The following is a 121,896-nucleotide window of genomic DNA, read 5'->3' as shown; positions in this document are numbered from 1 at the left end:
CAATTTGTTCTGATGAACACTTTTGGCACGTCTCATCTGATGGTGTCCAGTACTCCTCAAGCACTAAAAAGAACTGATGTAGAGACAATTAAAATAAATGGAATCTGTCTTGTGACTCTATTGGGATTTGAAATTTAAGTGCCAGAATGCTATCAGGATTTTATCACAAGCTTATGCACTTCCTAGTGGTTTTTCTGTCTCTTGGATTTGAAAATCATACCCCCTGAACAGATCAAAGGAACTCCAGAAAGAGGCAGGCAGGGAAACCTTTATAAATATATAAATATGTAGTAAGGGAAATGGATAGATCTGGTAGACTACAAGCATGGACATGAATAAAGATGACATAATTACTGTATGATCAGAATCATAGTTATTTTTTTTGTAGTTGACCTCTAAACTGCAAGGGGCGACATTCTTGCCCCACTGAAACCAGTGAGATTTGTGCCATTGACTTCAAGATGGCTAGGATTTTACCCCATGTAATTAGCTATGAAACCAAGCCAAAATCCCAAGTCTTCCTTGAACTCTGACTGGCTGGAAATCCAGTTTCAAACCAGAGCCCGTGTTCAACTCTGTGTGTAACAGATGCAAAGCAGAGGCTGTCATCTTGAGAAATACATCCGTAGGGGAGGTAGTCCCACAGACAACTTTGGGGAAAAAGAAAACCGCAAGCAAAAAAATCTGATTTTCACGTTGGTCTTGCTACTGCAGTTAACTGTGTTCAAGTCAGTATGCCTCTCCATTTTCCTCCAATCCAAATGTCTTTTTCCTCTTTTTCTTGAAGGAAAGCATCTGAAGCACCAAAAGCTATTGCCTGTTAATGTCCCAAACTAATCAGGGCGATTTTTGCTAACAAAAAGGAAAAATAATTGATGACTGTATTTAGAAGATAACCAGGTTCATGATAATTTTTATGGTGTATGAGAGTTCCCCGTGGAGAATTTTCCCATATCCAAGTCTCCATTTAATAGAAGAAAGAGATTCCTCTGTTGATGATTCTGTAATACAGAAGAACCTGGAGTTTAAAGATCGCATTTATATGATATGTCTGATTTTATTTGCGAGCGTAATAGATAATTGTACATAAAGAAAGGGCTGTATCACCTCATTGGCAGTATACAATAAACTATTGACACAAAAGTGTATGTGCCCAATGGCTGTAAATTCCTTTCTAGAGAGAATCTGGAAAGACCTTATTTTCTGGAGGAAATCCCCAAGCGCAATAATTAGCAGGCTCTTTTCACTGTCCTCTCTCTGTTCCATCATTAACCTGTCCTCTCATGTCCACATTCATTGTATCCATCTCAGTGGACTTTAAACTCAAATGAAGAGCTGAGAGTAGTGAAATGAGACCCTACTGTGGGGAACTGAGAAAGACATGCTGCAATTAGAAATTAATAACAGATTTGGGGGCTTACCTTCCTCTATTTCCTTCTCCTGCATCTCCCTTGAGGAGACGTTAGCAGCATGGAGAATCTCTGCCTCAGAGTAAACCAATGTGTGGAAAAATAAGTCAGAGCTGGCCCGGAGGGCGGTTGATGTGACGCAAGATGGCTGCCCACTGCACAGACTTGTCCATCTTTCAAAGTGACTAACTGCAGAACCGTCAGTACAAGGAGCCATCTGAAAGGTGGGATGTGTCCTGGGTGTGCTCCTGGCTGAGATTATTGAGAAATACAGCCAGCCAGGGAGGAGAAGACTTGCAGAAAGTTCTCCATCTGATTTGCTGACCAAAGTTAGGAATCCTTGTTATACTCAGCCCCGGACAGCAACATCCTGAAAACACTGAGCAATAATATGTTTCCATTATATTCACAATATGTTTTAAGACAGCTATCTACACACTGTTTCCCATCAGTAGCATGAGATTATCAATATCCTTTCCCACACGCACAAGAGTGAAGACAGCAACTTTCACCTAAATGTCAGCCCTTCAGCTTTTTAGCAGTGGTATGTTTCTGTTTAGTCTTTATCTGGATTTTATTAAAATCACAGTGGTACAAGCATGCCGCTAAGTTTTTATTCTGTACTATACAGCTTGATAAAGTTTTGCAATCAGGGAAATACTGCTTGCAGTATTGCAGTGAGATTTTAATGGAAGCACAAAGCTGGATCCCGGATACAGTATGGTCCATTTACCTGTATCAAGAAAGAAATGTCACACTGCAGTGTGTGTGTGTGTGTTACCATGAGATAACACAGGCCTTCTGGGAATTAGGAAACACTTCGCTTTACTTATGCCTTCAGCAGACCGGCAGGAATTATCTCATGGTAATAAGTAACCAAAAATGTCTAATTCCTGCAACAAAATGGCAAGGAGAAAATAAACAATTACTTCATTGTTATGAAAGATCACGTTCCTTCCCACTGACAAAAATGTTAGTAATTGAAGATGCCTTGGGAATGTATCTGAACTATCTATATGCCTGTTCCTAGTGTATCTATGGGTGTGCAGTTCATTATGCATACAGGTATAAATATATAGTGATAGGTACCATTTTAAGACGTGTGTAGACATTTGAAAAAAAAAAATTCATGCCTATACTTAATAAATTATGCACATATGTTTAACTTTATAACTGTTTAACATGATGTTACCCTTTAATTGGAATTTGGAATTGCTTTGAACATGTGGCACTATCGCACCTTTTTAAATGCTCTAAATGTTAATGCTGCAAGATGAAAATGGAGCTTTTACTGCAAGGATTTATATACAGGTTCATAACTCAGTTTCAGAAGCATCTAACAAGATTTAATTTTGAAAATGGTTAAATATGCATATTTTAAAGGATTATATCAATGGAGTTGTTTCTATAAATGGCAATTAGGTTTTTTTGCAGACTTTTAGAAAGAAGCTGCTTTAATCCAGAGAAGGATACCTTTTTTCCCCAAAACTTCTTGTTTTATAGGTACTAGGTATTGAACCTTCTCTTGATTAGAGCAAACTGCAGGATTATGACACATCATAAAGCACTTCCCTTCATACTTAACTTTTGAGTTTACTGTGGATTTATATGCCTGAAATCTGGCACAGACAGGCAGGCACGTGGCTGTCTCATTATTTTTGTCATCTCTGGGCAAAATTCTACCACTCTTAGCCTTGGGTTCTTTAGGAATTTGCCAGAAGCCAGGAAAAAAAAAAAAAAAGAAGAAAGGAAAAAAGTAAGGGAGAATGTTAATATTTGACTTTAGGATTAGGAGGGTTTTATGTTAATTATTGATTTGTGTCCTTTAATGTATATGACATGTCCCTTGAGAATGACGAGATAGCTATAGAATACTAACGACCTTTCCCTAGACTAACATTAAGCAAAATATTAACAACAAAAATTGCATTCCTTTAGTCATTATTGGTAAGAGATCAAAGAACAAATTTGTAGCTCCATAAACATGGGCCTCGAGACACATTCCTCATACCAAGTTGCAGGAATCAGCCCCATTCATCCATTTATAGGATCTAGCCTTCGGTGCTCATTATTATTTGATAAATGACTAACACAAACATATCGCAGCCAATGGCTCGCTCATGAACTATGCATTAGGATGATTGCTTAGCATACCAGCTGCCTATAGTTTGGCCTGGTTTGTCAGATGGCACCATTTCTAATCCCTGTTGCACAGCTCTCCAACACACAGGAAGGTTTCAGGATGGTCAAATCATGTATTTTATGAACTAGATGAACAATTGCACAAATATTTGCAAACTTTCTCACTACCTAGATATGCTTGCAAGTGAAATTTCATTGATCAACATTGTTAGAAGAAGCAAAAGCACATTCTTACTGAACTCAAGACCCAAAAATATGAGAAAAAGAAGAGAGAAGCCTGGATTAACATGTAGAAGGTATGACTCCACAAAAAGAAAGTCTCAGTAGCTGGGGTAACAGTCTACATGTGAGAAGATTTATTTTTTGGGTCTCTCTCTACTGTAGACTTTCTGGACAACCTAATTTATTTTTTCGATGCTTCTGTTCCCATGAGTATGAAGGGCATAAAATTTCCCAAGCATCCCAAAATAGATGGATAAAAGTGAATCTTGTAGTTGCACTGAACAGGTCTGAAGGGAGGAGGACTGGTAAGATCAGAGAAATGCAGATGGGGATAGGAAGAGTTTACTTTCTTCCCCTCTGCAAAAAGCAACAGCTCTCTCCTTTTCCCTGAGACGCAGCAGTGCCAGCCTTCTCTCCTGTATCTCCCATGCTGCTGGGAATAGACGGAAAGAAGGCTGAGATTGCGGAGTAGTCCTGCTGCAGGGAAACCAAGAGCAAAGGTAAAGAGAAGGATGGGATGGGATAGGATGGGATGGGATGGGATGGGATGGGATGGGATGGGATGGGATGGGATGGGATGGGATGGGATGGGGTGGGATGGGGTGGGATGGGGAAGACTTGGAAAGCTACTGCTAGGTGATGGTGCCAGCAGCTGTGCTAGTAGGAGGTAGGGATCAACCACTCAAGCTAGGACAACCCATCTTGGCTGTGCCATCCCTGGCAGCCTGTCCCGCTCCAGGGATGCCTGCTGCTGGGAGTCTGCTCTGAAGGTTCCCAGTTGCATGGGATATGAGGGCTATTATGAGAAACATGCTCAGGTGCCATGGTAGAAGAGGCTGTATAAGTACTGGAGATAGGATTATATTCCTTTTCATCTTGTCAAGAAATTCCCATATTCATTGATGGCATTGTTTTGAATCTATATTAACGGGTCCAAACAGTATGTTTCTCTAACCATTCATTAGTGTTTTTCTTATTGCTGGTCACAATAAATGACTCTGCAGGGAGTACATGACTGTTAAATATTAGTCAATTTTGTTGGATCGTCTTCCCTAAACTGAACAATCATTTTCTTGGCTTTGTCCCTTGGTATTCCATTCTCACCCTGCTATTTACTATGCCCATTTATTGCATAATTTGAATTTTAGACTGCTTTTCTATTTGTCCTCCACATCTTGGCATGCTACATCATCATAATAATAATAATAATCATCAAGATCCATATTCTGAGCTTGTTGACAGAAGAATAAATTTGAAGCTTATGTGTTGGCTTCACCAGACATCTTGAGAGCTTGCAAGGACCATGATCTTGACACTGAAGCTGCATATATGCATGGCTTTTAGCAAAGATCACGCTGTAACATCAAGGCTTTTGTTTGTACAAAGCCTTAAATGCACTAGGCTCCTGATCTCTCTCAGAGTATTAAAACAAATGAGTGTTATAAAGAATAAGTAGCACTTATAATTAGTAACACAAATACAGTGAGAGTGGAACCTATCACCATGCACTATTTTGATATTACTACTATGCATTACCTTTTGCTTTGGCCCATAAGATGAGTCACACAGAGGACCATCTGCATTAATGATAATGGGGACCAGATTGTCTGCTGGTATATACTGGGATAGCCCCAACGGGGTCAACAGAGAGGAGCTGTCTTACAGCCCTGGGGATTATGGCCTTGTCAGTTCCACCATGAGCCTCACTGGGAGTGGGATCCAGTCTCTAGTGTATTTTCTCTAGGAGGTAAATAAAATTAATAGCTAACTAGGAATGAAAATTAGGAAAAGAAAAAATACTCTCACAAATCTGTGGTTCACTTTCAGTGATTCAAGTTTACTGTACATGCTACATCAAAACAAATCTTTGCAATTACATTTTTCTTGGGGGAAGGGAGGTGGTTTTTTTCTGAACTCCTACACCCTGGTTAAAAGCTTAAAACAGGTTGGGTTGTGCAAGGCTGTGTTGAGACTGATTAGGCAGGAAAGCGTGCTGTGACACTCCCATCCATGTGAAAGAAGAATGGACCAGCTCCTGAAGTCCGTCCTCACCGGAGCTTGATCTTCCTCCCACTTGTTCATGTCAGCAGTCCTGACGCAGGAGTAGGAGACGCAACCAGTCCTTACTCAGCAACAACTGCTATGGAAATCAGAGGGAAGGGTGCATGCTCAGCTGCTTTTTATCCATCAGGATTTGAACTACTGCAAGTTCTGTTTCTAGTAAGGGCTCAATAAAAACTGACCAGAAGGCCTTAAGATTTGATCCAGTGGATTTTCAATGTACTTCTGCGGGGCAAATGTTGGCAATACAGGAGCAGTGCCAAAAGTTAGGCTTGAGACACAAATCTAACCTGAAAAACTTTGTATACATATTTCAGTTTTGCAACTGAAATAAACTTGGCGTTCTCAAAGATGGACTTGCAAACCATACTGGAAAATGTTTTGGTACTCCAGTGAGATCTGCTGTCCCAGACTTTATGACAACCATATCAGATCTCTGTAAAAAAAGGAACTATTATCTTAAGTAAAGCATTAGTTTACTAAACTTATTCTCAGATATTTTAGTTAGATTTTTAGTGCTCCTAAAAGGTGCTGGACTTTACAGTATTTTAGCTATATGTCCTTAACTGATTTTACAACACAATCACCAACACTGCTTAGCTGAATTTTGAACAGATTATCCCAGAATAAAGACTGGCATTTTCTTGCACCCCTGTAAGCGATGGCATCATCACAGAGGATTTTCACTGGCTCTAGACTAAGTTGATGACTTACAGAGGGGAACAACTTTTCCTCTAGCAGCAGAAGCTTACCAGGTGTCAGATAGGAATGACTGGGCATGGTTAACCCCTGACAGATTTGAACAGTGACCCAGATATCAGAAGCAACATATCACCTAACAACATGAAATACAAAAATAATCCATAACCTTTATTAAATATAGTGTTGTATTTCATCCCACTGCACATACATCATTATTGTGCTATGGGCAAAGATGAAAATAGCATGCCTGATATTATGCATTTATATAATAATGCTTCGCATACATATAGCACTGTTCATTCTCAAAACACTTAAAATCATCTAAACCTCAAAAAAGCTGTGAGGTAGATCAGTATGTTGCTTCTATTTTTTTTTTAATAATTATTTTTCCACTAAATCTTATGTGTAAGTGCATCACATCAAGGAACAATAGATCTATGGCCAAATTCTGATCAAATTACTTTGGTGAAACTACTAATTATCTTTGAAGCCAATGGAAAACTTCCAGCAATATAACCATCAGAATCTGGATCCTATTCCTACATGCCATAAAGCTGAGCTGTTATTGGATAGCTTGGTACATCTAAAAATAAACCTTTGGTTTATTTTTAGCTCATTCTGGAAATTGGGTTGACATTTTTTCTTACTTCTCTGACTCACTTAAAAATTAAAATCTAAACCCATGCTTCTTTTCTTGTTTACTCTGTTCTCCTATTTCCAGGCACCCTCCCTTCACAGGCTGGGAAAGCAAGATGATGTGGTTTTGCAAGATGATGGTACTGGTGGAAGACTATGGCCCCATACAGTCAACTAGCACATCTCAGGGGTGACCAGGTAACTCAGAGTAAGGTTCTCTTTCCTCTCCCTGTGCCTGACTTTGGGGAGTTGTTTTTGTGCCGTCATTTATTCAATGCAAAGTGAACCCTGCTGCCTATCATCATCATCTGGTCATTTTACACCCTCTTAGGACTCTTTAAAGGAGACCTCTAGAATCCACCCTTTTTAAATCCATTGCTGAAGCTATTGCAGCCAAGGTTATTGCCAGCTCTGGCTCAGTGGCTGTTAAAGGAGGTCCAGATGGCCTTTCTTTACTCCTGATAACCTCGGAGAAGGTGGGATGGATTTCAGTTTAGCCTTCAGTCCACTGTAAGACATGGTCAGTACAGCTTACAGCAGTAACTGGTTGTTTGCCACTTTGTTCCACATAAAATTCTGTGAGGGATAAAATTTACTTTCTCTTGTGGGAGTAATCCATTCATTTGAACAGGCCATTGTGGTTTAACTGTTAAACAGTCCATGAATGCCTCTGTCAGTTCTTCCCTTCCAACATTTTATTCTATCCTGTCATTTTGTCAATTATCTTTAAGGTTATTCTGCCAGTTCAGTGCAGTCAGCAGAAAACAAAGCAGGGAGACTGCTTTTTTTGAGGGGGAGATGAGGAAAAAAAGTACCCAAGATCCCAAGCAATCTTAAGCCTCTAAAGTGGCAGAATGACTTAGTAAAAAAGGAAACCCTGTCCACCCAACAAGGTATCTTAAACAAATAAGATATTATAAAAGTATGAAATAAAGTTGTCCTAAATACGTAAAAAAATATTAACTTACACAGGCACACACGTGTGCTTAAATGTGGCAGTCGGGAGTTTAGCTCAAATCTTTCTTTCCTTGGTCACCTTAAAAAGGGGCAGAGGAAAGACTACCGGAACTGATCCCGCACTCACTGAGGTTTAGGAAGGGTCTTTGCAACAGTTAGAGATTTCCCTGTTACAGCATCATTTAGTGGATTAACTCAAATCGAAACTTGAAATTATTCCTGAATCAAAAGCTGTGCTAGTTTGGACCAGACTATGCAATGCTGCTGCAGGATAGCTTTGCACCTTTCTGCATCAACAAGCTCTTATTGTGCTACTGTAGAATACATCTTTGGAAAAATTAGATCCTGCCAGGGATAGCAGCTCCATTTAGCACAGAGTTTCTGTTTCCACAGAAACCACACCACTGAAGTCTGCAGAGGGCAGATGTAGAGTGAGAACATCTGTGACCACTTAGGTTAATTGCCTTTCCCAACTCTTCCCCCACTTCTGGTCTCTGATGGCCCTCTGAAGATCAATGGCAGATCACCAGGCATCTTGTTGCAGGCTTTCTGCCATCCTGCTCCATCTCCTGGGGTTATCTAAAGCTGGTTTTAAATCTGTATGCAGAGGGTCCCAAAGGACTACTTGTAGAGAGTCTGCCATCTCCTTTGTCCCTGGCTTCCTCTCTGTTCCTGGATAGACCATTTAGTCCCTCTGCTCCTCAGATCTACAGCTGAGCAACAGCTAGGAAGCTTCCCAGCTTCACAGGTCTAATGCAGTGGTGCGTTATGTCTTATGTGACAGCTCAGATACAGCTGTGATAGAAATCATGTAAGTACCTACTTTAAATAGTTATTTTACTCTTTAACATGCTTTCATAACAACTAAATTTTTTCAGATGAAAGGGATATCAATATATTGTATTATGCTACAGATATTTCCAACATGCTACACTATGTTTGCATTATTACTCTCTGATACATAGTCTCTTCTAAGAATGTTAATATTTCCCAAAAAATGAATCTCAGAAAAGGTATTGTCAGTGCTGATGCATGAAAACGATTCGAGCCTTACCTCCTCTGCCAATATACTTAACCTAAGCTCGAGCTACAAAAAGGAAAGAAAGAAAATGATTTTTAAAAAGCAAGTTTGAAACCACTATTGAAAGCCACAACAGTCAAAAAAAGACTGCAGCAAATGAAAACAAGGGCTGAAATTCATGCCGTTGTCATTGCCCCAGGTTTCACTGTGGTTCTACCTCAGTGCTACAGTGGCTTACTAGTTTCCTTTTTGAAATTCTTCAGATGTGGGAAGAAGTAGGCTGTGGCTGTAGAGACTGGGGGCCTCAAATTGAAAGATGAGATATCGAAGATGAAGGAAATAATTGAAACTAGTTATTTTTAGCAATGGATATTGAGAGCCAGTACCAAGATCTTTAGCAATGTAGGACCAATTTATTACACCCTTCCCTTTTTTCAGGCCATCAGAGGCATGCCCAGGGACAGAGCAAATGTCCTCACTAGCTGCTTCAGACCATGGGCAACCCACATGTTTCATAGGTGGTCCTCCTTCTGTGAAATAGATCTGCTGATACTGTTTTAGAGGCTTGGGGATATGCAAGAAAGCTCTGTAACTGCAAAGTTATGCTATGATTTCATTATAGTCCTCCCAGAGATCCAGGCTGATCAGTGACAAATGCTGCTTTTATTTACCGTTTTCATATGAAGTTCTTACATGGACATTCTTATGGCAGTTCCTCATAATGGCATCAAAACTGTAAAAATCTTCAGTTACCCAGAAAATGTGAAGTCACAGACTTAACTACATTTAGGGACAAATTTCAGTACAACTGACCTTGAGACAAATTCTGGCCTGTTAAATGTATTTAAACCTTTGTTTGCATATACATGATAAGAGTATTCATAAGAGGCATGTGTTCCTATTAAAATGAAAAAAAAAATTCTCATTGTTTGGAGGCTTAAAGTATTTGGGGCAAATTATAAATAATTTAACTTCTCACAAAGACTGTACCTCCTAATCACAAAGACTGTACCTCCTAATGATTCTTATGTCAAAATCAGAATCCTAACTGTAACTAATAATACATTTACAAAGTCTACATATATTCAAAGTATATATAATTTTGTCCTGTGTCCCTCATGAAAGTAAATAATCCACGGAGCCCTGTATCTGCAGTTTCTAATGACCTCAGGAGTCCTTGATGCTATTGCAGTCTTATTTCATGCAGCTGGAGGTATATTACTCGTACATATTTGCCAGGTCTTTCATTTCATTTTTCACAATATAGTAAATGTCCTGGTGGAATGAAATGCAATAAGAACCAAGATTTCTCTCTATTTTATTCACATCTCAGTGGTGACCTGTTCCTGAGTGATTTCTGAACCACCCACTCTTCCACTGTTGAGAATTACATTTGAAAATTGTGGGAAAAGGTTTCATTCAAGTTAGCATCTGAAATCGCTACTACAGTTGCAGATGGGATTCAGTTACTGTTAAGGTGGTGGAACACCCACCCTTCCAGTGCTGAAGTTCGAGCCAGTCACTAAATGAACTGCAGACCATCCGAGGTGGGTCCGGAGCTGGTGCTGGAGCCGGGAAGCTGCCTTGTGCTGGGCTGGAGGGACTGGGGTTTCTGTTCTTGCCTGGCTGCGCTGCTTCCATCCAGCACATGCCTGCAAACAAAAATAAAAACAGGCCTAAGCACCAGCCAGCTGGCTTCGTGGAGGAGGAGGCACATGGGCTTGGCTTCTACAAGACACAAAGCAATGAGTCCGTTCTGCCTGTGTGCTGTGAAGCTGCAGCTGACTCACTGCTGGAGCTCCCCTTGGGAGGGACAAGTGCCTACAAAGCTGACTGACACCTTAGTTTCCTCACTAAACAAAGTTGTCTAGTCATAAATAAACATGTCATTTCTGGCAAAAATGCAGAGAATGAGCATATTTCAGAATAATAATGGTGTAAGAGCTTAAGTCTTGTACTCTGTATCCTCTCTTTTTGCCTGAACACCTAGTCAGGAATGAAACAACTGGGTACTCACCCAGGCTCGAGCAGGGGCCTGTGCAGCTTTCTCAGAGCTTGGGGTAAAAGGCACAACCACTACCCAGAGCTTTCTATTGACATGAGTCACTTCTGATGTGAGGAGCCAAGGCTTCCTCCAGCCCCTCAAAACATGGATCCCAAGCAAAACACTCCTGCAGCTCCTGCCTTCCCAAAATGACAGCCTTCCCCTCGCTGCCTGCCGTTTGCACCCCTCCACAGCCACAGAGGCTGTGCTGCTGCCACCATCCGAGCCCTGCTTGCGCTCTGTGACTCACACTGGGCACCACGCAGGACTTAACGCCACCTGAAGCAGCAATAACATTCTGCACATTTTAATGCAGGTCTCAAACCGCTTGGAGCATCCTTCCTCCAGACGACTTTTGCGCTCAGCCCATTGCCTATCTTCTGTTTGGTCTCTTTAGAGAGCTGCGGGGGGATGACGGGACCGTGTTCACCTTCACCATGCAGCTCCTCGGTTGTTGTCCCTGCATTTTCTCACTCAGGGGAGACAAGAGGCCTGTAGTAATTATCAAACAAGACTAAACTGAGCTATTAAATGAATGAGTGGCCTTATTAACGTGAAAGAAGATGATAACAACCATGGCCAAAACAACTGCAAAGCAGATCTTCAGATAACAAAAATTATTACATTATTACACTTTTAATTTCTGATGAACCAGCATTTTCCTATGAATTACTGACCAAAACATATTCAAATTCTAAGGCAGGAAGTCTTTCTAAGCTTTCCCTTAGTCAGTGGTGCCATTAAACACATTTAGAACACTTTTGAGTTTATACTCCTTTCTTCTCCGACCACAAGCGCGTACACAAATCCATACCACGATGGGCTTGCATCAGTGAGAGTTTTGACCAAGTAAGGGTTGCAGAATCAGGCCCCACGCAGAGCACTAGACACAGCCTTGCTCTTATTTGGGATAAAAGTGAATGCATTTTGATGAGCTAAGCAACCAAACTGGGTTAATATCCAGTTTGTCAACAAACTTGTTTTGGCATGCTGGCTAGACCATGGCTGTTTACCCTGAGTAAACCCAATCTTGGATTATTTTTTTCCCAGGAAAATGAAGGACCCTGACATTTCCCTTGCAGTTGGTAGCGTCAGCTATGTCAGGAGAGAGCTAGGAGCTCACAGAGACCCTTGCAAGGATTTGAGAGGCTTTGGGCTGAGGACTAGCTGGGAGCCTCTATCATTCCAGACAGACAAATCATGCACACTCAGAGCACCAGGATGCTGAATGTGCAAAGAGCGAGTCCAGTCACACTGCTCGTACAACGTGGGGATGCTCTCTGCCTGTGCCTGCATCAGCTACAGACCACATCTGGAAAGCTCCACTGTCGGCTGACCCAGGCCGACACCAGAATCACACCAGAACTAACATAGCCAGAACTAAATAGGCTCTGTTTAGTGTGTTTACCTATAAATTTAGGTGTGCATATATATCTAACCTATAAATATAGGTAATAAATTACAATCCGTGCTCTTTCACAAGCACGTAAGGGCTTCCTGGAGATAGACATACAACCCATCAAGTGGCTTCCAAAGTAGCTTTCATACAGAAGGTCTTTCAGAACAAGGACTGTGTTTACAGCATTTATGAAGATGTTTACAGCCTCGGCTACAAAAATCTGTCAAAATACTGCAATGGAAATTCAGGCGCATTGTTTTTGGTGCAGGGGAGGTTATTTTTTTAATTTTGCAGATTATTTTTAGAGTTCGGTGAAGGGTTTGGCTGGTTTTATAGCAAAAGCTGCTGTGATGTAAACACTAGTAACTTCTCAAAGACAAAAATGTGTGTATGGTTCTAATTTTAAGTACATGAGGTCATCGGTGAAGTGTTCGAGGACTGCGTGCCTGTCAGACACGAGTGGATAGATGCGTCGCAGAGTCTTGTCGATCCGATTTCAGCTTCAAGTGGGTATAAAGGCGGCTGGCTGTCGCCGGCGCACAAGTAAACGCCTTGATTTACACAGATGCTGACACAGGGTTTTACGAGCCTCCAGAAAGTCTGTGCCTTGGACTCGGAGCCCTGTGCGGGAGGCGGGCAGGGCTGCTCCACCGCCCCTTCCAAGGCCGACTCCTGGTGATGGGGCGAGTCCCTGTGGCAACCCACTCGCCAAGCTGCAGCGGGCCCCGGCACCCCCGTGGGCCCCGTCCCGCGTCCCTTCACGGAGGGGGCTGGGGGCTCCCCAGGCGACTGACTGCCCGAGCCCCGCCGGCCTCCTCCCGGGCCGCCCCATCCCGGCGGGCTGAGGACGCGCCCGGCCCCGCCGGCGGGCCCTGACCCCGGAGCACCGGGACGCCTCCTCCCCTCGGCCTTCCCTCACGAAGCAGCACACCTGCCCCGGCCCGCTTCACCCCGGGCCCGGCGCGCCCCTCCCGGCCGGCCCCCACCGCGGCTGAGCGCGGCGTGGCGCCACCCGTGACGGGGGCCGAGGCGGGAGGGACGGTGGCGCCGGCGGAGGCCGCCCTCCCGCCCGCGTTTGCCGCGCCCGCCCGCACCGCCCGGCGCTTCCTGCGGCGCGGGGCGGCGGAGCCTGGCCGGCGGGGCCGTGCCCAGCGCGGCGGGGCGGGGGCGGGGAGGAGGAGGAGGAGGAGGAGGGAGGGGAGAGACGGGGAAGGGAGCGCGGGGCAGCGGCGGCAGGAGGAGGAGTCGGTGCCGCCGCCGGATGCTGCGAGGAGGCGCCGCGGCCCCCCTGCGCTGCCGGCCGCTCACCTGAGCGGGCAGGAGGGAGGAGGAGCCGGCGGCCGAGCTGCGCGGAGCCCGGCGGCGGGCGGAGGGTCAGGCGGGCGGGCGAGGCCATGGCGCCGGGCGCCTAGCGGGGCCGGCAGCGCGGCAGGAGGCCCGCGTCCCGCCGTGTGCGCCCGCCTGCCGGCGGGGGCAGCCGGCGGCCTCCGCCGCGGCCTAGGAGAGCGGGCGGCCTTCCCCTCAGCGCGCCGGGCGCGGCGCCGCCGCGGCCCACAAGATGTCCACTCGGACGCCGCTGCCCACCGTCAACGAGCGGGACACGGAGAACGTGAGTGCCGCGCCGGGCCGGGCCTCCCGCCGCCGCGCCCCTTCTCCCGCCCGCCGCCCCCTCCGCGGCCGCCGCTCCCCGGCACCTGGCGGCGGCCCGGCCCGGCCCGTCCTGCCGCCCAGGCCAGGTGCCCGAGGGGCGGGCGGGCCGCCCGCCGCCGTCCCCTCGCCCGACGGGCCGGGCGCTCCCCAGCGCCGGGCCGGCACCGCCGCCTGCCCGCGCCTCCGGCTCCTCCATGCGGCGCTGCCGGGGCGGGTCCGGCGCGCTGCGCTCCACGTCGGCCCTGCCCGCCCGCGGCCCCGGGCCTCCCGCGGAGCCGGCGGGCGGCTGCCGCCCCGCACGGCGGCCGGGCAGCCCCTTCCGCGCGTGGTTGGGCCGGGCCGGGCCGGGCTGCCCTTATATGTACTTGGCTGGAGCCGGCGGCTGCAGGCGCACGCAGGCAGTTGGCTTCGGTCCCCCGCCGGGCAGAGGCCTCCGGCCCCACGGGCTGCGGGCCGGGCTGCCTTGCCTTCACGCGTCCCCCACAGCGGGCACCCCGCTGCCTGGGTCGGGGCACCCACTCGTGGGCTTTCCAGCTGTCTGGCACTCGGCCCCGTCTCGCCTTCTGGGATTCAGCCGTACTTGCTCTTTGTTTGGTTTGCACCTCGAAGACGGTCCCCGGCGTTGCCGTTGCTGTATTCCTTCCTCTGTTTTGCTTTGTGTTGCGTCTGAGGGAGGCTGGCGTCGTGTCCTCGGTACCTCCCGAGTTGATTGTTTGTATCTTCCTTTGTGCTCTGTTTAAACATCTTTGCGCTCTTCCTCTGCTCCGCCCGGACTTGATGGAGTAGAAGCACAGTGTTGTTCTTAGTTGTGGTGGTCTTCCCACAGGAAATAACCAGACTTGGTTACGATAGACGGTGTACCTGAGAAATCTTAAAATCCTGGACCACGTCTGGTCCTGTCCATCGGTGGTGATGATTTAAATAGGCAATAGTATGGGAGGTGTGAACTTTTCGTCTTAGGTGAGGGGACTGATATTAAAAAAGGTATGTTTGGAATGTGTGGCGGATATCGTTAGTCGCCTTTGGGAAGGTGGCAGAAGGCGCAGGAGGGAAAAAGGAGTCATATGAAATTTAACGCATGCAGTTGTACCAACTTCTGCTTGGGTGGAAAGTGATCGGTAAGAAACGAAGGAAGATGGCCTGGTGGGTTGAGATGGGTTGAGGAAGATGCTTGTGTGTATTGCATCAATCTGTAGAGGTTCTGGCCAACAGTGGGAGCTCATAATGTTAGTTACTGTACAAGTCAAAACAGCTGTGCCTGCTGAGTAGGTTACTGAATTATATGAAATGAAAAGTGAATACGAGAAGAGGGATTGGAAGACAAACGTAACGGAAATGAGATAATATAGTTAAAGATGTGAAACCCTAGCTTGGTGTCTTATTATAATGACCTTTTAGTATCAGTCGCTTAGTGAAAGTTTAATTGACATAGCAATATCAGCCTAGTTACTAGTTAAAGCAAGTCTGTCCTTGCTCTATGGACTGATGAGTCCTGTATTACTGTCAGAACAAAAGGAAGTCCTTCAGATGAAAATGAAAGCTTAGATTTAATTAAATGACAAAGTCCAGGTTTGAGTGATACATGTTACTTATGAGCCTCCATTTCAAATGTATATAGAAATGTAGATGAGAGAGAGATGACAGGAAAGGATAGGAAATATTTATGCATGTATCCAGTAATATAGTATATAAGACTTGCAAAGTACATTTACACAAGGCAAATGGAAATATTCTCAAACGTCATCAACTTCTATGGAATGAAAACTTCAATTAAAGTGTTAGTAGTTCATTTAGAAAATATTATGCTAGTTTTGAATGCTCTATTTTGACACCTAGAGATAAGTAAGGATTTTCTTTTATTATTATTTCAGAGTGTATCAGGTATCTAAAAAACCCAGGTTTGTACAGGATATGAAAACGCTCAAAATTGCACATTTGCTCCTGAAAATCTTGGTATAAGCCTGTAACCTAATAGTAATGAATATAATCCTTGGTCAGATAAGCAGTAAAGAGCCGTGCAGTAGTAAGTTCCCAAATGTGCACAAAGTAATTCTAGTGCTGTCGTTAGTGTGACGTCTGCTGGGTTTTGGAGCAGAGATCTCAAGGAGGTTGTTGCTTCTGCCGGTCGGGGAGCCTTGGGAAGCCCTCTTTGCTACTTGTGGTCTCCCTTACGTAAAACCTTTGGCTAAAGTGGCAAACGTGGAATGGAGGAGGACATGGTCCGTTGCTGACTTCATGAACAGCAGCATTCCTTGATTTAAAATGGACTCTGTCAGGGTGAGGTGAGACTTTTAATTTACTTTTAATGTGCTTCCTCCTGCTAATAAACACTAATGGACTGGGGAGGTGTTTATGCTGATGGGTCTTGATGCACAAAGTTTAGCTAGTAAGCTCTGGGTAACTGAGGTGGTAAGAAGTTGCAACTGAAGGGAGAAGTTATTGGAAAGAGGGAGGAGTGAAAGAGCAGTGCAAGTGTAAGTGGTTTTGGCCTGGTAAATAAATCCATCTTTGTAGTGCATATTTCCAATTCCCAGGTACGTATATTAACGCAGCTCTCCCAAGTTCTGCAGCTAAAGGTGACCTTCAGGAGAGTGCTGCTCTCTTCCATCTCCTACGTGTGGCCATCTCAGCAATGTTGCTCCATTGTCTGACTCTCAAGGGACAGACTGTAGCTCTGTATCCCGGAGAGATTGATGGTTCTGAGTACAAGCCTACGTACACGTCCAGCTGTGCTTTGCATGTGGTGTGAGGTCGTTGCATGAAATCATGGGGAACTACCCTACCACTGCTAACCCCTGTCTCTTGGCAGCTGCTTTTAATGCTCTTTAAAATAGGAAATAAATAAAATTTCAACATATGCTTTTCTCATTGAGTATGCAAGCATGTGTTCTCTCATTTGAAAAAAAAAAATCTAATTGGTTATACACCTATCATAAGAATATACATTCCTTGAGGAATTATGGGAGTTCCTGGTGGGATGGTTGAAAAACATGCGTATTTCCATAATTCTTTATGCCTTTTATCCCACAGTGCCCTTTGAAAATAGTCTAGAAGGGGTAAGATCATGCAGCAGATTACTTGATAAGGTCTTATCAGAAAGCTGGAGTGAAAGGTACAGGGACCGCTGACAATGGACAAACAACAGGTGGAGGGAAACAGTGGCTGTGAAACAGTCAGTATGTGTATAACTGATAGGTCTATGTTACAGAAATTCACACTGTTTTTTTTTTTTTTCTTTTTGCTATTCTTTATGTCTCCCAGTGCTAGGTTTAACTTTTCTAGCGTATGTCCATAAATATTTTTCATTGGAAATGTTACTCCTCTTTCATGAAAGCTGTGCTTAAGGAAACAGAATATGATTGTCAAACGTTTATTCCTGTTGAATGCTTTATTGGGAAACTTGGGGAAATTAATGGGTGGAGGCAGTACAGTAAAGATTATTTTCATGCCTATTACTGGATTTATTTCTTTCATGTGAGGGGTAAGAGTAGTACTCAAAATAATAATTTTCCTGTGTTTTGATTTTGTGCATGTAACTATTTACAGCTTTTTCGATAGATTTTATGTAGGCTGTGGTAGGTAATGTTTCAGTGCATTCAAACACTTGCAGTTGAGGTTAGTTTGGGTGAACTGAGCTTCCCATCTCTGCTGAGGCTGGGGGAGGAGAGGGACAGGAATCAAAAGCTTTGAGCTAGAGTAGCTCTTTTGTTTTCATTGAGTTGGTATTAAATGAGGAAAGGGGCTTTTATGTTTTTTCCTTAATATTATATTGTATGATGTCATTAAATTGGGGAATGGTTTTCCTGAATTAAGGCAAAAGAAAATAAATATGTCAATAAATAGTCTCTTAAATGATTTTGGGCAGATCTGTATAAGAAAAGACTCAAAGATTCAACAGTCAGCTGAATGCTACTTCCTTTAGTAAAATTAATTAAAATGAGAATGCTGTAGTTTGCCTTTTCTTAGTCTGGCATAAGAATACTTTTTTTTTCTATAGTAAGTGTAATTTAATCTTTTGAAGGTATTACTATTATTTATGAAGGCATTACCATTTATTTGTGTTGTGACATCACCCATCTAGCTAAGTTTTTAAGGTATTATTTTGCTTTGTATTTTACAGACACATAAAAGTTAGTTAATTCTGCTGCTGAGATCTTGTATGTTTATGGCAGAAGAAGAAACAAACAAGGCAGGAGGGCTGGATGATAACACTGGCCAGAGTCGAAGAGGAATGTGGGAATTGTGGTTTATCTTACCTCGCCAGAGCCATATGAGAATGATCAGGAGATATCATGGCAGAGGGAGTTTTAAGGAAGAATAATACAGTGCCATACTATCATGTGATCTGCTTCATTATCATACAAATAATTATAACTTTGGCACACACACACCTCTTTGCTGACCAGCAAGGGAAGGGTGATGACTCGGATGTCAGCTAAAGTGGGTGTGGTTATGGCTGACTTTCTGATAGGGGAGACTACTAGGCAACTGCATTTTAAAGAGGAAAAAAATTTGAACAGGGCAAGAGATAAGAGGATGGAGTGGAGTGGTCCGGTTGGGGTAATAATAATTATACCATGTTTAATTTCTTTTTGGTTTTTTTGTTGTTTTTTTTTTTTTTTCTTCTGGATTTGGTTTTGTACAATAAGAACACATGGTTTTGATTTGGACAGTGGGGGCGTGGGAGAAAGTGTCTGACAAGAATTCTTTCGTTCAGTGCCTTAAGCAGAAGAGTGGCCTAGTTTCCAAGCCTTATGGGTTCAAGAGTACAGCTGTATCTTTCTTATCCACAGGAGATGGGCTTTAGCAAAGTGGAGAATGCCTGTGTTTTTTCCTTGTAAGATTATTTTCCTTGATCATAAATACACCATTAGGTCGTATGTTTGTTTGAATGGTAAGAACAGGGTATGTTCTCCTAATCTTATTTTCAAGGTTTGTCTTTTCTTTAAGCAGACTTGTTTTGATTCAGGTCTTGAGCAAGCTTCTATATTGTGGGGAAAAACACATGTTTTAACTAGAGCATTATGCACAGAGCGAGCAAGGTTCATTTTGTTACGAAGTATGTTATCCACTTTGAAGTTAACCTTCCGTGTGAATCGGAGAGAGTCATGGAACAGGTGATGTAGATATTTAGTTTCATTTTCTGTCAAAGAGAAATATTTTGGAACAAACAAGTGAAAATGTAGCTTCAGTGTTCTTTCTAGGCATCATAAAAGAGTATATAGTGTTAAAGTTCAAAAAGAGTTAATCCAGTTTGATTGTACTACTTGTTTCATTTCATACTTCATGGGGTTTTTGAGGTTCACAGGTAAACATAAAGTTAGATTGTTTGTGGTTGGTGTTCTGTAAACTGTATTTACATGGTCAGTGGAGTTAAACGCTGAACTAGAACAAGGAGATTATGTTCCATGGAGCCTTGTTACTGGTGGGGTCTCTACCATCATATTTTCCTCATCACATGGACTTACTGTTTATAGTAATGGAGCTTTTTTAATTTTAAACTCTGCACTTAAAATGTTTTAAACATCAGTTAAGGCAGGATTTTTTTCCCCTTGTGGCACCCAATTATATTTGGAAATTAATGTTTCTGCTATAAATGTGGTAAGTTTCTACCATCACAATTGCTGTTTAGCAGAGGGAGCTCCTGCTAACTTCTAATTTATATCAATAGTTTAAACACAGAAAAAGTAGTAATTTCATTTTTCTTTTACATGCAGATACAGTGATTTCTGTAAAATTATATTCTTGATCAGTGATTTGTATTTGCACTTGCAGAGGGTTTTTTTCTTGTTCTCAGAATTTTTAGTATAGACCCAGCCTTAATATCTTACTGATGTTTGAGAGAGAGCTTTAAACACTGTTTTCCAGTAGAGCAGATTTGTTGAGAAACTATCCTGTAAAAAGGAGGGATGATTTTACTATTAATGTGGAGCTAGAAATCTATGGAGCAACTAAAGCCATAAAAGAGATTCCTTACAAATTGGCCTACTAACAACTTGAGAGGTTGAGCGAACTTTTCAAATGTTGTGATATCAGAGAGAAAGCATTTTATCGCCTCTGTCTGAAGCTACTAAAAGATATTATCTAACCTTCTTTTTTTTTAAAAAAAAAAGTTTATGTTCTGTGCTGCCCTCCAGGTTAAATATACTACTTGTAAGTTGCTGCAGACGGTGACATGTTTCAAACTTAGCTTATTCGTGTTGTGGTCATGACAACACTGGAAACACAATGCTTGCTTTTTGTAATCTTTCTAGAATTTCGGAATCACCCCAAAATTTTGTTTTAATGACTTCACAGTTTTGTCTGGGTCTTCATTCTTGAGTGTTTACTCCCCTCTAGGTAATGGTAAATTAAGAAGAAATGTTCCTCACAGTTGAACGTTTCTGAAAACAACTATGAAAGCAGAAAAGTTCCATTGAAACATTCACACTGTTTGGTGTAATGAATATAATGCAACTGAATTTTAGTTTTAATAATAAGCTCTTTCTCCACATCAACTACCAACCCTGTTTAATTGTTAATATTTTTCTACTTTTTTCACATTCTAAATTAACTTTTTTCAGTATGTTCTCTCTGCTCAGTGCTAAACTGAGCTTTAAATTGGTCTAGTTGTATTTCATCTAAAAAAGAAAATTTCTCTTGTTTGTTTGTTTGTTTGGTTTTTTCTGTGAATAACTTAGTAAAACTAAAGGATTGCCAAGATTTCAAGGTCAGTTTAAAACTTCATATCTGTATGTGATGATGCAGCTTAGACAGTTTCAGTGAGCATCCTGGTGAATCTAAGGTTAAAAATTCCAAGAGGATAAGATGGTTCTTGTTCTTAAGGTAGGTATCCCTGTGCTTGTTTCATCATATTTTTTTCTAAGTAGTGACCAAACACACTATAGCTATCATGACAAAATAGTCTAAGGCAGAAACATTGGAAAGTACTTGCTGTGCTTATCATAATCCTGCTTCTTTGTGAACTCAGATGGCAGTTGAAAAAAATGTTTAGTTGTTTCGGTTTTATTTTTTTTCTTTTTCAGATGAGCATTTTGTCAGGGATTTCTTTATGTATGGTTTTTTAAAAAAACACCAACTTACGCTGAAAGACATATGTTCACAGTTGTAGTAAGGCGTCTGCACAGTTAAATTCAGCTGGGCTACAATTAACCTTTAAAGCAATGAACTGGACATGCTCATGGAGCAGTGCCATGGTTTAGACTGTAGTGATTGATCAATAGAGTGTATTTATGTAAAACCCCAAACCGCAGGTTTTCTGTACATCTCTGTAGAATGGAAGATCATTATGTTATTCTAAAATTCTCCATCAGAACAGCTGCTCAACAGTCACTTTACATCACTTAAATCATCGTGGAAAGCTGGCTCTCTCCTGCTGGAATGAATGCATTGTCTCTGTGTTTTCAAGTCCTTGTACTCTGTTGGTTGTTGTATATGGATTCAGGAAAAAGTAATTTTCCTTATTTTATCTTGCTGTTCCTTTGCTTGTGGGACACCTTGGGTGTGTAGACTGTGGGTGTCACAATGAGAAGTGGTCTGCACTCCACTTGTTTGATTGTCATTGACATGACTTATGATCAAGATGACTTTTGGAGAGATTTCTGAGCTGTTCAAGATTTAAGTGCTCAGTACCAATGACTCCTGGCCCTTTCTGTGTGAACTATGTCAAGTTTGCAACATTTTATAAAATGTAAGACATGTTATAGAAACCTACATTCATAATACAGTAACACAATGTGTTTTGGAAAAAAAGAGATTATTTTTCTTCATAGTTGCATTCTTCAGAAGACTGGCAATATATCAGAAAGAGGACTCTTGGTTACAGTAACCTTTAGCCAGTTTCATTGTTTTAACTTCCAAACTGTATACCCAACTTAAAGAAGCACTTGCAAAAAAAAAAAAAAAGAGCAGTAAAACATTCTTTAAATTGTTCAGTCATTTTGAATGGCCAGTAAGTATAGCACCCTGATATGTGTGTTCACAGTGATAATGATTTCTCAGGTAAGGATTGATAAACATAGTTGAGTTATACTGAGGAGAGAATGAAACATATTCGTGACTTCAGATCAGTGTCTGCCTTGTTCACCGTGACCCTAGTGGTGTGTTGGCAGTGAGTAGAATAATAATACTGTTTTATGTTTGAACATGTGGCCTGTAGAATTCACAAAAGTAGAAAAATGTTAATCATGTTAATCAGAGCAGACAATGATATCCAAACTTAGATGTATTTTAATTGATTCAATGTAAGGAGTTTTGTCCAGTTGTGTTGCAGAACCGTATTTTAAACATACGTAGTTGTGATACGGATAGCTTGAATAATGAGACAGAACTTTATTTCACCTCTAATGAAAGCACTTGTGTAGTACATCGATGTTCGCATAGCTGAACATACAGAGTTACTGGATAGCCCATGGCAGTCTTTTGCAAGAGCAGATAATGATAGTATTACTGGTGACAAAGTCTTAATTGTTTTTGTATTATAAAGTAATAGTAGTGCATGATAACTTTTAAAATCTCAAGCAGAGACAAAATTAGGCAAGGTTGTTAGAGAGAAGTGATATCTTGCATTAGACAGATGTGGTTGGAGACTAGATTAGATTTGGGTAGATTAGGCTCTTGCAGGGCTTGCTGTAAAGACTCCTGCCCAAGGCTAACCTTGTGGTAAAACCTGTAGTGTCTCTGTAGGAGGACCCACGCCTTGCTCATGATGCAGTAAAACACACACCTTCTTGTAAGTGGAGGCACAGCCTTAGTCACTGCGATAGAGTGCTATTTTCAGCTCTCTTGTAAGCTTTCCTCCCGGCTTCGTCCTTTCCCCACTGTTGGCTCTTATCTTTTCCATCTTAACCCAATACTTAGGAGAAACTAAAAGAAAAATAATGTAAAACATCTTTTACTTCTTTCCAAGCAGACCACTTTTTCAGAAGGTAAAAGGCCATTTATATGTAATCTTAATGTTAAAGGTTATCACATAGACCATTTTTCTTATTTACTCCCTCAAATACTTGACCAATTTCATTTTAAACCTGGTGGTAGTCTCTAACCTGCCATCACAGCAGCTTTGTCCTTACATACTTCCCAATATCCATCTTTCTGAGATTCCATTTACCCATGTTCATTAAGTTGCTGACCATTTAGTACCTGTAATTTCCTATCTCATCACATTCTTGCCTTCCCCCCCTCCCCTTGTTTTCCCCCACATTTTGCTTACTGATGTTCTTTTGTGCTTCAGCTTGTGTACTTGTTGCCAACTTCCTTATGCTTCTCACTCTTTCTGGGACCTTTTCCAGTTTTGCTCATTTAATGACATAAGCAAAACCAATACAAAGCTTTACTAAAGCTACGTAGTTGTAGCTCCTGTTTATCCTTTTGTGTGAATCCCAAGGAGCATTTTAGTATGAGAATAATCTGAATTGTAAAGTTAAAGGGGGTGAAGAAATGTTTTGCTGTGGGTGGGTTGGGGGGAGTTGTTTCTGTTTTGGGGACTGCTCTTGAAATTATTATCAAAAAGGCTTGTTACAACTTTAAATACTCATCAGTTAGACTGTAAGTGTTAGACTCACTCTGCATTTCCTTCCCTCCCCCTTAGTAAAGTTACTGAGTCGCTTTCTCTGAGATAACAGCAGAGAGTAACCAAAGCTTTATAATGATAAAAGGACATACAATTTTGTAATGCTCTTTGTAGAGAGAGATTTTCTTCATAAACTCAGTAGATACGTAAAGAATTTAATGTGCGAGAATTGCAGAGTTAGGGAAGCGAAGTGTGGGGCGTACTGCAGTGCGTGTAGCAGCAGTGTAAATTACTTGTGCTTAAACAGTAAATATCTGAAATTCCTTTGAGAATGCATGTTTGGCTTCAGTTGTATGTGAGTATCTTTCTAATTCTTAGATGTTTCTGTCATTACTTAAAATAAACAGAGGCATAGCTCAAAAAAATCAGAGAACCTCGAGCATTAAAAGGAATCTGATTTTTGCCATGGAAGTTACCTTAGCCTGTTAAATGCTATGTTGAGCTCTTACAGAGGATATGGTTGTTTTCTACAAATGGATTGCATGTGTAATGTATTTACTCATATCTCTATTCCAGATAATATCAATTGAAGGTTAAAGAATTCTTTAAAGCATTTGGTTTTTATTTAGTAATTTTTTTCCAACAGTAATCAGATTTTCTGCCCCCTGCAATTATTACAGACTGTCTACTGGTGGTTAAAAAAAAAAAACACATCAGGAAAACGTCATTACTTGGTGAAGAACTAAGATAGTATTTTTTTCCTTAAGATCAGACTCCAGAAGGAATAACAATTGTAATCATTCAATACAATGAGATGTATACAGAAAATACTAATAATCCTGTCTTTAAATATTCTTTACCAGGCATACTTATGTACAGTAGCCTTTCAAACTTGCTTTTCTTAATTTGATATTAAATGAACAGGGCAAGCTGCTTTTTAGAGTTCTTTCTTCCAGTGATGGACATAAGATGCACATGAACAAAGAAAATTTATGAAAGCACTTCACAATGAAACTCTTGCTCCATCTACTGCATAGTCCAGAGAAATCTTATCTACAGAAAGTTGGTATGAGCAATGAGGGTCGAAGTAATATGGATGCTGGAATTAGTCAATGGAAGACATTATCATTATTAGAGAGTGTATGTCTACAGCAGTGTTTGTAGACAGGCTAAGGGAAATCTAATCCCTCAACCTGTGCAAAGCAAAGTAGACTGAAAAAAACTGCATTTAAAGGTCCTTTTTAAGAGAGCTATTCTTGCTTATCCAGTGATTGCAGTAAAGTGCTCATATCAAAATCAAATTTGATGTTTTCTAAATACTACAAGATAATACTGATTATTATTATTGCTGCTGTTGTTGTTGGCTTTGTGACCATTTGTAAAACTTTGTATTTTGATATAGTGTACAAGCTTTTTTACCGTTACTTGTTAAATCCATATCTTAAGTAGAGTTCTTTTCAAAGTGAGTGGTGCCAAGCCTTCTGGAGTAGCATAGAAGAGACAAACTGGCCTCCTGTATCCATCTGTTTGTTTTCATTTCCTTCACATAATAATAATTATTAACCTGAAGAAGCTGAATTAAATATAGCACTTGACTAGCTTGGACAAAAGTTATTATGATAACGTGAAATATTAATGGTGCATGAGCTATTTTCCTAATATTGTCTTGATTTAATTGAAGATATTTCTAAGATTAGCTCAGTGGGTGACAAACAAAAAAAACCCAAAGCAAACTGGGAGACTGTCAAGTATATTGGTGGATGGTACAGTTATATATTGGAGTTAAGTTTACCTCCAGATAATTACTGAGAAAAGGTAGAAAGCTTTGCTTGATTTCAGGTCAGCTGTTTGGTGGTAGGAGGATGGTAGAAAATGAATAGAATCTTTGTTAGCTGCTTGGTGAAATGAGAAAGACATTTAACGCAATAGCTCTCATCCCCTGGGTTTGGAACGGTTCTAGTTAGTTCAGTAAATTAGTGGAAGAAAATTACAGACAGAGTCCTGGTAAGCCTGTGATAATTTAGGGATCACAGCATTGCATAAGGGGATATGTGACTGTCTCTCCTGCAGTGCTGTGTCTTTCCTCATCTCTTAAGATGCAAGGAGCATCTTGGGACTGTGGGTGAGAGAGAGAGACCCTTGGCAGGTTGATGGTGGAAGAGAGAACATAACATTGCTGTCTGACCCATCCTAAGTCTTGGAATAATTCAGTGATGTCCATTTGAAATCTGCATAAGGATGACTCTCCTTTTAAGGTTTTGAGGATGGATTCCCACTTGCTGGTATGGAGATTGATAGTCCCTGTCACCTGATGACATTGTCCTCAGGTTCCCATGACTTCTTTGCTTTCCTGACTTTCTCTTCCTTAAGACTGATTCGAATTAATTTCTGTCTTAATATGAGACAGCATCTGATTAGGTAAGTCACCTCAGTTGGGAATTTCCAGGCAGTAAGACACATTGCTCTCATGTTATCTAAACTGTTTCAATGTCCAGCTCAGGACAGAGCCAAGAGTTGTCACTGCTAATGATGGGCTGGATGCCACCATTGCTGCTACTGGTTATTTGCTGTACCTCACTATCTAGAGCTGGAAATGCCTGATTTTGACAGCTTGCAAGCTGGGGTACTGTCTAAAGACTAGGATCTGGGATTCCTCACCCACTGATTGTCAAGGACTCGAGAGAAAGTCACACTTTTTTTTATTGTTTTTTTGTTCTTACTTTTGGATTGGCTGCTTGTTTTAATGACTGTATTCATTTTGAATACATATTAGTTTCTGGGTAAATCAAGATGTATTGTGTTTTAATATTTTCTTTGCATTCTGTGATGTTTTTTCTTTTGCTTCCTTTGCTGACATGTAACATGGACTATTTCATTTATGTTCATTCTTTTTCTTAACGCTTGGCTTTTTACATCTTGGCTATACTCACACATAATTTCTGTTTATGGTTTTAATTTAGTTCATTGACAGACATCTGTGGTATATGTGTGATTGTCAGTATTCTTTATCTACTGTAGTACTGTATCTGCCAGTTTAAAGCATATAAAGAAATAGAATTTTTTTTCTAGCTATATTACATACTTTGAAAAATCTTTGATGTTTTCCTTTTTTTTTCAATTTAGCTTCCTAGTTGTATATATTTCTGAAGTGCTAAATCATGATTGTTTGTGATCACAAATAATTGAAGCCCAAAGGTTAAAATAGGTGGTTGCATGAGTTTAGAAAAAAGGGGCTCCAAGGAGATTGTAGTCTGAGCTCGGTGTAGAGCACGCTCTTTGATCGTAAGATATGAGCTTGTCCAAGGGGCATACAGTGTTTGGATAGCTTGAAGTTAAGCATAAATCTGTGCAAGGTTGGGAATGTATTTGCTAAGTTGAAATGTGGTGTAGCATTATCCACATAAAGGTAAATAGCTACTACAACCCAACTGACAACATTTTATTTGATCTGTTAATTACATGAAAAACAGGGCAGAGAGCACTCAGCAGAAGGCAGTTTTCACTTTGTTCTGTTTTTTTTCACTGAGTTCCCCATGACCCACTATACCAGCTGGCTTGGATACATCATCATAATCTTGCTCTGTATGTAAAACATATTTACACTTTCAGACAACCAACTAAGTTTAGTGGTGTCCTTACAACTTTATCTGCAGTTCCTACTATTAGATCAGGCTCTGTTAGACTGTTCTCAGTAGACAAAGCAGTTGTAACGGAATGCTGCTTGAGTGCAAGCTTATTGGTAGAAGTGTCCTACACCATCTAAGGTGCTTCCTCCTCCTAGGAACGTGGCTGGTTTTCCTGTGTCAAAATATGCATTACTCCTCAAAGTCAACCTTTGTATCATTGCTTACAAAAAAAAAAATGTCTGCAGAATGCTGAGTCTGATTATATCCTGGCTTAAATATTAAAACTGCATCTCCTTGGCAGATGAGGTCCAGTAGGCACTCTGTGCTTCAGTCTTCTGAGGCAAGACTTGTTAATGACATCAGAAGGCCTTGCTGAAGAGAGATGGACCAGGAAATATTATCAAGCCTTGAAGCTGAAGAAAATAAGCTAGTATGCTCTAGTGTAAGAGGCCATGAAAGTGCTGTCCAGGTCAGGAAGGATTCCCTGCCCTTGCCCTGAAAGCTGCAGCTCCTGTGGAAGGGTGTGAGATAGGCCCTATTAATCTGCTGTAGCTCCATGCATTTTTTTCTTCTTTTAATTCTCAAAATTATCTTGTTGCCCAGCTACTTTTAGATACATTGGTGTCATGTGTACTGTATTGTATGAAGGGAAATATTAAGAGGAATCTCCATACCCTTTAGATTAGACTTCCAAGATCCCTATATGTCAAAAGAAAATCCTTCTGAATATTGGGTAACTTCATTTGAAACATAGCTTAACGTGATCCTCGAATATCAGAGTCCTGCACTGCCCTGCAGTTTCTTTTCTAGGACATGTGTGCATCAATTAGTATGTATTGCTATCAGGTTGGATATTTTAATTGGTCATCTCTTCACTTTTTAGAAGCAAGCTTTGCTTCCAAGTTAATAAGACCTTGAGGTAAAATAGTCTTCAAACTAAGATGGTGATTTGTCTTGATGGATTCATCTTTGGATCCATTGGATGAATCCAGTAACGGGGATGTAAAGACTTTAGAAATGCTGTCCAGCTTGCTAGAGGAGTAACTTAATTTTCTCTTTTATGTAGCAGAAATGTTAAGGGTGCTTTGCCCATGCACGTCACTCCTAAAGGGTAGCTGCTTAAGCTCGCGTTGTGTGCTCTTCTGTCTCGCACACCCAGTGCAGGTAAACAGCACAAATCAGCAGGTCTACTTATTTGTTTGTGGGATTTCTTTTGTTTGTTGTGTTTTTTGTTTGTTTTTTTCCCCCATCCTTGTGTTTTTTTACCTTGTTGTGGAATGGGAATAAGTATCTCCTGGCTAAAGTTTCACTACTGGTGTTGATTTACCTCTGGATTATCAAGAAAAGTGGTGTGATCAATTTTCTTTTCCATGTTGTTCCTGTTCTGACAATGTGGTTCCACATGGAGCTGATGTGGCACCACCTTCCTGATGCTGGGTGTTCCCCTTCTTCCTTGGGCCTATGCTGATGTCTGGGAAACTGGGGGAGGTGGTGTACATGTGCTGAGGGAGCTGGAGGTTACCCTGGCAGAAGAGTTGTTAGGTTTTGTCTGGCTTGGCTCCCTGTGTTGGCTCTCCGTCCTGCTGCCCCAGTGGTACTGTGGCTGTAGGTGGGTGTAGGCATGTGAGCAGTGTTGGGTCGGCTTCAGCAGCCTTCATGCCACATGTGGACTCTTCCAGAGTTGTTTTAGGTATGCAATGGGCAAGGAAAAAATTCCCATTTTGTAAACTTTGAAAGAAAGAATGAATTGGGATTCAGAGCCTGGTCCCAATTAGCTGCGTGTAGGCTTTCCTTCTGTAGAAAAAAGCTCAGCTGGCTCAGAAAACTGTTTGATCATGAGTGTCAGAGACACTTAGTGCTATAATCTGGTTGCTCTTTTGTGAGTAAACCTTGCCTCTTGCTGCTGTTCTTCTTGTCTTGAGGCAAGCCTCAGGTTTCCAGATTGTAGTCTCCAGACTGTAGAAACAGCCTTTTCCCCTCAGTTTTGAAGTTTGATATTAAAGGATTTCCACTTCTTGTACTCCTGCAAATGTTTGAGAAGCTTCATGTGCTTGACATGATCCTGAACTGTAAGTTGTTTCATGTCTCTCTTCTCCTGCCTTTCATCAGGCCAGTTGAAAAATGACCTGGCTTCATCATTTATAAGTGCAATAAAAACTCCTGCCAGTTTCCTTTGCCAGAAGTTTTGCTTTCTGGGTGTGTTCCTGTTCTTGTTTGGTTGGTTCAATTAATGATCAACATTAGCATTTTCTTTTCTTTTTTTTTTTTCTTTTTACTGAGGTTTTTTGAGCAACCTGTGAGTGCTGTGGCATTTGGCCGCAGTGCCCTGTACCTGCCTGCATCTCTGGGTGCTGGCAGGATGTCCTGGGTGGGCTGGGAACACTCACTGGGAGCTGTGTACTGGCAGGTTTGGAAATCTCATGCAATAAGTCAAAAAAGTCTGGCGAGGTTAAACTGATCACCTCCTGAGGAAAGAGCAGTGGCTGGCAAGAAATGTTGAAAGAACTCTCTCTGTGGGAAGGACACTGTTTAAAGGTGTCCAGGAGGCTGCAGCAGGAAGTCTTTCTCCTTCCTTCCCCCTGCCTGCCTTAAGTGCTTTTCTTCAAAAACATGGGTTCATGTTAGGTTTCATGGGTGAGGGACGTTAACCATTTTATTTTGACAAAATAAGAAACAGTTTATTCTTTTGCTTGGTAGGGCTTGACTGTAGCTTCTAGTACTATACCAAATGACAAATAAAAATGAGTAAATGTGAGGATTTTAGGAAAAACTCTTTTTTTGGTTGGGTTTTTTTTTTTTCCCCCCTCCCTTGGTTCCACCTGTGGTTTACTGCAGCAGCATTTATCTGGTTTGTCTCAATTTTCACTGGGGCTACAGGGAGGGTTCAGTTTTGTTGCTGCAGTTAATGGAGATGATATGGGCCAACTGTCCTGAATTAGCCCTGGAAAATCTTGTTTGTGTGTTTGGGATGAGTCAGGAAGGAAAGTGCCAGGTTGAAATAACTGTGCCAATTCTGAGTGAAATGGAACAAAGGCAGGAAGGTCCTGTTCTTCTGCACCTGCACGCCTGGCCGGGCTGAGGGCTTCGGGCCCAGGGAGAGGAGGAAGCCTGTTAGCTGAGTTCAGGTTATGAGACCTGATTTAATTCCATGAAGGTATTTGTTTTTCTGAAGTATTTTGACTGACCTCTCAGGGGAGGACCGGTGCATTTTTAAAATTTTTTTATCATTTAAATAAAAAGTGTCTGTGATTCCATGTGATAATGAACTCCACCCTCCATATGACATCACTGCTGCGTTAAAGAAAAATAAAAATCAATTGGGAGCAAGCTTAACTACAACATGGTTATGTTAGCTGTGTATAACGCTGCACTGGTAGATCATGGGCTCTGTTTTCTATCCTCGATTGCTTCAAGCATGGAGCCGTAAGCATTACCTCCTGGGTAGTTTGTGATTAGAAAAACAATTCTGTCTCGAAGTTGGCAAACTGATTACTGATATGTTTCACAAAGCTGTGTTGATCACTTTAAAACAAACAAAACAAAAAACCCCAAACAAAACAAAAAACCCAACCAAAACTTCTAAGGGGCTTAGATACCATAGTAACAAGCACAGGATAAGATCTACCCAATGCTCAGCATAAGTTTACCTATTGCCAGCATATATGTATGCTTTTAGAAAGGAATCTTTATTGTGTATTGACATAAAGGGGTTGTATTTCACCTTGCAATAGAAATGTTTTACTATTAGCTTTGAAGTTGGTTTTTTGAAATAATATTACAATTGAGAAGAAAAGGAGATACTAAAAAAGAGTAAGGGGGAGTTACTTTGTTTAATATCTCACTTGATGCTATATATTGACTTCTAGGCTTATAGCTTGGATTTTTTTTAAAAAAGTTTTATAAAATGCTTTTCAGGGTTATAGCATCAGTTAATTAAATGTTTCCATATGCTTGACTGAGGCGAGTTTTATTTGAATTCATTGTTATTGCTAATAGCTTCAAGCTCTTTCAAAAGTTCATGCCTAGAATTCCTACATATTATGTAAATCTGATATAAACAGAAAGATGCACATGCTTGTGTGTGATTATTTTCTTTGTGCACTTCTGGAAAGCCTGCGTGAGCAAGCTCAGGGTATGGGTAAAATTTTGTGTGATTCTCTTCTGTCTCTGCCATGCATTGACCTTGGTATCTGATTTAAAATCTGTATATACTTTTTTCCCCTCATTGTGTGTGTTTGTTTCTTGTTGTTTTCTGAGCTAAGTCCTGCATATTATCCTGTTTCAGTGGAGTAAGTTGATTGCTTTGGGTTGTGGCTGCTTTTTTTAATAACAAAGTTTCTATCATGCATTCCCAATCTAGTATGCATTTAATTGCTGATAAGAAATTATGAAAAGAATCATATGTGCGTACATTCAGTCTTTTTAATTGCCCCCTCTAAAGCACTCTTTCATGTGTTAGATATGAAAAGTTAGAGTAGATAGTGCTCTATTAATGCTTTGACTGAGATCAGAGGTGCTTTAGTAATTGTAGTATGATGCGACAGGTACACGTGGCAAGAGTAAGCTGTGTTTTTGTGCAGATACGAGGTTTACCTGGAAGAGGAGTGAAACCCCTTCTTCTGGTACTAGCTGATGGATCAGGTACTATCATCTTGTGCAGTTCAGAGTTGCACCATGCTTCATGTCTGTAAACCTGCACCTCAGGGTGCTCTTGCTTTGTGATGCAGAACAAGCTGATCTGAACATTTCTGTTGGTTTCTGCATTGAGGTTTATGAAGATCTTTCAAAAAATTGGACTCTTCTGATTTAGTTTGATTGTTGCTTCAGCATAAGAAAAAGGCTTGCTTGAGGTGTTTGCTAGAAGCTCCTAGGTCCTAAAGGAATAGTTACAGACAGCAGGCAGTTAAAACATGAAAACAGCTGGACATCCAGAACACTGCTTCACATCTTTCTCCCCTTTCCTTCCCCTGTATTGTGAATCAAAGCTGTTGCAGATCAGAGCTGCTTAGAAGATGGTCTTCTAAACCCTTCAGACTCCCTCTGAGCTAGCTATTTTGATTATCTTGCAAAATATAACAGCTGTTACAAATGTCCACATGTATGGAACGTGCTTGAAAATGTTTGGAGTTCTGAATATAAAAATTGGCCACAAGAAACAGGAGATAATATTGAGAGAGGAAGTGTGATGATGTGCCTTTTCTAGCACTGCGTGTGCATACTTTGCTTCTGCGGACTGACTGTACCAAGGAATTTGCCTTTCAGTAATTCAAGAAGAGGAAAATTCAGGACTAAGACATTTGTTTAATCAAGGGAGTTGTATTTGTAGGCAGATAGATGTGTAGAAATTACCCTGTTACTCAGAAGGGCCATTGAAGCCTTCAGTGTTGTTTGATTGAGAGAGACTGTGTGGTTTGGTGGTCGAAATGATTTTGGGGACTTTTTAAGACTAAGCTGTAAGAGCAGTTAATATATGTGATGATGTAATATTAATTACAATGTAATCTGTGAGAATACTACTGCAGTGGCTAGCTAAGTGGGTAAAGGACGCTGAATAAGTAGAGTAGTGGAGCACACGCTTTGTACCTACTTTGTGGGGTTAGTTCTTCTGCACTTTGTCAAAGATAATGTGTCTGGGTATTGAGTCATCTTGCTTTTGCAAAGCTGCCTTGGGTAAACAAGGAAAACGATAGCTTTGAGTCTCAGGGAAGCAATGGGTCAGATTAACTCTTGTGATTTTAGTGCCATTGACTGTCTGTGATAACTTTAATGGAACGTCTCAGAAACAAGCCTTGTTAGGAGTAATAAGTGTTAGTTGAGCTCTCTTCAGTCTCAATCTAAAATTGAATGCTAGGATTACTTTTTTTGAGATTTCTGAAAATGTGGTGGATTTTGATCTGTATGGGTTTTTGTTTTGTTTTTTTAATATTTGACTAATGTGCAAAATACCTAAATGGCTGCGCTAATACACTGTTTCAGCCCTAAACTTTTGTTACTGCTGCACCTTTTTTATTTAGAATTGCATTTTATTTTAAGAAACATCTAATTTTGTGTTGATTTCTAGACATTTAAGTGACATAAACTGAACATACAGGAAGTCATGTTTATGATGTACTAGTAAGGTAGTGTTTCCCACTACATTGTGTATATATTAAGATATATTATCAAGATATCTAGAGAAATACCAGAATCCCTAATTAAAATCCTGTGTAGGAAATCCAGGTTGTTAGCTGGAATTGTTTTTAGATGGCAGTGAACTTCAAGGAGAGTGTTGGTTTTTACAGCCCACTTGTTTCCAGCACCCTGAAAAATTTCTCAGAATTTAGAGATTGTTCTTCTGAAATGACATTTTTAAATAGCCACACAGTAGCTGATGCATAATGAATGAATGCATTGTAATGGACCAGAAAGGTCTTAAAACTACATAGCCTGTTTTTCTAGACAGTGTGGATATTCCATGCTTCTGTGGAATACAGCTTTGACATTGTTTCGAAATAATCTCAGAGATACTGTTTGACCTAACTTGATTTTTTTTTTCCAACATCTTAACCTTGTTATGTTTCCATTTCATTGAATGCTGATTTCTAGAAGTTGATGAGTTTCTAGATTAAATTCCTCTGTACTTTCCAACAATAGCAAGCTGTTTATGTGCAAAAGAGAGAGGCCTATTGCAAGGCTTAAGAAGAATAATTACAATTCAGTGCTGTTGAAATTCAGAAACTTTTTTTATATATATATATAGTGTCTCACAAACGAAGAAACTTGACCTTCTTTATGCATGTTTTCTCTCATCCTTGGGCATAGCTGGGGAGAATGGTTGAATCTGAAGATAATCTGTCTAAGAGGCAATAATTGAGAAACTATCCAGATGAGCTTAGTTTTTCTGTCACAAAAAGAGCAAAATCCAGAATTGTCATGACCATGAACCTTGTTACTTTTTTTCTCTTCAGATTTGGTTCAGTGTTACATTGTCATTATGATCAAATAACTGCTTTCCCTGTTAAATTTGCTTTAAAATGATCTATCTTGTGAAGCCATCTTTCACTTTGCCTATGACATTGGCTTTGCTTGCCTATCCAACTGTTTATTTACAAGATCCCTTCAAGTATCTACTGGAAGTAGGTTAATGCTGTGAAGCATATGAAATTGGCAATTGATATTAGGCTTTCTAATGCCTCTTGTAGGCATTGTATTTCAAGTAGTGAAGATCTAATTGTGTGCATAAATAGGCTCAAAGACTTAAAACTTGTGTAGCAGAGTGCTGTAGCTCTGGACAGGGTTCTAGGTACAGCTATAATATTATTAGCACCATACAAATACTGATGTTGCAGGGTGTTTTCTTAGGCGAGACCTATTTGGGCTCTGGTTTATTGCATGTAGGACTAGTGTCCAATGTTGAAGGAATGTTTCAAAGCCTCTTTGCCTGGAGCTGTCCTTCTGATCCTCTCTTTCCAAGTCCACAGAAAGTATTTTAATTACGTGCTTCTAAAGGATAAATACTATTGCTAGCATGTTATTTTATGGTTGGATAAATGTGTCTGATACACAGAATCTAAACATGCCTGCTTGCTTGGTTCCGCAGTAGTTCAGAAAACAGTTTAGCAGTGGGGGTAAAGTAGTATTTTCCAGAGACACTCGGGTAATGAAAAGACAAACAGAAAATTATATTTAGGACTGTTCTCCTGGACATAGTGAATAATTAATAATGCTGGAGGTGATGTAAGCAGAGTTGTGCTACATTTGGGAAGAACATTCTGGTTGTGGTATACTCCTTGTTTTTTCCGGTTGTGTTGCAGCTGTTTGCTAGTTTTCCCAATTCTACTAGTGCTTATGTCCTGAAATAACTCTGCTTGGCTCAGTGGGACTATCTGTAGGCCTGGGTGTTTACAGGAGGGGATTGACTTCAGTCTATAATAAATGCACACTGAAGTTTGAAGCACTGCTTTAAATTCTATTTTGTATAAGAAAATAATTACTTGCATAAGGAATGACGGGTGAGATCAGCATATACCAACATTAGGCTGGATATTGGGGGACACAGTGAAACCTCCCACTGCCTTCTGACTCTGCTTTCAGCTTAAGGTCAAAGATCTTCGAAACCTTTGGTCTCTAAAGAAACAGGCTCAGTTAGTGCTCAGTACAAGGGTATCGAGATACCCACTTTTTGATTGAAGCAGTGAAAAATGGGAAAATATTAAGGTGTCTTTTGAGTTTTGTTGATGCTTTATGCTTAGCAGAAACTGAGTGAGCTGGGAGTAAGCATGCCTTTCTGTTACAAAATGTAAAAACTGGTCTGAGAAGACACTGTTTCTACCTACAGTATTTGCCTGCCTTTAAATCTCTAACTTAAAAAATTAGAGGCTAAATTTTACCTGTTAAACATTTGTACCCATCTGCCACTGTTAGAAAGCATTTGAAATACTGAAACACTTAACACCCCTTTGACATCTTCTGTTACTTTGGTTTCTCCTTGGAACATTTCCAAGCCCTATCTGTGTCTTGCCCCTTATATACTTGGAAGTTAAAGAGTACAGAAGCACTGCAGATCTCAGTGACTAACATTTAATGTGGGATGATGTGTTGGCATGCATTAAAAATAACATCCTTTTAGTTCTTCAGACTTTTTGAGATTTAAAATGTATTTATGAGATATCATGGAGGGTTTTAAGAACGGATTATTGTTTTTAAATGAAGATGTAGATTGTTCATTACTTGAAAACTTCTGTGATTTACAAAAAGATGCAAATGAGTTTGGGGAACAAAGCTTACTTGACTTACTTTTTCTCATAACGCTATTTGAGTAAAGAAAGTTTAAAAAATAGAGTGAAACCTTGTTTTCAAATATACAAAAGTACAAATATTTTTTGTACTGTGTATTTTTAAAAAAGTAAATTTGGTTACGATTAGACAAGTTTATTTGCAACGTAATGGTGTAGTGTGTAGTTTGGCATAGTTTCCTATTTTAAAAAAGTCTGCAGTGGTTTGTTGATTACTGCCTAGGTGTCTCTAGTGTTACATTTGGAGCTGGTAAAATCTTTCTGCAGACCTTTTTCTTGAGACATGCATCAAACTGCCCAAAGACAGTGTGTTCTGCTTAGGCTACCATCCAAAATTATCAGTTATATAGTAGAAGTAAATGAATGACTCCCCTCTACACCTTTTTATGGTTTTAGTCTATTTTGCTGCAACTGTCTAAAATCCAAGTAGCTAAATTCCCAACTCTTTTATCTGCCTTCCAGCATACCTCTGTGGATGGATACACTGAGCCACATGTCCAGCCTATCAAGTCGAGTAGCAGACAAAACATCCCTCGATGTAGAAACTCCATTACATCTACCAATGAAGAGCATCCTCACATTGGAAATTATCGCTTACTGAAAACAATAGGAAAAGGAAATTTTGCCAAAGTGAAACTGGCAAGGCATGTGCTTACTGGAAGAGAGGTAAGCCTTTCAAAAAAAGAAAACAAACAAAAAAAGGCTGTCAGTGTGTTTTATCTTCTCTTTGGCTATCTTTATAAGTATTTCTGCTATTCTTTTACCTTTCTCTTCTGATTTTTCGTCATCATAAAGCAAGATGTAAAGAGGCTGTTTCAGGATACAGGAAAGGTTACCTGAGGTGCCTGAGTTTTCTTCCTGTAACCACTCACCCCTTTTTTTTAAAATGTAACTTCTTGGTGAGGAGATCAAAAAGCTTGTTGCACATAAAGGGGTATTTTGGAGCTGGGAGAGCATCTGTTCATCCCCAAGCATTTCCAAAACAGAAGATAAATCTATTGATAGATTTCATTGATATTGATAATCTGTTGATAAATGTGTAGATAGATAGATCCTGATGTTGAAATATATTGATAGATAGATCTTGTGTTTGGAGGGCCTGGTTTTGCAGTGGACAGGATAATATTATCTGACAGAAGTATAAAACTGATTCCTTGGTGGTACCATCTGGTGGCAAAGTTCTGAGCTCCTGCTAGTAGATCCTTATAGGTAAGGAAATTTTGCTTGATGAAATGCATAAAAGCAGACATATATGCATGTCTTATAGGCACATCTATGCTTTTGCTCATGGAGGTGCAATATATTTTTATTCAAACATTTTTCTGAGTTTAATAATCCATGGTGGTTTGTTTTTTCCCAAGGTTGCTGTGAAAATAATAGATAAAACACAGCTAAATCCTACTAGTCTGCAAAAGGTAAGAATATACCATAACATCTGAAATTCTATAAACGGTTGAACTGTGATCTTTTGTTTACTTGACAAAAATATTTGGTCCCTTTATCTTGCTAAACAAACATCTTTGTGTATGCATGACCTTGGGGGAGACAGTGGTATCCTACTGTCTTTGCTACAACGTGCATGTGCAATTTGTCTGAGGGCAGTTACTGTATGTGTTCCTATCTAAGCATTGCTTCTTTGCTCTTCCTTCCTCCTCCAGTTTTACTCTTTGCTGACAATAAAATTTGTATCTAATTACGTACACAAGTAGTTTGTCTAAATATTAAGTCAAGACGTAGTGCTGTAAAGGATAGTATTTTTCTTGAATTTGTCTTTAATGTAGTAATTGATTTTTGTGGACTTGTAAGTTTTGATGGTTTTATTTCACCTTTGTTTTTACAGTCTTTCAACTTTAATAAAGTATTTGTTAAACTCAAGGGACCTTTGGCAGTTACTTTTTTGTGTGTAGAATTGACAAAATGAACATAATCGGAACATTCTTGTTTGTTTGTGTCTGTAGATAAAAATTCAGAAGTCCTTCATAACCATTGTGATAAGTGTTTTAACAAAACCCTGCAGGTTTTTTGTTTGGTTTGGGGTTTTTACTATTTAACTATCTGTACGTTTGGTTTTGGCTGAAGCACAGAAATGTTGTATTGTCCTACTGGAGGTTGCCTATTATAAGAAATTGGGGATATGTTTTATTTACAAATACTACACTGCTGCTGTCTGTAGCCTCTTTCTCTCATTCTACAGCTACGACTTACTGCTCTTCTTTTATCTTTGGCTGCCATTATGTTTATTTTATTGTCCAACTTCTGGTTGTGAGGAGTTAGAAACAACTTTGCTTTCATTTCTTTTTTTTTCTTTGTTTTCTTTTAATTCTTTGGTTTATGTAGTTTCTCTTCTGTAGTGTTTTTGTTTGAGTATAGGTTCTTTGGGATTTTGTGGTGGTTTTTTTTAATTCAACCTGCTGTGCAGAGTTCATGCAAAAACTTTGATATCCTTAAGTCCTACACCCTATATTAAGCAAATCTCTTTCCTAATGTTTGAGGTAGTGAAGAGGGACCCACAGAGGCAGTATGTGAGAGAGCATACTGTGGAAATCCATGTTGCTCACATAGTTTGTTTCCTACTTAGCTTGGTATTTACACTTGGAGAGCTAGGTGAGTTTGTCTGGTTGTTGAGCAATGAGAGGGTAAAAAAAATATTAAAACTTTTTGGAAAACTAAGCATAAAAAATTTATTTCTGGGATAATTGCTTTAATGATAAAGAAGTTGTATTTCACACAGAAATATTCAATAATAATTCAATAAATCATTCCAAGTATAAATGAAACTTTCATAGCCTACAAAAGATGCTGTCACACCACACAAGTAGTAACAAAATACTCCTGTATTAGTGCACTACTGCTGCTGTTTATTTTTTGATTGAGAAGCTGATAATAAGAGAAACATTAGGTACGTTAGGTACAGTTAGAAGCAGCTTATAGCAGAACTAAGGATAGAAGTTAAATTCAGTGATCTAAGCACAATTCCATTCTTCAATAACTTCTAGAAATATTTATGCCATGCATCTTCTGCTTACACTGGAAAGTGTGATAATTTGTTGGTATAAATCTTTCCTTTGTACCACCTTGATTGTAATTTTCAGGAAAAATCTTTGTTTTGAATCTCTAAATATCTTCGTCTTCTTCCAATTTTCTGAGAATTTTAAGTGAAAGTGAATCCTGATTCCCTGAAAGATTTTAAGTAAGCTTAAGCACAGTTTTTGCACAGTTGCTCAAGCAACTGTAGTTTTTTAAAGCAAATAAGAGTGGGAGGTTGGTTTATCAGCATGCTTAGAATTACTACTTCTGTTAGTATTTTGAGAGGTCATTTGTGTATTGTAAATAATAAAAAAAATTCTCGTTCTGCTCTATGAAATCAGTCATCTTTATTCTTTCTGCACTGAACTATTACTTAAAGTTTGTGATTCTGTACTATATAGTATCACTGTAATGTGAATTTTTAAAATTCTGTCATTAGGGTTATACTGTACATAGGACTGTTAAGTAGTCATTTATTCAAGAGGTGATGTTGTGAATGGGAAGCAATGATAGTAGTATTGTTTTAATAGGAACAAACACTTTTCTAATGAATGTTTATAGAGGAATACTGGAGTATGTTACTGCCACAAAAATACCACTCCTGATGTTGGACCCATCTGAATTAGCATAGTTGAGAATACAGTCTCTAGAGCTTCAGAGCTGGTAAATTGTCAGCAAAACTTTTAGGCCTTCAATAACTGTTGATTTTTTTTGTTGATCAAACAAGACAAATATGTAGTGATCTTAGGTACAGGGTCATTCATAAAACCATCCCCTTTCCAAGGATGGAAAGGATACCAAGTGCAAGTAGGTTTTGCCATAGTACTTGCTACTGACCTAATTAAGTAAAATGAGTTGAGGCATCATAGCTTCTCATGCACTGTTCTGTTTTGTAAATAGAAATATTTGAGCACATACTTCAGTTGCTGAAAGTGTCACACAAGCTGGGTATTTAGTCACGCATATGAAAGCAAAGAAAGGGTTCAGTTTGTTCTTAACAATGTTCTTCAGTGTTATTTATGCCATATAGTATGGACAGGGTATTTTGCAGACAGTTACTTTAACTTAAACCATCAGATGTTAGGAGATGACACAAGTAAGCTGATCTTGTGAATTTTTAAATTTTGCATCCTTATGCATGCAGTATGATAGTCTTAAGCTATATTTCTTGCTTCAGGACCTCTGCCTCTCTAAATAAACAAACAATGTTGAATTAAGGGTACTCCCTTTTATTTTGTTTTCAATTCATTCACTATGTAGTTCCTATCTTAGTGAGCACCTGTTTAGAAGACAGAGCTGGCTTTTTTTGTGAACTTAGTGACATATTGTACTGACTTAGCTTTTTCCACTGTCATGAACATAGGCATTTGGGTTTCACCATAACTAGAATTTATATCAAAATTGCTATTCTATTTTCTGCATGTCTGCTACATTGAAAGTGTCTTCTGTACTAGCTTCACTAGGGGTGTTTCTGAAATAGCATTTTGTTGCTCTTCAGCAAACTGCTAGTGGAGGAGAAGGTGCTTTTTTTTCTAGGTTTGATTAGCGAGTGACATTTCAGATTTTTCTCTCTTTAGGGGTTATCAGGCTTCTGTTTATTCTTTAAACGTATTTAAAGTCTCAAACTTAGGTTCTTTCTGTTGTGAAGAAAAGCAGAACAGAAGTAAAGTAGTAGTAGATTAGGAACAACTTCAATATGTTACCCATTGAAAGCTATGCTTTTTTTGCAACATCCCTTCTCAGTAATGACTTAGAAACTAGAGAAGCATTCAAGCATGTCGTTCAAAGCAAGAAAAAGCCTTGGTTAACTGAAAATTTTTAATTTGATTGTAGTGACTTAAAATAGTAAATTTAAATGTAGATGTCAACCTGACAGCAAGTAGTGTTAGCAATTGTGTGACAGAAGATCTTTGTGCTTTCTGCAGTCTATGCCCTGACAAATAAAACTGGAAATGCAAGAATCAATTTTTCAAGCTTTGTGACTTTTCCATAGGTGTAAGTTCTACAAACTGAGTATGGTGCTGTCTGTCCTCTACTATAAGTGAAGTTATTGAGGCTACAACCTGTTTGCAACAAGGAGATAATTCTTCAAGAGCTTTTTTGAGTGGTAGTGCTTTGTTCAGAATGAAGAGTGGCCCTATAAAGGGGCGGGGGGGGGAGAAGTCAGGGAGCACTTACACCTTCTGAGAGAGCAATATGCTGCTGCTGCTCAAGGAAATAGAGGTGTGCATGAATTCTGAAAGCGCTATTTTTCATCAGTACAATAAATAATTATATAATCCTGCAGCTCACCTTGTCACAAAAGGAGAACTAATCTCACTGTTCTGTCCAGATTTCTATAACATTAACAAACTTGGCTTTGTAGGAAATAACTGTGGTCTTGTTGCTTTAATACATCTCTTCCTTTGCATATAGAGGTATCCTGAGTGTCACTGAGAAGTGTAGTGGATATTGTTTAAAGATACATCTATTTGTAAATACACATTGACATAACTAGTGTTAATGACCAGCATGCTTCTGCAGGGGGAAAGGGAGGGGCAGGAAGGTTTATCCTAAAGTAGTGCTCCATGGAATGCAAGTGTTCCAGTGTAAAATACTGTGCTCATACTTGAATACTGTTAATGCTTTTATTCAAGTGTTATCCATCATTCAGAGATTTTCTACACTGTTTCTCTCTTGTGAGAGAAAATTGGAGGAGTGAACGTTGGCGTTTCCGTAATTCATTACAGTGTGCATTTATACTGGGCCAGATAAAATCCTGAATATGCACCAGGACTCCAGAGAACAGTTCATTTGTCCAGTTTCCATTCTGCTCCCCCTCTGCTGTTTTGAATATCTGATTTAATAATGTTCCCTGATCTTTCTCCCCACTCCACATTTGAGAGACCCTTACACATCCCCTTGGACTGTATGGCCCAGAAGATACACAAGGTCTAATGTGGCTGAGTTTGATCTCTGCATAGCGCTGTTCCATTATTTCAGTTTTTTCAGCCTTTCAAACAATTTCTTTCTTCCTGGGTTGGAAGGTATCTGTCACACCAAGCAGCTTTAGCAAAGCTGCTTGACTTAGTTACGTAGCAGTATTGTGGAACACGTAAGTACATCTGCCTAATTTGCAAGATGCCTATACCTGAGTTACTTCAGAAAAAGGTCTGAAAATGTTGGTTTCCAGGTAAACAATTTCTGGAAACTTATCAGAAGCCAATAACAACTGCAAAACATGAACTCTGAGAAACATGTATCTCCCCATGAAGAAGGCCATCTTGTGTTCTATAGTTTCAGTAGTAGGCAGGCAGTTGGGAGAGGAGTGTTGTAGGGAATACAACCACTTAGGGGTTTTTTTAATCTTTTCTGAGGAAGCCATTTAGTCAGCAGGTACCTGCAGGTAGATTCCAAGATTTCAACTAACCTTGCTCATTTCTTTCTTTCCCTGCTCTCTGATGTTTGTAGGGAGACTGACACCATCCTGTCTGTAAAATAAAATAGCCAGTTTCCATTCAGCCTATGTTTGACATGATTTGTGTGGATGAGCATCACCTAGAAATAACTTCGGCTGCTTCAGCATTGTCTGGTTCTTGCTCTAAGCATGCAGATGCATTTTAAACAACATTAAAAATGTCTTTGAATCAAAATCCCCAAACAAACAAGAAGCCCACCTCAGAGTCACTAACCAGCAAGAAAATACACAGATTCACCTTGTGACTTTGTTGAGTTCATTTAGAATTTGCCTTGGAATAGCTGCTTTCTCTGAAAAGGTTGAGACTAACTACTTCCTCTTGATATACTCATGGTGACTACCAGGGCTGTGTACCTGTTTTGTATGAGAACATATGCTTCAGTTTTCTGAAAAATGTCTATTCAACAGGATATATAATACAAGATGTTGTAAAAAAATGTATTGGCTTTTGTATGGAATAAACCTAAGCCTATACCTTGGGTTTTGGTGATGTCTTCTGTTTGGAACTGGAGCAAGTAAATGTTTCTTTCATATAACAAAGTACCTGCATTAGGCTGGAGATCAGTAATGTTCTGTCTTGAGGAAAGAAGACTTTTATGTCCATTTCCTAGTAGGCTTTTTCTTTTATGGAAGAAGAAATAGCATATTATGTGGAACAAAATTTCATGTCACTATGAAATCAATTTGAATCTTAAACCAATTAATAAACTTCTAAATCCTGCGAGAATATTGAATAATGTGTATCTTTTTATGCAATCACCATGTGCTTCATATTGCATGTAAAATTGTGTTTATTAATGATCTATTTTCTAGACTTGAATTGATTTATAGAAGTCCAATATTTTAATCCTGCTTATGAAGATATGCATTCATTGCTGGAACTTTTATACAAGCATTAATACCGTTAAGTTATGAAATACCTTTCCAGTCTTCTGGCAGGAATTACAGTTTTCCACATACCTGCTTAGAAGTTCTTCTGAAGCTGTACCATCTGGCTTAGATTTGTTAGCTTCTGCCTAATTGATATTGATTTAGCTGAGAAACTTTTTCATGTGCAATGAATTCAAATACTTAGAAAAACAAAAAATGCACAATGAACAGCCTGGTACGATGTTTTTTTCATGGGAATAACTGACTTTATGAAGAAACAAGAATATTTGCTAAAGTTAATTGTAGTGCATGGTATTATATACCCATCTGTTACACTTTGAACACAAACAAACTGCATCATACTGTTCATGTTCTCTCAGGTAAATGCTTTTATAGCTTTTCCTTCCTTCTGAAATTGTTATAATGGCAATTATAAGGCAAGTGGATGGTAACTAGCTTGAAATACTTGAATAATGTAAATATAGAACTGCAATAATACTTAATCAAAAGCTGAATTTCAAAAACATTTTGCTCTATAGTCTTAAATAGAATAAATGCAGAATTTTAGAAATGTTATGACTGTTGCAGAAATGGAGTAATAAAACCATTGGTGTTGTCTCAGCAAAAGAATTTTAATTTCTCTTAACTTGTAGCCTCAGCCATCATAAAATAGAAACTAAAGTGCTACTCTTTGAGGAGGTGTTCGATTTCTGGCTTGCATCATTGTACCCTTTTGCAAAGGAAGCATATGAACAAATGGGACTAATTTTGAAAATGGAGGGAGAGATGTCCTCTGAGACATCGGACAAGCTGAACAGCAACAACACACTTCTGCATTGAGCCAAGTTTCTCTATAAAAGAGGACTGTAGTGCTGAGGTGTTTCCAAAATGTCTAAGCATTATGCAGAAGCCAGTGAGCTTTTCTTCCTTCATTTCAGCATCCTACTTCAGCCCAATACAGGACTAAAGAGCATGCAGCACAGTAAATAGATTTGGTGATGGGGATATGCTGTTCACTTGAAGTAAAACAGTGCAAGCTTATCAGTATTGACAGCCTCAAGTGTACAGTAACAGAACTATGTAGTCATTTTGGATTCCTTTCGTTTGCCTTCTTCCCTTTGAGTAGGTTAGTCTTGCTTCACCTCTCACTTAATCAATAAACCCATGAATGCTAGAAATTTAAGAGCGAAGACCTTTTGTTTCTGGTTTAAAAAAAAAAAGTAAACCCACCAGTGTCTTAAGTATATATGCTTAGTGCTGTAAGTTTATCCAATTGTTTTTGATTATGTGACTCAGGATCATAAAGCAAACTTTCATCAATCTTAAACCTTCAGGCCTTGCCAGGGGGAGAGGGGACACTGCTGTTTGTGGACTGGTGTAAAATTTGGTAGTTGCAAGAAAGGTGAACTTGCCCACTTAACCTCTATGGAGCAGCTGGACTGGGGGACATCAGGATTCCTGATATCTAATTCCATTTTAACATCTGTGTGTTCAACTTTTCTGTAGTACTACACCTCGTATTTGCACCCACAGTTATGTATGTATTCAGGGTAGTTAGCTGAGCTTGCCACTCATCAAAGAAATTGGAGCAAATAGATAACAGATTATTCACACAAATTTTTGTTGGTTTTGTTCAATGTAAAACTCCAGAAATGTCTATAAAACTTATCTGTGTCTGTTTGTATAAAGCTTAAAAATTAGTCTGTTTTTGATATGTAGTTGGTAGTGGTTATTTTTATATCATGTATAAGGTGTAGATTACATTTTCTGGATTTCACTGCAGTATATTTATATTTGATGTTAATGCTGTTTTCTGTGGCTTACACTGCTCCTTTTTGCTATCTAAAATCGCATATTTGTGTAACTTCTTGCTAATAAACACACTCTAAGAAAATTGTCTTGCTTCCTTGGCAGTTGTTCCGAGAAGTACGAATAATGAAGATACTGAATCATCCCAATATTGGTAGGAGCCCTGCATTTCTGCACTTACTTTAAAATTATACTGTTTACATTTTCTTCTCTTTGGCTTTATTTGAATGTATTTTACTGTTATGCTTTTGCTCATTAAACTTTTTTGAGGTAATAGGACAGTGAGCATTCAGTAAATGCTTCCTGTCTTTATTGACTCTGTTTGAAACAAGAAATTTGCTCTGAGGAGATAAACTGCTCAGTCTGGGAAAGCCTTAACACAAAGTAGGAGATGCTGAGCTCTCCCGTCTGTTGAGGGCCCCAACTCCTCTCTTCCATTGACATTAATCTTGAGGCCAAAAAGCATGAGTTTCTTAGGTGAAAGTAGCAAAACTCCTTTAGTTCAGTCTAGGAAAGACTCCCGCTGACTGATATTTCCAGAAAATTAGAATTACAAAGTATGTAATTTTCCCTTTCTGCTTTAGTTCTTTCACCTACCCCACAGCTTCAGGGCCCTACTTTGTGATGACAATTCTTCTGGCTGAGGAGGGCTGGACAGTCTTGTTCCAGAGACAGTTAATGGTCCTGAATCGGCCAGAGGGCTTGTTGCATACAAGGTATGGATGAGGTGTACAAGTTATTACATGCTAGGCACTCCCTTCTCATCCCTTGAATTGTTTGTTGCTTTTCCAGCATTTTGCTGTTTTTTGTTTTCTTGGGGGTGGTGGTGGGGGTGTGTTTGTTTTAAATGAGTGGTTACTGTTACAATCTGAGGAAAGTCTTCCAGACTTAACATTTCGGGTATCCACTCAGTTTTTAGTTGGTCAGAATCTCAGATTTCTAACTGGGAGCAGTTTACTAGTGAAACAGGGAAGGTTTGTATGATCTTAAAGACGTCTGTGTCAAATTAAGCACTAATTTCAGCATGAACTCGTTTGTACAGTGTGCATAAACTTCTGAGAAAATTGTGAATTAATATGCTTTATTATCAACTGTGATTTAGAAATTAATTTTGCTTTTTTTATCCCTTCAAAAGAATGCTAACCTAAAGGATATAAAGTTTTATTATGGTTTTGTGTTATCGCTGGCCATAAATTATCCTCACTTCATGAGTGTAATTTTTTTGTTTGTGCTGTGCTTTTGCTCCCTGCTGCAATCTCTCTCTCTCATTCATTTTTCTTGCAGTAAAATTATTTGAAGTTATTGAAACTGAAAAGACGTTGTATTTGGTAATGGAATATGCCAGTGGGGGTAAGTGGATTCTTAATTCTGCTTTAAGGATAAACTGAAATACGGAAAGCCATATCAGTTACATGCCTAGGAAAAATTTAAGGATTTTATGGTTAATGGGTTATTCCAGTCTGGCCTTCACAACAGTCCTAGCAGACCTCCCAGGGCAGACTTTCTTGCTTGCTTCACGTTCTGTAAAGTTAACCTATTAGGTTTGTGCTTAAGGGTAGTTAACATTCTGAGGTTTCTGCTGGAATATCAAGAGATAATCTGGTGCTGATTCTGGCAAAAAGTTGACTCAGTATTTATCTGCTATATTTAGGCAAGCACTGGTGCCTCATTTTATCTTGAAAATGTGTGCCAAAGCACTTGGAGAGGCAAGTCTGGGGCATGGGTATAACGAACACAGGAAAGGGGACCAGCAGGATGGTAGATTGAGAGGGATAGTGGGTGCCTGCTTGAGAAACTGCTTAGCATCTGAACGGGAAATGTTTCAATGTGGGAGGGGGATCCAGCACAGGGCTAGTGACCAGCCTAGGAAAGGCTGCTCATCAGACAGTGCAAAGATATGGTTCTGAAAGACATTTGAGCAGCTTTATTAGAGAACAAGACAGAAACAACAAAAGTGATACAGATACTATTAAGTGAAGCCGCTAGAGATATGCAAAACAAATCTGGTACATAAGAAGTGGCCTGTTTCCCAGTGTGTCTTATGTGCAATATGAGTATTTTCCATGATGAAGGTCAATTTTTTTTTTTTGTTTCACAGTGGTTTTTAAGTAAATTCATTTTAAAAATTGAAGAACCCTTAGTATGAAGGCTCTGTTCCTTTCCCTTCAAGAAGGGACAGGGTGGGGGTGGGGAGGCGTTTTTTTCAAGCATAATTTGATTGTGCATGACAGTCAAAAATAAAACCTGGACAATAGGACTGATGTTTGTCTTTGTCATGATCAGGAGAAGTGTTTGACTACCTTGTTGCACATGGAAGAATGAAAGAAAAAGAGGCTCGTGCAAAATTCAGGCAGGTATGAAATTAACATTCACTCTTTCTTTTGTTTCTATTTATGGTGTTTTCAGATAGACATGAGTGCGAGCATACTTCTTTTACTTTCAAAAAATAATCATTGTTGTGATAATGTTTATTAAAGCTGGAGTGGAAAAAATCCCTGAGGAGAAAAATACCTGCTTCCTACGTGCTATCTAAAAATAGTAAGACTGCTTTACATTCTTTTTTAGTGGATGTTCCTAAGAGTCACATTTTTATTGTGACTCACTTGAGGTTTTCATCCTTTTCTGAATATTTTAAATTTTAACAGATGTTCTATCTAGAGATGTCGATATAATGACATGTATTGCTGTGTCATGTCACACTGTTTTGTGTGAAGGGTATTCTGTAACAGGTTTTTATATTCTTATTACAAACTTTCTCATCTTAATCTTTTTCTTACCCTGTTTTTAGTGATTACTTTATGAAAAGCTTTAATTAAATGAACAAAATTTGGTATTTTTCAGAATTAAGGTATATAATTAGCACATAAAGAAACTGCTTTTAACTTGCTGTTTCAGACTTGATTTTTGTTATACACATGTGAAAGATGTATATGAAAATGTTGGATGAACTATTCTGTTAGGGATGAATTGCAGAGATATGCTGCAAATATTTCAGAAGATAAAATGTGAGATGGTACATCCAGCTGTTGGGTGGGGGGTGGAATAATTTCCTTTTAATAGCTATTGCTACTGGGTGATCTGCATTTAAAGTACATGTTTCTCCTATTACCTTGAGGAGTATGTATTAATTGTTTTTTTAATATGAAAATTAGCTGCTTTTAGGGACTTCTTAGTATTTGAGCTTTAATGAAACTTACATAAATATTTTCTAAAATGAAAGCTGTCTTTATTAATTTCTTATGTCCTACTGAATCATATCAGGAGCCGTAATTGCTGAATTATACACGCAAACTTACACTGAGATTGAAATAAAATATTTCATTGATCATCTTGGTGTTTCAGATTGTATCTGCTGTGCAGTACTGTCATCAGAAATGCATAGTTCATCGTGATCTTAAGGTAGGCTGTTACTTATTTTCCATTTTGCTGGTTGACAGTATACACTTAATTTCATTCTATATACTTGTCCTTGCCATTGTCTCTGAATGCCTCAAACATGTGAATGAGGGAACTATCACTTGTATTTTATTCCCAATTTTCTGAAGCATAAAAATAACGTCACTTGCCTGTTGGAACAGAGGGGAGACAAGAATAGAACATGTGTTGCTTTTATTCCAGTTTTGGCTTTAAGAAAAAGACATTCTCTCCAAAGAATTACACCTGCTGACATGCAGATATCTACACACTGAGGCTGCAGGAGTTCAATGATACCAGTCAGCACTACTTAATTAAAATTTTTTCAGTTAGAATATATTGCAAGATATATAAAACAGTCTTTTTTTAGTGATTCATAAGAAATATGTTAGATTTTTAACCCATTTGAACTTCTGGTTTATACTGTTCAATTCAGGCAGAAAAATAAATCGAAGGTAAACAGAAATAAGTTGAACTTCCTTTTTTTTAATGCTTTCTAGTAATCTATCTGTATAAACATACCAGACCACGTTAAAGAGTTCAGCAATTGCAGGTACAACATAAGCCTTCAGTCTGAAGTTGTCTTCATGCCAAGTTTAGATATCATGGGACTTGGACATAAGATCCTCACCCGCTTGAAAGTTGGCTTGTTCTCTTGCTTTGATGTCTTTGTACCTTTACAAAGAAAACACTGGTGTAGGTTTTTTTACTAATATACTTAAATACTTGTGAAAAGCTGAGGTTGGATAATTCCTAAGGGTTTTTTCACCAGTATTTTTTGTCTTAACTTTCTTATAATGCACTGCAGTATGCTCTCAACCTCTTTCTTACAAATGTGTTCCCTAATATCTGTCAATCTGCCAGCTCCTGTGTGTGCATAGGGTGCTGGATAATATATCCTTTTCTGCTGAGTTCTCCCTGCCCCAAGACCATTGTCATCTGGTGATGGAGGTGCCTAGCCAGCACTCTTGAATTCAGAATGCAAGGAAGGAAAGGGCTGGATCTCGTTGAAATCTTGATTAAAAAAAATTCCTCCCCGTTTTGTGTGGTGGTTTGGAGCCCATGAATGTTTTGTCAAGCTCCCTGGAGCTTACTGCAGCCACTGCTGTTGAGTTTCCTAAAAGGCTGCACCTAGGGACCTGTTGACTTGGCTGGAGAAGCCGCTTTCATTGGTTGTCTCAGCCCTCCACTTGGCTGGGAGTAGGGAGCCAGCCATCTCCTTGTGCTTATCTGGCACTGGCTTGCTGAACCCAGCTGTGTTATTGAGTCTTACTGCGTTAACCCCTGCATCCTGCATCTCGCTCTTTCTCCGAGAGCCCGTTACAGCCTCCACCCCTCATTCATTTCTTAGTTCCATAGCATTAGTACAGCTCACTGCATTGCTCACAGGACTATCCAAAACTGCTTCCCAGCGTTCACACGGGATCCCTTTTACCATCTGTCACAAGTACTCTGCTGCTGATCTCCTTCCTGTTTGCAAGACAGGCAGGCAGGCTCCGAAATAATTTCTTTGATTGCTTTTCTTTCTTCTCTTCTCTGGAATGGAGTTATGCTAGACTCTTGAAAAGTTCAATGTTGGATGTGATTGAGAGCCAGTCAGCCTAGCCAATGAAAAATGCAAACTAAAAAGGGCTAAATGTGTGTCTTTGAGGAGGTGTTCTCACCTCGTCTCTTCTTTCCAAACATTATGTGTTGTCTCTGTCTCACTTAAAACTCTTCTCATGGAGCTGCAGAGAATGAAACAGCAACTTTAAAGTTGTGTCTACATTCACATCAGCTTCTGTTGACTTTCTCCATGGTATCAGCACGCTGACCAACTGACATTGGTAGCACTGCAAGGCAGAGGTCTGGCACCTCTTGAGATTTTTGATAAGTCTTTTTGGCAGAAGGGGTAGACTCCATCAAATGTAAGTTACTAGGAAGACATGTAAGAAGAAAATGTGCAAGTTTGTCCAGGCTATTCTGGCAGAAGAGGAGGGAGTGCAAGGCCTGTGGGTGCTTGAACTGTGTCCTTTTAATTTTCTGTGATTATAAACAGCTTGAGTAGAAAGGGGGCTATAACCAGTTCCAACTTAGCTCATCCTGTGATGCACAAAACTCATCTTACCTTTTCAGTGACCCTTAATACTTTTTGCTCTGAACATCTAACCAACAAGAGCACAGTCTTTGTATTTGGCGTATTTAAAAGGTTTTTTGGTGTTTTTGTTTGAAGTAAGGAACCTAAAAGCATGGGGTACTTGGGTAGCAGTGTACTGTTGAACTAGGACTATTGTAATCGCAGAGCAGCTGCACTGACAGTAATGTTTTCACCACAAGGAAAATGAAGTCTTTGTGCGGTAATGTAGAAGGCTGTCAAATCTGGAAAATATCTCTGTGAGTCTGTCTGCAGACTCATCAGCTGGAACCAGCTGAGATTACAGGTCATGAATTGGGAAAATAAAATATTTTCTAGGATAGTTTGTAAAAATGGGCTGTATTTTGCTCCTGATAAAGACTAAATTCTGTTGTGCAGTTATTGACTTGATATACTGGTAGTTAATTGTCTCCTGTTCTGTTCATTGAGTGCAAGTGAAATTATTAAAAATAAAACAAAACCAACCAACCAACAAACCCAAACAAAGTCATGTTTACCCTTTTAATCAAAGCAACTAAGACATTCGATTGCTGCTTTTCTGAACCTGAACTAAGACATTTTTTTATTTTCTGAGCTCAATTCTGAGCGCAGCATCCACTGAGAGATTTCTGTGTTTGCTATAAAACTGACGTTTGGCAATTAGGTGAATCCTCTGCTCTGGCTAATGTCTGTCCTCCTGTTGAAAAAGGATTCCTGCACTGCACAGTGCTGTTCCTGTGTTGCTGATATGCACATCAGGAGCTGGGATCCAGTTAGATGGGTAAACATTGCCCAGTTCTGCTGCACTCCTTGCACAGCATCCTTGCATTTTGAGAAATGCACTTTTTTTTTTTTTCCCAGTAATGTATTAGTATTTCTCTACCCTCGCTCTTCTAATCTTCTGACCTACCTGTGATATTGTTATGACTCTCCAGATTCCTGAATACTTGCAGCTATGTGTATGTGATGCATTACATTCACCTGATGATTGCTGCACAGGCATTGATGGTCTTAGATGTATACACGATGTAATACTTGAGTGTTACACACCTTGGTGGTGTTATTGCTAAAGCAAAAACTCATAATAAAGGGGATAGAATTTTTTAGTACAGTGTGCGAAGATACAGCACGTAGCTTGAAGTGTTTCATCTTGTAAGCAGAAGAGATCTTTTAAAGTCTTAAATGCCTTCGAATATTTACCCCACCAAAATGGTAGATGGTGTCTGGGATTAGATTTATACTCCTTCGGATCAGAAATTGGCATGAACTTGTCAGAAGCTGAAACTGCTATTCTGAGATGTCTAGATGCTTCAGTATAAAGCTGAACTAAGTTATTTCTTCCAGAAAATAAAATCTTCATAGTTGATTCACTAGCAGACTTTCAAATCTGTTTAGCTGCTTTTACAGTTATATTTTCCTGAGTAAACACAGTTGATTTTCAATCTTTGTAATGTATCAGGGGGATTAGTTTCTTTTGTTCTGCAAGAAAGACACAGATGGTGAACCATTTTAGGAAAAGAAACATTTTTGCATTTATTGATAAAGTGATACACTGTAATATATTGATCTTATTCTGATACATAAATTGCCCTTTTCCTCTTTTATTTTTCTCTTAGGCAGAAAACCTTCTACTTGATGCAGACATGAACATTAAAATTGCAGACTTTGGTTTTAGTAACGAATTTACAGTTGGTAATAAACTGGACACATTTTGTGGAAGCCCGCCTTATGCCGCTCCTGAACTTTTCCAAGGCAAGAAATATGATGGTCCTGAAGTGGATGTGTGGAGCCTTGGGGTGATTTTGTACACACTAGTAAGCGGATCATTGCCATTTGATGGTCAAAATCTAAAGGTACAGTTACAATATGAAAGCCTGACTTTTACTCTTTTTATATCTTCCATGCTATTATTAGGCTTACCTTTTAAAACTTCATTTTAAAGGAACTGAGGGAGCGAGTACTGAGGGGGAAGTACCGCATTCCATTCTATATGTCCACAGACTGTGAAAATCTACTTAAGAAGCTACTAGTGCTGAATCCAATAAAACGAGGCAGCTTGGAAGTAAGTAATTTCATCGGGGAGGGGGGGTGGGTGAGATTTTCAGATCAAGAAAGAATAAAATACAATAATTGCTTAAGACTTCTTTATTTTTCTTCCTGTTTTAAGGGCCCAAAAGTCTTGGGGCGGGGGGAAGGGAAATGTCCCAGAAACAGTGCAGCTTGGGAATAGAAAGTGTTAATGAATGAAAGTATAACCTTAGTTGCAGCTGACTAAAGACTGTCATTTAAGAGCACTTCAAAGTGCAAACTGTTCCCACTTGTTTTGGTCAGATAATGGAGCTAGTTCAAAATGTGTGGAAAGCAGGACAAGATTGTAAATATCTTCTGCTTGGAGTTTTTCAGAAAAACAAAAAAAGCAGCAGGCAGTATTGTAAGCATTTTTCATTTAACGTACCATTTCCACTTTGGCTTCTTAAAAAAGGATAGATAAAAGAAGAATAACTGTGTTAGAAAACTATGTGGGGCTTTTGTTTGTTTTAGTGCAATAATACAGATAAACACTAAAGAACTCTTTGAATGATAAGCTAATAATTGCTAGTTATTTCTGTTCAGTCCTTTCTTTTCCCCCTTCTGGTAGCTTTGTTTCTGAGTTGCTGGAAAATTAACAAATCTGTTTTGAGGATTTCTACTGAGTTATGATTTTTGTTGTTGTTGTTAGTAAATTAGGTTTTCTCTTCATGGGATGCAGAGAATATCTGTGCATAACTTGTAAGGTGTTTTTTAAGGGCTGTTTCGTTCAAGATTTGCTGTATTGGCATGTACTTGCTGGATAACTTTGAAGCTATTTAACAGATATTTTGTGTAGAGTTCAGTCCAAATACTGCTCTGTTCTATTTTGTGAATTCTTTAACAGAGAGATTGTTAAAAATAACATCTACTTACCACAGAGATGAAAGTAGAGCAGAAGATAAATAGAATGGTTTTAAAATAGTATTTGCATGAGTTAATCACCAGTGACTTTTGTTTCATCTTTCTATGCATACTTGTGCAGCAGTGGATGGTGTTCCAGAGAATAAATCCCATTTAAGCAGCTCTTTATTTGTAGTGGCATGACTTACATTTTCTAGCATGGATGCTACCTGTGCAAGGAAGCATGCATTTACTGATCTCTGTCTGCATGCAACTTATTTCAAGCTGATGCTGGTTTGTGACTTGCTCTAAATAGTTTTAACTTAAAGAAAATCTGTGCTGAAGAGAATAGTGAATTGTGGCTTCCACTCTACTGATACTCATTAATTATGTTGTATTTGTTACTGTCTAGAGGACATAATAAGAGCACAGTCACTCGAAGATGGTGAGAGATTACTTTTTTTTCCATGTCGTGTTTAAGTTTTAGGAAAATAGATTTTTCCTTTTATTGAACTTTCCTGTGGATTTTCAGCAATTTCTCTTCAGATCTCCTTTCACTTTCACTCTAGATATTGTAGTGTTATCCAGTTCTAAAATTCCTTCCTGTCCCTGGAGAGAGGTGTTGGATAGCAGCCTGTCTGGAACAGTGTAGTTGTCAGATGTTATGGAAGAGAGAAAGTTAATGTTATGTGTGACAGAGGGTCTTGAGTCAGTACCAAAATACTGATGATAACGGGTGTTAATCAGAATGCTAATCTGAGGAAGAGGGACATCACAAAGTTCTTTAAAATGAATGTTCCTGATACCACATTGGTTGAATTCGAAAGCTGTGGTATGTGGTTTGGAAAGAAATGACTATGTCTTCTGTGTGAGCAGTTTTTAAAGTACATATTTAGAATGAAAGTATATATTTGTTAGAAGTCTCTGAAAGTGGAAAGACAGTATCATCTTAGGTGGGGAGGATTTTTGTTTGCGCTTTGTCTTTTAATTATTTGCTCAGTCCCAGCCATATACCCGCTCAGTTCCCACGTATGTTTTTTCCCAGCCCAACCAATACGATGTTTGTCGGTGACATTAGCATCAAAGCTGAGTGACACAGGATCAGCACTGTATGGGTTAGGCTTAGCACTTAAGCAAATTTTTATTAAAATGGTTTGTCTAGACTCTTTCATGGTTGCAGCAGAGAGAAAACATTTTAGAAGCAAGAGGAGGATGTTGTAAAACAGTCAATCTTCACAGAAAGAGATGGGGAAAAATGCATTGTCAGGAAATACGTGGATCTCCCTTAGCTATCAAGATTTCAGAAATTCCTCCTCTCCCCTGCAGTCTTCGATTCTTTGCAAAGCAACACGAGGTGGAATTCCCACAGAGCAGATTCATGCTTACAAAGAGTAATAAAGCAAGTAATTTTGAGACAGACAGGTCTTGAGCCAGTCCAGATTTTTATTAGATAGTTTTCCTGAAAATTGGGGGAAACCTCATCAGTAATATCTAGTTGGTTGAAATTCAGTTTGGGTTGATCTTAAAATTTCTTAAAGAACTTTAAATACCCTGATCAAGGCTGCTGCTCTTTAATCAGCTGACTGGTAGCCCAGCTGAACTGACACATAGATGTAATATTGATCCTGGAATGGACCATCTGTGTCACTTCAAAATGCTTGATTGTAAGAGCATGTTTTAAGAGTTGTACAATAACTGTACACCTATGAGATCATGTATTTCAAAGACAGAAGCTAGCAAAAGCTTAGATATTTAACAGATGGAAACCTAGAGCAGATTACATTGAACTATAGATCCACCTACTGAAGAGACATGAAAAAACTGTAAGTGGGAATTGTTGGGTTTGCCTGTTCAAGAAGGATCAAGAAAGGGAGGTAGGATTTGAGCAGTGTGATTCCTGTCATCCAAACACCTCATCGTGCTTAAACGTTAGATTTAATTAACAGTATATTTTAAAACTTGTAATTGTAGATACTGCATAGTACTCTTTGCGAAGTCTATCATGTTACTGCAAGGCTACAAATACATAACCAAAGTCTATTGTCAAATAGACTCGTGCTCTGTGTGCCAGAAATGCAGTATAGCAATACGTGTTGACAATCCCTTCCCCTTTATCCCCCCCAAAAGCCAAAAAATCAATTCTGTGGCAGAACTCTGAACAAACCTTTTAAGTATTATTGTCAGCAAAATGTTAGCTGACCCAAATGCAGTGTTCTGTATTGTTCTCGCAAGGATACAGCTATTTGGGTCTGTAATTTGGCAGCAGCACTACATACAAAGAATTTGGTTATATCAATGGAAAATTGAGTCTTTTGCTCTCTGTGAGAAATAACTTAATTTGGTGTTTGTGAGGCATATTTGGAGCCTGTGGGAAACTTGACTTGCTGGCACTTGTTTCACTTTTCTGTCAATCTAGTGAGCAATATTAGCATCTGTCCCTAAAGAGGCGTGTGTGCCTGTTGTTGTAGGAGGGAAAATGTTTTTAGCTGTTTTAAAAAAAGATAAATATGTCCTTAAGGAGAAATTGTAATGGTGGTTAGGGATTACAGCTGATCAGTCTTGAAGGCATATAAAATATCCGGGCCACAGCAGAAGGAAATTTTCTAAAGAATGCAGAGAAATTTTTAGAGTAAATATCTGCATGGCACAGAGTTAAGAGGCGTTTCTCCCTCCAGCCAAACTGAACATGTTTAGGTCAAGTGCAATGAGAAGGTCCATAGGAAAAAATGAGCAGTTGGCATCACAATCTTGAAATTAATTACCATAGGAAGCATCAGCACGTTCCTGAAATATTCCTTAGTTTCTAAACACTTCCTTTGTTGTTATTTGAAGGAGTTAGTTGCTGTGATAGAGCTGGTATTGTAGTAATGTCTAAGGATCTTAACCAAGATTAGGGCATGTGTGTCAGGCACTGGGCAAGACGAGATTAAGAGACGGTGGAAGTGAATGGTACAAAATGAAAGATTTTTGTGTGGCACTGCAGGTTTTTTCCTCTCAGTAGTTTTTCAAATATTTTGGGAGGGGGAGTTGTATTGTAAATGGTAAATAGTAGCAGGGAATGAACTAATGGAAACAAAAAGGATGTGGAAGATAAAAGAAGGAACAGTAAGATGTGAGGGGAAAAGGTGGGAGAGAAAGAGCAGCATTCAGATTATTATGAATTGTTTTTCCCCAGATCAGCTAGCACAGATTTAACTGGGTATGGTAAATGGCATATTGACCTAAGGCTCATTTCTTTTCTTAGCAAATTATGAAGGATCGGTGGATGAATGTTGGCCATGAAGAAGAAGAACTAAAGCCATATACTGAGCCTGAACCAGATTTTAATGACACCAAGAGAATAGGTAAGATTTTTACGAAGATGTTGCATCTGATGTACATGGGCAGTTTTATCTTGTAAGTCAAACTAAAGTCTTTTATCAAATTTGAGATACAATCTCATCAAACAAGCAAAATGGGTTTTTATTTAAATGAGAAATTTCGTTACAATGCCCTCCTTATATCTATTGTTGTGACTTCACTGAGCTGACATGAATCTACAAGCATAGCAAAAGACAAATAAAATGGCTGAATTCAACAGGCAGAAGGAAACAGGTTTTGTTATGAGAGCAACATTTTTTATCTGCTGTGGTCAGAGAAAGATACTGTGGTGGCCCTCTAGCTATTCATAGTTTCTATTTTGCCAGTGTTTTATTTGTTTGTTGAATAACATTTAATGCTGAATGATGTTGAACTATGTTGAATAACACAGTTGAGAGTTTTCAGGAAGAAAATAACAGTGAAAGAGGGGTGTTGTTGCCTGTTTGATTTTCACAGCAAAGATGATACTGTTTGAGTTGGATCCTAGTTACCTGTTAAATTACAAGTTTTTTTTCTGTTTTCATTGTTCTTAAATTGTCAGTAAACCCCAGCACTTACTCTGCTAATGTATCTAGCTCTTTTTACTTTTAGACATTATGGTCACAATGGGCTTTTCAAGAGAAGAAATCCATGAATCTTTAGTAAACCAAAAGTACGATGAAGTCATGGCTACTTATCTACTTCTAGGTAGAAAACCACCTGAAGTAAGTGCTACCTAATTTACATCTTCTATTTTGGTCTTTATATGTGGCTGGGTTGAATATTCTGGTTGTCAATGTTTTTATGAACTGTTTTGTAACATCTTTTAAATTGTGATTGATAACTTATTAGTGTCTTTCCCTTTTCATGTTGTCTTGGTTATCTTGTTAGTTCCCATATGAAGAAATAGATTGAATATAGCGTCTTCACGTTTGCTTATAAATATGTTGAATAGCTTTTTTAAAAAGCTAGCTCTTAATCTGAAGTGGCATGACTTCTAAGTGCTGAGTCTTCTTCCTGTCACGTGTGTTTACAGTTAAAATCTGAAATAGTTTATTTGACTAGAGCAGTTATTCTTCTAACTACTAAGACGTGACATCCTTTGTTTCTCAGAAATGTACTCATACTATATTATAGTATATTTTATTATTTAATAAAAAAATTACATCATAGTCATTAATAGATTTGTGATAGAAAATCTTTTGACTTTTTGGAACTAGAGGGATTTGTAGACCCTTTGGGACCACAGGGATTTTCCAGAAATGAAGCTAACACCAAGGCTTTCTTCTTGAAGGATTTTTTTTTTCCTGCTGCTTTATTGGCCTTCTTTCATTTCCAAGATAGTGTAGATCTGATATGTGCCTCCTTGAGTGCATTTTCCCACAACATCTCTGAACCAGAATTCCCTTGTGATGGCAGAGCATGGAGGGAATCTGTCTAGAATGATTTTGATTCAAATTGCTTGCAAAAGGATATTTGTCTTTTCCACTGCTCTTACTTACAATTTATGCTTCTTAGATGTTAGGAAACCAGTGGCTGAGTTGCATATCTTACGAAGATGTGCTGAAGGCCATAAAGAATCCTTGAATCAGTAGTACTTGCTTTTTCAGTCCTTCTGACTCAATCCAATGCATTTTGAAATTGTTCTGAAGCTATAAATGCTCTTTAAGGTTTTTTTTTTAAAAAAAAAAAAAGGCAGGGGAGGAGCCATTCTTTGGCTTAGGTTTTAAAATAGCACAGTTCTTGTTACTGTCAAGATTCTTCTAATTTTATTTTAAGCATTCATTGACTTCTTCGCTTTAGATGTGTGTTTTTTAAAGAACATTAAACATAGATGAAGTAATAAAATTCATCTTGAAGAAAATTAAACTCTGGATACAATTTTAAATTAAGAAAAAAAGCCTTTAATTGGAACTCTTTGCTTTATTATGCCATAAAAGTACCAGTAATGTTGAATTTTGTTTATGCTTTGAAAAACTGTTTTACTTGTAGTTTGAAGGAGGTGAGTCCTTGTCCAGCAGCAACTTGGGTCAAAGGTCTCGTCCTAGCAGTGACCTCAACAACAGTTCTGTGCAGTCTCCTGCTCACCTGAAGGTCCAACGGAGTATATCAACTAATCAGAAACAACGGCGGTTCAGTGATCATGGTGGGGATGACATTCCAACAAGTAAAGTAACATACACAATTTAAGTCTGAATGTGCAGTGTTTTGTGAACCTGGCAGGTCCACCACTCTGTGCATTTGTTGTGTATTTCACCATGCTCTGCTTGACGCTTTTATTTGTTTGAACGCATCTATGGTAAATCTGGGTCCGTGTAATTTACAGATTTAATGTTTTGGACTTGTTACTTGGTTGACTCACTAAATATGAGCTTGAGGACGTTTCCTGTTTAGGAAGTAATGGCAAAATATTGGCCTGGATAAACTCAAAGGCAGCAAACTATTATGCTTATCAGTACATTTGGAATTGGGGCCAAATTGTTTGTTTCCAAGAGACAACAATTTTACCAAGTATTCAGGAAACATTTTCAGGTGAAAGTGGTTACATCAAAAAGAAGTGCATATTTAAAACATTGAGAGGTGATTTTTTTTTTTTTTCCCTTGAAAGAGAACTATCAAATTACTAGAACTATTTCTAAAACGCTTGGCCCTTTTCTCTGCCTGACTTACGTTGTCATTTCTAATTTTTTCCCCATTTTTTTTATTATTCTTCTTCTGTGTTAGTGTGGTGGTTTTTTTTCCAGAAAAGTAACCAATATTGTGAAGAACATCAGCTGATATGATTTTACTTCAAGGGAATGTAAAAATCTACTGATGGAGGATTTGTCCCAAAGCATTTTAAAGAATGATGAAGGGAAAAGAATTGTCATTTTTCTAAGTATAAACATGCATTTAAACAAAGTAGTTCTAGGGTTTTCAGGGGAAAAGGATCTTTTATAGTGTTTAGAGGAAAAGATATGCCCCAAAAAGTACTAAAACAAATAAATTTGGAAAGTATCCTCTAATTCTTTTTTCATAATATTGTACAAATTGCATGGGTTTAAAATGAGAATTAATATACTCTTCTAGGTCTTATGTATTCATGTGAAATGGGAACTAATACTGAACTGCAAATTGATAACGAAGAGAGTGGATAAAAAGAACGTAGGCTGTCAAAGCTCAATTTAATAGGCTGGTATATGTGCTGAGTTTGCAGTCATAGTTCAAATGCTTTTTTTGGACTTGGGGAATTATATTTAGACTCCTTTGGCCAAGAAAAATGCAGTGATTATTTTTAGGTATTTATTAATACTGTTTTTATTTGGCAGTTGGTCCCTCAATTCCTCCTGCTGTGTCATACACAAAAAGGGCTCAGGCAAATAGTGTGGAAAGTGAACAGAAAGAAGACTGGGACAAGGATGTCTCACGCAAACTTAGCAGCACTACAGTGGGATCCAAAGGAGAGATGGCTGCAAGTCCACTTGTGGGTCCAGAAAGAAAGAAATCAACTACAGTTCCCAGTGTGAGTGTGTGTGCTTTTGGCTTGTTATATTTATTTTTCCCTATTTAAACAAAATCTGCAGCATAAGGTTACTATAGACATAATGGTTACTGAATAAGCCACAAAGTCTATTTCTGGTAACTTTTTCTGGCAGACAGAAATAGGCTACAGTGGATGTCTTTTAAAATAAACCTTTCCCCCACAACTTTACTTTTTCTAACACTAACATAACAGTAAGCATGAGAATGTCTGCACTTGGGCAAACTGAAGATCTGTCAAGACAAGTAGTAGATATTTAGGGAAAGAAGGTAAGAACAGAACAAATATGGAGTGCTATTTTTCTGGTTTCTAATGCTTTTGAATCTACAAGGAAGTCAAGGGACTTCCTGAATCAGAGATTTCATCTGAATAATCCTACATAATATCCCTCATGAACTTTTTCTCTGTAAATTTGTCTGTTTAGCTTTCTGAAACCACTTGATGTTAGACTTCAGAAATGGGGTGAGGTGAGGGGGAACAACCCACTTGTTCCTTGGTGTGTGTGCCTGCTGATGTTATGAGTTACAACCTGGTTCTTTTGTTAAGAAATGATTAATTTGCTAGTTCTTCTGTTATGATATCATTCATAGTTTTGTAAACTGCTATCATATTACTGCCTCAGACATCTTTGTTCCAAAATGGAGAGTCTGTCTCCTAATGTGAAAGCATCTACTTTGCCTTGTGGAAGTTCATGTGTAGTAGTATCGGTGTTTAGGATACACAATGAAAAAATATTGTGTAATGTTTAAACAGCTACTTAAGAGCAAGAGTTCATGGTGGGGGCAGGGAGGGAGGGGAAGAAATACACTTGAATTATTATGTAAGATTCAAGTATACTTTTTGCTGTTTAAGAGATACACTGTATTAAATATAAAAATTCTGGCCATCTTTTAGTACAGTAGACAGGCAGCAGGAATTCTCATTGTCCTTTGAGATTCTATATGCTGGCTCCCATCTTAGATATACTGGGAAGATGATACACATTTCTGCTAGAATTCTCTTCAAACAAAATAAATGCTGAAGTTAATTTAACTCTTACTGTTCTGCAGACTGTGTCTGCAATACATCCACAGATGTTTTAAACATTTTTTTTCAAATTTTAAATAGAGGTTTTTTCCCCCCCCCACCCCACACAAAGAGTCTTTGAAATTATGGCTGTGTGGATTGCATGCAAGAACTTTGAGTCTTCTAAGATTAGATTTCGTATCAGAGCTTTCCCAAAACTGTATTGCCCCGAAGCTGATTAGAGTCATGTATGGTACAAGCTGATATGTCAAAAGCATTTCTTTGCTGTGTGAAAATTAATTAAATGGAGTATCTTTGCTATGAAGAATAAGAAATTGTTTTACTTGCTAATAGCAACTTCAGTATTTGTACGTTTTTAGCTCTGTTACTATTTCGGGGACTTTGTGAAAGGCTTTGTGATAGACATGGTTGATGAATCGTGGTGTCTGATATTACAACAGTAGTTAAGGTTGAGCAGCTTACACAGAAAAAAGTGAATTTGTTTTTTAAAACTCAAACATTTAAAATGAACAAAGTTCATTTAATGTGGATAATTTTAAAATACTTTTGTGTAACTTTGAAGGTAACATGATGTTAGGGAAGGCAGGATTTCTTAAAAACATACTTATCACCTTCAGTCATATTAGTCTAACAAGTCTAACATATTAGTCTACAAGAACTTAATTTCAAAAACAGCTACTGCAGTTGTTAATCTTCCTTATGAATTGGCTTTGAAAAGGTTTATTCAGTAGTCTCTGCAGGGCGATACTAATGCCAAAAAGCTGTAGCTGAGGGAGACTTAAACACACAGTAAATCTCACAGAGTTCACGATGTCCTACAGTACCCAGGTTTAGTGTATTTGAAATCAGTATGTGTCAGTATGTAATGTTAGCACTGTGCAAACCTCTCCCACCCCAAATTCAGCGTTTACTGTATTAAAAACTGAGAATTGTACGTCATGTACTGAAAGTAAGTCTTCAGCAGCTAATCTGTACATGGCAGGGGGAGGAGGAGAATGTTTGTAGGTATTTTATGAAGTATGTGCAAACTGAAATTAGTAACAGAAAGTCCCATCAGTATTTGTTGCTACAAGACCTATTTGCCATGTTATCTGCATCATCATTTCTGGGTTAACTGACACAGATCAATAATATTTTCATTTTTCTCTTAAACTCTTTTGACAAAGAGCAACAAACTATAAGGCTGGAGCTCTAGTTGGCACCTTAATCTTCCCAGGGAAGCCTTTCAACCAGCCAGATAGATGTATTCTCTGGGATTCCAGTTTGTTCCTTTGATCCCAGAGACAAATAACTCTAACACAGTATGTGGGAATTGGGTAATAATACTTAATAAAGCAAGTGTCAGCAAAATTAAAATTCTCTATTTTCTTTTAGCATATTCTCAATGGTACAGTAATGAGATGGTGAATGAGCTATTGGAAAAAAAATAACTGATTATATAAATTATTTGTGTCAACAGATTAACCTAGTACATTTGAAAACATTAAGAACATACATAAACAGCTGAAACTATTTTGATTTGCTTCCAATTTTTGTTTACATTTTTGTACAACATAATATACAGTAGAAGAAAGTATTTAATTTTAGTCTTAATTTTCTTCTAGAATAACGTATTCTCTGGTAGTGGCATGACAAGGAGGAACACTTACGTTTGTGAACGTTCTTCAGATCGCTATTCTGCAATACAGAATGGGAAGGACAACAGGTACTCTTCAACTTTTCCTGCTTATTAATATGAGTACAAGAACTGAGATGTAGAAGAATCAGGTTATGCAATTAATCAATACCGTTATGAAGCATGGTGTGAAATACATAAAGTCTGACTGTGTTTTTATCTCATTTTCCACCACAGTTTCTATGTTTGTGATGAAATTTATAACTAAATGTGTAGATCTGCCTTTGGCTCTTTTTATGGAATTGCGTTTATTACCAAGAGTTGTCTTCCAACACAGAGTAAAACCACTATGCTCACAACTAAGTAGGCAGTTCTGCTGTGGAGAACTTCAGATAAATTGCCCTAACTGTAGTCCGATCCTTTTTCATTTCTCCTAGTAATCTCTCAAAAAGCTGAAATTAAGACTTCTTGATCCTTTTTGATATAATTTTTTGGCCTAAATAATATTTTAGTAGTGATGGTAACCAATTTGTATCTGTATGTGGGATGATAATTACACTCAGTTTAGTACGTTTTGTTAAATACTGTTGTATTTAACACTGACACAATTGCTGTGTTTTAAAACATTCTTTGTTCATCCTTGGTGTTAGTTAACCCCTGTACCTGACTGAAAAATAAAAATTGGCTTTAATGGAGAGTAATAAAAAATATTCTTTTAGTTTAAAGCAATAGATCTGATTTTTTTAAGCTGTTTAAATAAAACAGTTAAGATAAAATGAACCAAAAAACCCCTAACATGAAATAACATAATCTAGTAAAGTAGTTGGTTTTGTTTTCTGTCTTAGTGCTTGAATTTTTTAACGAAACATTTAATTTTTGGAAATAGGAAAATATAGGGCTGTTGATCTATTGTAAAATGATGAGCTATGGAACATGTAAAGTACAACTATTGAAAGTGCTTTGAGGAGGTACATTAAAAAGCAGAAAACTATATTTCATTAATTTCAAATTATTAGATGGGTGCTTTCAAAAGTGCCTTTCCAAATTTTTGTGTATAGCTTAAAATATTTGAGCTAAGTTTGTAACGATCCTTTTTTAAAAATAAAGAAGATAACATATATTTTTTAGATTTAGGGTTAAAATATATACTAAAATATTCTATCTGATATCACACAGATTGATAAAGTTTTTTCTTTCAATAGATTTAATACCAAAAACCCTATAATGAGAAGGGATTTTATTTCAAAATGTTTCATTTTACAGTTTCTATTTCATTTTTTTCAATGGTATTGAAAAGACAGACAACTCTTAATACCTATTCCTTTCATGACTGCAATGAATATGCCCAGCTTTGAGCATATTCTGAAAATGAAGAACTCTGAATTGTATATTTGCCTTTCCTACAGTACATTGTGTTGCAGTTGAATTTGGATTTGGTGTAGCTGAACATCTTGTGTCATCAGATTATTCATCTGAAATCTTTACCTCTTTGCTACAAATATTATTTAGCTTTGGGACTGTTGTTGCTAATACATGGTTAATGCAATTTCGTTTATGCTTGTAGAGGCAAAGCTGTAGTTTGTCTTAAGTATTTGACTTTTGTTTTAAAAAATAATAGCACAGTAATTTTGCCGCTACTTTCATCTCTTCCTTGCCACTTAGGCAAAGCAGAAAGAAAAGTATCAGTAAAAGGAACTGTATTTTGAAAAGGCTGGCTCAGCCTAGCAGTTGCTGGGATAGTCCAGAGTAGTACAACTTGGTCCTTTAAAAACACAGTTACTTCCAAGTGATAACGTGACAGCAATTCCAAATGTTTCAAGTTTTAGGTGTTTTGGGTTTTAACTGAAAGTAAGGGTATTCACTTCACAAAAGGAGAGTCTATTTAATCTATTTATTTAAGTCTTTTGCAAATTTATTTTACAGTATTTTTTACTATTTCTGTGTGCTCTTTGTTATCTTTCTTCATTACTTTGAATAATGTGTGTATAATCTTTAATCTTGGGAGGAATGAAAAGTCCTAATTTAACATATATGGTGATTTGATTTATGGATGAACATCATTTTCTCAGAATTTTGTATTCTTTACTTTAGCTGACTAAAGCAGCCTTGTCGCTTAGCCTTCTGGTTATTTAAACAGCACTTGCTATGTTCTAAAAGAAGAAAATTGGTGGTTGTTTTCCCTGTTTTCTATAGGGTTTTACACTAACCTTTCTTTTCCCTTTTCATTTGTCTGTCCCTCCTGCCTTGCTGCCATGGTAAAAGCCTAACAGAAATGTCTGTGAGTAGCACATCTTCTGCAGGCTCTGCAGTAGCTACTGCTGTATCAGCACGGCCTCGACATCAAAAGTCTATGTCTGCCTCTGGTCATCCTATAAAAGTTACACTGCCAACCATCAAAGATGGCACTGAAGCTTACCGACCAAGGTAATAAGTTGATTGTTATTTCTTCAATGCTGTACACTTTAAAACTGTTGTTGTTCATTTCATGATATACTTCAATATGTTTGTAATCTATTCAAAACTGTCACGTTGCATTCTGTTTCAAAACAGTGGCTTACTCAAGTAGTGTGGGTATTAGAGATGATTTAAGCCTGATTTTGTTTATCACACATTTTCATGCAGTTAAAGAAGTTCCTTGACTGCCTCCCTCTGGAAGCTTCTGGAAAACTTTAGTTGAAAATTTAACTAATTTAGACAGGAGCATACAACACAGGCCACCATAAATTCAAATTAAATACTGAAGTGTTAAGCTCTTGGTTTTGAAGATCATTAGCCTCATTTCTGTCTAAAAGCACTATTGTATATAACTCTTACTATTAAATGCCTAAATAGCTTTATACTCTTATTTGTGCCAAACGATTACTACTTAAGAAATATCTGTTAAGTTTTTGGAGTGCTTGTGTGTTAAAGGTTTTAATGAACATATTTTTCTGGAAGAGGGCTGGGAACACTTTCAGATCTTATTACAGATTCTTCTACCTTTTTCCTTTGTCCTATTATCTGTGTATACTTTTTTAAACTGCTCTTAATACTTGAGATAATTTGATTTTACAATGAAAATATCTCTTGATTGTTTCTAAGTATGAATCATAAAAGCAACTCAGTAGCAGATTCAGGTTTAAAAAAAAAAAAAGAAATCAAGAACGGGTTTTTTTCCTATCTTTGAGAAATGGTTGTCATGTAGGAGGGTTTCTAGCACAGTCTTTCTCTTTATTTATGCTTCTGTTTTCCCAGCAGTGCAACTCAAAGAGTGCCTGCTGCTTCCCCGTCTGCTCATAGTATTAGCACTACCACTCCAGACCGAACCCGCTTTCCTCGGGGGAGTTCAAGTCGAAGCACTTTCCATGGTGAGCAGCTAAGGGAGCGGCGTAATGCCACTTACAATGGACCGCCCGCCTCACCATCACATGAAACCGGTGCTTTTGCACATACTAGAAGAGGGACATCAACTGGTATAATAAGCAAGATAACTTCCAAGTTTGTTCGCAGGTTAGTACCTCGATTTTTAAGAGAAAAAAATAAAAGCCCAGCCTATAACTAGGGCCATAATTGTGAAGTCATTGAGAATTTCCAGTTTAAGTCTGAAGTAAATGTAAGTTTAGTTAGAATGATGCTTGGGTTTTGTGTGCCTTCCAGAACCTGCCTTGTTTTACGTCTCTGTGTATGTTGTAACCATTATGTTTGACCAGCTATTCTGCTGCTTTATCTTAAAGGAGCAAGAGCATGCTACTCAACAGGTTTTTTTACTTGAGCTTCACAGCTAAAGTACAAAGATGCTACAATTAAGTTAAAATCAAATGAACTTAAATACTGAAAGCAGTGACTTAAAAATGAGTAATTATTTAATGGTAACATTTTACTCTTTTTTTAATGGTTGCAGTTTGTTGCAATATATTTACAGCGATTTTATTGCTGTGCTTAGAGGGAATAGGTATTAACAAATTATTTCAGGGAATTCTAAAGTCTGTGAATAAATGAGAAGCTTAGAAGTAGGCCTAAGTCCGGATGTCTGGAAATACTAATATTTCAGTATCATGCAGCCTCTCATATCATGTTACCAGCTTCTTCAAATATAAGTTCAGGATTCTGAAAGAAGAAAACCCACACATCCTGGACCTGTGTTAATTCCTGTGATGATGCTAACAGTAACATACTGTGAGGAGAGGTGCTGGGAAAGATTTTCAGATACACTGTGTAATATCAAGTGATTGTTGCTTTAGCAGTCACAATAGCTTTCCCAAAAGGGGACTTAATTTTCAGTTTGCCTCTTTCAAACAGTGATTTACCTGTAATTCTTAAGCCTACTCACCGATGTGTCCTTACTGCATTATTGTCAGTTTTACAACAGAATTACATCTTGGAAACCTCTGTTTTCTTTGCAGAATCATGCTGTTATATACTGAATTCTATCATTTGTGTGGTTGGGTTTTTTTTAAAAAAAAAGATAAATTAAAGCTAGGTTAAGCTAGTAGTAAAATATCATGAATTGAATAAGGAGATAGTACAAGGGAAAAGAAAAGAGAAGGCTAGAAATGCAGTGATGTTCCTCATCAAATTGATTTAACCTGGTGAGCTGATAGTGCATTGGTGTGTGTCTTAAGTAATGCTTCCTATGATGACGTAAAAAAAAAAAGTATGTGAATGATTTTCTTTTTTCAGAAACCTGAAGATACAGGACTATGATCCTCCATTATTGGTATCTCCAGCACTTACATAGTTGGGGGGAGAGAGTTTGTTCTCTGGTTTTAAAAAGACAAAAATGGTACAGTGAATTTAGTCAACTGTGGTGTCAGTGTAGTTTTCCAAATGGGAAGAAAGGTATTTTCTGTTAAGTAACTAACCAATTTCAAGAGTTCAGGCTGGTGTTTTGCATTATAACTCATTGTTACTTGCAGAGAATGGTATATTGGATTTTTTTTAAAAAAAATCAGATCAAATAATATTTTCGTTATGTTAAACTACAGTATTAAAATAATATTGAAAACTATGTATTTAGAATTAACATATTGTAAATTGATGTATTTTTCAATGATCTTTACTATAGAAGATTTTAATACAATTTCCTATTATGTTTTATACTGCTACAAATACATTTTCCTATAGTGAAGGCCTTGTAGGGGTGTGGTGGTGGTGGTGATGTTTTTTGGTGTTGTGGTTTTATTTTTTTTAAACTTTGGGTTGTTCGAGACTTAGTGGCTGGGATTACATGGGTGAAGGTTCAGGGGGGTTTTTTGCTGTTCTTTTAGTTGGATCGCATAACTGCATGCCTTTTAACTTCTGTACTGTTCAGGAAATAATGGCTTAAAGCATACTTTGATTAGAAGGTGTCATGAAAGACTTTTTTAACTATCTTTTGGCAAAGGTAAATGCCTTTTCTGGTAAGTATATAAAATAAATGCATAATGAGAACGCTTAATGAATGGGGTATTGAAGTATTTTGTATCAGTGGTTTAGGTCAAATGATACTTCTCTGATATTAGTTACTAAAGTATTTGTGTTTTGAAGGTATTAAATTAATCAGGTAATTTGAAATTGGGTGCTAAAATGTTTGTACAGCAGCACTGGGAATGTACCTAGGTGGCTTATACAGTCTATGAATATTTTTCAAGTTGGTTCAAACTAAAAAGGCATAATATAAACCAGTTCCTTGGTAAAGTACTGTTCTAATTCAACAAGATTAAAAAAAAGATATGTTTAACCTCAAGCTCACCAGTAATCTTACTGAAGTCAATGTAACAGCTGATTTGCTTAAAGTTAAGCAGATGTTGAAGTAACCTTTCTGAACTGGGCTCGAAACATTTGGTCTCGCAAACTCTTAGGCATGTCTTATCTTTAATTACTTGAGTGTGCTTAAGCATGGGCATGTACCTAAGTGCTTTCAGGACTGAGGTCTAAAGGCCTGGCCCAGAAGGGTGCAGAGTGGAGCCCCCCTGGACCACCTTGATCAACTGCTCCTCTGTGCTTGCTGGAATTATATGTGGCCATTGCTCTGTCTGCAGTAGGTTGAGAACAAGATGTTAATTTTACCATCAGTTTAAAAAAAAAAAAAAAATAAACAATTACATGTCAGAGCTGAAAGAAGTTAAGGTATCATAAAGGGAAATTAAAATTACAGATGTGAAAAAATACTATTAAACAGTATTAGGCTTGACATTATTATACTGATTTTTTTTTTTTTTTTTGTTCAGTAGCTATTTAACATTGTTTTAGATGTAGGTTTTCTTAACTTTTATTTTTCACCTTTATCATTGAATCTCAACCTTAACTTTGTTTTGAGGGATCCAAGTGAAGGGGAAGCCAGTGGCAGAACTGACACCTCAAGGTGAGGAGCCACTATTAATACTTCGCTCCTAGGTCTTTCGCATCAAGGTTTAAGTGATTTCTTAAAGATTTTTAATCAGGATGTAAAATAGAATAGTGCTTAAGTAATCTGCATTTCAAAAATGTTTTTTATTTGGGGGGGAGGGGGTTTTGGTGAGGTCCTTTATCCCTCATTTTTGCTTTCTTGCGAAGTATTTAATAAAACCTTATTTAAGCATATTCCTTTAAATAATAAAGCCCCCTTTAGGAGTTAACCAATCATTTAGGAACTTAAAAATCATGTTTTGGCTTATAAATATTTAATGGTGTTTACTTTTGGTTTCAGTGGAAAATGTAGTATACCTTGTGTGTGTCTGTGTGTATATATGTATATAATAAATTTTTAGTATAGTTACTGTGTTCATTACTAAAGCTGCTGTTTGCCAGAAGTAAACACCTTATAGTCCCTGAGAAATGAATGTCACTTTGCACTGAGAAATAAAATAAGTGACATTCAGACAAAAAGGGTGGTGACTGCTAAATATTGAATTTGTATGGCAATGGCTGTACACAAATCTATAGATGCTTTGTTAGTAATAAAGCATTCCTTCATATGCTCATTTTCCAGTATATCTGCTCTTTTGCCATGTTTCAGCATTTGGTTCTGCATTTTTGGTGTGCTTAGCACAGTGCATAACTTTTTATTTTTATGCTCTCTGATGAACAGGCATTGTAGTTTGCATTCTAAACTGCTCACTTAGAGATAAGTATTGACTTAGTTTTCAAAGCAGAAAGCCTTTCTTTAAAAAAAAGCAGCACATTCTTAACAGGATACATTGTATAATACACAATGCGTTTTATCTATGTTAGCCCTTTTCAATTCAAAGTCTATTAGCTGTCGAATTCTTGACATGGAAAGGGAAAAGAGATTAATCAAATGTTCAAACGAAATGAAGTGTGAAGTTGCTTTCAGCTCTTGCTTTCATTCTCTAGCTTCCTCCTACTTTTTGTCATCCTACAGTGTCTGTTTTGGGCTAAAAGTCGTTTGAGATCTTATCTCTGCCATGCTCTATCCCTTAATGTCAATGGGATTCTCTGGGGATCACACTGAAAGTTAAATAAAAAAATGCTTGTTTTGACTCCTCTCTGAATAGCAACTATAGACTATCAAAATGAGAACAGCACCTTTCCCTGGTGACGGATGGGGAGGCATCAGGCATCCTAAGTACCTGGGACAAGAGCAGAAGTAGTTGGCCATGGAATTAATTAAAATTTAGTGCTGTTCCTCTTTGCTTTCTACAATGGAATAAGTAATCTATTTGATAAGGAAGTGTCAGAGTAAGAACATTCATTGGAAATTACTCCCTTGAAATTTTGTCCAAGTCATTGTATCAACCAAAATACTTTGTGTCTACATGTCACTGTTTCTTCTGTGAAAACTGTGTACTGAACTGCTTGACAAACAAGCTGTTTACAACCAAATTACAGCACAAAATTCTACTTCATTAGTTAAAATAAAGCAAGTTGTTATAAGGTCTTTGCACAGAGAGAGGTCAAAAATACATAACAAATGCAAAAGAGGCGAAAGGTGGAAAAGAGGGGAGGGAATTAACTGAAGACTTGTGAATCACAGGGTGGGATTTCTTCCTCTGCTGCTTTTACAGTATGATTTATGCTTCAGGATTGTGTCCCTCAACTTCAGTTTTGTTGGTTTATGGCATGCTCCAGATCATGAAATCAGCAGAACTTCAGCCATGCTTTTACATAGATTCCACTTTCTTTGGAGCAGTATGGAGTAACGTGTGTCTGCTGCAGTTACCATTGCACATGTTGTCATCAGAATGTTTTAGAGCAGGGGTTTCCAAACTTGCTTCACTTGCGTGCCACTACTGGGAGCTGCACCAGCGCTGGCAGCAGCTCCCAGTGGTGCACCGAAGCGCACACACGTGCGGGAGATGGTGCACAACTGTTCCAACAGTATCCATCCACTCTTTGAATTAGCTTGCGTGTGACTAGTGGGGTGTCAGTCGCAGTTTAGAAACCCCTGTTCAAGAACTGTATTTCTCTTCTATCTCTTGGTTATACTGCTTTTATTTTTTGACTGTTCTGTATGTCACTTCTTCCAGGAGTGCTTCTGGGGAGCCAAAAGACAGAGAGAAGGAGGACAGCAAAGATTCGAAGCCACGCTCCTTGCGATTCACGTGGAGTATGAAGACCACTAGTTCTATGGACCCTAATGATATGATGAGAGAGATTCGGAAAGTGTTAGATGCTAATAACTGTGATTACGAACAAAAAGAGAGGTTTTTGCTCTTCTGTGTTCACGGTGATGCACGACAAGATAGCCTTGTTCAGTGGGAGATGGAAGTCTGCAAACTGCCACGATTGTCGCTCAATGGAGTTCGTTTCAAGAGAATATCTGGGACTTCTATCGCATTTAAGAACATTGCATCCAAAATCGCAAACGAGCTTAAGCTGTAAAGAGAACCTAAATTTTCTGGGATCAGGGAAGACTCATACATGATCTACACTTTGAATGTACTGGTTACGCCTAACGTGATTGGCCTGTGAAACTCCCCATGTAGAAATTGCCCTTATTGCAATAAGGTTATACATAGTTATTCAGAATTGTAAAGTTAAATCCAGTATGACCTATATTAAATAACTGTAGCTAAAGAAGTTATGTTCACATGTACAGGTAAGTATATAGAGCATTCTGTTCATTTTATGTTCATAGAGTTGTATAATAAAAAGATGACTGCTTAAATTCAGATCTTGTATAGTTGTCTAGATTTCTGCACAGAAATGTACGTTTGATGCTTTGAGTTGGAAAAGTTCTTCCCTATCATTTACATTTTTGGTGGGTTTTATAAGTCTTACCTCTATCATGCGTTTTTTAAAAAACTTGTTTCCTGAGTCAAATGCACAAAAATAGTTTTCACAACTGTAGCATGACCATTTTTAATTATTTAACGATTGCTCATGATTTGAACCAGAAGTCGATGAATAATCGGCTTTTGTTCTACACGAGACTGTTCCTGCTTATCTTTGGCTCTTATCCTTGTTATTGGACAGTGTTTAGTTGGGGAAAAACAAAAAAACAAACAAACATGTTTACAGTGTTGGCACTTACAGTTTAAAAACTTTGTTCTGCCTTGGGCCAGCTCAGAGCTGTGGGGGAACAGAAACCAGGCGTAAGTGATGTTCTGTCTGCAAATTACAGTGCTTACTCCCATGGCCCATTAACAAATGTAGCACCAAAATGGAGAACCGTAATTATTTCATTTGAATATCATGGTATAAAATATCACTTGTTTGCTGCCTTCAGAATACTATAAATTCCATTTTATGGAAATATATTAATATCGGGACTGTTTAATAGCACAAGATAATCTGAAGTGTTGACCAATTGTATAAGTTAATAATACCACCTCAGGAATTAGCTTGGCTTTTGGAACATGTGCCCCCAAAGAGTACATGCAATTCCACATAATATTTTACAGCTAAACATACCTTGTTTATAATGATAAATTGTTGATTTATGCTTTTGTGGTTGTACAGTTTGTTCCCATGTAACCTGTTTGTGTTTAATATTTTACCAGATTTCTTGTATTTATTCCACATCATTATGCCTGTAATGTGCAGCTTTGTAATTAGGCACTTGCCTACAGAAAAGAAAAAAAAAAAACCACCCACATTTTTTTCCTTCATAATTAATGATTATAAACTATGTAAAACCACTAGTACTGGTACATTTTAATACTTGTTATTTTGTACTGAATTAACCATAGAGGTTGGTTGTGCAATGTTATTTAATGTCGTAATTACTGTAATATCAACATATGGGCCCCATCTGCACACTCTTGTGAAGAATAGAAAGTTCATTAAGAAATTGTCACTTTAAAAAATAAAAATTAAAAAAAAAGCTGTGGTAAACTCTGTAACCCTAAGTTAGAAGGCTGTAAGTGTAGTAAATGTGCCATTCTCTAATGGCTTCTTGACCGAGATGGACTTTACATACTGTACTGTGATGTAGCTTTCCTATGTAACAGTTATGTTCGGAAATGGACGTGTATTGTTGCCTTAGAAAAAGGGTGGTGTTTGGAAAGAAAGAACTGTAGCCCCTTTTCTTTTTTTATCTGATGTTCATTGAAACAAAATCTGATGCAAGTCATCTTGATTCACTGGTGCACTCTATTAAAACTTACTTGAACAGTTCTCATACTAAAATACTTGTTGTTTGCCCTTTATAAAAAAAACGCAATTACTGCAGCTAGCGAAATAGTCTAAAGGGGTTCAGACTTCAACATTGTGTAAATTCAGGATTAGCATTGCATCGGTTCTGTGTCCAGAAAGTACCTGTGGTTTAGCACTTCTTAGAAATCGATGCCCAGGAGCTTTTCCAGAAATTCACCAAAAATCAGCCTCGGGAGGGGTTTGAGTGTCTGCTCAATTTACCGGTAAATGTCCATGAATGTTCAATTATCCTTGAAAATACACTGCTGGAACGTAACCGTGACTTAATCCAAGATCACCTATGAACTAGTCATGAAACAAAACCTTTTGCCTTTTCAGAAGGTTCACTGGAAAAAATATAGGTCATGCTGTGAGGCAGTAGATTAAGTACTTAGGCTAGCTTCCCGCTTTACAGGCCATGTTTTTACACAGCTAACTTTGCCCTAGATTGTTGCTGGTTTTCAGTGCTTCGTGTAACCAGAGATGTACTAACGGTCCACAAAACACAGATAGCATTTCCAGAGGACAGAGGTTCCAAATTTTAGTTCACCTCTCCCCTGAAACACGGCACCCCGAAGTGCCACTGTAATGTTTTTGTATGTGGGCAGTTTACAAATGGTGTTTGTTTCCAGGAACTGCCAGCAGTGTGAAATTGCCCCGATTCCCAAACCCACTGACCTCCTTTCTTTTGCCTTGTTGGAAGATGAGCGGTGAACCACGTCACGCTTTCCGTAGCAGATACACCAGGTGCTTCAGCGAGAGCACAGTCTGAGTGTAGCTGCACCCTCATGCCTCATCTGGCTTTCTAAATCTCCTGTTCCTGGCAGGAATAAGATGGGAAGATCCAAGAGAGAGACTTTTTTTAGAACTGCTGGTTTTATTGGCAAGCAGACCCTACTTAGCACGTTGCATGCTGAATCCTCAATGCCGGTTTTCTGGGTCCCTCAACAGCTGCCTTGTTACATACCTGTTACATCTAAGTTACTCCTTAGCTAAGAGTGGGATAAGAACATTTGGATCCGAAATGCAGCTTGACTTTCATGTGGGAGGGGATCAGTGTTGCATTTTATCAGCAGAGCTTTAACTTGAGAAATCCAAAAGACAATTAAATGCCATGTCACGTTCCACAGCTCCAGGAAGGGGTAGGGATGTCCCAGATCTTCAGAGGGCCTATGTATTCAGGTGTAATTTCTTAGCAACATTTCTAGGGGGTGTTTAGGGTGGGTGGGGGGTGAACAGTTAAGACTACTGCATGGTTCTGTTTGGGTTGGGATTGATTTTTTGCTTTTTTTTCTTTTTTTTCTTTATTTAAGGTATACAGACACTTCCAAACTAAGATCCCTTTTCATGCAGTCCAATTTAAAACATTCAAATGTATATAGGTCAGTGAAAGGACTATAAACATTCACTACTCCTGTGGATGAAAAATAATGCTTGAGAACCCAGCGGCATCACTGATGCCACGTAGTTACGATGAAGCTAAAATTCCATGGCTGTTAGACACGAGACTGTTGAATGACACGTCCCACAGTGTCATACACCTAAGAGGTACCTTACCTCAGGCCGTGTTGTGGTTCCCCTGCCGCCACGTAAACGGAGACAGTAAATCTCAGCTGAGTTGTAAATCTCCGAGGTTTCAAAGCTGAACTCTGGAAAATGAAACAAGCTCACGAGGTACAAACCCAGTCTGTGGGGAAAGGCCTGCCTTCTTGAGAAGACTGATTATCTTTCACTATGGTTGCACTTCTCGTTCAGGGGCAAAGTATACATTCAGTAATGGATCTATAAATAGAAAACCTAGACATAAACACTTTTCAAAGTCCCAGGAAAATAATACATTTTTTTTGTTTAAAATTTTTCAAGGTAGTTTGAGGTTAACAAGATGTTCAGCAGCTGCTTCCAGATTATCGATATTTTATTTCTTGATGCTGCTACTTAATCAGCATCAAGCAATTACTTCATCCCTCAAACTATGTAACAAAGTAGCACATTAAAATCTACAGCAATGTATCAGAGCATGCAAAATTTAACATCTATACCTTGCTGCTTCAGGCTCCCTAATGTGATTATTGTTAAAATATGTACTTGGGACAGGACCTATGGTGCTACTCTGTTTTGCCGTTTCTGCCATGTTCAGGACACACCCACACCGCCAGGATCTAGGCAAGTTCAGCATCTGGCTCTAGGAGGTGGGGGAGCAAAGGGGGGGCTCAGAAACAGGCCCTGCAGGCGCTGCTGCAGCCAGAGCCTGGGGGAAGGCGTTTGGGACCGATACTCAGCATGAAATCCTGTCCTGGGTTTTGGTCTCCACCTCAGCCTTCTGGAGGTTTAAATTTAAACCCTGATGATGGGAACAGGAGTGGTGATGCCTTTAATATGAAATTATGGGAAGGGATTGTCCTACAAAAGGACATTGAATCACTTGAGTGTGTCCAAAGAAGGGCAACGAAGCTGGTGCAGGGTCTGGAGCACATGTCGTACGAGGAGCGGCTGAGGGAACTGGGGGTGTTTAGTCTGGAGAAGAGGAGGCTGAGGGGAGACCTCATCGCCCTCTACAACTACCTGAAAGGAGGTTGCAGAGAGATGGGGATGAGTCTCTTTATCCAAGTGACAAGTGACGGGACAAGAGGTAATGGCCTCAAACTGCGCTGGGGAAGGTTTAGACTGGATATTAGGAAGCATTTCTTTACAGAACGGGTTGTTAGGCGTTGGAATGGGCTGCCCAGGGAGGTGGTGGAGTCCCCATCCCTGGAGGTTTTTAAGAGTAAAGTTGACTTAGCGCTGAGGGATATGGTGTAGTTGGGAACTGTCAGTGTTAGGTCAATGGTTGGACTGGGTGATCTTCAAGGTCTTTTCCAACCTAGACGATTCTGTGATTCTGTGATAGAGCACTCTTCCCGTAGTGACAGACCTGAGATGTAGCTCACGTCTTCCACCCTTCAGAGGACTGGCCGGTCCGTCCCACAGCTCTCTGGCTGGAGCTGTGGCGATGGTGAACCACCGTCCTTGGGGCTGATAACTAGGCTGGGTGCAGGAGCACCTAAAGGTGTTAAGGGTGCATCTCAGGGAGACACGGGTTCACGGCTTTGTTCCTCGGTAAGAAAAACCCCCAGTAAAGGACTGGCCTGTCCCTTTATTATCGTCTGAAGTGTTTGCATATGTATCAAATGTTGATAAATACACCAACCGGTTTAATAAATTATATGGATCCTCCCTATACAATTTCGCCTTTCTTGACCCACCCCAGCCACGCAGACGCCGCGTAGGAAGCGCAGCCGATAAACTTCAGCCCACCCAGCGGCGGGGGCGCGGGGCCGGCGGCGTCCCCCCGCGTTTGGGCAAAAACCAGTGAGCAGCTTTGCCTTTGCAGGAAGCCTGGGGTGCTCTCCCCTCGGCCAGGGGCAGCGGAGCGGAGCCCTGTGCGCTGGAGGGGCTGTTCATCCGAGGCCGAGGTAGGAACACCCGAAACAGAGGCATTCCCAGGAGGTCGCCTTGCTTTCTCCCGCACGGGAACAGCGCGTCCTCTCCCAGACGGTCGCGGCGTGGGGGCGGCGGGGCCCGGGCGCAGGGCAGGGGCTGCCCCCCCCGTCCTCAGCTGGCGGGGGCGAGGCCCGCGCGTCCCCCGGCAACTCCCCCCTCCCCCGGCAAGGCGAGGCGCGGTTTCCCGCACCGGAGCGGGGACGGTGCCCGGCGCCGCGGCTCCTCCCGCCCTCGCCTGGCTGCCCCGGGCTGGTTTCCGCGGGCAGGGCCCGCACGGCGGCGGGGGCCGGGGCGTCTCTTCCCGCAGCCGTCCCGCCCCGGAGAGGGGGCAGCGGCGCCGCCGGGCACACCTGTGGCGCGGCGGGGAGCGGGGCCGGCGCGGAGCGGGGCCGTCGCCCGGCAGCACCATGACGGTGGGTGCGCGGCTGGGCGCCAAGGCGAGGGGCAGGTTCTCCCGCCGCCGGCCCGGCGAGGATCGGGTCTGCATCCTCCCCAGCGAGGAGCCGCAGCAGGAGGAGGCGGCGGCTGGGGGCAGCGCGGGGGCTCCGCGGCCGGCGGCGCTGGAGAAGAAGGACAAGAAGAAGGAGGAGGAGGAGGAGGAGGAGGTGGCGGGCGCTGCCTCCAGGAAGGTGCGCTTCGCCCTCCTGCCCGACTCCTACGAGCCGCTGCGCCCGCCGCGGGCCGCCGGGAAGCGGCCCTACGGGAAGCGGCTGAAGAAGTACGGCAAGGTGAGGGAGAGCGCTCCCGGGGCGGCTCCGCGGGCGGCGGGGGCTCCGCGGGCGGCTGCGGCCGGCACCAACTTCCCCGAGGGGCTCTCGAAGTCCCCCTGGTCCTTCGGGCACCGCCGGCGCTTGGCTCCGAGGCGGGGGCCAGCCCGCTGGCTGCGCTTGCTCTTGCTGGGCAGGAGCCGGTCCTGCTGGGACACCGACCCTCGCCTGATCAAAGAGTAGAAAATCTGTCGTTTCGGAGTGAAAATGACACTAAGCTGATCCATGTGACGGGTACTTTGCGTTTCTTTGTTCTACATTTCCCTCGGCGTCCTTGTTTTGACACTATTCCTTAAAACTGCCAGTTAATCGGCTTGCTTTTTTTTTTTTTTTTTCCTTAAGTGTCCGAAAGAAATGTTATCCCTCCAGTACACTCCTTTGCCAGTTACCCTCTAAAGTGTCCCCTGAAAATCAGTGGTATGAGTTAAAGAAAAAAATGCAGCATGTTCTTCATTGTGTAACAACTGTTTTGGATCAAAATTGTTCTTTTGCTTTCCTGTGCGGGAAGTCACAAGTCCTGGAGTCTGGTGGTTTCTTTTGGTTTTTTTCCCCTGGAGGGTGGGTGGTGCCTATAATTATGAAAGTGCTATTTAGAAGAATTCGGTTATTTTTCTCTTGCTCATGTCATTTAAGTACAGCTCAGATATGTCTTGGATATTTGTAGCAAAAAATAGTTTCTGTGGCAGCAAGAAAAACCTGTTTGGTGTTGGGATCTTTTCCTACTAGAGAGATTACAGATGTCGGTATGAGATGTGACTTTCTACTGCATTGTTTAAAAAAATGATGATTTTGGTAAAGGTATGCTTGCTATGCCTGACATGCAGAAAATGCCTGTTAACTTGGCCAAGTTACTTACTTTTGAAATTCACAGAGTTTACAGATGAGAGCACAGTCATGAGCTGCCTCACAAATACTCCTGTTTCATAAAGAGATGAACAGAATATTTCATTCTTTCATGATGGATTTGATACTTTGAGTTTCCAACTCTGTGATTTTCAAGTCACAGTAAACACATGTAGCATGAAGCAGCCTCAAGTCTGTAGGCCTGATTTATACACAGAGCAGGTTTGTGAGCATCGTTATGTCGCCACAGTTCATGATTTTGCTATTGGTGCTATTGCTATACATGCTGTTGGTATACGGGTGCTTATAACAATGTTCAGAGCGCAGGCCAGCTCTTGGACACAGCGTATTCCCTTTTGCATCGGTCAGACGACATCCCAGCAGGGAAGGTTTGCCCGTTGGGCTTTGGCAATAAAGAACAGCCTGTGAAAGCGTTGGTGAGGTCCAGGTAGGTAGGCTGCAGGAAGGAGGAAAGAAGTAGGAGGACAGGGGCAGGTGTGGGAAGGGAAAGCCCTGCGTCTCCTCCTGTGCCCTCAGCCTCTACCCTCAGGCTCAAGCTGCCTTTTTATTTTGCCATCTTAACTCCCTTCAAGTAAGTTTCCATAGGACTAAATACAGCAAAATTCAGCTATGTGGTGGCATCATGACAGCTGAAGGTTTTCATGTGTCGGTACCACTGTAATCCAGCTTTGAGAGATCCTAGGAATATAATAGATTTCACAGATTTAAAAGTATATCCTCTGTTTCAGTGTTTTCCATATTTCAATGAATGATTTTGATCTAGTCCCACACAACCGTAAAGTGTTACTAAGAGTTAATTCTGATATTCCTTCCAAACTGACTTCATTGTATTAATTTCCCAGTCGTGACCATATGATCATATGAGCAAAACTATCAAGAGTGAAATTAAAATTAGATTATGGTTTTTAGTTTAAATAATCTGTAGCAAGTGATCTTTAGTGCAGTACACAGATGTGCTCTTAAACGTGTACAGACATGAAAGTGGGTCAAAACATTCTTATTTTGACCAAAAAAATCTTGGTTTGACAAAAGGCAATGAAATTTCCATAAAAGTATTCTCAGTGATTTATTGCCTTTTTGTTCAGCACCAGTTTTAACAACTTATGTGCTTTTAAGAGTTACTAACATACTTAGAACACGTGTGTGTGGGAAATGTGCCTTTACGAACTAGGTGTGAATTTAAACTAATTTTATTCTTGAATAGAAGCCCACGTAAAAGCCTGGCTTCCTGTGGAGGCTGCATTCATTTGGTTTAACTATACTCTGTGGGTGTGTATTTCTATATAAAAATAGATGGTGAAATGTTGTTTCATGCTCAAGCCCTCATTAGCTGTGGGAGAAGTTCATTTTCTGGGTCAGTGACACTGGCTGTCAGAACGATTTTCTGTGATGGTATTTTCTATCACCTCTCCTTTTATTTATCCCCTTCTCCCGTCTCTCTCCGCAGAACGTCGGCAAAGCTCTGCAGAAGGGATGCCGCTACTTGGTGGTCGGCCTGCAAGGATTAGCGACGGCCTATTCTGCTCCCTTTGGAGTGGCAGCTCAGGTGGCATCCTTCGTCCGCTAGCGCAGCTCCCTGTGCCCCACCGGGGAGTACGAGAGGCCAGTGCTGCTTTTTTAGGATTAAATCTGAGACTCACATCTGAGAAAGCTCTTGGACAACCAGTCCCAGCCCCGAGCCCTTCTGCCAGCCCCTTCCCCAGGACTGAGTGCTCTTCTCTGCAAAAACATCCAGCGCTTTGTAAAATCAGATCGGATCAAAGAAATGCAAGGGTGAGGAAATAATCTTCAACTAATTGAGCTGAAGTTTGTTCTCGGACATGAGTTGGTTTTCTAGAGCTCTGTGCTATGTGTGGAAGGGAGCCAAGGACAGATGGAAAAGCAAGTAGGTGAGGGAGAGAGAAACGAAGGAAAAGAGAGGATGGGAGGGCAGCTGGGGAGGTGGAGATCTAAGTCTGGCTACTGAGAGGAATTGTCAAAGCAGTGGAGGAAACAGATAACGAGGGATCAGGAAAAGGTAGTCTTTGGTTTTCTGATGTCCTTTTTTTTTTTTTCCCCTGAGAGGGTTAAGATTATGAGTGTACTTAAAAATATACTTGGATACAAATGGACTGTGGTCTGAGACATGGAGAGCTTTACTGCATCACAGTTGTTCATTTCAACACTGGAAATAATGAGCCTTTAAATCTTAAGACCGTGTAAAAATCCAGAAAGACAATGAGGTGTGTTTGTCTGCTGATTTTGGGGCATTAAAGGTTCACTGTGGTTAATATTTTAAACTTTTCCTCCGCTGCTGTAAAACCTGCATATATATTTTTTTTTACTGAGAATGGAGTTTTTATCTGACGTACCTGAAGCTGGGGCATAAGAACACCCAGTTCTGTAGTGTTCACCAAGAAAAAAAAGGGCATCTGAAAAAAGCTGCATACAGCATTTGTTACAAGAATGTACAACTGTTTTGTATTAGAATGGGGCCAGATAACCTGCCGGATCCATCTTCATTTCTGTATGTGGAAGCTGTAGCTAGAGGATGTCAGCATCAGATGACACAGGAGCAAGGGGGTTATGGGCCTTCAAAATTCTGTGGGTTTTGGTTTTGTTTTCTGTCAGTCTTTTATGAGAGCAGTAAATTATTTCCCTGCTAGTACTTTCTCCGTATTCTAGATCTTTCTAGTTTTAATAGTTTTTGTAATCAAGGAGTTGAATTATCTGGAAAAAAATGTTCATTTGCTTTCTTTTGCCTTTTTTGAATGAAGGGGTTTGCATGTCTCAGCAAACGACACTACATTTCTTTTATATGTAACAAATGAAACAAAGGTGGATTTTTTTTAATGCTCTTTTCTAGCTGGACTATAAATAAAAGTAATGTGATCCATGTTGTGTGTTTACTTACACACATAAGCAAGCGCACAAAGGAGGAGTTTCTCAGTGGTGGCCCAAGCAGCGAGGGGAAGCTGCAGTGTAAACTTCCCTGTGTTGTTCTGCCCATGGCCTCAACACTCTTCTAGAAGGACACAGTTGTAGCCCAGACTGTGTGGAAGTGCACAGGAGAGGCAAGGTGTGGAGATGAAGCTGCAGAGGGTCTAAGGCTGCACGAGTTGGGGTAGAAATAGCCACAAAGGGATTTCATTCACTGATTTCATGCCTTTAGTTGTTTTTCTTGAGCTTCCTTGTGGGGACGGACCTGTCCCTCCAATCCCACCAGCGTGCCAGAGGGTATTAATAGCTGCTATGTCTTTTGCAGTAAGAACGGGGCTGTCCTAACACCCACATGCCACATGGGCCTGCATATTTTGGGATTAACTTCAAATTTTGTTACACCACTCTATGCTTTACACTGCTTTTACAGCATGAATCATTAGAGCTTTTCTTTAAATGACTAAAGCAATGCAGAGGGGATTTATGTCTCCAATTTTTCTGTGTGAAATGAGTGTCCATCTATTTGTGTCCTCTGAATAGAAAGGCTGCTCCCTCATTGCAACACCCAGGGTCCAGCACGTTCAGTGCAGGGACTTTACACAAAGGTAAACATGAACTTTAGCTTGTGAACCGCTCAGCATAATGGTTACCTCTGACTTTTGCCTGCTGACCTATAGTCTCTGCTTGTGTGGTGCAACTTCAAGGGAATAACCCAGTTGCCATCTATACAGAACCCAAATTATAGGTAAATGGTGTTTCTGTGTGAGTCTGTGAAAAGAAAAGCTTGATGCATACTGGTGAGTCAGCTTCTGCTGAACGGTGTTTCTAAAATAGGCCAAAAACAAAGAAAGAAAGAGGAGAGAGAAAGAAAAAGTAAGCAAGTAACCTATGCTGTTGCTGTAAACCAGCTGGTGATTCATGTCAGCCTATTTTCCTTCCTCTAAATGAACTGACGGTTCTCACTGAGGCTACCAATTAGTGCTGCTTACCAGTTCTCCTTAAGCAGTAACTCACTCCTGAGCTGGTGGAGTGAATCTGTGAGGCCAAGCCTTGACCTGAGGCTTTGCTACTCTCTCCACCAGCCAAGCTCACACAGCAGTATCTAGAAAATCTGAATCTGGGGGGTGAGGTTCATTTTTCAGCAGGGTGGATGGCAGAGGGCTGTAGTTCCTGTCAATCGAGGCAGCATTCCTGCTGTGCCAGGTCTGGCTTAGCTACCATGCAAACAGGTGGGACAGGGCAGATCCTGCAGCCCTGTTGTTAAATGTTGTCTCGGTGACATAAGAGATGAGGAAATATTCCCTGACTAACTCAGCATCGGGTGGCAGGTCATCCTGCTCAGCCGACAAGAAATGGCAACCTCCAGCTGAAGCAGAGCTGTTGTGCTGGAAGTCTGCAAGTGACCCTGAGGAGAGCGAGATGTTGATGATGGTGAGGAGGCTGGGCTCTGCAGGGCAGCCCTGACACCTGCCAAGCCAAGAGGGCAGTCTGGGATTAACTCTCGGCTTCTGTACAGGCTTTATGTGCTCTTGGCAAGGCTGGCCTTGAGGAGCCACCCCAGCAGGGAGAGCTTTCAACCCACAGGCACAGGCAGGCTCTTTTGTTAAAATGGATGTGTCTGCAGCTTATCCCCTGATTCCTTTGAGGAACAAAACAGACATTGACCCTCTCATAGACAGAGGTGGGATGTGGTGGATGTTATGGTACAGGGAAAATCTGATTTGACGTTTGAGCTGGATGAAATACGTTCCTTCCTTCAGGCACGTGCTTGGCACCTCTACCCATCGCTTCACCTCGCAGGTTTTTGTTTTCAGTGGTGTGCTACTGTGCTATCCGGTTCCCTTCAGATTTCTTCACGCCTTTCACCATGTTTTATAAGAAACAGCAGGATAAATAAGTTTGGGAAGCACATGCAAGAGTGGCAAGAAGTAGTCAACTCATCCAAGCTTCTTTCAGGAATGAGCTCCACTGACCTGACAGACTGGCTATTCCTAGTGGCTGCTTAGTGAGTCACAGAGCAGAATAAAGCTTATTTCTGCTGGTTTTGCCAGAGCATTTAATGACTACTCCAGCCTGCCATAGGCTCTGAGGAAATGGCAGAAGACTCACAGCTATTGTCCTTTGTCCTGCAACGTTAGCAGCAAGGAAGCGCTCTTGCACAGCTTGCTTTTGAAGTGCTGTAACGGAGGAGAGCCGTACCACACCACACCACGTCACTTTGGCTCTTCCAGGGCTTTGCCAGTCCCAGGCCAAGGTTCACTTCAGGGATGAACAACTCTTCTGTCCTCTGCCTGACTGTAAGACTGGTGAGGGAACAGGTTTTGTGTCGGGGTGCTGTGAAACCAGTTGTCTCCCTTTCTGTATCCTGAGCCCCTTGTTAGCTAAGGCACTGTGCTCTGCTGAGACAAAACTGGTCCTAAAATATATATGAAGTTGCTGCAGTTACCTGTACAGTGTGCACTTTGGAAATCCCTTTTCTTCAAGGAGCAGTAGAGAGCCTAAAGAGCTTGTAGATTAATGGAGATAATTAAATTAAAAGAAAGTAAAAGAATAAAATTCTCCCCTTCCTTCTCCTTGTAGGAAGTAGTATCAGGCTGCCAGCACTGTTTTGGGGTGAAGTCTAGCCTGAGTTCAGAGAGGGTGGTGCTCCTTCCCAAATCCTGTGTCACCTGCAAAGAGAGGCTCAGGGCTCTGGGCTTGCTCAGCTGGAGGAGGGAAGACTTAAGAGGGACCTGACAGCAGCTTTTCAACACCTAAGAAGGGGTTGCCAAGAAGACAGAGCCTGACTCTTTACTGAGGTCCACAGCCAGACAGCAAGCGGCCATGGTCATAAATTCCAGCCAGATACAAGGGGGGGAAAAAACCACTAATATGATAATTAAGCATAAGAAGAGGTTACTTCAGGAGGTTGGGAAGTATCTGCCCTGGAGGCTCTCAAGGCATGACTGTACAAAGGGCAGAGCAATACGGTGCAAATTCAGTGTTGACTCTGCTGTGAGCAGGAGGCTGGGGGAGAGACCTCCTGGGCTCCTTCCAGCCTGGGTGACGCTCTGAGGCAGTGAGTGGGATCCTGCCATGATAAGCAGGAAGCTTATATTTACCTACTGTATGGGGATGTAAAGACTGATATCCTCACCCTTGCTAAAAGCACAGACGCTAAGAATAAAGCTTTGCTTCTCACAACAAGGAGCGACCTGCGAAGATGGCAGCACAAACTGCCTGAAGGAACAGTTTGCCCCCCAGCAAAGTTTCCGCTTCATTGCGCTATGTCGGCTGAAAGGCAACTGTCCTTTAGTGCCATCTCCTGGGAAAAAATCAGATTTCCAGCCTTGTCTGGTGGTTCTGCCTCATCTCCTGCAGGGATTTCCAGCCCTCCCCTAGCCCGGTCTCCTGGTTTGTCCAGACCCATCTTTAGATGTTGGGTCCCAGCAGTGTACTGTGTGTCTCTGTATACCAGTGTTTTCTAACCAGTTGAATCCTGAGCCTCCTGTATGCAAGTGTTTCAAATGTAAAGCCATAGGAACATCGTTTGTGTGTTGTTTTTTTTTTTTTTTCCTTCAACACCTAAAAATGCATTACACGTTGCCCTGAGGTTCCTGCTGTGCCTTAAAAACATGCTTTGCTGGAGGGAGCACACAGCCACCTCTTGTTTCTGAATCTCATCCTGGAGAGATCACAACTGCTTAAGACAGGATGTGTAATTTCAAATGCAGGAGGAACAGAGGTCAGCAGACTGGAATGACCTCCCCCAGGAGCTGCCTTGGCCCCCAGTTCCAGCACACCGCATGTACTTGCCTCCTCATGCTTTCCGTATTCCCCTGTTTCTGCTGCCCATAAAGGAATCCTTGCTCCTTCCTTTCCTGGGACACTAAGCTAGCATCAGACTGTTTTTTCAGCTGTGCCTGAATTATGATGGGGACTTTCCTGTCCTTGGTGAATCCAATCCTCCCCCGTGATGGACGCTAAATCATAGCTGCAGAAGCGTGTTAGTCCTTGTGCTGCAGAATAAATGCGCTGCTCCCCAGTAAAGCCTTTCCTTTGGTCCTTACCTGCTCCCCCAGGTGACATGCAGCTCTACCATGACTATTCAGACTCGTAAAGCTGCCTGATGCGTATTATATTCACCTGGAGAATCGCATTTACAGCACATGGGAAGGACCTGTAATGTCATTAGCCTGTGTTAATTAATACTGGGCCAAACATCTGCCTGGAACAACGATTTCTATACTGTCCTGGTGAAATTAGAGAGCCTGAAGTTTAGCATTTGACCGAAGGAAAAAGACAGTTTTCAATTCATCTTCGTATATGACTGGACAGTGAACAAAGTAGCCTACCAACCTGCCTGGCTTTTATGTATTTATGATTCTTCGTGTAGGAAAAGCCTCACAAAAAAAGATCCCTTTATCTCATTGCTCTGGCTCCATTAAAAGGCATCTATCATTAATGACTCTATTTTTAATTCTATCATCACCAATTATTCGCCTGAGATTTTTCCATACTAGAATTTCACTGAGCTCATTTCTAGTGCATGACTCACTGAACTCTGATTTCCTTGAAGATTTTAAGAGGAAACAGCAATGCTTTTATCCTCCCCTCCTCTCTATGAAGGAATCTTTTGAATTTACTGTTTGTTCTAAGTTTGGAAGAAGGATATAATTTGTGTGTGTGATACAGTTTTTATCATATCTTGTTGAAATCAGCATAGGATAACACTGTACTCAGCTGTGCCATCCCCTCATCCCTGACTTTTGCTGTATTATCAGGGAGTCACTGGAAAAATAACTGGCATATCCCTGGTGTGGGCATTAAACCTCTATCTTCACTGAGACAAGCCCAGCCTAAATCTAGCTCCATCCTAACACCCTGTCACCTAATCTAGGCCAGCATTTTGCTGTCTTTGCCATTGGGGGTTTTTTTGTAATGTCCATCCCAATCTCCCCCTCAGAGCGGTAGTTAATGCCTTTCCAAACTACAGCACTGTGCATATATTGAACATCTACAGGATTTCCAGTCACTTGTCTTTTTTTTAGTAGAAACAAGTAAAATTGTGCAGCCCTTTCCTCATCATTCATCTTAGACCTCTGACTGAGCCGCTGCTACAAGAGAGTCTAGGTTTGCCTCTAGAATTATCTCCAATTGCCCACTGCATCTGAAGGCAGATATGTCATTACTTTTTCCATAAAATTTGTTCCACCAGCAAATTTGTCATGTGGATGCTTCTGAGCTGACACCATGCTTTTTCAAGATCCACCAGCATCACCCGCTTTCATGACCAACAGAGCCTGGTCCCAGTTTGCTGTGGAATTGACACTGTGAATCCTTCATCTGATCAGCCACCTTTTAAGGAGCGTGAGGCAAGAACCTGGTGCGGAGAATTTCAGCACAACTGTCCTGAAGTTTGATGAAGTTATAAGCAATTGAAAACACAGTTATTTCCTTTTAAGTGTAGGTTTGCCGTGCCCACTCTGGCTACAGGAAATACAATTCTGTCACACAAGAGGCTGTGTTTGCATTGTACAAAAGCAGTACCTACATTTTGTCTGAATGGCTCTATTCACGTTGCTTTACAGCAGAAGGACTTGGTGGTTCCTAGGTAAGCACAAGTGTGCCTGGGATGGAGGATTAAACAAGCCTGCTGGTCAAGCTATTTACTGGAGGCTTTTTGAGAGGTGCCTGGTGTATGGTTGAAGAGGGCTTTCCCCAAAGGCTGGAGCCTTAGACCTGAAACGTTAAGCCACAACCACGCTCTCCGCAGCTATTTCTAATTTTACGTTCCTTGTATCACAGCAGCAGAGAAGAGATTATGCAGATGCTGCCGCCTTCTGTTATTCCTTTTTAAGCTTCTTCACGCCGTAGACTCCAAGAAGAGTCAGTGCTGAATGTAACAGCTGCTTTTCAGAGCAGGTCTGAACAAAATCTCTTTAGGCTCCAGGCTGGTAGATTTAGGGAATGAAAGTTTAAGGTCCTTGGATTTAGAAATAATTTTTTCTCTAAATTAATATGCAACCATTAGCAAAGGTGAGTTATTTCTGAATTTAGTTAACAAGTCCTTCAAACAGAAAGAATCTGGTTTTGTACACCGTTGTGCTGCCCATAATGTGTAACTTGGGAGGAGCTATAGCTATTCACAACACCATCATGCTCTATAGGTCCATACTTCTCCAAATTCTCATGCTAGTAAAGTATATATACACTCCAGCCCTATTTTCTCTGGCACCCAGAAGAAGGGAACAAGCAGTAAATCATTCAAAATCTTTTCCTCTCGTTCCAAATCCTGTCGTTTTGACATCTCATAAACTGAAGTTCAGAGGGCAAAAGCTTTCTGCATTTTGTGATTTGCACAGTGGAGAACGCTACCAGTGCTGGAGAAATCTAGGAGATAGTTACTAATTTCTGCTTTAAGCTTGGGAAAATAAGCATCGGTGTTTGTCAGGAATGCCCATGCTTTTTAAAAAAAAGCCATCCTAAACTTTTTTTTTTTTTCATTTATTGCATTTGATGCATTGCTTTTATTGTTAGATTCTAAAACAAGGTTGTGTTTTTGAGTTTTTATCCCTTTAGTACTTACGTTAATTTGTTTTGATTCATGCTTGTAAGCACTGATTATCAGACAATGCTTACCGATTAGACAGTCATTGCAGTTTTGTGGAACATTTGCTAATACATTAGATTTCTTGTTCCCCTTATAGTGTTTTTCTGCTCCTGTGGGTGCAGTTGCAGATTAAAGACCTCTGTGTGAATTCAATTAAATTCCAAAATATTGTATCCATGTTAAATGAGAAGATTAATCAAGGAGCATGCAAGGGCTCTCAGCCTGCTAAGCAGGGCTGGCTCTCCTCTCGTGTCTGTGGCAGAGTCGTAAGTCATCACTAGTAATTATTTTTGACTCGGTGGGTCAACAATTTGAAGGTAGTGGTGGAGATCTGGTCAGACCAGACCAAGTGGTGTGGTTTAGCACCTATGATTTACCTGGTGCAATGGGGGCTCCCAGGGGTATGGAGGACGGGGTGTCTCACCATGGTGAGCGCTCACAGCACATCTGTGCTGCAGCAGGACAGTGCGTGGTGGATTCAAGCTCCCTGCCAGGCAGCTGCCATGGCTGCAGGAGCAATGGAGCAAGAAAAGCCCGTGTGTGAGAATGGCCCTGCCAGAGATACCCCTCGAGTCTTCCCTGCGTTGGTTCCATCTGGGGCGCACCGGTTCTGCCTCATTTCAGACTGGCCTGCAGGACCAGGAGGGGAGGGCTGTACTGGTGAATGGAGGAGGAAATTTGCAGTGCTTGGCACAACTCCACGTCCTCCTCAGGGTCCTGAGGGTGCTTACAGGGACCTGGGATCTCGAGGCTGGTGTGACTGAGCAGGATGGAAAGGAAGCAACCTTCAGAAGATACCCATGCCACAGATGCAAGACAGGTAACTTACCTTGTAAAAAAACCAATTTGCTCAGTAAAGTAGCATAAAAAGGAGTTTCAAATGATGTGGAAGGTGAGCAGGTGGCAGGCTATCTGTGCATGCGCCTCCCACACAATCCAACAGCAGCACAAGGCTTTGCTGATCAATAGTTAATCTCCAGAATGAACCGGGCTTGTTCCAGGGTCAGATTCAAAATAAACGTGAAGTCTGGCATTGTGGCCTACATGTAGAAGGAGGTAGGTCTCAAAAACCATGACTGGCATTAGGGCATGATTTAAACAGCAAAGTGGTGAACAAGAGGGCAAAGGGATTGCCTGCCCTCCTGCCCTTTCCCAAAGCTAATGTTATCAGTGACCTTCACCCCAAAATCAATCAGTAAAATGACAATAACAGGGAGTAACTACCCAAGATGTCCAGGAGACCACTCATGTAATACTGAGTGTCCTGCTGAGGAACGTACATGTTACTCCTGTCTGCACCACAGCAGGTCAGGTAGACTGTTAGTCCCAGCACTGCTGCCTGCCCAGCAACGCCCCCACCTGAAAGCAGCAGGCAAAGACATCTACAACAAAATCAGGTTTATTTCCCTTCTCTGCTACAGCAACGACCATGCCCCTGTGCTCAGGCAGAAGATGTCTGTCTCTTTGGCACTATTTGCTTCATGCTTTCATGCCCACAATCATATCATGGACTTTTTGGCTGAGGGCTCCTCCATGGACTCCCTTCTTGACCATGAGGAAGGTCAGGGCTTTGGGTTTCTTGCCAATACAGATGGATCTGCTGTCACTGCCTTTGCTTCTAATATCCATCGTGTTGTCTTCATCCACCAGCAGGTTGTCACAAATCACATTGCGCTTTTTGCCAGCTATGGTGATTCCCGTTAGGAGGAACATTTTCCGTTGATGGCCTGTGATCAAGCCCACTTCTTGAGGCGAGATGGCTGTGAGGAGCCCTCCTGGCTTGGCTGCCCATGTGCACTTGTCAGAGAGACCCATGATAGCCACATCTTCAGTGTTTCTGTCCGCCAGGATGTTGTCCGCCAGTACTTCCATTGTGCTGGGCTGTCCGAATCTCTCAGAAATGCCCAACACTGAGCTTTCCCATCTTCCACCTGCCAGGACCTTGGTCTTGGCACATTAATCCTAAAAATTTCAACTTGTGAGTTTGGCCTTCAGATCGCTGCAAGCCTGAGCGGGGGAGCTGGGGGAAATCAACAGCTGAGGCTTTGCTTTGCCTGTGAGGAGAGACCCGTGACAACAGCGGCGTTTGCCACTCCAGCCTGTTCTGTAATGTCCTATTTGCCTCGCAGCGGGGTGTCCCACACAGTGACTTCACTGCGACCCTGCCGACAAGAGGGAAGCTCTCAGGGGGGGTCCCGTTAGTTTGGTACCAGGCAGCTGGTGTGGGCAGACGCCCCGAGGCAGCCAAACGGCACACGGCCCCCCATCCCAACCTCAGGCACCATTTGCTGCCCCCCACACCAGCTCTTTGCCTCCAGCCACCTGTGTCCCCCTTCTTCTCCGAGACAAACCAAATGGCTGAATTTCACATGCTCAAGCATTTCTACACACTTCTTCTGAATCAGAGAATCACAGAATCATCTACGTTGGAAGGGACCTTGAAGATCATCTAGTCCAACCGTTAACCTAGCACTGACAGATCCCAACTACACCGTATCCCTCAGCGCTATGTCAGCCCGACTCTTGAACACCTCCACAGAACCACAGAATCATCTAGGTAAATTCTGCAATTCTGCAACATTGCTTTGAATAAAAGCCCAGAAATTAGAAGAAACACATTATTTCCTGCCTGTATTTTGTCACGCTGGACACTGACAGTGTGCACTCAAGCTTTTATTTTCCACCCTGTGTTCTTCCCACCAAAGGCCTTGACCCCGCGGAGACCTCGGCCCAGGGCTGCGGGCAGCTGCGGGGGAAACCCCCGCCGGGGCGCCGCCCGCAGCGAGGCCCGTTAGGCCTCAGGCGCGGTGGGGCCGGGGGGCGGCGGCCGGAGGGGGGCGGCCGCCAGCCCGCGGCCCGCCCCCGCTCCAGTCCCGGCCCCTTCAGACGCCGCCGCAGCCGGCGCTCAGTCGCCATGAGCGGGGCGCGGGTTGTGCTGGGCCCGTCGCTGCGGGCGGCGCGGCCGGGCTGGCTGTGGGGGGCGGCGGCGGCGCTGCTGGCGCTGGGCGCCCTGCTGGGGGCCTGGCGGTGGGCCGGCGGGTGGAGGCGGGTGGCGGGGCGCCGCCGCCGCGGCCGCCTGCAGCGGGTGGGGACCGTGCTGAGCCTCTTCGTGTACCCGGTGAAGTCGTGCCGGGGGGTGGCGGTGCGGCGGGCGCGGGTGACGCCGATGGGGCTGCAGAGCGGGGAGCTGCGGGACAGGTACGGCGGCGGCGGGCGCGGCGCTGCTGCCCGGGCCGGGCCGGGGACAGGCCCCGGGGCCCGACCGCGGTGCTCGGCCCCGCGTTGGTGAGGGGTTTTCCTCGGCGCCTGTGGAGAGGCCCCCGCTGTGCTGGCGCGGCGGGAAGTGCCCTGCGCCCCCTTAGCGCTGCTCAACGCGTTTCTGTCCCCCCCCGCGTCGCGCTGCAGGTTTTGGCTTGTGACCAAGGAAGATGGGCACATGGTTACAGCTCGCCAGGAGCCGCGGCTGGTCCTCATTTCTGTCAGCTGTGAAAACGGGCACTTGACCTTGGAGGCCCCCGAAATGAAGAAGCTGTGCTTGCCTATAAAGGTCCCCAGGAAAAACCCCGTGCAGAACTGCAGGTACTGAAGAAGAGGGTTTCCCCCTCCATTCTCTCTAAATACTGTCTCTCACTTCACGTGCTTTGCCTTTAAAGACTGTGGGATGGTTTGCATTTTCCTACGGAGAAATTGGAGGGGGAAAGTTGGGTGCTTCCACTTCTTTTCTGTGGGGGTCTATTGCCCCATCTGCATAATGGAAGGAGGCTTCGGACCAGGGCCTGTACTGACAGGACAAGGGGCAATGGTTTTAAACTAAAAGGGGGTAGGTTTAGATTAGACATGAATAAGAAATTCTTCACTGTGAGGGTGGTGAGACACTGGCACAGGTTGCCCAGAGCAGTGGTGGCTGCCCCCTCCCTGGCAGTGTTCAAGGCCAGGTTGGACAGGGCTTTGAGCAACCTGGTCTAGTGGAAGGTGTCCCTGCCCACGGCAGGGAGGTTGAACTAGATGATCTTTAAGGTCTCTTCCAACCCAAACCATTCTGTGGTTTTGTGAAATTCTCTGCCGTGTGTTATACAGGAGACCAGGACTGATTGTCACAGCAAAAGGTCTAGTTGTAATCTGCTAAACACTGGTGAAAACAAATCTCAGGAAAAGATGACACAGTATTCAAAGACCGTACGTTGTACATCTGCCAAATGAACTGTGATCTTCGGCTTCATAGAATGTCATGCTTACTCATTTGTGTTTACTTCTAGTGTTTTCATTTTTGCTTGGGTGAGCAATTGCATCTCAGAGCCTCAGTCATGCATATTGGTATTTTTTGGTCACCACTAGTATATGCATTAGCATTTTTTGATACACACTGGCCATTTGGAATTGTCAGAGTTTAGATTCCCTCACCCATGTCTATAGGGATTTAACTGAGGTGCCTAAATTAAAGACTTGATTGCCCGAGGCTCACTCTGTGGTCACAGGGGAAAGATGGGCATCCCCAGAGGGCAAGCCGTTCCCTGTAGGTGCTACCTCAGAGAGGTTTCAGGTGAACGGGTGACAAACGTAGTCATTTAGCTGTGTGCCTAGAGTTTTGTTGTATCAATGCAGGCCCAGTTATTTTATCCATGTATTAAAATCCCTGTTGGGAAATTGCCAGGGGGAAGCAGAAATCTTCTCTGCTGAAATGTCAGCTAATATGTAAGACTATTTAGTAACTGTAAATGGTGTTAGCCCCTACAAAGATACTGATAAGTCTCTTTCCTTTGGATAGCAGAGGAGGCTGATGTACCAGCTGCTATAATTAAAACGAGTGCTGGAAAGGAACTGCATTTGCTAGCTTTCAGCATAAATCTGTTGCTGTGGAAACCCTTGATCAGCATAGCTCAGTATCTCTGTTTGTACAAGGCAGGTGCAAGTTACAAATGATAGCATTTCTCATGGAGAAGTAGCAGAGTCTTTTAAAATCCTGCCTATAATGGCTGTTAGCCAATGACACAAACACTGCAAAAATATGCAGTTTTCAAGATGTTATTTTTCTAAAATTTGTTGTGCCATTAGAAAAATATTTAAATAGACTAAAATACATTTCAGTAATGAAAAATTACCTTGGATTTTCCAATTTTAGATCTCAGGGATCTGTTGTTCTTTTGTTTTGTTTTTTTTCTTTTGTTTGCCTTAATAAGCTATTGCACTCTCTGGCTTTAAAACTGCTATAATTTGGGAATGCAAGTAAGCAAAAGTTAGATGCATGTAAATGAACTTTTAAGAATTACCAAGTTTTCTGGTATTGTAGGTGGTGTCATTGGATGTGAAATTAGCAATACCCATAGTTAAACATTGCCTTGTACTTCTCAGGAAGAATCCTGAGTTTTTGTACTACTCTGCTGTGCTTAAATAATTTGCCATTTGTCAGCTCAAAACTGATTCTTTCTGATCCATTCAGCCATTTGTAAGAATGAGGTTTGAGCATAGTACTGTGTTCGGGCAAATGAAGATTTGGCTTTTGCTCATGGATTCTTCCCTTCCAGCTTGTGAGTGGGAGTAGCTGTCTTCCTGCACAGTACGCTCTGCCAGCAAGGCCCTCTGCAGAAACTCTTATTTATTCTGCCGCTGGGCAAGCACAATGCCTTCAGATTGGTGCTGGCTCCTGCCTGGTAGTTGGGAGCTGAGGCAAGGCAATAGTGTGTCTGGCTGCAAAAGGCTGTGCAGATGCTAATATTTAAAACTGGTAAGTCCAGTAGCAGATTTGATGTGGATATTTAAAAATCCTGTGTTTGGGGGAGTCAAATATAGGGCTGAAGCCATTGTGTAGGCACAGTTTCTATTTGTGCAGATGTTAGAGGGTTTCTGTAGCCCTCTGGTTAAGAAGCCTCACGTTCTTCATTTCTCCTCTTTGTCAGTATGTGTTGCAATACTTAAATTGCATGATGTATTCCCATGGATCCCTACACCACTGAGTGCTCGGGATAGATCTGTTTTGTGGGTGGGGAACAGTAAGACCCTCACCTCTGTGGTCATGCCAGCCAGAAGGCACACAGGCAGGGACTGAGAGAACGGAGGGAAAAGAAAGGCAGTTAAAGGCTGTCTGGGGCAATGGCATTTAATCCCAACCTGTGTCACGGAGTTGATGGAGGGATCCCAGCAAACAGAGCAGGGATTGCTGCCAGCACCCTAATGGTTCATCTCTCCTGCAGAGGAGGAAAGGAAAGCTCCTAGGAGCTGGGCTTTAAGCTGTCCGGGATATGATTGCAGAGGTAGAGGAAACTGCAGTGCATCTGGGTCAAAATTACTACTTTGAAGAAGGTAGTAAAAATATTTGTGACTGGTGTTGAAGTTTATTGAAAAGTTGAGTTGAGGCTTACCTGTTCTTGCCAGGAAAGTGTTTCTTGTGTAAACTTGTTTGTATTCTGCTGCCAGTAGCTTTTTATGGCCCATGGACTTTGCTTCCATTATAAATCTTTAACCTCTCTTACTGAGCTATTCTATATGCTGGGTTTGAGCTTAAGAGTTTTACTCATGTCTGGCTAAATTTTTACAGCACTAAAATCTGAAGGAAAGCTTCCTTAACAATCAGGGACATTTACAATTAGTAACATTTGTAAATGTCAATTACAGTAACTAACCACATCCTTTCAAACTATCATTTCTGAAATTAATTACCTTTCAGTTGATCTCCGAGTAAGAGATCTTCTGGTGTTGCAGTCTCACGCAAGTGCAAGAGTAGACCCTCTTTTTGCTTGAAAGTATGGCAAACAGGTAGGTTTGTTACTGGTCATTGATGTGACAGTTAGCTCTGGGCACCTAAAGGCTGTTCAGTGGCTCATTCTTTCACCAGCTGGTATCAACTGGCTGTGTCCATGTTACTTAACTTCCAGAACAAGGTGGCTACAAGGAGATTGAGTGCTGGGAATGATCCATGTGCCAAATTCAGAAACCAACTTCCACCTTGTTATAATCCAAGTGGTTTGTTTACTGTATCTTGCTACTACTACTAAAACAAGTTGTTTGCCTTTGAATAATAAACATGCTTGAGCCTTTGACTTTTCAGTTAACTTGCTGATGTGTCTTGTGACCCTTCAGGGTGTTTGGACTGGATATCCAAGGCAGGGACTGTGGAGATGAAGTGGCTCAGTGGATCACAACTTTCCTGAATTCAGAGCCATATCGACTGGTGCACTTTGAGCCCTCCATGGTGCCAAGAAAGTCAAAGGACATAATAAACCTTTTCCGAACCACAGATGAGGTAAGTGAATGATCTTTTTCTCAGAAGTACTTTCTTTTAACCATTTCTCTCCCACCCACCCACCCACTGAAACCCGCCCATTCCGTCATTGGTGCCTGAGCCCAGTTTAGCAAGGTGTGTAGTCGTGTACTTAAACCACACGAATACGCTGCATTTCTATGATGAGATGCCTTGCTTAAATTTTACTTCAAATTCAAAGCTATTGACCATTCATGGCTAAAGAGTCTGATGCTGATATCTGAAGGGGAACTATTACATTGCAGAATAGCATTCCTTTTGGTCTCGGTGAATAGAAAAAAGTTACATTTTTAAAGATGTTTTGATGGTGTAATCTGTGTTGCGTAGAAAACCTCCGTGCCCTATCCATTGTTAGGTCTAGGAGTGTATCAATATGAGTTGTGTTACCTTGTGTTTTGTTTAAAGGAATGATGCTTAACCCAGGGCTCTAACTTGCGGGCCTAGGAATTAAAATCCAAAGAAGGTTACAGAGGTTTCATCTCTCTCTCTTTCTGTGGGAAAAGGCTTGAAGGTATGGTATTACAGAAAGTTAATGCAGGTAGGGAAAGGAGATGCTTTGCTCGGGCATCTTCATATCATTGGAGCCACTGATGCCCTTCTTTTGTCTGAACAAGTCTCTCACATGGAATTGGTTTGAGCTGTACCTGATGAATGTAAGCTTTTTAAGCAGATACAAATTGTGAGTACCTTGCCTTGCTGATGTGATCTTATTATCTGTGAGTACCTTGCCTTACTGATGTGATCTTATCACCTGTAGGGCATCAATGTTTTGCTTGTTGTTGCACAAAGAGAGAAGGTATATTCAATTACGGACTTTTATACAAACGCGTTTATTATGTAAGGGCACTGAGACCAATACAGAAGACTAATGGTTTCAGCAAAAGGGATGTCAGAGTAGGAGGGTGACACTCAGGAATCCTGGCATGAAAAGAGGGTAAAATTGTATAGTTATTTCAATGCTCGTTTTCTTGTGGTTGTGAAGGCATGTATGAGGAGGAGGAGGGAAAGGATAATATAAGAGAAAGACAAGAAGAAAGCTATATGCTAAAATTCTTGCCAAAATTTCTTCTTTTTTTTTTTTTCCTGTGGATCTAGCGTATATAGGAGTTTTCTTTTAATACTGTTCATTGGCCTTGTTTGCCAAAATGGCAGCCCTCCCACTTCCAAGCAAACTTAGACTGACAAATGGACAGTTGCAATTTAGTGTTGCTGCTCTGTATGTGAAACTCCCTCTGGTGTTATGATAAGATAGATACATTATGTAGAAAAATCCAGTTAGTTGGTTATAGTCAACCAGGTAAGTTCATCAGGTCCATAAAAGTCTTAAGTACCTTTCATAACATACCATAACATGGTATACTTAGTTCCATCTGTAACACCCAGAATAAATGTCTGGGACATGCATACAGTATTATTTTGTAAGAAGTTGTGGTAGCTTATATAATTCTGGTTTAATTCTATAAATAGAAGTTTAATTTTACAATTTGAGCATATGAAACTTGCCGTGGTTACTGAAATAGGAAAGGGCACGTTATTTTACTTGTTAACTTACTTCCAGGAAATGAAAACCTGAATGCAGCAGCCTAATAGTCAGGCTAATATGTGGCCACTGGTTCCAACATATCTGTCCTTTTACCATTCAGTAACTTTGCTCCCGTGCTCTTATAGCAGCTTTAGGATTTGTTTGTGTTTATTTATGTAGGTTGCCTATCCTGACTGTAGCCCAGTCTTGATCCTCTCAGAAGCTTCACTGGAAGATCTAAATACTAGGCTGGAGAAGAAAGTTAAGATACAGAACTTCAGGCCAAATATTCTTGTGGCAGATTGCAGTGCTTTTGAGGAGGTAAAATAACTGTCTTAAATGTCTTTTTGAAATCTTGGTTGTGTTTCTTGGTAACTCAATTTCCTGGTGTGGTGGTGCCTACAAGGATGAGGAAAGCGGCTATTCTGTGATTTTTACAACAGGATTCCAGAGATACACAGCTTCTGCTCACGTCAGTGCGTGTGAAACATTGAGGGAGGACACAGGTCTGTGAATGCTTATTTAGCTTGGCAGAGGATAAAGTAAGTGTATTGAAATGGCAGGCTGTTACTGAAAGCTCATCTTTCAGTGTAGAGTAGGGAAAGCCATGCATGGTATAATTGATCAATTAATGATAAAAACGAACAATTTGTAAATTGACAAGGTGGTGTTTTATAGCCTTTGGCACAAGAGTGAAACTGACACTTGCAATAGTGCAGTCTGTCACTGCATCTCTGACAATATTCTGGTAGTTCAAAAAGCACTGTCTAGGAAGGTGATGAAGTGAACTGGTGATGGTGGCTATTATGTGTTTTTACGTCATGTTGCCATTTTTCCAAAGAATTTGCTCTGGATAGATCTGATAATTTCCCAAATCTAAGAAGTTCCTAAAATGGGAAATTTTTTTTGTTTTCCAAGAAGGACTGCAACAGGAAATTTGTGTAGATGAGAAGCAAAATTTAACTTCCACTAAAAATTTCCTTTTTTCGCAAAAACGGTGATTTACCAGAGGTCACAGATCAGATTATCACACATAGTAAGAATAAGCTTGCTTTAGGTTCAGACAAGTGCACACTGCAGAACAGGATTTATTACTCGTGTATCTTTCTTTCCAGATATAATTACTAGTGGGTCCTGAATTGGACGAATATAGTGACCGTAGGGTTTTCATTAAAATAGTACCATAATATAGCAGTATTTTATTTTGAAGGTACAAGTAAAGGTGATGATCTGGAATGGTAGTGCTTCTTCTAGGACTAACTGTGCCACCTCTGGAAAAATGGTTGCATGTGGATATGTCTAATCTGTGCATGATGTTTACCTTCCCTCAGGACACCTGGGAGGAGATTCTTATTGGTGATGTGGAGATGAAAGGGACAGTGTGTTGTGCCAGGTAAACATTTGAGACCGTTATTGTATATAGATGTGTAGAGATATATGATAGAAAGCCATTATTGATTTGGTGCTGTCTGTCATTGCAGGTGTATTTTAACAACTGTTAACCCAGACACTGGGGTCCTGGACAGGAAGGAGCCTCTGGAAACATTGAAGAGGTTGTAAAAATACCAGTGCTGCTTAGGCTGTGGGAGTGGATTTAGGCTAGATCCCAACAGATGTTAGACTAGTGTTTTAAAAGTGGTTTGAAGTATGTGTGGGGACATAATAATGCAGTGTAAAGGTTTGTGTATATTGGCTTCCATTCTACTTTCTGCAATTCTGCATGGTAAGAAAATTCAGGAAGTTCTCTCTTCTTTCTTGCAAACTTTATATTCCCTGTCTCTTTCATGTCTGCTAGGGTGAATGCCTGGGGCAACAGGTATTTAAGGTATTTAAAGGTCTAACTTTGCAGCTTTGGGATTTCTTTTTATAAAGTCTTTTGTATATGTATTATACATGGATGAAGTGAATACAATCAGGCTTTTTTTTTCTCCATTTGAACTGCTTGTTTCTCTTAATTATATGTATTTAGTTTTTAGTTTAGTAGGGTGACCAAAACAGAGCATCAGTATTCATGTCCTCTCGCTCGTCACTGATAGTTTGATGTTTAGAATTTGCTACACCAATTCTGAAGAAGTGCTCTCTCTCTGCAGTTACCGCTTATGTGATCCATCTGAGCGACACATATACAAATCCAGCCCTCTCTTTGGAAGATACTTTGCTGTTGACAAAACTGGAACAATTCAAGTTGGAGACCCTGTATACAAGATGGTTCAGTTGTGATCAGAAGATGCCTTTTCACTTTGATACGCAAATTGTTTTCCTGTGAACACGATCACCAGCATAACTTTTTCTTATTCTTTGCAATGTTTTTTGTGCTATGTTCCTTTGTAAGGTGCAGGGGGTCTTTGAGACTACGAAGTGCCAGTTGTTTCAGATCATGTAATCTACTAGCATGCCTGGAGCAACCAGGTCTTTAGTTTTTCTGGAGGCTGTGATAGAAGAAACTCTAATCCAAGCTAGACTTCACAGCACGACTGAGAGTATCACACCTCCTAAAATTTTATGTCAAGCTCGATATTGGAATCCAAAATCATGTACAAGAGCTTTGCATCATGTATTAGATACATTCAGTGCCTATGAAGAACCACAAAAAACAGTTATGCCAAGAGTAAAGTAGGTATGTTGGTCACGGGGCTGCCTTTACAAGTGAACATGGAGTGCAGATGGCAAGGTTCTGTCCTAGATTCCACCTTTCTTGGGTCCTAATCATCCTACCCTATCTATGTCTGGAGGTACCTTTTTGCAGTGTTTCTTACCCTGCAATCTTTTCCTGAAGATTGCTATTGTTTTTTGAGATTGGAGAAATATCAGAAGGAGAAGGATTGTGAGCTGAGTGACTACTAGAGTATTTACTAGAGTAAATGCTACCCTAGTTTAGGGGTGGGAATGCTGGCTAACGATGTGTAAGGCTCTGGGTTTGTTTAGTTTATGACCTCTGCTCGATAGTTTGAACCATCAGTTTTTTCTCCTGTGAAGCATACCATAACACCGAGGCTGCGGAGTAGTGATGCATTTGCTAACGTATCAGCAGAGCTTCTGGTGTTCACTGGATCAGAGGCTCTGTGCACACTGGAGGGGAAGAAAAGCTGTTGGGAGTGATCTGATTCTGAGCCTGCTCCCTTCAAGCTGATGTCCAGGTCAATATTGTAGGGCTCTGTGTTCACACGTAGTTCCTCTCTGGCTCGGTGAATCTCTTGCTATAGAAAGTTAGGCTGCTGAGCAGATGTTTGGGAAGCTGTGGTTTTAGACTGAGCATGTTGATGTCCTTATTGGTTATGCGTTTAGATCTTTGGTTGCCCCCCTCTCCTGCCCCTATTCTAACCAAAACATCAGCCATCTGTAGGAAGCGGATATATATTTTCTGCTATATTTTGTACTTCATAAAACAGATAGGGGAGGAAACTAATTGGATTATGGCAGTAGTATTTTTTTCTTTAAATGTTATGTTATTATTTTTAGTTAAAAGTGGAGTCCAAGACAAAAGCCAGCCATCTTTCAAATGCTTATCTGCATGTTGCTTTGTTATGGATTACTAGATCTTGGAAGAGCGTTGAACTAGACAAAAAAAGGAATCTAATTAAGTGTGGAGAAGCACAAATATGACCCAATTTGGTGTTTAAATTCTTTGTTTTCTGTTGTGAATATGAAACTGGATTTTTGCTGCATGTTCACAACTCAGACCTGTAAAATGAAGAGCTGTTGTGCCTTTGAGCACATTCAGAGAGATGTATGTGGCAAGCCTGAAGCAGGCATGTGGGGAAGGTAGTTTTCTATTATTTGTGAACTTGGAATTGTTCTGAATATCCTTTCATTAGAAGGGTGCTCTAAGTATTAAGTTTTCCTGTGACAGACAAGTGCCCAGTTTGGACTGCATGTTGCATATTTGAGTATTGTTATGTCTAGTGTGAGAAAACGAGAGAAAAAGCATCTTTTGAAAAGGAAAATAATGCTGAGGGTTCACTTTTTAAAAGCATATGTTGAAGATCCTTAATATTACAAGCTGAAACCTTGTGGAATTCCTAATGGTATTATTAAGCAGACAGCCTGCTGGCCTGCCAAAGCAATTAGTTAAGTGTGTGTCTCTTCATTAAGTCAAAGAAGCGGAAGGAAAGAGAGCTGAATTTTTGCCGCTAGCCAAACATATTTTTTCACTGTTGTTTTAGCACCACGTTGGGATTTACATAACACAAATTGTGTGGTATACATCATGTTTCCTCTTGTTAGGCTATTGTCAATTGGGCTAATTTGGAAATGGGGCTGTCTTTCCAGTGAGAAACTGCATCTGTATTCCTGTTAAGAAAATGCCATAGATCTAAAACCCTGATTTATCCCTCTAAAAGCCCCTTAGAAGAATTTGGCTAGAATCCTAAAACAGGTATGTGTTTGAGTACGACACATGTCACAGATGACACTTAAATCAATTATGTGATGAAAGAGGGCCGTTCCGGGAAGTGGAGAGTGTAATTTAGGAACATTACAATATAAATATCTTCATATAAGTGTTGAACTGCTGTAACTGTAGGAATTGTATTTGATTTTGCTAAAGCCGTTTAAGAAATTGATTGAAAACATGTCAATCATAAAACACTGATTTTTAAAATTGTATTCTTAAAAATGTTATTTGCTTTTTTAGCTCTAGAGAAAGAAAACAAAAATATAAACTTCTATTGAATCCAAACTCTCGTAAGGTGTAAAATTCGTGAATCTTCTTTCTTTGTTTTCTGTTTCGGCATTTAACATCTGCTACTATTTCCAGGACTTCATATATAATTAACAGTGATTTTTTTTTTTTTTTTTTTTAATCTTACCTCTAAGTTCAGGAAAATATGCAGTTAACCAGAGGAAGCTATATGCGTAAGAGAGCAGAACCATCAGATGTAAGTGGTCTTCAGACTGACTTTTACAACCCTTATGATCTAGATGATGAAAAAGATGTTTATAGACTATCTTCTTTTTTTCCACAGACATATGAAAATAGGGAAAAATGGGTTTGAAAGTACAAAAGTTTAGTACACACAAGTCAACGCAAGGTCATGTTTCCTATTTCAGGTCTCTAAGGATACAGCAAAAACTATTTTTTTTACAGCACTTACTGCATCAACGTAATTCTTGCAGAAGACTGCGAGAGGACAGTCCTTTCAGGCAGAAATTTCCTGGTTGCTTAAGATCTGAGGTGGGTACATCTTCAGCCAAGTCTGCACACACACCTCCCCCACCCCAAAAAAAAGGAGAAAGGTCTGTGCTTCTGCATCTTAAGGAGAAAAAAAGCCTTCCAAAGGCATTGCTCCACTTCTCTGTAAGCAGAAAAGAGATTCCTGGCCCTTGCCACTACAAATGGCAAAGGGTTGAAAAAGGCCTGCCCCAGGGTGTTCATTTCTGGTCTCTTCTAGAACCTTAAATTGCTTTATTCTCATTTGAGATCTGTAAGAAATTCCCTGTGCTGGGCAGTTGCGGGGTGGTGGGCTACACCTGCAGTGTCTGTTTCTTTTGAACAGAAGGTTCTTAAAAAATAATGCGGGCATCAAAACCACATGTCTATCAGTCTTTTCTTCAGCTCAAAGATAAGCAGCATTCATACCTCTTAAAGGTTCCTATTTTTACATATTCTGCGTAGCCATTGTGTTAATTTAACAATCTCTACTTAGAATGTTACTAGTTACATCGTTACTAGTAATTGCATTTTGCCTGGAGAAATTGGTGAAGTCAGTAAAGGTTTCAGACACTGGGCATCTTCTGAAATAAATCTGCTTACTCAACATGACAATTCTTGGATTCTGGAGCCAGACTCTTCCCTTGTATCGACTTTCCTGGTGTGGGATGAGGGTTTTTACCTATCGATGTACTTCTGATTTTCTTCACTTTTATCTATTGGTGTTCCTTTTCAAGTACCTTGAAACAGTGCCATGCCTGCCTGCTGGCAGAGCTGCTTCCTGGGTGGTGTATGAAGAAGATACAGACAGCAGAGAGGGGAATGCTGGATGCTGCTATGGGACTGTATCGTGTTGTGTGGGAGCACTCAGTATTGGTCAGTGCTGGTGAAGCAGGGGTTAATACCTCTTGGCTCCTCAGCTGGTAAATGTGTGTTTGGGAGTGTTAGAACTAGGATGTGGGCAGGCAAGCCTAGCAGTGAAGCTTGGAGTGAACTTGTGGTGAAGGTGAGTATCATCTGCCAGGGCTGAGACTGGCATGAAGCTATGAAGCAAAGAGAGCTGAGGAGGTGCCCTTCTGCAGCGAAGGGAAGGATGGTGTCAGCGTGGCAAGTGGCAGTTTGCTTGGTCAGGCAGACCAGGGAATGGGAATGGTTGGAAGGGGAAAGGAGGTGAGCAAGGCTCGTGTGTGTAGAGGGTGTCAGGGCTGGAGCTGCAAGAGATGGGGCTGTGAACCAAGACGGGAACTTGGTGGTTGCATGTTCTCAGTGCATTTTTGTGGAGACGGACTGAGAATGAGCCTTAGTTGTGAGGTAGTGTCAACTTCCAATATTTGTCACTGCTGCTTGTAGCCTGGCCTGAGGAATGCCACGCTCCCTGGTGAGCTACAGCTCATCATGTTGACTTCAGAACACAAGTAATTGTAGCCTGAGCTAAACAGCAGGCAGAGACTGTCTTCTGCCTGTGCAGACCGTAGACACAAAGAAGGCTGTGGTACATTGTTGTAAAGAGTTTGGGTGGGAACCTCTCACTTTTCTGACCCTATGTAAAGCTAAAGCATCTCCCCTTTGCTCCTGGACCATTATGCACTAGGCACCTAGCTGACTGAAATTGTGCTTTCCTCCAGGATTGGTATTGTAGAGAAGAACTATCTCCTCTAGTGCACAGAATTGCTTTGACAGCTTATCAGTGCTTGTTTGCCAGCTGACTGTTCTCACTTTCTTTAGGGGCTAGCTAATAAGCACAGTGAAACAATTATCATGCTTCACTGATGCACTAACCCTCATTCCCTCTTTGCTGTTGAACTCCAAAAACCAGCTGCATTCACTGTTAATTGAGGTTTGTCTTCCAGAGATTACGAAGGATGATGATTCTTCAATTGTAGCAGACACGATTATATGCACCAACTCATGGACAGTTATTTTCGACAGACCTACCTATATCACTTTGGCATAAGTAAAAGATGATGGCTAAATCTTTTAACCTCATTTTATGAAGATTTCACTCGTGGAAGTGTAGGACTGAAAGAAACCAGCTGGGTCACAGAGTGCAGTCTTCTCTAACTGCAGAAAACAAAGCGATAGACATTAAATTCAGACTTGGAGAATACCTGCTTCATCTGTCTTCACATACCATGGGCCACAGGGCACTCTCTGTTAGATTTTCAGTAAAAGATCAAAAGCCATGGTGATAGTTGGACTAAAAGAAGATCATGGGAGAGATCAAGAGTCTGACAATGTCCTAGATCCTTTCAAAGGTAAAGACTGAGCTCCCCAAAATATAAATCTTCCACTGTGTTTATGGTTGTGGGGTTTGGTGGTCAATATTAAGTCTCCATTCCTTGGGTTTATGTAAGGTAGAGCAGACCTCTTTCCAATTAGCTCAAGAAACAGGTGACATGAAGTTTTGTTTCCCTCAGCTCTCCTTTGTTCCTCCATTTCAGTTTAACAGACCTAAAGCTGTCTCATAATGGTTTACTGCATCCCAAGCTACGTGGCCTTTAGCAGAACTAACTCTCTTCCAGCTCATATTCACATGTTCAGAAATGTGAGTCACAAAGATCCTAATTGGGGATGTGAGGATTAGTATGTAATTAATCCTGGAAGGGCACCGGGAAGCCAAATAGATCCATCAATCAAAACTTAGTTGTAGAAAGTCTGGAAAAATGCCTGATCTTTTCCGACTTCCATGAAAAGTGTCTGCTCAGCCCTGGAAGCGGTTATAGGGAAAGGCTGAGTGCAGTGCAAAGGCACACAACTTGAGTTCTTCAACAACCGATTCAAAAAAGAGAAGACCCTTGGGCACTGTGTCTGATGGAGCAGAAGGTCTATGCTGAACCTCACTTGTATGCAGCCCTATGTGTAACTGCTCTCTAACTGAGCAAACTACCATGTTGTGTGACCAAAACACCTGTGTAAGCAGTCGGCTGGGATCTCCCTCATTGCAAGACTCTTGATCTGCTAAGTAGGGTGGGTGATTGACTGTGCCCTTTGGCAGGACCTATTCTGGGAGCAGCCATGCTCCAGGAAGCCACTGAGACTTAACCCCTGGGGGGATGCTGAGAGCAGATACAATTTGAGCAGCATGCCAGGACTTCTGTGGTGCTGCTGAGAACCTGGCTCAGTTTATCTTCTGGACTCAGCTTGGCCTTGTGGCGGCAGTGTTGGAGTCAGTGTTGTGCATCCTTGCAACGTATGTACTTATTTTAAGATGGCCAACAGTAGCAAAGTTCATCTGATTTCTTTAGTTTGAACATGCAGCTGGACCCGAGGGAAGGCAGGCAGCGCAGCAGACAAGGGAAAGCTACTAGAGTAAATAGATTAGTGTGCTTTTCCCCTTCTTATTCTGTTGCACTTACCAACTGTAGAGAAACCACAAACATGGATGGCATGGCTAAGTATTCTCCTTTGCATGGGGAGCAGAAGAGGTTAGCTCCTGCACCCAGAGAGGTTAGAGGCAGCAGTGTGTCTGAAGCACTGTGCTTCCAAAGCCTGCTTGCAACTCTGGTGCTGCCAGCAATACCCTCGAGCCTCAGTATCCGTGGCCCTGGCTGAGAGCCTCGAAGCCCAAATGCCGTGGGAGCTGCAGGCAGAGTGTGTGCAAAGCATGTCCCAGCTGGGGCTTCCTTGGACACTTTGAGTACAGGAGGAGGCTGAGCTCCAACTATACTCCAGACTGAAAAGGGGCAGCGTCATACACCCCTCTTCCTGTGGTATCTCATTTCCACACTGTGGTGGTTTGACCTTGGCTAAATGCCAGGTACCCACCAAGTCGCTCTATCGCTTCCCCCCCACCCCCCCCTTCCCCCTCTTTTCTCAACAGGGCAAAGAGGGGAAAGAAAATAGGAAAAAAAAAAAACCAAACCACCCTTGTGGGTAAAACAACAGCAGTTTTAATGTAAGCAAAGCGAAGCAAAGGTCCATGCACGGAAGCAAAAAAAGAAAACAGATTTATTCTCTACTTCCCATGAACAGGCGATGTCGGGCCTTCTCAGGAAGCAGGGCTCCAATATGCATAGTGGTTGCCTCGGAGGACCAAGGGTGACCCCACCCCCTTCCTCCTTTTTCCCAGGTTTAAACTCGAGCAGACGTTGTATGGTCTGGAATATCCCTTTGGTCAGTTCAGGTCAGCTGTCCTGGTTGTGTCCCCTCCCAAGATCTTGCCCACCCCGTCCCACTGTGGGGGGAAATGTTGGAAGGAGCCTTGGTGCTGTGTAAGCACTACTCAGCAGTAGCCACAACACCAGTGTGCTATCAACATCCTTCCAGCTGCCGACATAAAACACAGCACCATGAGGGCTGCTATAGAGGAAAACCAATTCTGGCTCAGCCAGACCCAGTACACACACAAAGCCATAATCACTTAGCTCGACTACGTAATTCACTGCCATTAAAGCTTTATTTGCTTTTCAAGATGTCAACAGAAAATTATCACATCTTTATTTGCACAGGTATGTTAAAATATGATTTCATTTAACTTAAAAAACAACCCCCCCCCCCAAAAAAAAAACCCAAGACCCCAAACCCTAAAACCAAAAAACCCTGGGGTTTGTGTGACGTTTTTGTTAGGAAAAAGATTCCCAACAACACTGCTCCAAGCAGTAGAAAAGCCGTATTGCTGATCAAGTGAAGTCCCTTACTTAATACGTGTAATCATTATGGAGCCATCTACCAGCATCTCTTTACTAAAAATGCATTTTCCTAAAAAGCCCTATCGAGTTTAGCATCCTTACAAGAGCCTTGGAACACCAATGCTTGTCTTGCATTCCTCTGACCTTTCTGCAACCCAAAAATAGCTGTTCCTACCCCACTGAACTTTCTATGTACATAAATACACTTGATGCCAGCTCCATTTGAAGAAAATAGACTAAAGCTATTAGCATCACAGATAGTTCCTGCCCTCCCTGATCCCCCTGGGATTGTTTGCCCTTTATAAATGGAGTAGGTTTGGATAAAGTATGTGTCTCTGGCATGCTCATTCTGAAGGGGCCTCCCACAGATGCTATTTAATATATCCTCTGTTAATTCAAGTAGGAGAGGTCAGTGTATTTTATCTATCCATCTAGATGGAGCTGTCAGTGAATTTGGAGCTTTGGATTTGAAGACATCAGGATATGTAAATTTAAAAGAGGGGGAAGCAGGCCCGCATGTGAGTCTGAATACAACCACACTTACACCAAGCTCCTTTATTCTTTCAAAAAAAAAAAAAACAACCTGATTGTGCATTATTTATAATAGACTTCAGATAAAGCTTTTGGTTTTGTTTAGAGTTTACCTAAACGCATTGTGGAATGTGCATATTCTCCCAAAAACTACAAAATCTTGAAATTCTCCACAAAATCATACAACACAAATGTGGTTTTGTAAAAGCAATTCCATTCCTCCTGTCCTTTCTCACTTTCTTTAGGGAATAATGCAATACAGACATTGTTTTTCCTTCCCTCTTAAACCCTTACAGTAGTCAACTGTTTATAGAGTGTGTGTGCATCTATGTGTATATATGCATGCATATTTATCATTGAATGTGTAAAATCAACCTTTCTTTCAAAATGACGTGGTTTGCATTTATACTCAATTACTTTGTTTTGCCAGGTTCCCCTGCCCCAAACAAATGCCTGAAGGCATCTCAAGTTGGCAAGATAATCAGCTCTGACCGCTTTATTTCCATTCCTGATTGCTTACTTTTTCCCATGAGAAAATCCTTTTGAATGACATATTTAACTTGTGTAAGGGAATGGAAGCTCCATTCCTGCAAAATGTGAAGGTTTTCTGGCTTGCTATTCTTGTTTCATGCTCACCACAACCTATTATAGATGTATGCATGGATTTTTTTGTTTTCTTCCCTGGCAGGTTTCCACTGAAAAAAGGGGGGCGTCACTTTTGGTACATCCTCTGGACTAAAAGTCTCCTGGTATCAGTAAAATAAAGCAAGGTGGTACATAGTGTGCCAGCCCTGGATGAAGTTGTGATAATTAGCTTTTGAATCTTTAAAACTTGTTTGGTTTTGTGGGTCTTTTGTCTTTATTTTTCTTGGCTTAGTTTCTTTTTCCATCTTTAGTGACTGGAAAATGACCTGGTGTAAGGGACCTTAGAAGAGACTTTTTCTAAATGTCCAGCTTCGGTGCTCCCTACACTTTAAATCCCTCTCTGTCATAGAGATGGTACAGCCCTTAGTGTATTTGAGTACTCTGTCACCTTTTCTGCAGGTTGAACATCTTTCCTAGTCCTATAGTGACTCTTAATCCGGTTGCTCATGCAGCCTTTCAGGGTGCAGTGCAGCCAGACGGGAAGCAAGCGGTGGGATGGCATTGGGACTCTCTGCTCTCCTTAGTGTGTAGTGAGGTCAGGAAAAGGAAAGGGAGAAGAACTATAATAATTCATTAGAGTGATAAATAGTTTGGGATTTCTATTTGCCAAAGCCCGGGGGATAATGTTTCTGCTGGATAAGGGCAAGATCTGTTGAAAAGATAGGGCCCTCGCCATTGCTCCCGGGTTTCCATGTTTCACCCCAGCATGCCTGGCAGGTTCACAAATGCAGCCCCAGCCTGAAAACACCAGCCCCCAGTGCCTGGTGGGGGGCACCCAGTTGTGTGGCAGGTATTTGCACCTTTGAGGGTGTCTGTGATGCTGGGGTGAGCCGGGGTTTCCGCCAGCCATCCCAGCAGCATCTGCAGGGATACTGTGCACAGAGGCAGGGAGCTGACCCCGCAGCCCCCCCTGAACTATGGAGCTGAGTGGCAGCTCCAACGTGTGCACATCTATGCAACCTATGTTGCTTATCTTGGTTTTGCAGCTTCAGTAAATCTTTCATTGTCTTTTCCAAGGGACCTCTTAGGTTCACTGTGCTGGGACGTGTGGGGTTTTCTGGTGCAGTACACTTTCCTACCTGTTGATTGTGCCTTGAACTGTCACAGAACCTTTTGATTAATGTATCGCTTACCTTTTCCGTAAATGCATGCCAAATATCTACCTCTTGAAGATGATATACTGAGAAGGAAAGATGCTGTAAGGAGCCTTCCATCAATTGCACGGGACAAGCCCAAGCCAGGCAAGAACACAAGAGTGACAGTAACTGCATGAAGGTTTCACACAGATCAGCTTCTAGAAAATGCTGTGCACGCTCTCAGTCTCTGAGAAGGAATAACGATGTTAGGCAAAATCTTGCAAGCTGCATCTCTGCTTTAAGATGACCTCACAAATTCTTCAACAGAGACTAAACAAGTGGGAAAGCAGTCACCTAGAAAGGAAATCTCTGGGAGCTGCTTTCAGGACAGGCACAAGTGACATTGCAGAAATGATGCTTCATTCAACAAAGCAGTTCTTTCAGGGAGTCTTTTCTGAAGTCAGGGCAGGATTTATCTGTAATAACCTACAATTTGCTGAGTTGACATGTGAATAGTTGCAAGAACCAAGAAGCTATCTGTGAACATGTAGGCATGTTACAGCTGGGCAGCGCACCCTGAGTGAGGGTGCTGTTACAATGGTGTTTGTGGAGTGTGCAGTACTGGCAAGGAGGGGAGAGGGGACTCCAGTTTTCCAGAAAACAGCTTCTTGAAAAGGGTTTTTCTTCTTGTATGCCTTCCTTTTGGCCAGAAGTTCAGTATTTTTAGCATCATTCTTTTAACATTCTTTTGATGGATCAAAACAAATGGAAGGAAACACTCTTCATGTGTTTCAAAAAAACAGGTGCATTTCCACTACATTGTGGAAGAGCACTAGGGAAATCCCTCCTCTATGCACTGGGGTGCTGTGGCTCAGCCCCAGCACCTAGGGCTTTGCTAGGTTGAATCCAGCATGGAGGTAGCACATGAATCCTGCTGAGGACTATCTCTGCTTGGTGCTTGGTCGTGCTGTGAGGAGGTACAGGGGGTATTTTTGTCTTGTGCTTGGCTTTGTGGGATAGAGACACCGTTAACTCCTCTTCCCTTGAGATATAGGTTGTAGTTGTCTCCCTTTCTGAAGCAAAGGCTGGTGATAACAGTGTGTTACCATCACAGATAGTCAGTGTTGATCCACAGCTGCTGTGGAGGCAAAACTGCATTTCGTTCCTCCAAGGAGAAGGGCAAAAGGCTCATTCAGGATTTAATGTTGCCTGCTGGAATAGGAATGGCTTCTCTGCAAGGCATCTTATCTTCCTAACTTTACTGCAGTCCAAGCAGTCTGCCTTCATAAACAGGATTTAAGGAGACCCACATGTACGGGAGCCCTCAGTTTGTGGGTAGCTGAGCAGCAGAGCTTGTCCAGGTTAGGCATTAGGAAAACTTTTCTGAATGGCAGAGGGGGAGAAGCTGGATGGAATTGTGCGGGCATTGGGAGAGGCTTTGCTATTGGAGATTTTTATGGACAAATTGGACAAACCTTGCCCAGAAATAACATAGTAGCTGATCCTGCCTTAGGGCAGGGATTCAACTGGATGCTTTATCACAGTCCTTTCCGCCCCCCTGTTCTGTTTTTTTGCATTGCTACTTTAGTCTGTAAATTCTTTCTAGATGTGTAAGTGCAGCACCTATGGTAGTGATGTCCTCTCCCAGGAGTGCTGGCAGCATAGGCATGTTATGACCTCCCTCTTCCCTGCATATGAAAACATGTTAGCCTGTGCTGATGCACTCTCCCAAATAGAATTGTTTTTTGGGGAATATAAGTAAAAAGTAGGCATAGGTATAGCACAGCAGGCAGGGCCTGGAAAGGTGTTTAAAACATTGTAGCCTGTGGGTTCAACCACTTACATTATAGATCTGGCATTTTAAGTCATTAAAAACAAATGCTAATTCCTGCCTATGCTGCAATAGATAACTTTGGATAAAAAACTCTGTACAAAGAATAGACAGACTAAAAGTGAGTTGAATTGTTCTTCAACTCTCCTTGCACCTTCTGGGAAAAACAAAACAAAAGAAAACAACCAGCCTAGGGCATATGTAATCTGTGGACACAATGAAAGGCTGAATTAGCCTCACATGTCCAGAGAGCACAACAAACCTGCATGGTTTCACTTCAGTTTTCGTTTATGCTTGTCAAAGCTCACAGCACAATATAGTATGTTTTCACCCTTGATTTCCACTAGAAGTTGCTTTTAGAGTGACTCATTCCTCACTTGTGTTGTTCTTGTGGTTTCTGTTATGTTCCACATTTCAGCTCTTCATTTGAATACATGCAGCCTTAATCATGGGCATTTTTAGTTATCTTCTTTGAACTGTTAAAGTTAAGGGTTTGTAAGCCCTAAGAAACCATACATCCAGCCTCTCCAAGAGTGAAGAATCATTTCACCTGAATAAGGTGTGTAGGATTTGAGTCAAGATCTCAGTGTGCTACAAATGGCCTTTGTCTTTCTCCTTTCTTCAAGATGTTTTTGTTGAACAATACTGCAGGGATTTGTGCTGCTGCTTCTTCAGAGCTCTGTTTTTTTTGTGAGAGCTGTTTAGCCTGATAAACTTTCCACACACAACCATCTCTGGTTTTATTACGATGTTATTTATATATAAAAATGAAGCACTAGAAACACAGGACTTCTGCTGTGAGACCTGTTCCAGCTGAAGTCCACATCCAGGAGGTCCTGATGTGGTCTGCTGCTGTGTACCTGCTCGCTAGAATGTCTGTGTGGATAGAGAACTGTGTCTATAAGGAACTTCAGTGCAAATAAACTGAACTGTGCCCATTTTTGACCATCTTACAAAACTCATAAACTTCTCCCAGATAGAAGAATTCAGCATGAGCTCTCAAGCTTATCTTAAGACTGTGCATGAACTTTAAGCGCCCAGGAAAGGGAATCATTAATTTGAGGGACTGATGTCCTTTGCTGCATCCTGGAGCACAGATCCAGCTGAGGACCCTGCACTCTTGCCTGGAGAGGCTTTGCATTTGGCAACGCTGGGTCCTAAATCTATGCTAGCTCTACAGTTGTCAGCAAATTATTCTCCTACCCCTATCCTCTTCCAGATGTTCAAGAATTAAAGCTGCATTTTACTCTTATTGTCAGCTGTTTGACAGTACTGCTGCTTTTTAAATAAATACAAAAGTTAAGATCTTAAATCACTGATAAAGTATAAATACACTTTAAAACCACATTTGAATAGAGTCGCTGTTGCTCACCTGTCAGACGGGCTCTGTTGCTATTGCCGGAGCTCAGATCACCCTTGGCTGAAGGTTTCAGGAAGCTTTGCTCCCCTTAATGTTTGGCTGTTTTGGTATTACTGGAAATGCAACTCTTTCAGCTGGGGTCTTGGGAGAGAACTCCTTCTGCCATGTGCTCCTTGTGGTGTGTCCACAAACATACCACTGGTTGTTTTACTGTTGAATTGCCCGCCCTGTGTATCAGGGGAAGTTTTGCCAGCATTTTCAACAGAAAGAGGATCAGGCCTTAAGATTTTATGTGCTTTCCTTATTGTAGAGCATTTCAATTCACTCATTGAACCAACCCTAGGAAAAATGTACAATAAAACTGGTTAAAGAGTCCACTCATACTAGGCAACCTGTAGCCTTACAAATTCTCTCAGATATACTTCTCTGCTCCTTGCAAATCCAGAAAGCACCCAGCTCTTTTGGTACCAAGTGAGGGGTTTCTAATGATGAGCTGGGAGACAAAGTAGAGCTTTGCATATGCACAAACAGGCATTGCAAACACCTTATACTGCAATATATTTTGATGTCTTTTGTTGCTGGGGGAAGAAGAGTGCCAGCTAAGAACTGTGCTTTAGAAACAGTGTTTCTGCTTTTCTGATGGCGTGTTTCGCTTTTGCTGGTACTTGAGGCACAACTTACATGGTCCCTCTCTGAATCATCTTAGCTGGTTTCACTTCCAGTGAGGGTCTTTCTTAAAGTATCAGCTGCTTGGAGATACATTTCAGTGTGGAGATGCCTTCCAGAAAACTTCCCGCCTAGCTGCGGGGTCCAGCAGAGGAGTCTGGAGTTAGCAGGGCCAAACCACCCCCAAGAGATGCCTCTGTCTTTCCCCTAACTATGAAGAAAGCAAAGACAATCTCATATGTGGGCTTGGGTGGGAGGAATCAAGACTCCCACTTACAAACTGAGCAAGGGAATACATTTTCAACTATCTGAAAATATTTTTTCCCAAACTCCCTTCTGATTTGGGTTTTGCATCGCATAGACCTCTGGAAAAATATTATCCATATACAGATCTTATGACTTGCCAAATTTTATTTATTCTTTTCTCTCGTGTCACCACATGATATATTGATGTTCGATCTTCAGCTTTTCTTTATAGCATGAGCTTACTTGTTCTAACAGAACAACAGTCCTGAAATGAATATGAATTATATTTTAGACTATACGTTTTATCTGGTCAGCAGAGTAATGAAACAGAAGGAATATGACAAGGAAGGTAGTTCTTGTTTACTGTACTTTTTGTAGCAGACCAATGTAACTAGAACACAGGACAGATGAGAGGGATGGGATGGCTTTGTTTTCTTTTCTGTACAATTATATTTTGGACAATGGCCTGAAAAAATATTTTCAAGCAGAAGGAATGCTGTAAAATGCCTGTGGCGTCACTTAGTCATGAGCATCATTATCTGTATTGCAATAGTCTTTATTCATTTGCTTTCCTCACCACCTGTCTGTTCTCCCTGTGGTAACCTGTTCTTGTGGTTTTACTTTGTCTTTGCTCACCAGTGCTCATGTGGTTATTCCTTGCTGTGGCTCTCTTTCCTGATAACACCCATGAGCTACGTACCTGGTGATGGATAACCCCTGCTCAGGCTCCCACTGAGTTCATCAAGACCTTGTTTTCACCTGCTTTTCCTAAAGGTGCAGATACTCTGGCAAGTGCTAAGGTGACAGAGAGCAAGTGCCACAGCACTGGGCTGTGCTGCCCTCTTAGCGGTGCTGAGCAGATCCTGGGGCAGGACCCGATGAGCTGGAGCTGGCTGTGCTTTCGTGCAAGTGCTGAGAGGAGATGCACCCTCCTGCAGCCTGCCCATTGCTGCCTGTTTGTAAAACTCTAAAGTAATGAAGGTGGCTCTGTCTGTGAGCACGACTGTGCAGGACAAAGGAGGGAAGAAGCAGCGTGATGTAGCAGCAGGATAATTTAAACAAGCAATGCTGTGTCAGCATTTGAAAACTAGTGATTCTGCTACAGTGGTTATAGAATCAGCTTTTGTCAAAAAAGGGCTGGGAACTGTTCTGAGAAGGAAATTCAAAATTAGGCTTCACACTGAGGCCACAGATTTAGGATCTCCCAGAGTCAGGAACAAGCACGCAGCATGGTAGTGGGTGTAGGTGTCAGAGCTGGTTTCCAGATGAAGAGTATGTTGGGGCAGCAGCTGTCTACAGCTGTATTGCTGATGTGCCACATATAGTCAACCCTTTCTTGAACTGGGCTGCTGAAAAAGAGTAGTCAGAGTACCAGGAAAGGTTTAATCATCTGTGACAAAAATGGGTATGGGAAGGTGAAAGAAATCAGAAGATGGAGATTTCATTTACATTACTCCCAGTTAGCAGTTTTGGACAAAGAAAGTGAAGGCAGCAACTTTACCTTCACGCTAGTGTAGGTGCATCAGTGTAGCATTATTTGCTTCCATTAACTTGTTAGAATTGGACAGAAATAATATTATCCAGTCATTATTACCATTGAAAAATAATTAATATATGGGATCAATTTTCCAACTAACTGCGTACTAGGAGCAGATAGGACTGTAACTCAGATATTCAAAAGGTGGAGACTCTTTTGAGGATAGGTGACCTTGGGAAGGCTCAACTTTTTGCAAGTGATAGTTCTCACTTTTTACTCATGACTGATTTATTGTTTGATCTGAATAAGGCACTTAGACCTTGTGCAAATGAACAGTGTTTCCAATAGCATGTATATTTATTGGATGAGGGAAAGGCTGTGGATGTTGTCTACCTTGACTTCAGTAAGGCCTTTGTTACCGTTTCCCACAGCATTCTCCTGGCAAAACTGGCTGCTCGAGGCTTGGATGGGCACACGCTTTGCTGGGTAAAAAACTGGCTGGATGGCCGGGCCCAAAGAGTTGTGGTGAACGGAGTTAAATCCAGTTGGCGGCCGGTCACGAGTGGTGTCCCCCAGGGCTCGGTTTTGGGGCCACTCCTGTTTAACATCTTTATTGATGATCTAGACGAGGAGATCGAGTGCACCTTCAGTAAGTTTGCAGATGACACCAAGTTGGGTGGGAATATTGATCGGCTCGAGGGTAGGGAGGCTCTGCAGAGAGACCTGGGCAGGCTGGAGCGATGGGCTAAGGCCAACTGCAGGAGTTTCAATAAGGCCAAATGCCGGGTGCTGCACTTGGGCCACAACAACCCCCAGCAGGGCTACAGGCTTGGGGAGGAGTGGCTGGAGAGCTGCCAGTCAGAGAGGGACCTGGGGGTGTTGATTGACAGCTGGCTGAACATGAGCCAGCAGTGTGCCCAGGTGGCCAAGAAGGCCAATGGCATCCTGGCTTGTATCAGAAATAGCGTGGCCAGCAGGGACAGGGAAGGGATCTTACCCCTGTACTCAGCACTGGTGAGGCTGCACCTCGATGACTGTGTTCAGTTTTGGGCCCCTCACTACAAAAAGGACATTGAATTACTCAAGCGTGTCCAGAGAAGGGCAACGAAGCTGGCGAAGGGTCTGGAGCACAGGTCGTATGAGGAGCTGCTGAGGGAACTGGGGTTGTTTAGTCTGGAGAAGAGGAGGCTGAGGGGAGACCTCATCGCCCTCTACAACTACCTGAATGGAGGTTGCAGAGAGCTGGGGATGAGCCTCTTTAACCAAGTAACAAGTGATAGGACAAGAAGTAATGGCCTCAAGTTGCACCAGGGAAGGTTTAGACTGGATATTAGGAAGCATTTCTTTACAGAACGGGTTGTTAGGCGTTGGAATGGATTGCCCAGGGAGGTGGTGGAGTCCCCATCCCTGGAGGTGTTTAGGAGTAGGGCCGACATAGCGCTGAGGGATATGGTGTAGTTGGGAAGGGTCAGTGCTAGATTAATGGTTGGACTAGATGATCTTCAAGGTTTTTTTCCAACCTAGACGGTTCTGTGATTCTGTGATTCCATATTTACAGTGCATTTCGTGCATGAGAGCTCAAACTGAAATCCTAAAAAGTTTGTTTAAATCAGATTTTTTTTTTTTTTAAAGAAGTCTAGATATACATGACTTCATGTTATGGGTTTTCCTTTTGATCAGCTCCTGGTCTTGATGTTGTATGTGTTTTGCACACCTCCATCCCTAAACTCATGTATGCAGCCACAAAAAAAAAAAAAAAACACCAAACAAACCACAATTTTCAGGTGTTTGTCACACACTTGAAAGAAGAGGTGATTGCTTTTAGAGGTATGTCTGTCAAAGGCACCATTGACAACATTCCTTCTACATAGACTTTTATATTAGGTGGCTAAGTATCTTGAGAAGTAGCCCATGGTAATAGAGATAAATGTATTGAAAGGGTGGTGATGCACATTTTATGCACATCTATTTTCTGGCTGTACCTGCATGATGGGAATCGGAATTTCCCCATTATCCTGAATTTCCTCTTTGCAGTGGCTAATGCAGAAGAGCCAATACTCTTGTTCACTTTTTGGTTTGATAATGGTTATCTCTTCATTTGTCTGTTAGTGAAAGTAGGTGGGATTTTACCTATAGGCAGCCTATAGCTCACAGGACTGGCATAATCATTTAGAGGAGAGTAGTGGAGTGAAACGGATGAGACTTTTGCTTAGACAGAGATTCTGTTCCTAGCTCTGCTTAAGTGACCCTGCGCAGCCTTTCTGAGCCTCATGTATTTTATCTCCGACATGGGTAGATTGATACTTGCATTCTTCATAAAGTAGGAAGATGGAGCTGTGCTTAGTAATAAACTATATGTGAAGTGTCAGTATCATTAGGTGTTATCAGGGGAAGACGTGAAAGTAGGATTCCTGGGTCCCCTCCAAGCCTTTCCGGCTAGCGAGGCACTCTAGCAATCCCAGCTGCTCTTCCAGTAAGTGCTAGGGTTTGCTGGTTTTATTTGGTTGCTTTTATAAACAGTGGAGGAGGGACAGTGGGTTCAAGAAACGTGCGTAGGATGGGTAGGTAAAGTCTCTTTAGAAGTGCTGAAAAAGTATACGAGAAGTGAGATACTTCTTTTTTTCAGTGAGTGGATTTCACAGCAGCGCCACACCACCTCTCAAATCCTGCTGGACTCTCTTCTTGCCAGAATCTGAATTCTTGCTACAAACCCTAGAAATATAACAGGCTTTTTAAAGAATCATAGAATCATTTTGTTTGGAAAATACCTTTAAAATCGTCAAGTCCAACTGTAAGGTATGCTGTTAAAACAGTGTAATTTTTACTGCCCTTATTTCTAGTAGATGCAGGTCAATGTAAAGGGTGAAATGTTTCCTAAAGTATGCACACATTTTTTCAATTCAGTCTGAAAGTAAAGCAAAATTAAACTGAAGCTGATTTGATATGGGTATATATCAAAAGGTTAAGGTAGGGTTTTTGATTTGCAAGTTTGAAAAACCAAAATCTCCAACTCTGTAATTACTTCTTTTTGGTATCACAGATGGCATCTTGAGAATCTAGCCTGAACACAACGAGAATGTCAACATGAAAGATTTTACTGTTTCTGGTTTTTTCTCAGTTTTGTTTCATCTAGAAATATTAACAGAGTTCAGATGTAATTTGGTGGAGTCCCATGTATAAACATTTTTCTGCTGTCTGCATTTATCCTAAGCTTTAGTGCTCCTCATCAGCTTTACCACGTAGAAGAAACTGTTTAAAAAAAATTTTTTTAGCTCCACTTGGATCATCTCTTTTTATGTGCTTGCTTTGCACTTGATTGCACTGTGTTTATGTCCAGATTTTCTCAGTTCCTTTTGTATGGCAGTTTTCCCTGGTTTGGATGGGTTTTTCAAACCAAAAAAGGCCAAAGGAACATAGATTAAAGGGAGTTGAAGGTGTGATATTTAAATCTCTTTTAAATCTTACTCACTTGTGGTTGAAAAAGATTTCAGTGTAAAAATTTTGTTAGGGTCTAGGGTAAACAGTCACTACAAAATGAGAAGAATGTAATTTAATCAGAACACATTAATTATGTGTATTAATGCAACCGAAATGTGTATATCATGTACAGGAAAGCTTACAGGAAAGATTTCATGAACTGCATTTTGAGCAAGAGCTAGATTTTGGTTGCTTGAACATCCTTTTCCCTGCCCTGGTCTCCCATCTTGTCATCACCTCAGCCCTGAGTCTCTGATATTTTGACACCTGCTGGGTCTCAGGATGAACCCAGTTAGTTAGTCCTTATGTTGTTGTTTATTTCAATAAAAATACCAGATTACTTAACAGAGAAATTAAGCAATCTTTTCAGCCTCTGAGCACAGCCTCATGGGACAGCCGAGGACAGCTGTAAAGTTCTTCTTTTTAAGAAGTTCTGGTTAATGTCAGCTGAGAAAGCTCTCAGTAAACAAATGAATAATTGATTGCTCAGCTTTCACATAGCTACTGCATTTCTGGGCTCACATGACTCATTTGTGAACCATTCCTGTCGTCCTAATGCCATAACATTGGAGAAATGATGATTGTTTCTTGGAGGATTCTTCTGTGGACATAGTTGCCAAGACCAAAGCTGTAATGGTTTGTTATTATGACCTTTGTTATTCCATTAGGCTCAATAGCTTTAAAAAAAATGATGTGTGCATACTTTAGGAAAGTTTTTACCCTTTACATTGACCTGACATCATAGTTTATGCTACAAAATGTATTAATGACAAAGTAGTGTTTTCATGTCAGGAGGACAAATTTTAACAACTATAATCTGCCCTTAGTCATCATAAATACAAATGTATTGGTAAAACAGACCTTGTTAATGCAGCCAAGACAAATGCTAGACCATATTTCAAATCAATTGAAGCACTAGTCTATACACTCCACAATTTTTTGTGTAGCTTCAAATACATTATTGTCAAACCACTGTTAACATGCGTTTTCCAGTGGGTATTGTAGAACAGTAATGACCCATCAGATGCAAACAATCTAGGTCGTTTTTCTCCATTACTTGAAGATGTGTAAATGTCTTTGAGGATATGGAAGGGCATAGGGAGCATTCAATTAATACTGTTTTGATGGGTTTTTTAACACTTGAAAAATCAACAGTAAAAAAATCCTTGTGAGCATGACAGTACTTGCAAATTGCTTTGTACAGTAAACAGTTTAATTTGCAATAAATTTTGTGCATTATAGTTAACTGAAGTTTATTCAGTATTCAGTACCCCCTTCTCACTGCAGTGAAGATATAAAGTAGGCTCGCTGCTTTCAATTGCTCTAGCACTTCAAAGCTGATACAAGTGCTCCTTTCTGGTTCTGTTTCCATAAATTCATTAGCTATATGCACAAGATAGGTTTGCTTTCTTCCTTGGCTTACACCCTGTCTTGGGCACACAGGTGTCTCAGGGGGCAGAATGGGACCCTGGAAGAAGCTATGAAACAGAAAGGCTACCTGCTTTCTTCCCGCTCCTGTTTGTTTTCTAGCTAACATTTGAAGAGCTCTTGTCGTGTGGATAGACCTGCTCTGAGAGGTCCTGAGGAAATGCGTAAGAAACGCTTGGTCTCTGTTTTTCCAGCGCCTTTCTGGAGGGGAACTGCCTGTCACTGTACCTAACACCAGCATGCTACCAATGGGAGACAAGTGAGTCTCTCCTCATGGAGACTTTGCTGTAAAGAATTTATGCAGAGAAAGGACGTAATGAACTTTCAAAACTTTTTCACAGATTTTCAAGGAAGTAGAACTGAGGCAAATTTGGGTATTTGTGCATGGGGTTGGAGCAAAGGGAAGTCTCTTCACACTGCTTGCAGGAGATGTTGAGCTCACCAAAGAGGCGTTTACAGGAGAAATGCACCAGAAGGTCTTGTTCCTGCTAACAACGATACTGAAGAAATGTTTCTGTCACTTAAAATGGCGCTGCAGCAAGGCAAGTTTGAGAATACTTGTCCTATCTGGAATGTAAGCTGAGGAACAGGTATTCACTGCTATGAAAAGTGATGAGAAATTCTTAATGTCAGGGAGCAAGAAGAAACTTAGCTCCGCATCTCTCTGCAAGAAGAAAACAGCCAGTGTGTGTTGTTATCCCATGCAAGTGGGTAAGAGCATATTTAGAGATTCATCTTTCTGGTTTTAGACCTAAATCCTCGTGGAAAACAGTACGCATCTTAGGAATCCTGGATGCAAAATTATCATGCTTCTGCTTGGTGCTGTTTAACTGCTGAATTAATCAAATACAATTGCTTAAGGCCCTGGAAGGAAGGATGTAATAAATCTTGGGAGTATTTGTTCTGGTTTATGGCTGGGAGAATCTGCGTAACATTAAATCAGATGTTATAAACATTTGCCATGGCACATTTTCCTTACTTGGGGCATTGTGGCATGAGTCTTGAGAAACTAAAGAGGGCATGTCCTAAGGGCTGGATGCATTTCTTCGTATTTTTTATAACTGACGGCATTGCTTTGCGAGGGGTGGGATTGGGCTGGCTTGCTGAGGGAGCCGCACGCTGTACGTCCTGCGCCGTCGGGCAGAGGGCAGTCAGATACAGCAGACGGTGCGGGGAGCCCTGCTGTGGGCTGAGCCTGCTGCCCTGCTCTGGCCTGGGGGGAGACAGTACCTCCCCCCATTCCCCTAATAGACTTTCACTCAATTGGAGAGACAGAGAGATTGATTCATTGTACCTGGACTCTGATATTCCTCTGGAGTTAGACAAATTGCTGATGGTACGTGGAGCTTCTCCTTCACACTGGGAGCAGGAACCGTGGAGATATGTAACAACCAGTCGAAAAAATTGTCCTGCCTTAAATACGAATCTCCCTGAGTTTAAAATGGAGCTGCCTTGAGTTGTTTTCCTCACTGCAGTAGGGGACAGCCCCAGCGCGCTGTGCCGAGCAGAACATGTGCTGTTCTCATGCACGGCACGTCCTGCCCTCGGGGACCTCGGTCGCTGGAAGCAGAGCGAGGAGGCAGATCTTTTTTCCCTGGAAAAGACACGTGCCTGTCATTCCAGCAAAGGGACCTTTGTCTCCACTTTAGGGGACAATGTCCTGAGACAATTGTGGGGCTTTTTTCTCCTAATTTACAAGTACCTGAACAGGCTGCTTGCACCATGCTTGCTCACTGTGTGCTTTGCTCTGAGCCCTTCAAGGCTGCTTACGACCTTTGGGAAGTGTAGATGGTGCCAACCTGGATAAGGGGCCAAGGCTGGACCCCTCTCATTCCAGGGAGGGGAGGGTGAGCTGAAGTGTCTGAGTTGAGCGCTGAGGGCTAGCCCTGCTCCTTCTGCTCCAGCCAGGGGTGGGTGATGAGCTGCTGCTTCTGGTCCCTGTGCCCGGCCTCCCTCCACAGGAGTCGCTCGCTGGCTTGCTGGGTGAAGCAGGCAGAAGGGCTGTGGTTATTGCATTGACCCAATAGTCTGTGGCCCTAGAGCTGGTGCCAGGAGCTGCTGGTGGTAGGTGCTCTGAGGTGCTCTTCAGCACCAGAACTGTGAAGGTCTGGGCTGTTCCCAAGCCCCTGTGGTACAGGGTCTTCATCTTGCTCAGATATTTGAGAGCCTCTGGATGATGGGAGGATGCAGCTG

The 121,896-nt window shown here is 41.0% G+C and overlaps 4 protein-coding genes across 18 annotated transcripts; 3 read left to right on the top strand and 1 right to left on the bottom strand.

The window, feature by feature from the left end:
• Window positions 1–13,818: 13,818 nt before the first annotated feature.
• On the top strand, window positions 13,819–73,784 carry MARK1 (microtubule affinity regulating kinase 1). 15 transcript variants are annotated; one of them, XM_074817867.1, is made up of 18 exons: window positions 13,847–14,202; window positions 36,617–36,820; window positions 37,516–37,569; window positions 45,423–45,471; window positions 46,602–46,667; window positions 47,601–47,671; window positions 48,660–48,716; window positions 52,461–52,697; window positions 52,787–52,906; window positions 56,999–57,098; window positions 57,706–57,818; window positions 59,086–59,260; window positions 60,402–60,595; window positions 63,244–63,344; window positions 65,517–65,678; window positions 66,534–66,743; window positions 69,532–69,576; window positions 71,681–73,784. In XM_074817867.1, exons 1-18 carry the CDS (start codon window positions 14,152–14,154, stop codon window positions 72,033–72,035), a joined length of 2,364 nt encoding a protein of 787 aa, XP_074673968.1. In that variant the 5' UTR covers window positions 13,847–14,151; the 3' UTR covers window positions 72,036–73,784. The 15 variants fall into 15 exon arrangements, 14 of the variants coding, with proteins under 14 accessions (XP_074673976.1, XP_074673977.1, XP_074673974.1 ...); XM_074817862.1 differs by having other exon boundaries at window positions 13,849–14,202; window positions 66,489–66,743; XM_074817863.1 differs by having other exon boundaries at window positions 13,850–14,202; window positions 66,492–66,743.
• Window positions 73,785–77,450: 3,666 nt separating this feature from the next.
• C3H1orf115 (chromosome 3 C1orf115 homolog) lies at window positions 77,451–81,776 on the top strand. The gene is made up of 2 exons (XM_074820630.1): window positions 77,451–77,998; window positions 80,349–81,776. The coding sequence occupies exons 1-2, from the start codon at window positions 77,678–77,680 to the stop codon at window positions 80,466–80,468; spliced, it is 441 nt and encodes a 146-aa protein (XP_074676731.1). The 5' UTR covers window positions 77,451–77,677; the 3' UTR covers window positions 80,469–81,776.
• An 8,061-nt stretch (window positions 81,777–89,837) lies between these two features.
• On the bottom strand, window positions 89,838–95,897 carry PFN3 (profilin 3). The gene is made up of 2 exons (XM_074817861.1): window positions 95,717–95,897; window positions 89,838–90,277 (listed from the first exon to the last, which is right to left on the bottom strand). Exons 1-2 carry the CDS (start codon window positions 95,736–95,738, stop codon window positions 89,892–89,894), a joined length of 408 nt encoding a protein of 135 aa, XP_074673962.1. The 5' UTR covers window positions 95,739–95,897; the 3' UTR covers window positions 89,838–89,891.
• LOC141920684 (mitochondrial amidoxime-reducing component 1-like) lies at window positions 91,307–101,867 on the top strand. The gene is made up of 7 exons (XM_074817860.1): window positions 91,307–91,610; window positions 91,818–91,991; window positions 95,487–95,649; window positions 97,370–97,510; window positions 98,521–98,582; window positions 98,671–98,742; window positions 99,280–101,867. Exons 1-7 carry the CDS (start codon window positions 91,327–91,329, stop codon window positions 99,407–99,409), a joined length of 1,026 nt encoding a protein of 341 aa, XP_074673961.1. The 5' UTR covers window positions 91,307–91,326; the 3' UTR covers window positions 99,410–101,867.
• The last annotated feature ends 20,029 nt before the right edge of the window (window positions 101,868–121,896 follow it).

The sequence above is a fragment of the Strix aluco genome, chromosome 3 (assembly GCF_031877795.1).
Source record: "Strix aluco isolate bStrAlu1 chromosome 3, bStrAlu1.hap1, whole genome shotgun sequence".
NCBI lineage: Eukaryota > Metazoa > Chordata > Aves > Strigiformes > Strigidae > Strix > Strix aluco.
The sequence above is the reverse complement of the archived record's forward strand: the minus strand, read 5'-3'. Positions and strand labels throughout refer to the sequence as shown.

What these genes read in the sequence shown, in the direction of transcription:
- MARK1 (XM_074817862.1), top strand. Translation starts at nt 14,152, where the DNA reads ATGTCCACTCGGACGCCGCTGCCCACCGTCAACGAGCGGGACACGGAG. An exon ending in AATGGAATATGCCAGTGGGG is followed by an intron (nt 46,668 to 47,600) that starts GTAAGTGGATTC and finishes TGTCATGATCAG; the next exon opens with GAGAAGTGTTTGACTACCTT. An exon ending in TAATGACACCAAGAGAATAG is followed by an intron (nt 57,099 to 57,705) that starts GTAAGATTTTTA and finishes TTTTACTTTTAG; the next exon opens with ACATTATGGTCACAATGGGC.
- C3H1orf115 (XM_074820630.1), top strand. Translation starts at nt 77,678, where the DNA reads ATGACGGTGGGTGCGCGGCTGGGCGCCAAGGCGAGGGGCAGGTTCTCC. An exon ending in GGCTGAAGAAGTACGGCAAG is followed by an intron (nt 77,999 to 80,348) that starts GTGAGGGAGAGC and finishes CTCTCTCCGCAG; the next exon opens with AACGTCGGCAAAGCTCTGCA.
- LOC141920684 (XM_074817860.1), top strand. Translation starts at nt 91,327, where the DNA reads ATGAGCGGGGCGCGGGTTGTGCTGGGCCCGTCGCTGCGGGCGGCGCGG. An exon ending in ATTGCAGTGCTTTTGAGGAG is followed by an intron (nt 97,511 to 98,520) that starts GTAAAATAACTG and finishes ACCTTCCCTCAG; the next exon opens with GACACCTGGGAGGAGATTCT. An exon ending in GGGACAGTGTGTTGTGCCAG is followed by an intron (nt 98,583 to 98,670) that starts GTAAACATTTGA and finishes CTGTCATTGCAG; the next exon opens with GTGTATTTTAACAACTGTTA.
- PFN3 (XM_074817861.1), bottom strand. Translation starts at nt 95,738, where the DNA reads ATGACGGAATGGGCGGGTTTCA. An exon ending in GACGGAATGGGCGGGTTTCA is followed by an intron (nt 90,278 to 95,716) that starts GTGGGTGGGTGG and finishes GCACAATGGAAG; the next exon opens with TACTGGCGGACAACATCCTG.